We start from the raw sequence: 133,839 nt of genomic DNA, 5'->3' as shown, positions 1-133,839 counted from the left end.
GGCTCATAAATGCCATCCAAAATAAAGTCATAGAGGTTTACAGCATGGAAACAGGCCCTTCGACCCAACTTGTCCATGCTACCCTTTTTTTAACCACTAAGCTAGTCCTAATTGCCAGTGTTTGGCCCATATCCCTCTATACCCACCTTGCCCATGTAACTGTCTAAATGCTTTTTAAAAGACAAAATTGTTCCTGCTTTTACTACTGCCTCTGGCCTAGCAAGCCAATCAATTCAAGGACAATTAGGAATGGGCATCAAATGCTGGCCCAGCCATGGACACCCACATCCCATGAACAAATAAAAAAACAATTTGCCTTTCCAATTGCTTGCTGCATCTACTTGCTAACTTTGTGTTCCTTATACGAGTCTTTCCAAACATTTGAAAGCTTCACATCTTTTTTTTAAAATTCTGCCTTTCTAATTTTACTACCAAAGATAACAGCATCACACTTCCCCACGTTACACTCCATCTGCCCCTTTATTGCCTACTCACTTAACCTGCTGATATCTCTTTGCACCCTCTTTGGGTCCTCCTCACAGCTCACATTCCCACCTCGCTTTGTATGGACAACAAATCTCTTTAGGACAATTAGGGATGGACAACAAGTGATATCCGAGCCAGCAACACCCACATCCCATGAAAGAATAAAAGGAAACAGAGATACGTTCACAGTAACTTCATTGCAGTGTTAATGTAAGCCTTACGTGTGACTAATATATAAACTTTAACATTACTCTCGGTATCTGAGAGTACGGTGGCACAGTGGTTAGCACTGCTGCCTCACAGCGCCAGGGACATAGGTTCGATTCCTGGCTTGGGTCACTGTCTGTGTGGGGTTTGCACATTCTCCCCGTGTCTGCGTGGGTTTCCTCCGGGTGCTCCGGTTTCCTCTCTCAGTCCAAAGATGTGTGGGTTAGATTGACTGGCCGTGCTAAAATTGCCCCTAAGTGTCAGGGGGACTAGTTAGGGTAAATGCATGAGGATAGGGCCTGGGTGGGATTATGGTTGGTGCAGACTCGATGGGCCAAATGGCCTCCTTCTGCACTGTATGATTCATGATTTATGTGTTCGATAATGTAGATTGTACATAGCTGAATATCCCATCCCCAACTCTATAACCCACTATCTTCCTTATTAACCTTTTATGTGGGACTTCATTCACAACGTTTTGGAAATCTAAGCATACCACATCTCTTTATTCCTCTTTATTTACCCTGCCAGTTACATTCTCAAAAGCTGCTAATTTAGTCAAGCCTGTAAAACAATGTTGACTCTGTCTGATCATACTCTGCTTTTCTGAATGCATTGTTAAGACTACGCTTATAATAGCTTCCAGCACTTTCCTGATGACTGATGTCAGGATAATTGGTCTGTACTTCTCTTGTTTTCTCTCCCTCTTTTCCTGAATAGCAGTGTTACACGTGCTAACTTCCAGTCTGCTGGGAACGTTCCAGAATCTAGGGGATATTGGGAAATTGTTGCCAGCGCATCTCTTCAGCCCCCTCTTTTTTAGAAGCCTGGCGTGTGGGCCATCAGGTTTTTGTATTTGTCAACTTTTAGTCTCTCCAGTTTCTCTGCTTTATTTCTGCTGTTATGAATTGCTTTAAGTTCCTCACTTGCAGCCCCTTGGTTATCTTCTATTTCTGACATGTTATTCGAATCTTCCACTGAGAATGATAAAGAACAAAGAAAATTACAGCACAGGAACAGGCCCTTCGGCCCTCCAAGCCTGCACCGACCATGCTGCCTGTCTGAACTAAAACCTCCGACCCTTCTGGGAACCATATCCCTCTATTTCCATCCTATTCATGTACTTGTCAAGATGCCTCTTAAAAGTCACTATCGTATCTGCTTCCACTACCTCCCCCGGCAGCGAGTTCCAGGCACCCACCACCCTCTGTGTAAAACAACTTGCCTCATTCATCTCCTTTAAACCTTGTCCCTCGCACCTTAAACCTGTGCCCCCTAGTAATTGACTCTTCCACCCTGGGAAAAAGCTTCTGTCCGTGCCCCTCATAATCTTGTAGACTTCTATCAGGTCGCCCCTCAACCTCCGTCATTCCAGTGAGAACAAACCAAGTTTCTCCAACCTCTCCTCATAGCTAATGCCCTCCATACCAGGCAACATCCTGATGTGGAGATGGCAGCGTTGGACTGAGGTGGGCACTGTAAGAAGTCTTACAACATCACTCGGCTGAGGAAGGAACAGCACTCAAAGCTCATGATTGGACTTTAACCTGGTGTTGTGAGACTTCTACCGAGAAGACAGACACAAAATATTGTTCAATATCCACTCATTGCCCATGATAATTTCTCCCCTGTGCCTCTAAGAGACTATGGTTTCCCCAGTTGCTGCTGATTGTCCCTCACACCTGGTGTGCGCTCAATATCTGCCCCGTCCGATTATTTCAAATAATACAAAATGTAATCCTTTGCTGAGAATATTTTGCTTAGCTGGCTCAGTTTATAAATGATGTGGAGATGCCGGCGTTGGACTGGGGTAAGCACAGTAAGAAGTCTCACAACACCAGGTTAAAGTCCAACAGGTTTATTTGGTAGCAAATACCATAAGCTTTCGGAGCACAGCTCTTTCGTCAGATGGAGTGAAAATCTGTTCTCCAACAGTGCACAGAGACACAGAAATCAAGTTACAGAATACTAATTAGAATGCAAATCTCTACAGCCAGCCAGGTCTTGCCAGTTACCTATCCAATCGGCCAAACTTCCCTCTATCCCACACATCCTTACTTTCTTCATAAGCCGACCGTGGGGGACTTTATCAAACGCCTTACTAAAATCCATGTATATGACATCAACTGCCCTACCTTCATCAACACACCTAGTTACCTCCTCAAAAAATTCTATCAAATTTGTGAGGCAAGACTTGCCCTTCACAAATCCGTGCTGACTAACCCGGATTAAGCTGCATCTTTCTAAATGGTCGTAAATCCTATCCCTAAGGACCTTTTCCATCAACTTACCGACCACTGAAGTAAGACTAACCGGTCTATAACTACCAGGGTCATTTCTATTCCCTTTCTTAAACAGAGGAAATGTGGTGTAGGTAGGCCCACAATGCGAAGTGCTCTGTAGCTGTTTCATACATAGAATTCTGACAGTGCAGAAGGAGCCCATTGAGCCTACACCCACTCTCCAGTAGAGCACCTTACCCAGGCCCTATCCCCGTAATGTATTTACCCCAATAATCCCCCTAACCTAACACCAAGGGGCACTTTGCCATGGCTAATCAGCCTAACCCGCACATCTTTGGAGTGTAGGAGGAAACCGGGGCACCTGGAGGAAATCCACGCAGACATGGGGAGAATGTGCAAACTCCATACAGACAGTTACCCGAAGCCAGAATTGAACCCGGTTTTCTGGCACCAGTGCTAAACGCTGCCACCATGCCACCCTGAGTAGTTTGCTAAACCAATCAAGCATGTTACTGTGGGTCCAGACGAGGAGGCAGACTAGGTAAGGATGGCAGATTTCCATCACTGCAGGACGTGAGTAAACTTGATGAGTTTTTACAACAATCTAGTACTTTCATGGAAACCATTAGCAAAACTAGCTCTTTTAGTCCAGATTTATTAATGAATTGAATTCAAATGTCCTCAGCTGCCATGGTGGGGCTTGAACTCAGCTCCCTGGAGTATTAATCCAGGCTTTACCACTGTGCCACTGTCCCTCAGAGTATGTCCCTGAATGATACTACTTCATCGAGGCACCAGAGATAAATTTCAAAAATCCACACCTTGGGAGTGGTAGAGAGTAAGGAATGTAATCCAGCTCATAAAATCTCTTACCTTATCTCTTTAAATGGAAGTTTATTTTTACTTTCTGAGAGATGTGTTGCCACCATCACATATAACCATAGAATTGTACAACACAGAAGGAAGCCATTTGGCCCATCATGTCTGTGCCAGCTCTTTGCTGGGCAACATGAATCCCGCTGCCCTGCATCTTCCTCTGCTTCAAATATTTATTCGATTTTCCTTTAAAAAGTGTAGCACTTTCTACCTCAACCTCTCCCTGCTAAGGCCCGCTCTGTAAAGAAATCTCCCCCTTCGTTCTCGTTAATAGATGAGTTTTTAATCTGGGAGACGAGTTTAATCCCACTAGAGGTGGGAGGAGATGTTCCCTTTGTGGCTTCAGGGACACTTGAGGGAGTGCTGCATTGTTGAAAGTGTCATCTTTTCGTGGTGAAGTTAAACCAAAGCCCTGTTTGCCTTCTCAGGTGGACCTAAAGGATCCCAAGGCACTATTTTGAAGAATAGCCAATGGTGTTCTCCCATGGCCAACACTTTGCCTTCATCCCAGAAACAGATTATCTGGTCATTGCCACATTGTGGGATGTTACTGTTCACAAATTGACATTCTCTATATTACAACAATGACTGCGCTTCAGATATATTGTTGGCCGGAAAGCACTTTTGTGTGTCCTGCGATAGTGAAAGTTGCTATATACATGATGTGGAGTTGCCAGCGTTGGACTGGGGTGGGCACAGTAAGAAGTCTCACAGCAGCAGGTTAAAGTCCAACAGGTTTATTTGGAATCACGAGCTTTCGGAGCGCTGCTGAACAAGGTGATGAAGGAGCAGCGCTCTGAAAGTTCGTGATTCCAAATAAACCTGTTGGACTTTAACCTGCTGTTGCTATATAAATGCGAGTCTTTCTCTGACCATGTTGTCAAGCCCGAATTTTACTCTTTGTCCGTAGGGTGAGTTCTGTCCTTAACCGTGACGTGAAGCAATTTGGAAAGAAGTTCTTGTTTGACCATAATGAGGAGACCTGCTGGAACTCCGATCAGGTAAGTAACAGTGGATGGATTGGGAACAGCTGGGATCCCTGGGAAATGTTTACACTGAGATAAAAGCAAAATACTGCGGATGCTGGAATCTGAAACAGAAAATGCTGGAAAATCTCAGCAGGTCTGACAGCATCGGTGGAGAGAGAATTGAGCCATCATTTTGAGTCTCGTTGACCCTTTGTCAGAGCTCTGATGGGACAAAGGGAATGTAAATGAAGATACAGAAGGCTGAGAAGGTGCTAAAAGTGTCCATTAAGTGATCAGAATGCGTAAATGGCAGAACAGAGGTACAGGTTGTGAAGGGACTGCCTGGGGATCACGGCAGTTGCCCTGAAAGGTCGGGGGGGGGGGGGGGGGGGGGGGGGTGGAAGGAGGAGAGCTGGAATGGAGAAGTGGAAAAATGGAAGTGAGAAAGGAAGATGATATGATAGATGAATGAGATGAAATGAAATAAAATTAGTGGAAATAGGGTGCAGGTGGATCTATCTGACGAAGGGTCATCCAGACTCGAAACGTTGGCTCTATTCTCTCCCCACAGATGCTGTCAGACCTGCTGAGATTATCCAGCATCCGCAAGATTTTGCCTTTAAGTACCATCTACAAATTGCACAAGATTCCTTCAATAGCCCTTCCAAACTTGTAACCTCCAAACTTCTGAAGGATAAGGATAGCAAACGCATGGGAACACTACCAACTGCAAGTTCCCCTCCAAGCAAGCAAGCTAACTTGGAACTATATCGCCATTCTTTCACTGTCACAGGGTCAAAAATCCTGGAACTCCCTCTCTAAAAGCAGTGTGTGTGTCCCTATATTGCATGGACAGCAGCTGTTCAAGAAGGCGGCTCACCACCACCACCTCAAGCGCAATGGGCACTAAATGTTGGACTAGCCAGCGAAACTCGCATCCTCTTGATAGAGTAAAAAATATCCTGATTGTGCAGTACTCCCCTGCTTTGTATGATGAACTCTGTGCTGTCGAGAGAACGAAAGTGAATCTCTTTGATGTTGTTTTTTGTCAGAATATATCGATTGATCTCCCCCTCCTCAGATGCGTGTGTCTGGTTTACCCGAGGAACTCCTTCAAACAGAGCATTAGGGGAGATTAGAAAGAGTAACTAAGGAGGAACTGTTTTCAATGTCGGGGTGGGGGGGGGGGGGGGGGGGAGATAGAACCATAGAAAAATTGCCTCACAGAAGGAGGCCATTTGGCCCATCGTGTCCATGCCAGCTCAAGGACACCCAGGTGCCCTTTCTAATCCAATTCCTACGCCCGACCCATAGTCCTGTAGCTTACAGCACTTAAGGTATAGATCCAGGTACTTTTTAAAAGAGTTTAGGGTCTCTGCCTCTATCACCAACTCAGGCAGTGAATTCCAGACACCCATCACCCACCCTCTGTACAAAAAGGTTCTTCCTCATGTCCTCCCTACACCCTCAGTTTGTATCAGAGACACAAATTAGGATAACTGGAAAAGTAACCTGAGCAGAGATGATGAGAGTTTTTTTAATATACACAGCAAGTTGTTGTGATCTGGAATTCGTTCTCCGATAGAATCGTGGAAGCAGTTTCAAGAGTGACTTTCAGAAGTTAAAGTTTATTTATTAGTCACAATTAATACTCCAATGAAGTTACTGTGAAAATCCCCGAGTCGCCACAGTCCAGCGCCTGTTTGGGTCAATGCACCTAACGAGCACATCTTTCAGAATGTGGGAGGAAACCGGAGCACCCGGAGGAAACCCACGCAGACACGGGGGGTGGGGGGGACTTGCAAAATTCCACATGGACAGTGACCCAAGCCGGGAATCGAACCCAGGTTCCTGGCGCTGTGAGGCAGCAGTGCTAACCACTTTGCGACTGTGCAGCCTCCCGGGGAAATTGGGTAAATGCTTTTGAAAAGGATATAAGGTTGCAGGGCAATGGGGAAAGGGCAGGCCAGTGAGACAGACTGATGATCCTTTCCAAGTGCCAGGACAGCCATGATGGGCCGACCTGCCGCTTTCTGTGCTGTGTGATTCTATTCTGACAAAATTCATCAGTGCAACATCTACGACAGCCACCGAGAGGCACAAGAGAGCAGCCCAAGCTTCAACCCACTCTGGGTCTTAACTGGAAAGTCGCAAATTACGTTGTCAGTCATTGCAGTAACCAAAATAACAGGAAATGCAGAGCAAGTCGGGAGACTGTGAAAGAGAAAAGGCAGCTAAATGTGCCAGTTTTCCTCAGAATTGAAAATGAAAAGATAAAAAGCAAAGTGCGGAAGATAAATTATTTGAAGCCCCGTTGACCAAATTGTTTTTTGTCAAGCTTTCATGCAGCAGTCCAAACTGAGGCTTAGGTTTGGCAGTGCACATTAATCAGTTGCTTCCAGCTTCTCTTTGTGGTTTCTTCTGTTTTGGATTTAATTTGCCTGGAGGTTTAGAAAGGGCAGTCTTAGAACAAAGAAAATTACAGCACAGGAACAGGCCCTTCGGCCCTCCAAGCCTGCACCAACCATGCAGCCCGACTTAACTAAAACCCCCTATTCTTCCGGGGACCATATCCCTCTATTCCCATCCTATTCATGTATTTGTCCAAACGCCCCTTAAAAGTCACTATCGTATCCGCTTCCACTACCTCCCCCGGCAGCGAGTTCCAGGCACCCACCACCCACCTCTGTGTAAAAAAAAACTCACCTCGTACATCTCCTTTAAACCTTGCCCCTCGCACCTTAAACCTGTGCCCCCTAGTAATTGACTCTTCCACCCTGGGAAAAAGCTTCTGACTATCCACTCTGTCCATGCCTCTCATAATCTTGTAGACCTCTATCAGGTCACCCCTCAACCTCTGTCGTTGCAGTGAGGACAAACCAAGTTTCTCCGACTTCTCCTCATAACTAATGCCCTCCATACCAGGCAACATCCTGGTAAATCCTTTCTGTACCCACTCCAAAGCCTCCACATCCTTCTGGTAGTGTGGCTACCAGAATTGAACACTATATTCCAAGTGCAGCCTAATTAAGGTTCCATAAAGCTGCAACATGACTTGCCAATTTTTAAACTCAATGCCCGGCCAATGAAGGCAAGCATGACTTATGCCTTCTTGACTACCTTCTCCACCTGTGTTGCCACTGTTGAAAGTGATACATTTATTAGAAGCAACACTCCCCTAGGATATCTTCCTTTGCTTCAGGGAATTCCTACAGTGCAGAAGGAGGCCATTCGGCCCATCAAGTCTTCACTTTGAAGATTTATTACATCCAGTATTTGCTTCGGCTCAATGGATCGTAAATCCCATTCCAGAAGCACGAGCACAAAAATCAAGACTGTGGTGCTGAGGGAGTGCTGCACTGTTGGAGGTGTTATCATTTGGAAGGGATGTTAAGCTGAGGCTACGGTCCCTTCTTGGGTGGATGTGAAAGATCCCATGGCAATGTTGGAAGAGTAGCACTCTGTCCAGCAACGATCACTCGATACGTATAACAATAAGCAAATTATCTGGTGTTTATTACATTGCTGTTTGTGAGACTATGTTGTACCCAAATTGGCTGTAAACCTTTCTTGCATTACAAAACACTACAATGCTTCAGAACTATTTCACAGTGCAGAAGGAGGCCATGCAGCTCATCAAGGCTGCACTGACTCCGACAGAGCATCCCACCCAGGCCCTATCCCCTTAACCCCACATATTTACCCCACTAATCCCCTAACCTACACATCTTTGGACACTAAGAGGCAATTTAGCATAGCCAATCCACCTAACCAGCACATCTTTGGACTGTGGGAGGAAACTGGAGCACCCGGAGGAAACTCACGCAGACACAGGGAGAATGTGCAAACTGCACACAGACAGTCACCCAAGGCTGGAATTGAACTCGGGTCCCTGGCGCTGTGAGGCAGCAGTACTAACCTCTGTGCCACCCATGTGAAGGGCTTTGGGAAGTCCTAAGGGCATAGAAATGTAAGTCTTTCTCTCATTGATGTGTTCCTGATTTTTTTTCTACCAACCCTGAATTATTAGTTTATTTTCCCTTTGAGTCTCGGCCTGCTGTGCATTATTGGTTTTTATTACCAGGACTTGTGCACATGTGTATTTTTTTTTGTTCCATCACTGTCCATCTCTGGATTTTCAGTGTTCCTTATTGTGTTTTACCCACACCATCCCCCCGCCCTCACCGTGTCTTAGGGTTCCTCCCAATGGGTGATGCTCGAGTTCCCTCAGACAGCCAAGCTGACTGAATTACAGCTCCAGTTCCAAGGTGGATTCACAGGCAGAACGTGCAGACTGGAAGGTAATTTCAGGCTGAATCATTATATTATTAATTTACAGGTTATGGGCGTCACTGGCCATCCTGAGTTGTCCTTGAGAAAGTGATGAGCTGCCTTCTTGAAGAGCTGCCGTCCCTGAGGTGTCGGTCCACCCACAGTCCTGTTAATGTATTAAAGTTTATTTATTATTGTCACAAGTAGGCTTACGTTAACACTGCAATGAAGTTACTGTGAAAATCCCAAAAGTCGCCACACTCCGGCGCCTGTTCGGCTACACTGAGGTAGAATTTAGCATGGCCAGTGCATCTAACCAGCACGTCTTTCGGACTGTGGGAGGAAACCGGAGCACCCGGAGGAGCAGACACGTGGAGAACGTGCAGACTCTGCACAGACAGTGACCCAAGGCGGGAATCGAACCCAGGTCCCTGACATAAGAACTAGGATGTGGAGATGCCGGCGTTGGACTGGGGTGAACACAGTAAGTAGTCTCACAACACCAGGTTAAAGTCCAACAGGTTTATTTGGTAGCAAATACCATAAGCTTTCGGAGCACTGCTCCTTCGTCAGATGGAATGGAAATGTGCTCTCAAACAGTGCACAGAGACACAAAATCAAAAAAACAAGCAGTCACGGGCATTCAGCCTTGGATCTTCAGGTAAGCGTTCTCCAAGGCGGCCTTCACGACACACGACAGCGCAGAGTCGCTGAGCAGAAACTGATAGCCAAGTTCCGCACACATGAGGACGGCCTAAACCGGGATGTTGGATTTATGTCACATTATCGGTAACCCCCACAGCTTGCCCCCTGGACTTGCAGAATCTCACTAGCTGCTCTGTCTGGAGACAATACACATCTCTTTAACCTGTGTTTAATGCTCCCTCCACCCACATTGTCCGTACCTTTAAGACCTGGCTGGCTGTAGGGATTCGCATTCTAATTAGTATTCTGTAACTTGATTTTGTGTCTCTGTGCACTGTTTGAGAGCACATTTCCATTCCATCTGACGAAGGAGCAGCGCTCCGAAAGCTTATGGTATTTGCTACCAAATAAACCTGTTGGACTTTAACCTGGTGTTGTGAGACTTCTTAATAAGAACTAGGAGCAGGAATAGGCCATCTAGCCCCTCGAGCCTGCTCGCCGTTCGATAAGATCATGGCTGATCTTTTCATGGACTCAGCTCCACTTACCCGCCCGCTCACCATAACCCTTGATCCCTTTACTGTTCAAAAATGTAGCTATCCTTGCCTTAAAAACTTTCAACAAGGCAACCTCAACTGCTTCACTGGACAGGGAATTCCACAACCCTTTGGGTGAAGAAGTCCCTCCTCAACTCAGTCCTAAAAGTGCCATCATACCACCCCAATTTGGCAGCGAATCCCAGGATTTTGATCCAAATCATAGTCATATCCAGTCTCTCATGAATTTCAGCATCTCAGTCGAACCTGATTCTGCCATTAGCTGACACCCTCAAATCACAGCATGGGCCCCTGGACAGAGAGTGGGAGATGTATCACCAGATTGCTTTTTCCCTCAATCCACCTGGCTCTCTATCCCAGAATTGCTGAGGCCAAGGAAATCCCGCAATTAATTTGCACACAATAAACTTCGACAAACAATCATGCGATAATGACCAGATGATCTGTTTTTTGTGATGTCGATTGAGAGATAAATATTGGCCAGGACACTGGGGAGAACTCCCCTGCTCTTTGTCGAAATGGGGCCGTGGATTTTTAACATCCAACCAAGCAAGCAGGTGAAGACTCTGTTTAATGTTTTATCTGAAAAACAACATCTCCAACAGTGCAATGCTTCCTTAAGACTGCGCTGAATTGTCAGCTTTGGTTTTTGTTTAGACCAGAAGATATAGGAGCAGAATTAGGCCATTCGGCCCATCGAGTCTGCTCCGCCATTCAATCATGGCTAATAAGTTTCTCAACCTCATTCTCCTGCCTTTTCCCTGTAACCTTTGATCCCCTTACCAATTAAGAACCTATCTATCTCTGTCTTAAAGACACTCAATGACCCGGCCTCCACAGCCTTCTGTGGCAATAAATTCCACAGATTCACCCCTCTCTGGCTGAAGAAATTCCTCCTCATCTCGGTTCTAAAAGGCCATCCCTTTATTCTGAAGCTGTGCCCTCAGATCCGAGTGCTAATGGAAACAACATCTCCACGTCCAGTCTATCCAGGCCTTTCAGTATTCTGTAAGTTTCAATGAAATCCCTCCCCCCCCCCCACCCTCATCCTTCTAAACTCCCATCGAGTACAGATCCACAGTCCTCAAACGCTCCTCATACATCACAAAGTTTTCATTCCCGGGATCATTCTTGTGAACCTCCTCTGGACCCTCTCCAGGGCCAGCACATCCTTCCTTAGATACGGGACCCAAAATTGCTCACAATACTCCAAATGTGGTCTGACCAGAATCTTATACAGCCTCAGCAGTACATTCCTGCTTTTGTATTCTAGTCCTCTTGAAATGAATGCTAACGTTGCATTTGCCACAAACTCAACTGTTTTCCAGTTTGCAATGGTTTTACTCATTTTGCAACTAGCCCCATGACTGAATTTGTTTATCTTGCCTCTTAGGTAGCAGAAAGGGAGCCAGTTTGGTGAAGATAGCTGATTTCTACCCTGAAGACACAAACCGTCTGCAAATATCCTTCACAGACTGAGGCAGCAATAGGTGATTTAGCATTAATTTTCAATGAGTTATGATCTTTTGTGTTAGGGCCAAGTTTTCAACTGGGAAAATGAGTTCCGCCATCCCTCAATTTTGTCACGAGCTGATATGTCTTGCGAATATGCAGAAGTTAAGAAATTGGAGCTGGCATAGTCCATACAGTCCCTTCAGGCTGCTCGAACATTCAGTAAGATCATAGCTGATCGTTGACCTCAGGTTGACCTTTCCAGGTATTCCCTTTGGTATCCAAACATCTATTGATCTCATCCCTGAACACAGACAATGCCTGAGCATCCTCACCTCTCCAGAATAAAGAATTCTAAACATTCAAAAGGCGAGGACGAGAGGCCATGGTCTCAGGATAAGGGGTAGCAAATTCAAAACAGAGTTGAGGAGAAACTACTTCTCCCAAAGGGTTGTGAATCTGTGGAATTCGCTACCCAAAGTGCGGTGGATGCTGGGACAGTGAGTAAATTTAAGGAGGAGTTAGACAGATTTTTAATTGGTAATGGGTTGAAGGGTTATGGGGAGAAGGGAGGAAAATGGGGATGAGGAGCATATCAGCCATGATCGAATGGCGGAGCGGACTCAATGACCGAATGGCCTAATTCTGCTCCTATATCTTATGAACTTTGAGTCAAGAAATTTCTCCTTATTTCAGTCCGAATGTGGGCCGTGTGGGTGAGTTTAAAACACTGGATAGTGCATTAATCCACACACCAATCCGCTGTGCTTCCTGATAGAAGTCTACAAGATTATGAGGGGCATGGACAGAGTGGACAGTCAGAAGCTTTTTCCCAGGGTGGAAGAGTCAATTACTCGGGGGCACAGGTTTAAGGTGCGAGGGGCAAGGTTTAAAGGAGATGTACGAGGCAGGTCTTTTACACAGAGGGCGGTGGGTGCCTGGAACTCACTGCCGGGGGAGGTAGTGAAAGCAGATACGGTAGTGACTTTTAAGGGGCATCTTGACAAATACAGGAATAGGATGGGGATAGAGGGACATGGTCCCCGGAAGGGTAGGGGGTTTTAGTTCAGTCGGGCAGCATGGTCGGTGCAGGCTTGGAGGGCCGAAGGGCCTGTTCCTGTGCTGTAATTTTCTTTGTTCTAATACATGAGTGTTTAAATTGTGGATACTGGCAGGCAGTTCGCTAAATTATTCTTCATCAAGTAAGTTGTATTCTTCCTTAGTCTGCGACTCACAGATTCTCCATCCCCGAGGAATCCATCGCTGATAAATTAAAAATCATATTTGAGAAAAGCACAGACTTCTTTGGAAGGATTATTATCTATCATCTTGACGTTCTTGGTGAAAGAATGTTGTAAGGAATGAGGTTACACTCACCTGGAGAAGTCGAAACCGGCTGGAGTTGGGGATTCCCAGTCACACTTTCAGTGCCGGACTCTGGTGAGGTACAAACCCCAGCGCAATGCATTGGCTGCTTTTGGCGGGTGCAGACTGAATCCTGCCTTGGAGCAGTGAGATGGCGAGGAATTACTTTACATTTGACACAGATACAGGAAAAACGGCTGAATTGATGGTATTTGAAATATAAAATAACACATTTTAATTACAGTTAACCACACCTGACGTGTTCACAAATTGATTTACGTTTGGAATCCAATGATCATTTTAGAATAGAATTACTACAGTACAAAAGGAGGCCGTTCGGTCCATCGAGTCTGTACCGACCACAATCTCACTCAGGCCCTATTCCCACAACCCTCATTTACCCTGCTAATCTCCCTGATACTAGGGTCAATTTAGCATAGCCAATCCACCTAACCCGCACATCTTTGGACTGTGGGAGGAAACCGGAGCACCCGCAGGAAACCCACGCAGACACGGGGAGAAAGTGCAAACTGCACACAGACAGTGACCCTCGGCTGGAATTGAACCTGGGTCACTGACGCTGTGAAGCAGCAGTGCTAATCACTGTGCCACCCCACGGCAGGCACCCTGGGCAGCATCGTCCCACAATAGCAGTGAGATTACGGTAATGTGAATCTCTGTTGTGTCATTGGATGTGGCATGTTGGCTGGAGAACCCCTTGCTGTTACTCCACAGTACAGAACACGGCAGTGGGATTTCTTGTACGTCTTTTGTACCGAAAATTTTTAATTTGTCCTTATGGACTGAAGAGTTAATTTGTTTATAACCTTTTCTTGTAGTTTAGTTCTCTGAATCTAATGCCAATTTTCTCGTTACAGCTACTTAGTTGACAATATATTCTGCTGGTAAAGTAGAGCTTAATACAACTTGTACTTGTGGAGACATTTCCTAGGATCGGTTAAAGACTAATTGACCAGGCACATTCAGAGGTCAACTAGAGCCTTAATTGCTCCGAGGCATGCCAAGTAATAGGAGGCCCTGTGGTGCAGTGGGTTACAATGCCTGCCTCTGAGCCAGAAGCTCTGGGTTCAAGTCCCACCTCAGGACTTGATGGCCAAGGAAGGTGTGTTCGAAACTCTGCCAAACAGCTTGAGTGTGTCAACATGAAGATTCTTCCAAACATACCAATGGCTGGCAGTAAGAGTGGGAGAGACTCCTGGTCAGCTACGTTTGATGTGGAATGGCACCCTAAGAGTTATAAGCCGCTGATGACAGGCTGGCGATCTGTTCCAGGAACTACAACCTCTGGAAACAGATGTAAGTCTGCCTTAGTGGAGTAATAGATGCGGGAGAGAATTGGAATGGAATGGCAGGGGTCATTATTGTCCAGGGGCTCTGAGGCCAGTTACAAGACCCGTAAGATCACCTTCGAGTTCTTGAAAGTAATTTCCAGGCATGGCCATTTATATAATACAATCCCTACTGTGCAGAAGGAGGCCATTCAGCCCAGTGAGTCTACACTGACCACAATCCCACCCAACCCTTATCCCCATAACCCTAGCTAGTCCCCTGACACTAAGGGGCAATTTAGCATAGCCAATCCAGCTAACCCACACATCCTTTGGACTGTGGGAGGAACTGGAGAACCTGGAGGAAACCCACCCAGACACGGGGAGAATGTGCAAACTCCACACGCAGTCACCCAAGCCAGGAATTGAAGCAGGGTCCCTGGCGCTGTGAGGCAGCAGTGCTAACCACTGTGCCACCCGTATGTTTTCATCAATTCAGATTTCTCACCATGGATAGTATTGCCGTACTCTCAGCTGTGTTAGAAGATTCAAGCCCTACTCCAGGACGCAGGCAGCACAATCTAGGCTGCCACTTGGCACAGAACTGAGGGAGAGCTGATTTGTTCGAGGAGCTGCCTTTCAGATGCACGAACTGGGGCCCCATCTTTCTGTTCAGGTGGCCGTCAGTAATCCCATTGCAGGGAACAGGAGGAGTAATGGGCCCTTGATCAACAACATTAAAACCTGATCGGACATTATCTCATTTGTGGGATCTTGCTGTGTGCGCATATTGGCTGCTATGTTTGTCTGTGAGACAACAATGCCTGTGAACAGCTTTGAAACATCCTGGGACTGTGAATGGTGCGAGATGGTTGCAGTAACACATTGGTCATGTTGTTAGGCGAGTTATCCAGAGGCCTGGACTAATGATCTGGGAGACACGAGTTCAAATCCCACAAGAGCAGGGAATTCAATTCAATTAATTAATTAAATAAAATCTGGACTGTAAAGATAGAACCAGTAATGATAATCGCAAAGGTATCGGATCGTTGCAAAATCCACCCTAGTTCATTAATGTCCTTCAGGGAGGGAAATCTGTCACCCTTTTCCTGGCTGGGCTGCATGTGAGTCCAGACCCACAGAATTGTGGCTCATTCTTAACTGCCCTCTGAACGGGCCGAGCAAGACACTCAGTTGTGGTCATGGGTGCACAAACACTGGGCTTGCCAGCGATGGCCGCGTGCAATGAATGAATAAAACAAACATGTCTTCCTTTGACCTTTTGATACTTGACTGAAAACATTTACAAAATCACAAGATGGAGAGGTATCTGGAAAAAAAAAGTCAACTTTTATTAAAAAAATAAACTTTTAAATGTCTTGTTTACATTTTGGAGATCTGCAGACAACTAACTCCCAAAATAAACCGCGGACTGACTGGTGCAGCTCAGTCAGATGCCAGCCCAGTTTAAAGAGCAGTTTTCCGTAACAATTGTGATTACATTAGTGACCGGTCCACCAATTTGGTTTGTCATCCATTAGAAACCATCTCCAGCTATTTCCTATGATTTTGTGGGCCTATAGCCTGTCGATTTTATCTTGCGTATTGGATAGGGTAGAGTAGGCCTCAAAAGCCTCCGCTGCTCTCGATGAGCTTCAGGCTGCAGTCTTCAGGTAGGTTGTAGGGTTAAAAAAAAACAGCCTTGACTAGTGTTTGCTTGCTGGTCCCGCTGAACCAAGGCTGGTTCCATTGCTTGTGCCTTTTGGTCACTCCTTGTTGCTCTGAAGCAGCTTCAGTACATGGTTTTCAATAACTTGTTGGACTAAAGTACAAATAGTTAACAATGTGAAAAGGATGTTTTTTTTAAAAATGTACACAAATACTGATTATCCAGGAATATGCTCAGTTTTCAAGACAATAGATTTTTGATCACTAAGGAAATGGAGGAATAGCTGGGAAAGTGGAGCGGAAGTGGAAGATCTACCATGATTGCATTGGATGGTGGAACAGGCTGAAGGGGCCAAATGGTCTACTCCTGTTCCTATTTCTTATGTTATAGAGTCTTAGAGGTTTACAGCATGGAAACAGGCCCTTCGGCCCAACTTGTCCATGCCGCCCTTTTGTTTTAAAACCCCAAAGCTAATCCCAATTGCCCGCATTTGGCCCATATCCCTCTATACCCATTGTACCCATGTAACTATCTAAATGCTTTTTAAAAGACAAAATTGTACAAAATCTATTACTACCTCTGGGCAGCTTGTTCCAGACACTCGCCACCCTCTGTGTGGAAACAATTGCCCCTCTGGACACTTTTGTATCTCTCCCCTCTCACCTTAAACCTATGCCCTCTAGTTTTAGACTCCCCTACCTTTGGGAAAAGATATTGACTATCTAGCTGATCTGTGCCCCTCATTATTTTATAGACCTCTATAAGATCACCCCTCAGCCTCCTATGCTCCAGAGAAAAAAGTCCCAGTCTATCCAGCCTCTCATTATAACTCAAACCATCAAGTCCTGGTAGCATCCTAGTAAATCTTTTCTGCATTCTTTCTAGTTTAATATTCTTTCTATAATAGGGTGACCAGAATTGCACACAGTATTCCAAGTGTGGCCTACCAATGTCTTGTACAACTTCAACAAACACTGGGCTTGCCAGTGATGGCCGCGCGCAATGAATGAATAAAACAAACATGTCTTCCTTTGACCTTTTGATACTTGACTGAAAACATTTACAAAATCACAAGATGGAGAGGTATCTGGAAAAAAAAAGTCAACTTTTATTAAAAAAATAAACTTTTAAATGTCTTGTTTACATTTTGGAGATCTGCAGACAACTAACTCCCAAAATAAACCACGGACTGACTGGTGCAGCTTAGTCAGATGCCAGCCCAGTTTAAAGAGCAGTTTTCCGGAACAATTGTGATTACATTAGTGACCGGTCCACCAATTTGGTTTGTCATCCATTAGAAACCATCTCCAGCTATTTCCTACAATTTTGTGGGCCTATAGCCTGTCGATTTTATCTTGCCAACTTCTGTATTCAATGTTCTGACCGATGAAGCCAAGCATGCCGAATGCCTTCTTCACCACTCTGTTCTTATACTTTTCTTTCCCCCCCCCCACCCTTCCTTCCTTTCTTATGATCTCAGAGGTAGGCCATTCAGCCCCTCGAGCCACGTTGCGCCATTCAATTAGATCTATCTTTTGACTCCATCCGCCCGCCTTGGTTTCATAACCATTAATAGGCTTGCCAAGCGAAACTTATCAACCTTAGTTTTGACTTTTTCCAGTTGACCGCCAGTGCATCAGCACTTTAGGGTGAAGAGTTCTGGCCAAGCTAGCAGCACATGCTCACATTGGACTCCAGCCTCAGTGTTACCGTCCAGAGGCTTCATATAAATGACCATTCTTTATATGTAAATCTTAGCGGTCAATGTCAGTTATTCAATTATTAGCCTTAGGTTGCTCTCGCTACACACACGCGCGCGCGCGCACACACACACATCCCATTCAAAACTAGATAGCAACCAGTTGTAGAAGCCCTGGTTGATTCTCTCCTCATTTTGATTGGCCCTGATCTATCCATTATCACTCGAGTCAATGTTGGGGCGCATCACAGTTGAGAGAAAAGTTGAGAAACCCTGAACCTATCATTTCAAACCACCACAAATGCAGCCTCTAGCTGCATGACAGTGGGTGACTCCATGTGGGACATGAATTTGGTTCTTCCAGAAGAGAGAGGGAAGAAAATTGAAAGAGGGAGGGAAAAAGGGATATCAAGGAGCTGAAAGGAATGATGAAGACTTGCCTTTTTTAAAGCCCAGAGCTACAGCCAGATCCATAGGACTGTAACCAGAGTCTGCCTCCATGGTTAAATCTGCACCTTTGGCTGTTGAGAGAGAGAAACACGGCTACCATTAAACTCGAGAGCTAAATAAATCTGCTCTTTTGGTATAAAGCCCTCAAGGAGTCACTGTTTTCCTCAGCCTATTTGGGATGAGCTATCAAATTAAGGTTATGATGGGAATCGACATTGAATTCTATGCTGGAGGGTTTAAATCCAAGGGAACAGGCATTAAAAAGGACAACAAAGGGGAAAGTTAGAACTTTTGAACACAGTATTGTAGAGTTATGGAATATATTACCAGGGATCTTCATTGACTCAGGGCAGGAGAAGAAGGGTAAGGAGAAAGTAAGTTGTGTTCCTGGAGAAACAGATTGAGGGACTTGGGGAGTGACTCCCTCCATAAATTGCAACTAGTACAAAACTCTGCAGCATGAATCCTGTCCCACATGAAATCAAAAGACGTAGGAGCAGAATTAGGCCACTCGGCCCATCAATCATAGCTGATATTTTTCTTATCCCAGCTCCTGACTTTTCCCCATAACCCCTGATCCCCTTACTAATCAAGAACCTACACATTCAATTCAAAAGCCTTGTCCTTTAAGTTCCTTTATGGCCGCCCTCACCCTGTATCTACAGCCATTCGCTTCCCAAACTACCTTTGTCTCAGATGTATTTCTGGGAGATGTCACCACGTGCCACACAAGAATAGGGAGCAGGCGTAGGCCATTTGACCCCTTGCGCCTGTCCCTCCATTTGATAAGATCATTGCTGATCTGATTGTGGCCTTGAATCTATGTTCCCATTTGCTCCCCATAACCCTCGATTCCCTTGCTGATCAAAGATCTATTTAACTCAGCCTCTTTTATCTCAGTATTGAACATTTTCATAGAAGCATAGAAAATAGGAGCTGGAATAGGCCATGCGGCCCTTCGAGCCTGCTCCATCATTCATTATGATCATGGCTGACCATCCAACTCAGTAGCCCAATCTGGCTTCCCCCCTCTTCCCCCACCCTTCGCCCCATATTCTTTGCTTCTTGAAAACGTACAATGTTTTGGCCTCAACTGCTTTATGTGGTAGCGAATTCCAGGCCCATCCAGCCTGTTCCACCATTCATTATGATCATGGCTGATCATCAAATTCAATATCCTGATCCCCCCCCCCCCTTCCTCTCATATCCCTTGATCCCTTTAGCCCCAAGAGTAATATCTAATTTCTTCTTGAAATCACAATGTTTTGGCCTCAACTACTTTCTGTGGGAGTGAATTCCACACATGCACCACTCTCTAAGTGAAGAAATTTCTCCTCACCTCAGTCCTAAAAGGTTTATCCCTTATCCTCAAACTATGACTCTAGTTCTGGATTCCCCCATCATCAGGAACATTCTTTCTGAATCTACCCAGTCTAATCCTGTTAGAATTGTACAAGTTTCTATGAGATCCCCTCTCACTCTTCTAAACTCCAGTGAATACAATCCTAATCGACTTAGTCTCTCCTCATATGACCTGGCGCAGAGGAGATTCACCCAGTATGCTGCTTCGGATGGAACATTTATAAGTTATGGAGAGAGGTTGGATAGGCTTGGGTTGTTTTCATTGGAGCAGAGAAGTCTGAGGAGGTGATCCGATCGAGGTGTACAAGATTATGAGGGGCATGGATAGAGGGTCTGGAATGCACTGCCTGGGAGGGTGGTGGAGGCGGGATGCCTCACATCCTTTAAAAAGTATCTGGATGAGAACTTGGCACGTCATAACATTCAAGGTTATGGGCCAAGTGCTGGCAAGTGGGATTAGGTGGGAAGTCAGATGTTTCTCGCGTGTTGGTGCAGACTCAATAGACCAAAGGGCCTCTTCTGCGCTGTATGATTCATGAATCACAAAACGTTGGTAAGCAAGTGTTGTTGCGTTTAGTGCATGAAGAATTGAGTATAAAAGAGAGGAAGTTTTGCTACAGTTGTACAGGGCATTGAGATTACATCTGGAGTACCCTGATACCATTTTGGTCTTCTTGCTTAAGAAAGAAAGAATTGCATTGGAAGCAGTTCAGAGAAGGTTCACTAGATTGATTCCTAGAATGGAGTTATGAGGAAATGTTGAGCAGGTTGGGCCTATATCCATTGGAGTTTAGAAGATTTAGAGGTGACTTATTGAAATGTGTAAGATCCTGAGGGTAGTTGGTGAGGCCACACCTGGAGTATTGGGTGGAGTTTTGGTGTCCTTATCTGAGGATGTCCTTGCTAGAGAGGAAATAGAGCGAAGGTTTACTAAGTTAATTCTTGGGATGGTAGGTCTGTCATACAGTTCTGGTCATCCTATTGCAGAAAGGATATTATTAAACTAGAAAGAGTGCAGAAAAGATTTACGAGGATGCTACTGGGACTTGATGGTTTGAGTCATAAGGAGAGGCTGGACAGACTGGGACTTTTTTCTCTGGAGTGTAGAACGCTGAGGGGTGATCTTATAGAGGTCTATAAAATAATGAGGGGCACAGATAGGTAGATAGTCAACATCTTTTCCCAAAAGTAGGGGAATCTAAAACTAGAGGACATAGGTTTAAGGTGAGAGGGGAGAGATACAAAAGTTTCCAGAAGGGCAATTTTTTCACAGAGGGTGGTGAGTGTCTGGAACAAGCTGCCAGAGGTATTGTAGAGGCTGGTACAATTTTGTCTTTTAAAAAGCATTTAGACAGTTACATGGGTAAGATGGGTATAGAGGGATATGGGCCAAATGGGGGCAACTGGGACTACTTAGGGGTTTAAAAAAAAAGGGCATGGACAAATTGGGCCGAAGGGCCTGTTTACATGCTGTAAACCTCTAGATATGAGAAAAGACTAAGCTGGTTAGGATCATATTCATTGGGGTTTATAAGAGTCATGATGTGGAGATGCCGGCGTTGGACTGGGGTAAACACAGTAAGAAGTTTAACAACACCAGGTTAAAGTCCAACAGGTTTATTTGGTAGCAAAAGCCACACAAGCCTTCGGAGCTCTAAGCCCCTTCTTCAGGTGAGTGGGAATTCTGTTCACAAACAGAGCTTATAAAGACACAGACTCAATTTACATGAATAATGGTTGGAATGCGAATACTTACAACTAATCAAGTCTTTAAGAAACAAAACAATGGGAGTGGAGAGAGCATCAAGACAGGCTAAAAAGATGTGTATTGTCTCCAGTCTTGTCTGGAGACAATACACATCTTTTTAGCCTGTCTTGATGCTCTCTCCACTCCCATTGTTTTGTTTCTTAAAGACTTGATTAGTTGTAAGTATTCGCATTCCAACCATTATTCATGTAAATTGAGTCTGTGTCTTTATAAGCTCTGTTTGTGAACAGAATTCCCACTCACCTGAAGAAGGGGCTTAGAGCTCCGAAAGCTTGTGTGGCTTTTGCTACCAAATAAACCTGTTGGACTTTAACCTGGTGTTGTTAAACTTCTTACTGTGTTTATAAGAGTGACAGGGTCATCTGCTTGCTCGGGTGGATATAAAAGATCCCATAGCTCTATTTCAAAGAAGAACAGGGGAGTTACCCTTGGTGTCTTGGCCAATATATATATACTTCAATCAACATCACTAAAAGCAGATTATCTGATCATTATCACATTATATTTCTGTTTATGGGAACTTGTTGCATGGTGCAAATTGGCTGCCATCTTTCCAAAATTACAACAATGACTACACTTCAAAAGAACAAGTATTTCATTGGCTGCAAAGCGCTTTGAGATGTCCAGGTGAGATTTTCCAATCATGCAAAGTACTATATAAATGGAAGTCTTTTGTTTTAAAGCGCATCCCTTAATTCTTATCATTATTAAACTGCATCTGCTATGTGTCTGCCCTGTTCAGAAGTCTGTCCATGATTTGCTGAAGTCTGCTACTACCCTGTTTGCTATTTGCTACACTGTTTAAGTTTATTTATTAGTGTCACAAGTAGGCTGACATTAACACTGCAATGAAATTACTGTGAAAATCCCCTAGTCACCACACTCTGGCACACTAAGGGAGAATTTATCATGGCCAATGCACCTAACCAGCATGTCTTTCAGACTGTGGGAGGAAATTGGAGCACCCGAAGGAAACCCACGTAGACACGGGGAGAATGTGCAGACTCTGCACAGACAGTGACCCAAGCCGGGAATCGAACCTGGATCCTAGCGCTGTGAGACAGCAGTGCTAACCACTGTGCTGCCCCCAGCTTATATCAACCACAGACTTCAAAATTACACTAACTAAACTGACAACATGTTGCAATTTTTAAGTCCCATCTCTGTTTTTTTGCACTCAGCAAAGATTCCACCCCGCACCAAAATGAGGCATGGTTTCAGCTGCTTTTTTTGGGTGATGTTTCCCGAGGGAGGAACATTGGTCAGGACCCTGGGATAACTCCCTCCGACAGAACTTCCGTCTGTGGCTTTACAAATACGAGTTCAACACACTCCCCCTTTCACCCAAATACGCTGACCCAAACCCCTCCCCTCCCCTCCCCAATTAAAACTTACCCAGTAGAACTTCCACACACTTCACATGATTTCCGTGCACTGCGTACAGCAACGGAGTTCCCCCATTCTGTGAAAAGCACACAGCAGCTTATTGTAGTACAGTGCAGTCTAAGGAGACACACAACTAACCCCTTATTGCAAAAGTGTCCCAGTTATGACCGAATGGGCTATCATAGGTGCATATACAGGGGGAGCTAGATAAGCACATAAAGGAGAAAGGAATAGAAGGAAATGGTATTAGAGAAAGAGGGATGGCAGGAGAATCCTATAAAGAATAAAGACCAGTATAGGCCAGTTGGGCCAAATGGCCTGTTTCTGTGCTGTCATTCTATATCTGACTGTTTCTGGTATCCAAACACTTTGGCACTTTCCCTCAATTTGTCTGTGTAACGCAGTAGTAAATTCATTAGCTAGGATGGGCTGATTCAAACAGTTTTAATTGAACATTGGAAGTAGCTAAAGAACTTTAAACTGACCATTATTCTAATTTTTATATGCACTGCCCAAAGACGGAGGTGTCACATTTAACAGTCTTTGCTGCGAAAATATGAGTCCCGCAGCAATGTAATTTCTTCACACACACCCACACTCACACACACCCTCCCCACACACACACTCACTCTCACACACACACACACCCCCCCACACACACACCCTCCACACACACACACCCAATCCACCCCACAGTCACACACACCCACCTCCCCCCACCCAACACACACACATACACACTCACACACACCCTCCCCACACACACACACACTCACTCTCACACACACACACACCCAATCCACCCCACAGTCACACACACCCACCTCCCCCCACCCAACACACACACATACACACTCACACACACATACACACCCACCCCCAGACACACACACCCCCCCACACACACTCACTCACACACACCCACACTCCCCCCACACACACCCCCCCCACACACTCACCCCTCCCCACACAAACCCACATCCACCCCACACACACATCCACCCCCCCACACACACACACCCACCCCCCCCACACACACACACCCACACCCCCCCACAGACACACCCCCCCCACACCCACACCCCCCCACAGACACACCCCCCCCACACACACACCCCTCCCCACACACACATCCACCCCCCCACACACACATCCACCCCCCCCCCACACACACACACCCACCCCCCCACACCCACCCACACACACATACACACACAAGCCAAACAAATCAGGCAGTCTAGCTCCTGTGTTACCTTACCCAGTCATAAATGTTGACGTCCACTCCATGGTCAAGGAGCAGCAGGACAATGTCGGTATATCCCTGGATGCTCGCCAGCGATAACGTGCTCTCCCGCTCCTTCGCCAGAGTGTGGGGGTCGGCACCCTGTCACAACAGCAAGCAAACTGGTGTCAAAGCTTCAAGTCAACCATTTCATCCAAGACATTCCTTTCATTCGTACGGAGTAGGTACGCGTTCCAATTCTAATCTTTCTCTTCTCGGTTTACAGTTTCATTATGCACTGGCAGTGTCCTGGACTCTCACTCGATTCTTTGTCTGTCTGTCTGTGCGTCAGCCTAAGTGGTTATTCGACTGTGTAGTGCTTCACAGTCAAACATGATCCTGTCCCACAGGCAATCTGTCCAGCAGACCTCACTTAATTATTGATTATTATTAATAGTAATTAATCATAATACTCTCTAACACATTGATGCGAGGGTTAATTACATTGCTCCTCCAGTGGTTCCTGGACTGTCACTGAGTCTGGGGTCTCCCAGATCTAAGTAGTTCAGTAGTACACTGGACAGTGATATTAGGCAATGCACTGTTAGTTGAACCAACAAAAGCAGTTTAATTCTATCTGATTGGTAGCAAATTGGATAGGAGTGCCACACAGATGACCCTGAGATCCTAGTCATAGAATCATAGAATCCCTACAATGCGGAAGGCAGCCATTCGGCCCAGAGTCTGCACCAGCCACAATCCCAACCAGGTCCTATTCACGAAACACCACATTATTTACTCTGCTAATCCCCCTGACACTAGGGTCAATTTAGCCTGGCCAATCAACCTAACCTGCACATCTTTGGACTGTGGGAGGAAACGGGAGCACCTGGAGAAAACCCACGCAGACACGAGGAGAACGTGCAAACTCCACACAGACAGTGACCCGAGGCCGGAATTGAACCCGGGTCCCTGGCACTGTGAGGCAGCAGTGCTAACCACTGTGCCACCATGCCGCCCAAAGTCTTGGCTGTTGGGCTGTGTGGGTAGCACCAAGCATAGAGTGGGCTCGCTTCCACAGGGAGGGGTGCTCTACCCACTGTTGTTCTTGACCTGAGACTATTTAAAACTGCCACTTGCCTGAAATAGGTGTTCTGTTCTTCAATAACAAAATTGTATTTATATACCATGGTAGCACAGTGGTTAGCGCTGCTGCCTCACAGCGCCAGGGACCCAGTATCGATTCCAGCCTCGGTGGCTGCGTGGAGTTTGCACATTCTCCCCGTGTTTGACTGGGTTTCCTCCGGGTGCCCCGGTTTCCTCCCACACTCCAAAAATGTGCAGGTTACATGGATTGGCCATGCTAAATTCCCCCTTAGGGTCCCAAGATGTGTAGCTTAGGGGGATTAGCGGGGTAAATACGTGGGGTTACGGGGATAGGGCCTGGGTAAGATGCTCTGTCAGAGAGTTGGTGCAGACTCGACGGGCCGAATGTCCTCTTTCTGCACCGTAGGGATTCTATGATTCTCTAAGCTAGTGAAAGGCCCCATGTTACTTTGCAGGAGCAAAAGTTTTGACATTGAGTCACAGAAGGAGGTTTCCAGGCAGAGGTTTTAAAGAGTATCTTCAAGGAGGCAAAGAGATTTAGACAGAAAATTCCAGAGTTTTGAGGTCTTGGCAGCTGCCATTAGTGGCAATGCAGGTGGAGAAGGTAGTCAAGAAGGCATATGGCATGCTTGCCTTCATCAGCCAGGGCATTGAGTTTAAAAACTGGCAAGTCATGTTGCAGCTTTATAGAACCTTAGTTAGGCTGCACTTGGAATATAGTGTTCAATTCTGGTCGCCACACTACCAGAAGGATGTGGAGGCTTTGGAGAGGGTACAAACAAGCTTTACCCAGATGTTGCCTGCTATGGAGGGCATCAGCTATGAGGAGAGGTTGGAGAAACTTGGTTTGTTCTCACTGGAACGATGGAAGTTGAGGGGCGACCTGAAAGAAGTCTACAAGATTATGAGAGGCACGGACAGAGTGGATAGTCAGAAGCTTTTTCCCAGGGTAGAAGAGTCAATTATTAGGGGGCATAGGTTTAAGGTGCGAGGGGCAAGGTTAAAGAAGATGTACGAGGCAAGTATCTTGTATAGAGGGTGGTGGGTGCCTGGAACTTGCTGCTGGGGGAGGTAGTGGAAGCAGATACGATAGTGACTTTTAAGGGACGTCTTGACAAATACATGAATAGGATGGAAATAGAGAAATATGGTCCCCGGAAGGGTAGGGGGTTTTAGTTCATCCGGGCAGCATGGTCGGTGCAGGCTTAGAGGGCCTGTTCCTGTGCCGTAATTTTCTTTGTTCTTTAGTAAAATCAGGGATGCTCAAGAGGCCAGAATTAGATGAGCACAGAAATTTCGAAGGGCTGGTGGAGAATGACAGAGATTGGGAGGGGTGTTGGGTGGAGCAGTGTGAAGCCATGGAGGAATTCAAAAAGGATGAGAATTCTGAAATTGAGGCATTTCTTATCCGAGAGTCAATGTCTCAATTATTGAGTGCAACATTTCACAAAACGGTTTTTAAAGTCGCCCTAGCTTTGCAAATGTCTGTATCTCATCAGTGAATGGATAAAGTTGTCTTGAAAGCAGCATAGTGAAAAACCAGATAATGTTCCCATTGCCTCACCATTTGGAGCAAAAACTTCACAACAGATATTTCCCCAAACGCTGCCGCCCACATTAACGGGGTAAAGCCTCGCTCGTCTGGTATATTGAGCAATGAACTCCCTGTAAAATGGAAGAGAGTGCGTGAGTGAACAATAGTATTTTAAGGAAGATCCTGACTTGGAAATGTATCGCCGTTCCTTCGCAGTCGCTGGGTCAAAATCCTGGAATTCCGTCCCTAACAGCATTGTGGATCAACCCACAGAACATGGACTGCAGCGATTCAAGAAGGCAGCTCACCACCACCTTCTCAAGGGCAACTAGGGATCGGCAATAAATGCTAGCCAGCCAGCGACGCCCATGTCCCACGAATGAATAAAAAAAAGAAAGTTGTCTGAGCCATTCGGCCCATCGAACCTATCCACACCATTGTCTTCACCATGTCAGGTGATGTTGCTCGTAAACAGCACTTATGATTGGGCCATTACGTAAGAACCGTTTGCCACTGAGGTTACAAAGACAGAGAAAGTGTAATGTACAGGCATAGATTTACAAATAGGAGAAGGCCATTCAGCCCCTTGAATCTGTTCCACCATTCAATTAGATCATAGCCAATTTGGACAACACCATTAACACACCTTTACTCCTGTTGCTAAGATATTGGAGTAGGTCATGAACCTTGGAGCCTCATGACCATTCAATGAGATCATGGCTGAATTCTTTAGTGTCTGGGCAGCACGGTGCCACAGCGGTTAGCACTGCTGCCTCACAGCGCCAGAGACCCAGATTCAATTCCGACTTTGGGTGACTGTGTGGAGTTTGCACGTTCTCCCCGTGTCTGCGTGGGTTTCCTCCGGGTGCTCCGGTTTCCTCCCACAGTCCAAAGGTCTGCAGGTTAGGTGGATTGGACATGCTAAATTGCCCCTTAGTGTCAGGGGGATTAGCAAGGTGAATGCGTGAGGTTGCGGGGATAGAGCCTGGGTGGGATTGTTGTCGGCGCAGGCTTGATGGGCCAAATGGCCTTTTTCTGCACTGTAGGGATTCTATAATTCTATTCTGTGAAAATCTATGACTCTCAGTCTTTAATATTTTCAACAACTGAGCACTTGGAGTAGAGAATACCAATGACTGAAGAAATTTCTCTTCATCTCAGTTTTAATGTCCCACCCTTTCTCCTGAGACTGTGACCCCCCTCGCTCTCCAGCCAAGTGAAGAGGCCTTTCCGTATCTAGGCCATCAAGCCTTCTTTAAAAAAAGTTATGTTTCAAGTGAAATCACATAAACTCCAGAGAATATAGGAATCAGGCTCAGTGACAGATTCATATAGATTTTTGAATTGGAGGGGACAGAATATCGATTATATTGTTGGACTAGTAAATCTGAGGCCTGGAATAATAATCCAGAGAATGGGAGTTCAGTTCCTAGCAGGGTATTTAAACTTGTTTTTAAAAAAAGCTAAGATTGAGTTGTTATCAGTAAAAGTGGTCGTAAATGTGGCAAATTATTACGTCCCCAGAGCATTAGGCTGGGCCTTTGGATTACTGGTTCAGTGGCATTGCCACTACGCTGCTGTCTCCCCCTCTAGCCCGGCTCCACTTCCCACGCTCACCTTGTTGGAGATGTGACATTAGTTGGACCAGGTCTCCTTGAGCAGCTAACTGATGAATGGATAATGCTGTAAAGGGAGCAAGAAAAAGATTTGTCAACTTGAGTACAAAATGTCTAGTGGATAAAGTGTGTCTGTGTGTGGGGGGGCGCGGGGAGGGGTAGCGAGAGGGGGAGGGGAGGGTGTTTCCAAATTGTGCAAATGGACCTGAATTCTTCCCCACTGGAACTTTCTTCCCTCATACTCAGGTAGGGGTTTAGCCCAGGATGTTAACGCGAGTCTCTGCTCTGGTCTCTCCCTTGGCTGTGGCTCAGTGGGTAGCACTCTCTGAGTCAGAAAATTCCAGCTCCACTGGAACGACAGGGGTTGAGGGGTGACCTGATAGAAGTCTACAAGATCATGAGGGGCATGGACAGAGTGGATAGTCAGAAGCTTTTTTCCAGAGTGGAAGAGTCAATTGCTAAGGGGCGTAGGTTTAAAGTGTGAGGGTGCAAGGTTGAAAGGAGATGTACGAGGCAAGTTTTTTTACACAGAGGGTGGTGGGTGCCTGGAACTCGCTGCCGGGGGAGGTAGTGGAAGCAGATACGATAGTGACTTTTAAGGGACGTCTGGACAAATACATCAATAGGATGGGAATAGAGGGATATGGTGCCTGGAAGGGTAGGGGGTTTTAGTTCAGACGGGCAGCATGGTCGGTGCAGGCTTGGAGGGCCGAAGGGCCTGTTCCTGTGCTGTAATTTTCTTTATTCTTTGTGCACAGTTGACACTGGAGGACAAAAATCCACACCACTGGAGTACTGAGGGAGTGTTGCACTGTCAGAGGTACCATCTCTTGGATAAGGTGTTTAACCAAGACTCCATCTGCTGTCTTGGGTGAATATAAAATACCTCAACGTGTTAGAATGTAACCGGTGATAACTTTGTATTGGATGTAATGAGACCAATAGTAACAAGCTGTGAGGGTCAGCTGACCCAATAAACCATGGAACCAATTACAGAATGATGTGATGGTCAGCTGACCAGCTGACTCACTATAAATAAGAACCTGTTGGGAATTGTGGGGAAGCTTGGAGTGGCCCAGGGTGAGGCCCCAAGTTTGGAGTAATGATGTTTCTTTATTAAATACTTTGATTTATAAATTGGAGTAAGTTTTGTTATATTTTTATTGTCTGCATTTGAAGAGTTACTTCTGATGAAACACAAGACACTATTTCGAAGAAGAGCAGACGAGTTACACCTGATGTTTTGATAATGTTTATCCCTCAACCAACATCAAGACAGAAGCAATATCTGGTCGTTATATTGCTGCGTGGGGGAGCTTTCTGGGTGCAAACGGACTGCCGTGTTTCGTACATTACAACATGACAAAATAAATACTAAAAGCCTGGATACTCACTGTCCAGGTTTGCTGGGAGTGAAGAGATCTCATTTCCGCGTTGTCTGTTTGTGAGCGTTGTGGCATACTTGTACGCGGGGCTGGATTTATCTGGAAGCTGTTCTGGAGAAAGAGAAACCATCCAGAACAGTTATGTTGTAATATTAGATGATCAGAAATAGGAGTAGGTCAGACTGCCCTTCAAGCCTGCTCCACCATTCAATACCATCATGGCTTATCCATAGAATCCCTACAGTGCAGAAGGCGACCATTCAGCCCATTGAGTCTGCACCGACCACAATCCCACCCAGGCTCTATTCCCATAACCCCACATATTTACCCTGCTAAACCCCTGACACTAGGGTCAAGTTATCATGGCCAATAAACCTAACCCACACATCTTTGGACTGTGGGAGGAAACCAGAGCACCCGGAGAAAACCCACGCAGACATGGGGAGAACGTGCAAACTCCACGCAGACAATGACCTGAGCCAGGAATCGAACCCGGGTCCCTGGCGCTGTGAGGCAGCAGTGCTAACCTCTGTGCCACCGTGCCGGCCCTACCTCAACTCCTTTTCCTGCCTTATCCCCATATTTCCTATATTCTTTTAGAATCCAAAAATCTATCAGTCTCAGTCTTAAAATACATTCAACGACTGGGTATCCAGTGCTCTTAGGATAGTAAGTTCCAGAGATTCACAACTGTGTGAGAGGAAACCGGAGCACCCGGAGAAAACCCACGCAGATACGGCGAGAACGTGCAAACTCCGCACAGACAGTGATCCAAGCCAGGAATCGAACCCGGGTCCCTGGCGCTGTGAGGCAGCAGTGCTAACCACTTGTGCCAAAAGTGCACCAGTCTGTTTGATCTTTCCTAATAGTTATAACCTCTCAGTCTGGTATTTAAACTTGAGGTGCCCCAGTTCCTCTCGTCATTTCTGGAACACCAAGGATGGGTTGCATGACTCCACTTACAGTGGACGCCAGCTTTCGCCAAGGTGCTTCCTTGTGACTTACCATTGGACGGTATGGAAACTGCTTCCGGGTCAGCTGCCATTTGATCTTTCTCCTGTTCTTGAGTGCTTTCAACATTGAGTGTTATAACTTGTAACTGATCGTTGACCTGCAGAGTTGCACACTTTATCTGGATTATGTTGCTTGGTGCCACCTCTGGTTCTTTCTTGCAAGTTTTATTTGAAGAAGAATTCTGGATTCCATTTTTGCACAGCAGTGGTTCATCGCATAGTTCTTTCCTGCTAATACCTTCCCCAACTCTTGTGGTTTCACCCTCACCTTGGCGGCCGCTTCTTTCTTCTCCATCCATTTTTCTGTGTGTCCTCTGAAATGGTAGCATGGAACTAAGAATCTATAGACACGTATTGTGATACCCTCTTTGATTCGATTTAATTTATTCATAGAATCCCTACAGTGAGTCTGCACCGACCACAACCCTACTCAGACCCTGTCCCTGTAACTTCATGTATTTACCCTGCTGGTCCCCCTAACACCAAGGGGCAATTTAACATGGCCGATCAACCTAATCTGTACAACTTTGGACTGTGGGAGGAAACACGCGCAGACACAGGAAGAATGCGCAAACTCCACAGACAGTCGTCCAAGGCTGGAATCGAACCCTGGTCCCTGGCGCTCTGAGGCAGCAGTGCTAACATGTATTGGGATACAGTGGAAAGTATTGTTTCTTGCGTGCTATGCAGACAAAGCATATCATTCATGGAGAAGGAAAGGAGAGGGTGCAGAATGTGGTGTTACAGTCATAGCTAGGGTGTAGAGATCAACTTAATGCAAGACTGGTCCATTCAAAAGTCTAATGGCAGCAGGGAAGAAGCTGTCACTGGTAATAAGGGTATTATTCCTAAGTTTTTGTGTTCAGCAAGCACTAGAAGATCCCCCCACACCCCCAATTGTTTTGGGAGTTACTGCCATCATTGCAATTCCAGATCACGCATTTCGAATGGACCTACCTTGCAATAAATTGACCTTTCTCTACCCCCTAGCTATGACTGTAACACTACATTCTCTCCTTGTAATAGGTCTGCAGAGGCAGAAGTCCCTTCACCAAAATCCCTTTATTTACAACTCTAACAGCAGTACACAGAGTGCTAACAGTCAGCAGCCTACCTCCAGGAGTGCCAGAGGAACTGACACTCCCGGTTAAATACAAGGCAAAGACCCCCTGATTGGCCCATCAATTGCATCCTTAATCGGGGAGTTCATACTTCAATAGAACATAAGAACTAGAAGTAGGAGTGGGCCATCTGGCCCCTCGAGCCTGCTCCGCCATTCAATAAGATCATGGCTGATCTTTTCGTGGACTCAGCTCCACTTACCCACCCGCTCACCATAACCCTTAATTCCTTTACTGTTCAAAGATTTATCCATTGTTGCCTTAAAAACATTCAATGAGGTAGCCTCAACTGCTTCACTGGGCAGGGAATTCCACAGATTCACAACCCTTTGTGTGAAGAAGTTCCTCCTCAACTGTCCTAAATCTTCTTCCCCTTATTTTGAGGCTATGCCCCCGAGTTCTAGTTTCACCCGCCAGTGGAAACAACTTCCCTGCTTCTATCTTATCTATTCCCTTCATAATCCTATATGTTTCCATAAGATCTCCCCCCATTCTTCTGAATTGCAATGAGTATAGGCCCAGTCTACTCAGTCTCTCCTCATAAGCCAACCCTCTCAACTCCGGAATCAACCTATGAATCTCCTCTGCACCCCCTCCAGTGCCAGTATATCCTTTCTCAAGGAGACCAAAACTATACACAGTACTCCAGGTGTGGCCTCACCAGCACCTTATATAGCTGCAACATAACCTCGCTGTTTATAAACTCCATCCCTCTAGCAATGAAGGACAAAATTCCATTTGCCTTCTTAATTACTTGCTGCACCTGCAAACCAACTCCTTGAGATTCCTGCACAAGGACACCCAGGTCCCTCTGCACAGCAGCATGCTGCAATTTTTTACCATTTAAATAAAAGTCCATTTTGCTGTTATTCCTACCAAAATGGATGACCTCACATTTACCAACATTGTACTCCATCTGCCAGACCCTCGCCCACTCACTTAGACTATCTATATCCCTTTGCAGACTTTCAGCGTCCTCTGCACACTTTGCTCTCCACCCATCTTAGTGTCATCTGCAAATTTTGACACACTACACTTGGGTCCCCAACTCCAAATCATCTATGTAAATCGTAAACAATTGCGGTCCCAACACTGATCCCTGAGGCACACCACTAGTCACTGATCGCCAACCAGGAAAACACCCATTTACCCCCACTCTTTGCTTTCTGTTAGTTAACCAATCCTCTATCCATGCTAAAACATTACCTGTAACACCGTGCACCTTTATCTTATGCAGCAATCTTTGGTGCGGCACCTTGTCAGATGCCTTCTGGAAATCCAGATACACCACATCCACAGGTTCCCCATTGTCCACTGCACATGTAATGTTCTCAAAGAATTCCACCAAATTAGTCAAACATGACCTTCCCTTCATGAACCCATGCTGCGTCTTACCAATGGGACAATTTATATCCAGATGTCTCGCTATTTCTTCCTTGATGATAGATTCAAGCATTTTCCCTCCGATGAAGTTAAGCTAACCGACCTATAGTTACCTGCCTTTTGTCTACTTCCTTTCTTAAACAGTGGCGTCACATTTGCTGTTTTCCAATCTGCGGGAACCACCCCAGAGTCCAGCGAATTGTGGTAAATTACCACTAGTGCATTTGCTATTTCTCCCGCCATCTCTTTTAGTACCCTGGGATGCATTCCATCAGGACCAGGAGACTTGTCTACCTTTAGCCCCATTAACTTGCCCAACACTACCTCTTTCGTGATAATGATAGTTTCTAGGTTCTCACCTGCCATAGCCTTCCTGTCATCAATTTTTGGCATGTTATTTGTGTCTTCCACTGTGAAGACCGACACAAAACACCTGTTCAATGCCTCAGCCATTTTCTCATTTCCAGTTATTACATCCCCCTTCTCATCCTCTAAAGGACCAATGTTTACTTTAGCCACTCTTTTTTGTTTTATATATTTGTAGAAACTTTTGCTATCTGTTTTTATATCCTGAGCTAGTTTACTCTCAGAATCCATCTTACTTTTCTTTATAGCTTTTTTCGGGGCTTTCTGCTGACCTTTAAAGATTTCCCAATCCTCTACATTCCCACTAATCTTTGCCACTTTGTATGCATTTTCTTTCAATGTGATACCCTCCTTTATTTCCTTAGACATCCATCTAAGGATAGGCCCAGCCTGTCCGAAAAGTGGGCCAAATCGGAGAAAGGGTTGTCCCAGGTATCCTTCAAACTTTATTTATTAGTGTCATAAGTCGGCTTACATTAACATCTGGTGAACTGGTGCGGCAACAATAATCTCTCCCTCAATGTCAACAAAACGAAGGAGATTGTCATCGACTTCAGGAAGCGTAAAGGAGAACATGCCCCTGTCTACACCAATGGGGATGAAGTAGAAAGGGTCAAGAGCTTCAAGTTTTTAGGTGTCCAGATCACCAACAACCTGTCCTGGTTCCCCCCATGCCGACACTATAGTTAAGAAAGCCTCTACTTTCTCAGAAGACTAAGGAAATTTGGCATGTCAGCTATGACTCTCATCAAATTTTACAGATGCACCATAGAAAGCATTCTCTCTGATTGTATCACAGCTTGGTATGGCTCCTGCTCTGCCCAAGACCGCAAAGAACTACAAAAGATCATGAATGCAGCCCAATCCATCACGCAAACCAGCCTCCCATCCATTGACTCTGTCTACACTTGCCGCTGCCTCAGCAAAGCAGCCAGCATAATTAAGGACCCCACGCATCCCAGACATTCTCTCTCCCACCTTCTTCCTTCGGGAAAAAGATACAAAAGTCTGAGCTCACGGACCAACCGACTCAAGAACAGCTTCTTCCCTGCTGCTGTCAGACTTTTGGATGGAATTACTTTGCATTAAGTTGATCTTTCTCTACACCCTCGCTATGATTGTAACACTACATTCTGCACTCTCTCATTTCCTTCTCTATGAACGTATGTTTTGTCTGTATAGCGCGCAAGAAACAATATTTTTCACCGTATGTTAACACATGTGACAATAAATCAAATCAAACCAAATCATAGCAATGAAGTTACGGTGAAAATCCCCTCGTCACCACACTCCGGCGCCTGTTCGGGTACACTGAGGGAGAATTTAGCATGGCCAATGCACCTAACCAGCACGTCTTTTGGACTGTGGGAGGAAACCGGAGCACCCGGAGGAAACCCACGCAGAGATAGAGAGAACGTGCTGACTCTGCACAGGCAGTGACCCAAGCCGGGAATTGAACCCGGGTCCCTGGCGCTGTGAGGCAGCAGTGCTAACCACTGTGCCATTGTGCTGGCTGGTTATTTTGAATAATGAGTGACGATTTTATTGAATCATATAAGATCCTGAGGGGACTGGACAGGGTGGAAAGATGGTCCTTCTTGTGAGAGAGACTAGAACCGTTTAAAAATTAAGGGTCTCCCTTTTAATGAGGAGAATCTTTTCTCTGAAGGTTATGAGTCTGTGGAACTTTCCCAGAGAGCAGTGGGAAGTTGGGTCATTGAATTCAACCAAAGTTAAGTGAGAGATTGTTGATCGACGAGGAGTTAAGGGTTAATGGAGGCAGACAGGAAAATGGAGTTGAGACCAATAACAGTTCAGCCATGATCTTATCGAATCACAGAATCCTTACAGTGCAGGAGAAGGCCATTTGGCCCATTGGATCTTCATCAACTCTCCAATAGAGCATCCCATCCAGGCCCTATTGGGTGGCACGCTGGCACAGTGGTTAGCACTGCTGCCTCACAGCGCTAGGGACCCGGGTTCGATTCCCTGCTTGGGTCACTGTTGTGTGGAGTCTGCACGTTCTCCTCGTGTCTGCATGGGTTTCCTCCGGGTGCTCCAGTTTCTTCCCACAGTCCAAAGATGTGCGGGTTAGGTGGATTGGCCATGCTAAATTGCCCCTTAGTGTCAGGGGGACTAGCAAGGGTAAATGCATGGGGTGATAGGGATAGGGTCTGGATAGGATTGTGGTCAGTGTAGACTCGATGGGCCAAAAGTCCTCCTTCTGTACTGTAGGAATCCTATGATTCTATCCCCATAACCCCACATACTTTTGTCTCTAATCCCCCTAACCTATACATCTAGGGAACACGAAGGGGCAATTGACCATTGCTAATCCACCTAACCTGCACAACTTTGGACTGTGGGAGGAAACCAAAACACCCGGAGGACACCCACGCAGACATGGGGAGAACATGCAAACTCCACATAGACAGTCACCCAAGGCTGGAATTGAACCCAGATCCCTGCCGCAGTAAGGCAGCAGTGCTAACCACTGTGCCAACATGCCATGAAATGATTACAACTTGGTGTAATGTTCAAGAGGCCAGAGTCAGAGCACTGATATTTTGGGGGTTGTGGGGCTGGAGGAGATTAAAGATAGGAAGGGAGTGAGGGGGGATTTTAACATGAGGATCAGACAGTGCTTTTCATAGCTCTCTGTGGTTGCTTTTTAAAGCTGCAAAACGTCAACTAGTATAAAATAGTTTTACATTCTGCTCTCTGATCATTACCCTAACTTGTGACATTTTGGCAATGCTATCAGGCCTAATAGTGCCTTTCCAAACACATTTCCTGTAGTTTTCCAGGGAATAATTGCCGACTGTAAATCTCAAGAACACAGAATGATGCAGAAATAGATCTTTTGACATTGAAAACCATCTTGTAACCATTCTGAACATGCAAATTATTGGGACAACAGCAGAAACTCCAAATGCACCTCTGAATTGTAACAATGCTGCAATCTCAATACAGTAACATTCAACCCTCTGCCCAAGCTTGTTCCACTGAAAGCACTTGGTAAATAGATTTTTCAGATGCATGCACAATACCTCGTAATAGGAAGGAACCTCTGCAGTCAATTGCTGATATAATGCAATGTCGCTGTTCATGTAACAGCAGTGGACACTTCCCTACCAAAAGTGAAAGTAGCTTGCAATATCCCACAATGCAATTGAGAAGGTGAGCATTTTATTGCAGAATTATCAATGTGATTCCATGCAATTTTAACCAGATAACACAACTCCCCACTGGTGCACTGCACAAGCCCATTGCCCCCTCTGCACCCCACCCCCTACCCCCTACCCCCCCAACTCTCCTGACAGCAGCCAGGAATGACAGCACAAGCAGCCACTCAGCAGCACAATTAAAGTCAGGCAGAGCTGGGACTCTGGAGGTGAGTTTTGAGGGTTGGGTGAGGTTTATATATTTTTTTTGTTTGTCCTTTAAATCAAATCTTATCTCCTGTGTGGAGCTGCCAGTGGCTGTTTCTAAAAGGGTTTGCAAATGCCCCAGGGGAAGCAGTTATAAAGGATCTGCGACTTCACAGCATTTCTGGGTCTTGCAACTGGGAACCTGTCAATCAGACGCAACTATTGCCAAGATAGGGGGGGACAGCAATAAATCTCTCGTTTTATTATTATTTCAACAAATGTTGTTAATCTAATTGTCAGTTAGATTCAAGTCAAATTATATTTGACAACTTGTACATCTGTTCAATGTTGATTCGTTTCATTTAGCTTCTGTCACATTGACAATTATTTTCCTCCCCCCCCTCCTGTTTATTTTGGTTCCGCCGGGGTCCCGGGCAGCGAGAGCGGGCGGAGGGACTGGTCGTGCGGGTCAGCCAATAGGGAGGGCATAGCTGGGCAGAGCTGCCTCTGATTGGGTGCCTGGGATGGGAACTGGGCGGAGCTAACTTTCCCGGTCTCTGATTGGGCGTGTTAAAGGGCTGGGCCTAGGTGATTGGCGGTCAGAGCAACCAATAGGAAAGCGCGACTGGGCATGACTGTGTCTCTGATTGGTCGGTGTGGATTGGGCTGTCTGATTGGCAGTCCGAGTAGCCAATAGAAAGGCGCGTCTGGCATGGCTGCGTTCCCATTGGGTAATGGGGTCTGGGTTGGCTGATTGGCAGTCGGAGCAGCCAATAGAAAGGCGCGGCCGGGCCTGCCTGCCTCTGATTGGGCGCTGGGCTGGGCTCGGTGTTAATGTTTGAATGAAGCCGCGCGGCGGCTCCGGGCCCCGGGCTCCGGGGGGAGGATGAGCCGGGAGCAGCTGCTGGCCCGGCGCCTGCACTGGGCCATCGAGGAGGAGGATGCTGAGTAAGAGCGCTTCCGTTTAATATAAACTGCAGCGTTACGCATCCCCGTCCCTGCGGCCCCGGGAGCAGCAAGTCTGGGCTTGTCCCTTCTGGGGAGCGTCCATCAATCACCCTGTGTTTGCAGCTTGTTATTGGGGACAGTCCATCAATTCCTGCATCTTTGCCCTTTTTTAAGGGGGCAGTCCATTTATTGCTGCATCTTTGCCCTTAAAGGGACAGTCCATCAATTCCTGCATCTTTGCCCTTTTTTAAGGGGACAGTCCATTTATTGCTGCATCTTTGCCCTTAAAGGGACAGTCCATCAATTCCTGCATCTTTGCCCTTTTTTAAGGGGACAGTCCATTTATTGCTGCATCTTTGCCCTTAAAGGGACAGTCCATCAATTCCTGCATCTTTGCCCTTTTTTAAGGGGACAGTCCATTTATTGCTGCATCTTTGCCCTTAAAGGGACAGTCCATCAATTCCTGCATCTTTGCCCTTTTTTAAGGGGACAGTCCATTTATTGCTGCATCTTTGCCCTTAAAGGGACAGTCCATCAATTCCTGCATCTTTGCGCTTTCTTAAGCGGATCGTCCAATAATTCCTCAATGCTTGCATTTTCTTAAGGGAACAGTCCATCAATTCCTGCATATTTGCATTCCCTCAGCAGAACTCTACTGCCTATATCCTAACTTGTGCCAACTCTGTTACCTATCGCCCCTATGTCTGCTGCATTGGATCCCAGTCCAGGCATCATCACAACTTTAAAATTCTTCCCCTTGTTTTCAGATTTCTTCCATGTCCCTGTCCCTCCCTAGCTCTGTCACCTTCTCTAGCCTTTCGACCCTCTGAGATCTGTGTTCCTTCAATTCTGGCATTTTGATCGCACCCATTTTAATTGCTCTGCCATTGGTGACTGTGTCTTCAGTGACTTTTTAAAAGTTTATTCATGGGATGTGGGCATCACGGACAAGGGCAGCAATTTTTGCCCTTTGAGAAGGTAATGAAGAGGCACCTTCTTTAACCTCAGCAGTCTGTGTGGCATAGGTACTGAATCCACAGTACTATTGGGACGGGAGTTTCTGGATTTTAGACAGGATGGTGGGGAGCTGCTCATGGTGATGTACCCATGCATCAGCAACCCTTGTCCTTCTGGATCCTAAGCTCTGGAATTCCCTGCCTAAAATTCCCTTGCCACTCTACCTCCTTTATGATTCTTCTTAAAACCTACCTAACATCAGTGGCAGGGGAATTAGTGGAAAACATTTTGAGGAACAGAATTAATCCCCACATGGAGGGGCAAGGATTAATCAAGGGTAGCCAGCGTGGCATTGTCAGGGGAAATAATGTCTAACAAATCTGATTTAATTTTTCTAAGATTTGACTAGGTGTATAGACAAGGGCAGTGCAGTTGATGTAATCTACAGAAAGTTCAGTAAAGCTTTTGACAAGATCCAACATAGGAGACTGATCAAGAAGGTAAGAGCTCATGGGATTCAGGGCAATTTGACAAATTGGATCCAAAATTGGCTCAGTGGCAGGAGGCAGAGGGTGATGGTCGAAGGTTGTTTTTGTGACTGGAAGCCTGTGACCAGTGGTGTAGAGATGCCGGCGTTGGACTGGGGTAAACACAGTAAGAAGTTTAACAACACCAGGTTAAAGTCCAACAGGTTTATTTGGTAGCAAATGCCACTAGCTTTCGGAACAGGCTGTCCCTTCGTCAGGTGGAGTGGAGAAATGCTCACAAACAGGACATACAGAGACACAAACTCAATTTACAGAATAATGATTGGAATGCAGTCTTTACAGATAACCAAGTCTTAAAGGTACAAACAATGTGAATGGAGGGAGCATTAAGCACAGGTTAAAGAGATGTGTATTGTCTCCAGACACATATTTCTCCACTCCACCTGACGAAGGGACAGCCTGTTCCAAAAGCTAGTGGCATTTGCTACCAAATAAACCTGTTGGACTTTAACCTGGTGCTGTTAAACTTCTTACCAGTGGTGTACCCAGGGATCGGTGCTGGGTCCCTTGCTGTTTGTAGTGTACATTAATGATCTAGACGTGAATGTGGGCGGTATGATCAGTAAGATCACAGATGACCCAAACATTGATGGTGTGGTAAATATCGAGGAGGAAATTGTTAGATTACAGGATGATACAGGCGGGCTGGTCAGATAGGCAGAACAGTGGCAAATGGAATTTAACCGTGAAAAGTGTACGGTGATGCACTTTGGGAGCACTAACAAGGCGAGGGAATATATAATGAACGATAGGATGCTAAGAAGTACAGAGGACCAGAGAGACCTTGGGGTGCATTTCCATAGATTCCTGAAGGCAGCAAGACAGGTAGATCAGGTGGTTATGAAGGCATATGCGATACTTGACTTTATTAGCTGAGGCACAGATTATAAGAATAGGGAGGTTATGATGGAACTGTATAAAAGGCTTGTTAGGCCACGGCTAGAGGACTGTGTGCAGTTCTAGTCGCCACACTATAGGAAGGATATGATTGCACTAGAGAGGGTGCAGAGGAGATTCACCAGGATATTGTCTGGGCTGGAGCAATGCAGCTCTGAAGAGAGACTGGACAGGCTGGGGTTGTTTTCCTTGGAGCAGAGAGGTTGAGGAGGGACAAAATTATGAGAGATATGTATAGGGTAGATAGGAAGAAACTTCCTCTTAGTAGAAGGGTCAATATCCAGGGGCATTGATTTAAGGCCAAGGGCAGGAGATTTAGAGTGTTTTGAAGAGAAACCTTTTCACCCAGAGGGTGGTGGGAATCTGGAACTCACTGCCTGAAAGGCTGGTAGAGGCAGGAGCTCTCACAACATTTAAGAAGTGTTTAGATGAATGCTTGAAACACCTGAGCACACAAGGCTATGGATCAGATGCTGGAAAATGGGATTAGAGTAATGTTTGATGGCTGGCACAGACATGATAGGCTGAAGGGCCTCTTCCCGTGCTATAAAAGTCAATGACTTTCTGACTCAGTTTTTGGTCACATTTCCAAGTATCTCCCTATGTGGCCCAATATCACATTTTGCTAACACTCTGTGAAGTACATTGAGATGTTTTACTACATTAAAGGAGCTATATAACTGCAAATTATTCATGTGTACCGACTAAGGACAGTCTGAGACTGCGCTACCTTACCCACGCTCGTTTTAAAGAGTTTGCCAGCTCTTAGCGTGAGGCCCTTCAGGACAGGCACAAAAAGATCTCCCAATCTGTGTTGCCCTGACGATGACTGAGAGCTGATTTTTATCCCATTTCTTCTTTTCTTTCCTTCCCAGTTCCTTGGAGAAGTGGTTAAGGGGAAGCGCCGATCCCAATCTGGTTCTACCGGAGGGAATTGCAGCTCTACACTTGGCATCTGGGAAGGACACAGAAGGTGGAATCCGGTGTTTGAAACTACTCCTTCAGCATGGGGCAAATCCTGATATCAGGTGAGCGACACTTTGTTCCAGTCACCCGTCCCACTGGGCCGGTTTATAGAGTGCTGGTTTTCAAAATGAGATCCTCAAACTCCAATCTGAACATTCGTGTTGTTTTCATAGAATCCCTACAGTTCTGAAAGAGGCCATTCGGCCCATCAGGTCTGCACTGACCCACCTTCACCTTTTTTTCCCCCAGTTATTCTTTGCAAACAAACATTTTTATTATGTTTTTCATTGACTCACTGGTTCCTGAGTATGACATGGAGTGTGATAGCGCTTGCAGGGGGGTCCCCGGGACTGTGTGCAATAATTGTTATGGTGAAGGGAGTTATCATAGAATCCCTACAGTGCAGAAGGAGGCCATTCGGCCCATCGAGTCTGTACCGACCACAATCCCACCCAGGCCCTATCCCCATAACCCCACACATTTACCCTAGCTAGTCCTCCTCACATCAAGGGGCAATTTACCATGGCCAATCCACCTAACCTGCACATCTTTGGACTGTGGGAGGAAACTGGAGCACCCGGAGGAAACCCACGCAGACACGGGGAGAAGGTGCAAACTCCGCACAGACAAGTGACCCGAGGCTGGAACTGAACCTGGGACCCTGGCGCTGTGAGGCAGCAGTGCTAACCACTGTGCCACCGTGCTGCCCATCTGGAGTTCTGGAGTTTCCAGAACTGTTTTGGTATTTACAGGGGCTTCACAGGAGTGTGTCAGTGTTTGCAAGGGGCTGGGGGAGGTACCACTAAACTTTAATATTATATGATCTCGTTCTATATAATTTTAGTAATCTTGAATTGCACTGTCACCGGTGACTGGGCCTGTATCCTCCAGAGTTGTAACCCAGTGTTCTGCATTGACTTTGGTCACTTGTCTGTGTGGAGTTTGCACCTTCTCCCCGTGTCTGCGTGAGTTTCCTCCGGGTGCTCCAGTTTCCTCCCACAGTCCAAAGATGTGCAGGTTAGGTGGATTGGCCATGGTGAATTGCCAATCATCTTTTTAGCCTGTCTTGATGCTCTCTCCACTCCCATTGTTTTGTTTCTTAAAGACTTGATTAGTTGTAAGTATTCGCATTCCAACCATTATTCATGTAAATTGAGTCTGTGTCTTTATAAGCTCTGTTTGTGAACAGAATTCCCACTCACCTGAAGAAGGGGCTTAGAGCTCCGAAAGCTTGTGTGGCTTTTGCTACCAAATAAACCTGTTGGACTTTAACCTGGTGTTGTTAAACTTCTTACTGTGTTAACCTGTAGTCACCAGTGTTTTAGAGCAAAATCCTGGTAACACTGGGTTATTGTAGTAGAGACTGTTTTTAAATAAATATTTCATGGCATGTGAGCATCGTTGACAAGGCCAGCATTTGTTGCCCATTCCTAATTCAGGGATTTCATTAACTGAATGTCAACAAAACGAAGGAGATTGTCATCAACTTCAGGAAGCGTAAAGGAGAACATGCCCCTGTCTATACCAACGGGTTCAAAGTAGAAAGGGTCAAGAGCTTCAAGTTTTTAGATGTCCAGATCACCAACAACCTGTCCTGGTCCCCCGCATGCCAACACTATAGTTAAGAAAGCCCACCAACGCCTCTACTTTCTCAGAAGACTAAGGAAATTTGGCATGTCCGCTACGACTCTCACCAACGTTTACAGATACATCATAGAAAGCATTCTTTCTGGTTGTATCACAGCTTGGTATGGCTCCTGCTCTGCCCATGAGCCATACCAAGCTGTGATAGAACCAGAAATTACAAAGGGTCGCGAATGAAGCTCAATCCATCACTCAAACCAGCCTCCCATCCATTGACACTGTCTACACTTCCCGCTGCTTTGGAAAAGCAGCCAGCATCATCAAGAACCCCACACACCCCGGACATTCTCTCTCCCACCTTCTTCCGTCGGGGAAAAAAATACAAAAGGTCACGTCTCAACTGACTCGAGAACAGTTACTTCCCTGCTGCCATCAGAGTTTTGAATGGACCTAACTCATATTAAGCTGATCTTTCTCTACACCCTAGCTATGACTGTAACACAACATTCTGCACTCTCTCCTTTCCTTCCCAATGAATGGCATGTGTTGTATGTATAGTGTGCAAGAAACAATACTTTTTTACTGTATACCAATGCATATGACAATGAGAAATCAGATCAAAGATTGCCCATGAACTCAGTGACTTGTAGAGCCATTGCCGAGAACAGTTACGAGTCACATGTAACCAGACTGGGTCAGGGTGGCAGATTTCCAGATGATTGTTTTTTAAAATGATGATTATGGTGGTTTTTATTCGCTTTACATTTTTAAAAAATTGAATTTAAATTCCACAGGCTACCGGGGTGGGATTTGAACCCATGCCCCCACACAGCATTACCTGGGCCTTTAGATTGCTGGTTCAGTGATATTACCACCACAATCCAATGAGGTTGCAAACTATTGAAATCTTTTTCATTCTGTAGGTCGAGTGAAAATCTCACTCCCCTGCACGTAGCTGCCTCTTGGGGCTGCGTCAAGAGTCTGAAACTGTTGCTCAGAAATGGAGCAGACCCAACCCTCCTGGATCAGGTAAAAAAAAAGTTTATTAGTGTCACAAGTAGGCTTACATTAACACTGCAATGAAGTTACAGTGAAAATCCCCTAGTCGCCACACTCTGGCGCCTGTTCGGGTACACTGAGGGAGATTTTAGCATGGCCAATGCACCTAACCAGCACATCTTCCGGAAGGTGGGAAGAAACCGGAGCACCCGGAGGAAACCCACGCAGATACGGGGAGAACGTGCAGACTCCACACTGACAGTGACCCAAGCTGGGAATCGAACCTAGGTCGCTGGCACTGTGAAGCAGCAGTGCTGACCACTGTGCTACCGTGCTGAGTAACGGCAGTGTCGGCCTGTGCCGAGCATTAACGAAGGAAAGACTTTGTGTTTATGCTCATTCCCTGTGGCAGGAGGATCATTCAGGAGACGGAGATTTAAGAGCATTGACAGAGCAACCGGCTTATAGGGGGGAATTCCTTTAATACAGCGAGCTATTGTGATCCGGAATGTGCTGCTCAAAACAATGGTGGAAGTCGTTTCGGTAATAGCTTTCAAAGGGGAATTAGATAAATACTTGATGGGGAAAGGTTTCCAGGGCAGTGGGAAATTGGACTAATTATATAGCGCTCTTCAAAGAGCAGACCCAAGCCGTCTGATTATATAATTATTAAGCACTTTACGTGCCCACAAGGTAGCAACATGCTGGTCGGTTATTTTTTTGAAGTACCTTGGTTTTAATGGAATTGCAGAGTGGTTACAGCACAGAAGGAGGCCATTTGGCCCATTGTGTTTGGGCTAGCACTTTGCGAGAGCTATTCGGCTTGTTCCACTGCACTAATTCCTCTCCCCTCCCTTTTCCTGCAACATTTTCTGTGCGGATAATTATCCAATTCTCGATTGAAAGTCATGATCGAAGCATGCGTCCACCACGCACTCAGGCAGTGCATTCCAGATCCTAACCACTCACTGCATAAAAACATTTTTCCTCATGTCGCTTCTAGTTCTTTTTCCAGTCACCTGAAATCCGTGTCCTCTGGTTCTTAACGTGCCACCAGTGGGAGCAGTTTCTCCCCATCTATTCTGTAGGTCCCTTGTGATGTCGAACACGCCTATCAAATCTCCCCTCCATCGTCTCTTCTCTAAGTGGAGTTTGTTTGCCTGTGCGGAGTCTGCACATTCTCCCCATGTCTGCGAGGGTTTTCTCCAGTTTCCTCCCACACTCCAAAGATGTGCAGGTTGGTGGGTTGGCCGAGCTAAATTGCCCCTTAGTGTCCCAAGATGCATAGGTTAGGGGGATTAGCCATGGGAAATGTGTGGGGTTACAGGGAAAGGGCATGGGTAGGATACTCTGTCAGAGAGTCGGTGCAGACATGAAGGGCCAAACGGTACTGTAGGAATGCTATGATTCTAAGGAGAACAACCCCAGCTTCATAGAAATCATAGAAACCCTACAGTACAGAAAGAGCCCATTCGGCCCATCGAGTCTGCACCGACCACAATCCCACCCAGGCCCTACCTCCATATCCCTACATATTTACCCGCTAATACCTCTAACCTACGCATCTCAGGACTCCAAGGGGCAATTTTCTTTTTAGCATGGCCAATCAACCTAACCCGCACATCTTTGGACTGTGGGAGGAAACCGGAGCACCTGGAGGAAACCCACGCAGACACGAGGAGAATGTGCAAACTCCACACAGACAGTGTCCCAAGCCGGGAATCGAACCAGGTCCTTGGAGCTGTGAAGCATCAGTGCTAACCACTGTGCTACAGTGCGGCCCGATCTCCACAGCTTCTCCAATCTGTCTTCGTAACTTTTTATTCATTTGTGGGGCATGGGCGTCGCTGGCTGGGCCAGCATTTATTGCCCTTCCCTAGTTGTCTGAGGACAGTTGAGAATCAACCACATTGCTGTGGCTCTGGAGTCACATGTAGGCCAGACCAGGTAAGGATGGCAGATTTCCTTCCCTAAAGGGCATTAGTGAACCAGATGGGTTTTTCCGACAATCGGCAATGGTTTCATGGTCATCAGTAGATTCTTAATTCCAGATTTTTTTTTTCATTGAATTCAAATTCCACCACCTGCCGTGGTGGGATTCGAACCCGGGTCCCCAGAACATTAGCTGATTTTCTGGATTAATAGTCGAGCGATAATACCACTAGGCCATCGCCTCACTGAAGTTCCTTATTCCTGAACTATTCTTGAAAATCTTTTCTGCACCCTCGAAAACTTTCACATCTTCCTGAAGTGAGGTGGCCAGAATTGGGATACAATGTTCTAGTTGAGGCCTCACTGGTTCACTGTGATTTCCTTGTCTTTGTGCTCTATCCGTCTATTTATAAATCCCTGGAGCCTGTATTGTAGGAAATTCCAGCGTGCTCTCAGCAATGGCCCCACAAACAACACAGGGATAAGTGATTAGATATTAGAAGATTAATGAGATAATCTAATTGAAAATGATAAATTAAGGTGGATGCAAAGAAGCAGTTTCCCCTGATAGATTCCCAGCAAGTGCGCATCATCTTAAAATCCGAGCCAGGTTGGTTAAGAGTCAGATTAAGAAGCACATTTTTCACATGAAGGCGAATGGAAATCTGGAATACTCCCATCCCGATAAAAGGACTCTCGGAAACAATAGGCTGCAGGAAGTTTGGCAAACCGTGTTTAGCCCAATCGCAGTGTTTGTTTGAACTCTTTTTGCTGCGTCCTGTTGTGAGCAACACTCAAGGTCAATGTCTTGTTTGTTTGATCTTTTTCAAATCTAGGACGGACTGAGGGCGGTGGATTTAGCCGAAGAGCAAGGGAATGTGAAATGTCGTCAGATTCTGCAAGCCTATCAGCGCTCCAGCCTGCTGGAGGACGCAGGGGAAGATCCTCCCACCTACCAATATGGTCTCGATATTGTTTTCAATCCTTTACCGGATGGTTAACCAGTTACTTGTATGATTCGGTGTGAATGAGCCAGTCAGGTTCGAGATGGTCCATTTCCCAGTCTGTCCTGTAGTGAACAAACTGCTCACCACTCTGGGTTTAAAAGAAAGTTTCTCCCAAAGGGCGGCGCTGCTGCCCCACAGCGCCAGGGACCCGGGTTCGATTCCGGCCTCAGATGACTGGCTGTGTGGAGTCTGCACGTTCTCCCCATATGTGCGTGGGTTTCCTCCTCCAGTCCAAAGATGTGTGGATTGGTCATGCTAAATTTCCCCTTCATGTCCCAAGGTGTGTAGATTAGGGAGGGATTAGTTGTATAAATGTGTGGAGTTTGTGGTAGGACAGAGTGGTGGACCTGGATAAGATGTTCTGTCGGAGCGTTGGTGCAGTCTCGATGGGCTGAATGGCCTCCTCTGCACTGTAGGGATTCTATGATCCTAAGTTCCCAATTGGATTTATTAGTGACTATTTTATATTTATTGCCCCTAGTTTTAGGCTCCTATCTTCTCGATGCCTACCCCACCAAACCCTTGCATAATGTTAAAGACCCCCATGGCTTTCTTTAATCTAAAGAAAAGGCCCCCCAGCCTTTTCAATCTTTCCTATTGACATTCTTCTGTTTAGTAAATTTAGAGTCACAGAGATATACAGCATGGAAACAGGCCCTTCGGCCCAACTCGTCCATGCCGACCAGGTTTCCTAAACTGAACTATTCTCATTTGCCTGCGTTTGCCCCATATCCCTCTAAATCTTTCCCATTCATGTACCTGTCTGAATGTCTTTTAAATGTTGTAATTTTATCTGCCTCTGCCACCTCCTCTGGCAGCTCATTCCATATACGCACCTCTGTGTGAAAAAGTTGCCCCTTTTAAATCTTTCCCCCCTCACCTTAAACCTGTGCCCTCTAGTTTTGGACTCCCCTACCCTGGGGAGCAGACCATAGAACCATAGAAAATTACAGCTCAGAAACAGGCCTTTTGGCCCTTCTTGTCTGTGCCGAACCATTTTATGTCTAGTCCCACTGACCTGCACTTGGACCATATCCCTCCACACCCCTCTCATCCATGAACCCGTCCAAGTTTTTCTTAAATGTTAAAAGTGACCCCGCATTTACCACTTTATCCGGCAGCTCATTCCACCCTCCCACCACTCTCTGCGTGAAGAAGCCCCCCCTAATATTCCCTTTAAACTTTTCTCCTTTCACCCTTAACCCATGCCCTCTGGTTTTTTTCTCCCCTAGCCTCAGCGGAAAAAGCCTGCTTGCATTCACTCTATCTATACCCATCAAAATCTTATACACCTCTATCAAATCTCCCCTCAATCTTCTACGCTCCAGGGAATAAAGTCCCAACCTATTCAATCTCTCTCTGTAACTCAGCTTCTCAAGTCCCGGCAACATCCTTGTGAACCTTCTCTGCACTCTTTCAATCTTATTTACATCCTTCCTGTAACTAGGTGACCAAAACTGTACACAATACTCCAAATTCGGCCTCACCAATGCCTTATATAACCTTACCATAACACTCCAACTTTTATACTCGATACTCCGATTTATAAAGGCCAATGTACCAAAGGCACTCTTTACGACCCTATCCACCTGTGACGTCACTTTTAGGGAACTCTGTACCTGTATTCCCAGATCCCTCTGTTCAACTGCACTCTTCAGAGTCCTACCATTTACCCTGTACGTTCTTCTTTGGTTTGTCCTTCCAAAGTGCAATATCCCACACTTGTCTGCGTTAAATTCCATTTGCCATTTTTCAGCCCATTTTTCTAGTTGGTCCAAATCCCTCTGCAAGCTTTGAAAACCTTCCTCACTGTCCACTGCACCTCCAATCTTTGTATCATCAGCAAACTTGCTGATCCAATTTACCACATTATCATCCAGATCATTGATATAGATGACAAACAACAATGGACCCAACACCGATCCCTGCGGCACACCACTAGTCACAGACCGTGGCTATTCACCTTATCTATGCCCCTCATGAACCTCTCTTCATCCTCCTACGCTGCAAAGAAATACATCCCAGCCTCTCCTTACAGTTCAAATCTTCCAGTCCCAATAACATCCTTGTAAATCTTTTTTCCACCCTTTCCAGTTTAATAACATCCTTCCTGTAGCAGAGAAGCCCGTTCAGCTCATCGTGTCTGTGCTGACTCTTTGGTGGAGTTATCCAATCAATCCCACTCCCCTGTTCTTTTCCAGTGGCCCTGTACATTTTTATCCAATTCAGACCCTTTGTCGTGAGGCTCTGACGAAGGGTCATCCAGACTCGAATCGTTGGCTCTGTTCTCTCTCCACTGATGCTGTCAGACCTGCTGAGATTTTCCAGCATTTTGTGTTAAAAGTAGGGGTATCCCACTCAATACTGAGCACAGGAGGAATTAACCCGTGCAGTGGGCCATTTGTCTTGGGAATTCTCTCCCACAGAGAGCAGTGGTTGGCTGAATATATTCAGGTTTGAGTTGGACAGATCTCTGATCTGTGAGGGAGTCGAGGTTATTGGGGGGACAGACAAGAAAGTCAAAGTCACAATCAGGGGAGAGATTGACTAGGTTAGGATTGTTTTCACTGGAGTTCAGACAAATGAGGGGAGATCGCAAAGAGACTTCAAAATTCTAACAGGATTAGACAGGGTGGATGCAAGAAGGATGTTCCCGATGATGGGGGTGTCCAGAACCAGGGGGTCACAGTCTGAGGATTTGGGGTAGACCATTTAGGATGGAGATGAGGAGACATTTCTTCACCAAAGAGTGGTGAGGCTGTGGAATTCATTACCACAGGAAGTAGTTGATGCCAAAACATTGAATGTATTCAAGAGGCGGCTGGATATAGCACTCGGGGCGAATGGGATCAAAGGTTATGGGGGGAAAGCAGGATTAGGCTATTGAGTTGGACGATCAGCTATGATTATGATGAATGGCAGAGCAGGCTCGAAGGGCCAAATGGCCTCCCGCTCCTGTCTTCTATGTTTCTATCACTCATGATCTTATTGGATAACAGAGCAGGCACAAGGAGCTGAGTAACCAATCCCTGCTCCAATTTCTAATGATCTCATTAGTGCCTAACCAGAACAAATAAAATAGCTTGGCTTAGGTGGATCACGTAGCCCCGGGAATGGCCTAGCCCCGAGAGGCGAAACCCCGGAAGGTTACAGATGATTTGCAAACGACTCTATTCTCGTTGGGAATGAGAGTTGTTTTCTCCTATATAAATGATGTAGAGATGCCGGTGTTGGACTGGGGTGGGGGCACAGTGAGAAGTCTCACAACACCAGGTTAAAGTCCAACTGATTTATTTCGTATCACGAGCTTTCGGAGTGCTGCTCCTTCATCAGATGAGTCACTCAGCAGCGCTCCGAAAGCTCGTAATACCAAATAAACCTGATGGACTTTAACCTGATGTTGTGAGACTTCTAACTGTATAAAGGAAGGCATTATTGTTATTGTGTTATGGTAGATTGTGCTGTTGTATTAAGGATGACACATTCACTGTTGACATTGTGTTATATTGGATTGTCAATCATGTTTGTACAGTAATTCATTGTGAAATTATGATGTACTTTGGTTTTTTGGATGAATTGTTTTAACGAAAAAGATGGGCTTAGGAGGATCATATAAAGACCGTTTATTTTGAATGTTACTAACCACTTGATTGGTCTTTTGTATTCTTGCAGTCTGCTATCGAAGAGTCAGAAGGGGTTTTCATTTCTTCGCTGATCCAGTTGAGCTCGGCGCCCCAGAGAACCACCAGACTGCCAAGCATCCTGGGAAGTGCAAAGAATTTCATCCGTTTGGTGGAACCCAGGAACCCGTGACCCTCAGACAGCCAGAGCTCGGTGTCACTGACCCCTGTGAAGTCAGCCAGCAACCGGGCAGCTGCTCAATGAGAGTGAACCTGAGAAGTAGCCCTTTGGGGGAAGACACGTCAGTCTGGTCTGAATCACTGAGGCCCCAGTCCCAGTCAGGGACAGTGAAAGCACAGGGACCAGGACATCGTACGGGTGTTGCCAAGGGCAGGAGTGACCCCCACGTTGTTGGCCAAACGACAGAATTAATCTTTGACAGCGGTGTGTTGTCAAGTACCCATGTACCAACCTTTGGGCAGTGTGAAGAGGAGACTTTAGATGAATTGAATTCCTCAGCTGACTCCTTTGAGGACCGTACACCAGCGGAGCAGGAGTTCACCCTTCCGGACGATGAGAGCTTTCTTCCCGTATCTGCTGCCATGCTCCCTCCGGCCCTGAGCCACAGACTGAACGCTTCAATTGATGACGAGAGCTTCTTGTCTCCATGTATCTACCAACCGTGTCCAGCTGGGAACTGTGAACTGAATGATTCAACTAACCTCCCTGTGAAACCTCTCCCTCTCCCTGTCCAGCGAGCAACAGTTGGTTTGTATGAAGAAAAGGAAGTCTTTAAAAGCGGAGATACTCTGGGGGACACAGAGTGGCTCTCTGAATTGGATTGTACCTGCACTTCAAAGGAACAATTTTGGTCCAGCGAATCCCTTTCCAACACTATGCTTGGCCTTGCCCAGGACAAAGCGTTTTGTGATTCAGCACTTTTAATAAGAGCACCTAGAGGCAAAGGCATTGACATAACTTCACCAAATCATATCTATGTATTTGAACGTAAAAATCCCACTGCTGTACATAACATGAGTAAAGCTCATGCAACTCTCCTTGAGGACACTTTAGATTATACCATGGGGACAATCAATGATGGATACCCTCCACATGCAGACATAGCCCAACATAATGGAGGTGATTCCAAAGCTCCCATCTCCCTGTCTAGTTCAAGCAGCAGTCTCTATTGTAGCTGTGCAAATGGATCTAGGGTTTTCTCCAGTGTAGTTGGAAACTTTGGGCGTACAAGTCTGACAGAGCAGACTCGGGAAGATCCAACGAACCAGGTCAAAACAGACCACTGTTTAGTACAGCAAACTCCTTCAGGCAGGAGCCAGGGTGCATCTGTTTCTGGTTGTGCAGGTGAGGTTGCAGCGGTTAACACCCCGCTGTTAAAGACTAGAGATTTGCAGACTCTTCCTTTCAAAGACTCCCAGTTCTCTGAAGCGAGGCTGAGAGATTCTCCATTGCGAGGGAGCAGAGAGTGGCCTGAGTGTGACTCCCCAAGTCCCCGAAGGCAGTGTGCTGACCACGATGCAAGCCTTTCCCATGGCATCCGAATCAATCCAAGTGCCAATGACATTGTCCAGAGTTCGGGCACAGTATCTACCTGTACAAACAACTCGATCATCAATCGACAGTTAAATGCAGTCCCGAGCGGCATGAGGCAGCAGGAGATGCTTAATGGTGACGGTGAATTGAACCTAGAGACGTTCCCAGCCATTAATACAAGCAGCCAAAATCACAAGTGTAAGCAAGGGGATCGGTCTGTGTCAGACCCTGTTTCTGTCACTGGTCGTATAGAAGATGGGACTTTTCCAGCTTTATTGATATCTTCCACCACTAAACCCTCCATTGTTCCTGCTAATGAACCAAGCCATGGGACATCACAAAGTGATTCTGTTTTCATTAACCGTAGCACAGGAAACAACGCCCAGCAGAGTTCAGATGAAGAGTATTCATCAATTGAGGACGAGAAGGCAGGTGAAGGTAGTTCAGGATTGGAAAAGTTGCTGGAGAACACCAGGATATCGACAGAGACAGGACTGTCACAACTCCGCAATGATAGATTGTCACCCTTTGTTACCCCACGGACTAAGAACCGACTAGCCAACTCCTCCTCAAGAAGTTACGATTCTTCACTTTTCGAGCAAACGCTTGCTGTGCCAGCCAGAATGAGGCGAGTTCGCAAACAGCAGATGGAAGATGCTAGAAGCCCATCTGGTGGTTTTGATTCACTCAGCAATGACTCCACTGTTTCCAAGGGAGCAGAGGATGATGGTGAAAATCTCTCCTTTGCTCGCACTCCAGATGGTGATGATGCAGACTTTGACACCGTCCCCTTTGTCAGGTGTAGCAATCACGAAAAATGGACCATCCAACCCTTGGCTGCTTTGTACCCAGACAAGGAGGATGCCGACTTTGACACTGTGCCATTCCTTAACACTAATCAAGAAAAAAGAACTATCCATTCTCCATTGCCAAGGCATGATGCAGACAGGTTGAAAAGTGTAACTGATGCCTGTAAAGGAAGCCACACAGAGCCATTTCCACATCCGGTGAGCCCTGAACAATATGGAGATGCCAACCAAGGTGGTTGCTTTTGTTTGCCCATCAGTCAGTCACCCCCAGAGGTGGTTCAAGCTGATGTAAAAGCCAGTGATGTCAGTCAGATGAGATCTGATAGCTCTTCAGAGGAGGGTGATGCCATGTGGCCTTCTGAAGATAATGACTTGCAAAGTGAGCCGAGAATATCAATGATCGGGCAGCGAGTGTATGGTGGTGAGGAGTTACCCAGTGCTGGCTCACCGCTTTCCTCTCGCTGTGCGAGTCCAGGGTCATTGGCGGGAGAACCTGAGGCTCAGAGTGAGGCCTTTCCCCCAAACAGCAGCAACGTGTGTGAAAGCACCAGGCTGGAGGATGTGAATTTGCAGCTGGGACATGGGGACCAAAGGTGCAGCTTTTCCAAACGGTCCATCGAGGGGCGTCTGTCCAAAATATCAAACCACAGTGCCGAATGGCAGAGCCTCTTGGGCAGCCTTGACCTCCAGCTTTCTCCTGGTGGCCGTCCAATTAACAGCAGCGTAAGCGAGACGGTGGAGTACCTGTACACTGACCCTGAGGAGGGCCATACTCTGATAGAACGCCGTTACCCTTGCAAAGACGTAAGCTTTGAGAACCTCAGCACTTCAGGCTCTGAGGAGACAGTCATCTACGACTGGAGGGCGTACAAGAACAGGAGCGTCTGTGCCAAGGGGGAGGAAAACCTGTTGCCTAGCGATGGACTGCCAAAGTTGTCTCCTCGCCTTCTGCTCCTGTCAAACAGTCAGATACGAAGGCAGCTTAAAGATTACGGTGAAGATCCCGGACCAATAACCGCTCTTACCAGGAAGGTTTATCTGCTTTTTCTGGACAGGATTAGAAAGGAGCCCCTTCCCAGGAAGCCACAACAGTTTACAAGTAAGTTGGGGAATCGAACCTTGCTTGTGCAATGGAAGTGCTGGTCTTAGTTATTATCACAGCCCAGAAACATGCCCAAAGTATGCCCCCCTTTGCCTTTACCAAATATTTACTCTAAATTGCCCGACAGAAACATAACAAGCGTGTTATACATGGACTGCAGACATCCCCTGTGACATGTCCTGGCTTGATGGAAAGCGCAGTGACCTCCAGGGGAGCTCAAGTCTCACTCCTGAGATCTGAGCACGGTCCTGAGAGAGTGCTGCACTTGTAGATGAAGCATTATCCGGAGGCCCCGTCAGCTGTCCCACGTGTTCATAACAGATCCCATGGCACGATTTGAAGGGCAGGAAATTCTCCCCTGGCCATCATTCCGCCATCGTCGCTTTTTTATGACAAGGGACATTATCTGATTGTGATCTCCTTGTTTGTGGGAGCTTCAGGGGATGTGGGTGTCGCTGGCTGGGGCAGCATTTATTGTCCATCCCTAATTGCCGTTGAACTGAGTTGCTGAGCCATTTCAAAGGACATTTTAAGAGTCAATCACATTGCTGTGGGACATAGAAACTAGAAGCAGGAGGAGGCCCTTCGAGCCTGTTCGCCATCCATCTTGATCACGGCTGATCATCAAATTCAATATCCTGATTTCCCCCCCTTCCGTATCCCTTGATCCCTTTAGCCCCAAGAGCTATATCTAATTTTTTCTTGAAAGCTCGTGCTACCAAATAAACCTGTTGGACTTTAACCTGGTTATGTGAGACTTCTTACTGTTCTTGAAATCAGGCAGCGTTTTGGCCTCAACGACTTTCTGTGGTAGAGAATTCCACACATTCACCACTCTCTGGGTGAAGAAATTTCTCCTCACCTCAGTTCTAAAAGGTTTACCCCTTATCCTCAAAATGTGACCCCTAGTTCTGGACTCCCCCATCACTGGGAACATTCTTTCTGAATCTACCCTGTCTAACCCTGTTAGAATTTTATAAGTTTCAATGAGATCCCCTCTCACGCTACTAAACTCCAATGAGGCTGGTTTGACTGAACTGGGCTTTGTGCACGACCCGTTTGTAGTTTCTTGCAGTCTTGTGTAGAGCAGGAGCCATACCAAGCTGTGATACAACCAGAAAGAATGCCTTCCATGGCGCATCTGTAAAAATTGGTGAGAGTTGTAGCGGGCAAGCCAAGTTTCCTTCGTCTTCTGAGAAAGTAGAGGTGTTGGTGGGCTTTCTTAACTATAGTGTCAGCATGGGGGGACCAGGACAGGTTGTTGGTGATCTGGACACCTAAAAACTTGAAGCTTTTGACCATTTCTACTTTGTCCCCGTTGATCTAGACAGAGGCGTGTTCTCCACTACAATGACCACACTTTAGCAGTGTTGTTCGTTGACTGTTAAATTTCTTTATGTAATTAATTCAGCTGCGCAAGTACAAGATATCTTGGTTTATGTAAAGTTTTTCCACTGTTGCTTACTTTCTTAGATTTGTAGCACAGAAGGAGGCCATTCGGCCCGTTGTGTCTGTGCCTGCTGAAAAAGAAACATCTAAACAGATCCCAACTTCCAGCTCTTAGCCCAGAGCTAGGATACCAGCACTTATTGCAAGTGCAAATGTTTATGAAACGTGACAAGGGCTCGTGTCTCTATCACCCTCTCAGGCCAAGAGTCCCAAACCCCCACCAGACTTGGGTGAAACAAAATATCCTCAACACCTCCAATCCATCGAGCAATTACGTTAAATCTATTTCTGCAATGATGTGGAGATGCTTGGACTGGGTTGGGCACAGTAAGAAGTCTCACAATACCAGGTTAAAGTCCAACACCTGATCAAAGAGCAGCGCTCCGAAAGCTCGTGATTCCAAATAAACCTGTTGGACTTTAACCTGGTGCTGTGAGACTTCTTACTATTTCTGTAACTGCAATGGAAATCTCACTTGATGCGAGCATCAGTGCCGCCTCCGCCTGCTCACCTGTTTTGTGTTCCACAGAATTCGGTCCGGAGCTGTGTCGGAGTTTGGAAACGTTTGTCTTCCCGGACTGCAGTCAGGATGAGCAGGCGCTAGTCCAGCAATTTGATCAGCCAGACCAGAACCGCAAGTGGAGGGAGGGGCTCCTCAAAATCAGCTTCAATTACTTGCTCCTCGATCCCAGGTAAATTCTCCTCTTGTTTTCAGATTTAAATCGAGTGGATTGTTCCAGCAGCTTGACCCCGATCTCCGAGTTAACTAGTATCTCGATTGAGAGTGTAAACTCGTCCGGCGTGGAACCCTTGCGCTGAGCGATTCAATTGCTCGGGGGGGGGTTGTGAGGTGTAAACTCGCCGCACCATCCAGTCCCAGGTTTTAGTTTGATTCATCTGAACTACAATGTACCTTTTTTGGTTTAGGGGCTTGACCTTGGCGAAGATCTGAGGACGCACACAGTCCGACATCCTGAGTCGGGTCTGTAGCAGGCATGCAGACCCTGAACAGGGTTGTGGTCAGTTCGCTATGTTGACTGGTAGATTGCTTGCACGAGAGAGGGAGGCCATTCAGCCCACTGCATCCGTGCCAGCTGTCTGCAAGAACCCCATTTCCCAACCCTTTCCCTGCAGACCTGCCAGGTTTTCCTAGCCAGATAATTATCCGATGCCTGTTTGAAAGCCTCGTATTGAACCTGTCTCCACCACACTCTCGGGCAGTGCAGTCCAGGTCCTGACCGCTCGCTGTGTAAAAGTCTTTCCTTTATGTTCTGATTGGTTCTTCCACCAATCACTGAATGAGTGTTCTCTGGTTCTCATCTCTTCCCACACAGTGGCACAGTGGTTAGCACTGCTGCCTCACAGCGCCAGGGATCCGAGTTCGATTCCCGGCTTGGGTCACTGTCTGTGTGGAGTTTGCACGTTCTCCCCGTGTCTGCGTGGGTTTCCTCCAGGTGCTCCAGTTTCCACCCACAGTCCGAAAGACGTGCTGGTTAGGGTCCATTGGCCGTACTAAATTCTCCCTCAGTGTACCCGAACAGGCGCCGGAGTGTGGCGACTAGGGGATTTTCACAGTAACTTCATTGCAGTGTTAATGTAAGCTTACTTGTGACAAATAAATAAAGTTTAACCTCTGTCTTGACACTTTACGATTTTGAACACCTCTTTTCAAATCTGCTCTCCAATTTTCTCTTTTCTAAGAACTCCAGTCTGTCCACGGAACTGAAGTTCCTCAGCCCTGGAATTGAAACGCTCTCTCAGACACATGCCTCGCTCCATGCCTCTGCTGCCAGTGCCCCAAGCTCCGGAATTCCCTCCCTTGCATCTCTCCGCCTCTCCATCCGCTTTCACCTCCTTTAAGATGCTCCTTTATCATTCCCGCTTTGCTCACCGGTCTCAATATCTCCATATGTGGCTCGGGGTCCAATCATGTTTGGGAAGCCTCCCCATGAAGTGCCTTATGATGTTTAAGGCGCTATATCAACACAAGTCGATGGTGATTGGTCCAGCATTGTATTATCAAAGGTGACGTGAACTGTCAGCACTGTTTTTTCTGCCTCGTAATTTCAGTGTATTTATTGTGAGTTTTTGCAGATAGAATGTAGAACAGTGCAGCCCAGGAACAGCCCCTTCAGCCCATAACATTGTTCCGAAATGACACCAAATTGAACTAATCCCTTCTGCCTGCCTTTGGTCCATATCCCTCTCTTCTTTGCATAGTCTTGTGCTTATCTAAAATGCCCCCTTCGTATCTGCCTCCATCACTACCCCGAGCAGTGAGTCCCAGACACCTTCCACTGTGTAGAAAAAAAACTTACCCCTCACATCTCCTTTGAACTTTCATAGAATCTGCAGTGCAGAAGGAGGCCATTTCGCCCATCGAGCGGGCGGCACCGACGACAATCCCACCCAGGTCCTATCCCCATAATCCCACATGTTTGCTCTCCTAATTTCCCTGACACTCGGGGGCAATTTAGCATGGCCAATCCACCTAACCCGCACATCTTTGGACTGTGGGAGGAAACCGGAGCACCCGGAGGAAACCCACGCAGACACTGGGAGAACGTGCAAACTCCACACAGACAGTGACCCAAGCCGGGAATCGAACCCGGGACCCTGGTGTTGTGAGGCAGCAGTGCTAACCACTGTGTCACAGTGCTGCCCAATTTGGCAACAGGAAAGCATTAGTTTTTCTGCAGTTTAGGTTAAATTTGTAACGCGTAAACTCGTGAATTTTCCTCTGGAGTTGCCACTTGCTGTTTTACCTTTCTCCATTCTCTCTCTCTCTCTCTCTCTTCCCCCCCCCCACCCACCCCTGCTTCCTCCTCTTCCCAGGGTCACCAAGAACCTGCCGGCTCGTTGTCACACACTGAGCGCCGCCGAGTGCTTCCGCACGTTTGTCAGCTCTGTCTTCTACGTGGGGAAAGGGAAGCGCTCCAGACCTTACCGTCACCTCTATGACGCACTGACACATTTTAAAACTAGCAGTAACCAGGTAAGCAAGGCGCAGTGGGTTGTCAGCTGTTTGACTTTAGTAACCACCTGATTTTAAAAAGAAGTGCGCACGTCTGAATCTTTTAATTGTTGGGGAGGGTGTGTGGGCTTTACTATTCACTGCACCTCCCAGGGGTGTGCAGTGCCCACTGGGTTTTGGTTGAAGGAGGAGTCTTGCAGCTGATCACAGAATCCCTACAATGCAGAAGGAGGCCATTCGGCCCATCGGGTCTGCACCGACCACAATCCCACCCAGCCCTATCCCCATAACCCATGCATTTACCCTAGCTGGTCCTCCTCGCATCAAGGGGCAATTTACCATGGCCAATCCACCTAACCTGCACATCTTTGGACTGTGGGAGGGAACCGGAGAAAACTTGCGCAGACACGGGGAGAATGTGCAAACTCCACGCAGACAGTGACCCAAGCCGGGAATCGAACCTGGTCTCTGGCGCTGTGAGGCAGCAGTGCTAACCACTGTGTGCCACCATGCTGCCCTTTGTAGAATGATTGTTGACTTTCTTGAGATAGAGGGGTGGCGTTATATGAAGAAAACTTGTCTGTGTGGAGTTTGCATGTTCTCCCTGTGTCTTCATGGCTTTCCTCCGGGTGCTCCGGTTTCTTCCCACAGTCCAAAGATGTGTGGGTTAGGTGGATTGGCCATGGTATTGGGAATTTAGAAGAATTGAGGTTATCTTATTGGGGAGTCGTGAGTGGGTGGATGCAGAGAGGATGTTTCCCCTTGTGGGAGAGACTAAAATGAGGGGACACAGTTTAAAAGTAAGGGGTCTCCCATTTAAGATGGAGATGAGGAGAAATATTTTCTTTGAGGGTTGTGAACCTGTGGAATTATCTTCCCCAGAGAGCTGTGGAGGCAGAGACGGTGAATAATTTTAAGGCAGAGTTAGATTCTTGACTAGCAAGGGAGTTGAAGGGTACAGAGAATAGGTACAGAGCGGAATTGAGGCCATAATCGGATCAGCCATGTTCTTATCAAATGACAGAGCAGGCTTGAGGGACCGAATGGCCTCCCCATCAAAATTTGTATGTTCGCATGTATGTCCCTGGACACCAGAGTAAGGCTGACATATATTGCCCACGCTAATCTGAGTGTTGAGTTCCAAGAACCTTTAGGAGTTGCCAGTGCTGGCTTGGGACTGGAGTCACGTGGAGGCCCAGACCAGGTTAAGACGGCAGGTTTCCATCCTAAAGAGCATTGGTGAAACCAGTTGGCATTTGAACTGCAGATCAATTGACAGCCCAGCCACGATCTCACTGAATGACAGAATAGGCTTGAAGGGCAGAATGGCCTTCTCCTGTCACTTGCAGCTGCATTATCACTTTTATTGATAAAAAACATGAAATGAATCAGTTGGTTTAATAGAATCTATATGAAATTCTCAATTTGTCAGGGATTTGGATTCCTGTTCGATGGATGATTAGAGCAGGCCTTTGGCTCACTGTCTGGTAATTTTCAGGTTCACTTGTCTTTAATCCTATTATCTTTCTGTGCTTAACTTTCCTCCTCCTCCCCCACATTCAGGTGAGCACTAAACTGAAACAGATTCTGGATATCTGGGAGAGTGGCCAGGGGGTGATTTCTCTGCATTGTTTCCAGAATGTTATTCCTGTCGAGGCCTACACCCGGGAGGCATGCATGGTGGATGCACTGGGTGAGTCAAACTGTATGGACAATGTAACGCTGAATGATTTTACAGCCTGCATTTACACCTCACCCCCTGGACTTTACCAATCCAATACTCTGCTAAGCAGTCATCAATCCTTTGTAAATATGACCTCATTCAAAACTCAGCTGCTCCATATCGTAGGTCCTTTCACCCATCACCTGTCTGCTCACTGACCTACACTACTCACAGTTCATAGAGTCCCCACAGTGCAGAAGGAGGTCATTTGGCCCATCAAACCTGCGCCAACAACAATCCCAACTAGACCCTATCCCTGTAACCCCACATATCTACCCTGCTAATCCTCCTGACACTCGGGGGCAATTTAGCACGGCCAATCCACCTAACTGGACATCTTTGGAGTGTGGGAGGAAACCGGAGCACCCGGAGGAAACCCACGCAGACGCGGGGAGAACGTGCAAACTCCACACAGTCACCCGAGGCCGAAATTGGCACTGTGAGGCAGCAGTGCCAACCACTGTGCCACCATCTCTTTGTTTTCAATCCAGGAATTGCCCCCTTCTCTTTTTTGTAATCTCCTCCAGCTCTAGAGCCTTGTGAGATCTCTGCACTCATCCAATTCTGGCCTCTTGCACATGCTCGATTATTTCCATCATTGGCAGCTGTGTCTTCACTCAGTAGCCCTGAGCTCTTCACACCTCCTCCCTCACTTCCCTCCTGTAACAAGGCGGCACAGTGGTTAGCACTGCTGCCTCACAGCGCCAGAGACCCGGGTTTGATTCCTGGCTTGGGTCACTGTCTGTGGAGTCTGCACATTCTGCCCGTGTCTGCGTGGGTTTCCTCCCACAGTCCAAAGATGTACGGGTTAGGTTGATTGGCCATGCTAAATTGCACCTAGAGTCAGGGGATTAGAAGGGTAAATATGTGGGATTATGGGAATAGGGTCTGGGTGGGATTGTGATCGATGCAGATTCGATGGGCCGAATGACCTCCTTCTGCACTGTAGGGATTCTAAGACACTCCTTAAAAATTATCCCTCGGATCAAGTGGTTGTTGAATTCCCTATTGGATTTATTAATAAGATATAGGAGCAGAATTAGGCCATTCGGCCCATCGAGTCTGCTCCGCCATTCGATCATGGCTGATATGCTCCTCATCCCCATTTTCCTGCCTTCTCCCCATAACCTTTCAACCCCATTACCAATTAAAAATCTGTCTAACTCCTCCTTAAATTTACTCACTGTCCCAGCATCCACCGCACTTTGGGGGAGCGAATTCCACAGATTCACAACCCTTTGGGAGAAGTAGTTTCTCCTCATAAGTTATAAGATGGCTAATTAATGATTATCTCACATATATGGTTCCTATTTCTGATCTCACCGGCGTGTGTAAACATCTCCCCCACCTTTACCCCATCAAACCTTTTTATTATTATCCTAAAGGCCCCTCGGCCTTCTCCTTTCTGAAGAACCTGAGCCATGACATTCCACAAAGTGGCTGTAAAGAGCTTTGGGCTATTCCGCGATGCTGAACCGCTGGATAAATGGGAGTCTTTTGTCTTTGTGTTTGACTGCAGGCCTGCAGATGTTGACCAACAAGAAGCGTGGGGATTATTACGGCGTCGCCGCGACCTGGCCCATGAAGCGCCGGCGGCGGCTGGGGGTTCACATGCTCCGACGGGCACTGCAGATCTTCCTGGCGGAAGGGGAGAGGCAACTGCGACCGGCGGACATCAGGATAGGGCAGTGAAAGGCAGCAGAGGGGGTGGGGAGGAGAAACGCTTCAGACCCCCACCCAAATCCGCCCCTCCCCCACCCAACGAGTGGGAAATCCCGTCACGCTTTCGAATGAACCTCCTGAGGCAGGCTGGTTCTGTCCCATTCACCCGAGTGGGTAACGGGGCTGAGTTTCCGCCCCTGGGTTTCAAAAGGTTTGCTTCCCAATCTTCAGTTGGTGTCCCAACAGAGTGGGAACAGGAGTGTTCTCGCTTGTGGCCTGTTGATACTCACTTGGTGTCCATGGGGAGAAAGGAAAGACGGTATTCCCCTCCCCTCCTTTCCTCTCCTCACACAAATATAGTGGAGGGCAAAGTGGGTTCCTACCATACACGTCCTCACCCATCTGTTCACCAGCACCTCCCGCATTCCAGCATTGCATTGCAAGGAGACATTGAACTCGGTCGACTAGTGCAGCTCCAAGACTTGAGGCGAAGGGGTATAAACTGAAGACCCATTTGGCATCTTTGGAAAAGTTTCCAAACCGTTATCCTTCCTTCAACAATGCAGTTATTTCTGTGCTGATCTCTCTCATTCCTGCAGTCTCTTGTAGCAGTCACACTTCCGGCTCTGGTTAACGTGAAATGCCCATCTCTGTACGGGGAGCTCCTGTGGTTTCCCCTCTCGGGATTGGACATGTACCCGCCTTTCCCTCAACGGATGATCCACGATGGAGGGATATTTTTCCCGGGAAGTAGCGGACGCAAACCTCTCCGTCGTGCTCTGTCATTGGGGATTAGGCTGAAGATGCAACTTTCCCTCCCCGCCCCCCCATCAACTTTTTAACACTGTTTTTAAAACACTTTCTTCTACTGACCTCTGTGGGCCCGGGTTGAGCAGTTTCTGAACCCGCGAATGTGTTGCTATCTGACGCTTGGATCCTCCCAGATGCTGCAGGTATCAGCGTCTGCGATGTCTTAGAATCTCATTGCTCTGCTGGAGTCTGTAACTCCTCTGAATGTTTTCTCCCAACTACCTGACCAAAGTCTAAATTGGCTAATCAGGAAGTACATTTAGGTTTTTAAGATAAATAAATATAAAATAAGATGGCCTAGTGATTATGGTAGTAGACCAGCAATCCGGATTTGAGTTGGGATGTGGAATTGAGTGAAATTTGGTGATTTGTGAGCTGGCAACATACAAAATGACCATGAGAGCTTTTTTATTTTAAAAAAAAAACCTTATTTTTATAGAGTGTAAAATAACCTGGAGTGCATTGCCAGAAGCAGAATCCATAGTCATTTTCAAAAGGGAATTGGATAAATGCTTTGGGGCAAGATTTGCAGGGTTGTTCAGAAAGAGCAATGAAGTAGAATTAAAGAGATCACTCTTTTAAAGAGCTGACACAGGCACAATGGGCCGAGTGGCCACCCTCTGTGTGTTGTATCGTTCTGTGATTCTGACATTCTCCAGGGAAGAGAACCTGCCAACCTTCCCCATGTCTGATCTTCATGTAACTCCAGTCCCGAATCAATGGAATTGATTCTGTTGATGAGGCAACTACAGAGGACATGGGTCTAAGCTAATTGACAAAACAGGCATTGGAGATTTGAGGAGCAACTTTTCCACACACACACACAGCTTAAGGCCTGGATGCGCTGCCTTTGAGTGTGGTGGAGGCAGATTCAATCGAGGCTTTCAAGAGGAAATCTGATTATTTTCTGCAAACGAAGGTGGTGCAGGGTTGTAGGGGAATGGCACTAGGTGCATCCCTCATTTGGAGAGCTGGTCCAGAGCCAAAGGGCCGAATGGCCTCCTGTGCTATAACAATTGCGATTTTTTTTTTTAATGATAAGTGTGGCCTAGCCAGTGAAAACCCACATCCCAAGAGCAGATATGTTTTATTAAAATGTGATTCTTTTAGTAAGTTACGGATGAGAGAAAGTCCGTGTGGATTTTGCACGTTCTTCCCGTGTCTGCGTGGGTTTCCTCCGGGTGCTCCGGTTTCTTCCCACAGTCTGAAAGACGTGCTGGTTAGGTGAATTGACCCGAACAGGTGCCGGAGTGTGGCGACTAGGGGAATTTCACAGTAACTTCATTGCAGTGTTAATGTAAACCTTACTTGTGACTAATAAGCTTTAAACTTGAAATACCAAATGGAGATTTTTCTAAACTTGCCCATCGATCTATTGTGCTGACCGTAACTTGAGAAGTATGTTAGCTGGTGTCCAGTTCTATGGACATTTTCACATCTTCACCGTGAGTGTGAGCAGGCTGTTGAGCAGTGAAGGAAGATAGCTGAATCTCTGAATGCAAGCTGATCGGAAGGATGTCTTTGGATCGCAGTTGAAAGCCGGGACATTGGCTCTCTGGCATGACCACCACTAACACTAGTAACAGAGTTCTGAGGCCAATTGCAGTGCCTCAAGTGGTGTCTCTGATTGGCCCAATGCAGTAATCAGCCATTGGATATTTTATTAATTGACTCATTAATTGGCTGAGGTTAGTCATGAAAAGGATAAAAGCAAATTACTGCGGATGCTGGAATCTGAAACCAAAAGAGAAAACGCTGGAAAATCTCAGCAGGTCTGGCAGCATCTGTGAGGAGAGAAAAGAGCTGATGTTTTGAGTCCAGATGATCCTTTGTCAAAGGGTCTCGAAACATCTGATCTTTTCTCTCCTTGCTGCCAGATCTGCTGAGATTTTCCAGTGTTTTGTCTTTTTGTACTCGTGGAAAGGTCTTTCCTTCTCAACCTTGCCCCTTGCCTGAGGTGTGGTGATGCTTGGGTCAAATCACCACCAGTCAGCTCTGCCCCTCAAAAGGGAGAGCGACCTACGGACATCTGGGATTTTGGTGACTTTTTAACCTTTTATTAATTGACTTGAGGGAAGGCTCAAAACCGAGTGTATATTTTATTTTTCTGGTCCCCTTTCGGCCAGACCAGTAATCCATCAGCGAGCTGTGGCATCTATTTGAAAGGAATCGAATCGTTGATGGGCAGATAGAAACCGCGTATTGCATGTTGTCCTGTCAGATCCGCTGCTCTTGTTGATTTGTAAACAGTTCTTTCAACAAATGTGAAATGTTTCTTTTTTTTTTAGAAAACATTTTGAGAAGATATTAAAAATTGTGTGCTGTTCCTGCTTGTCATCTGACATCTGCTTGTCCTCTTTCGTTCTTTGTGTTAAAGAAGATAGGGATGTTTTGCTGCGATTGTACAGGGCGTTGGTAAGGCCACACCTGGAGAATTGTGTGCAGTTTTGGTCTCCTTATCTGAGGAAGGATGTCCTTGCTATAGAGTGAATACAGCGAAGGTTTACCAGGCTTATTCCAGGGATGGCAGGCCTGTCATGTGAGGAGAGATTAAGTCGGTGAGGATTATATTCACTGGAGTTTAGAAGAGTGAGAGGGGATCTCATAGAAACTTATAAAATTCTAACAGGGTTAGACGGTAGATTCAGAAAGAATGTTCCCAATGGTGGGGGAGTCCAGAACTAGGGTCATAGTTTGAGGATAAGGGGTAAACCTTTTAGGACTGAGGTGAGGAGAAATTTCTTCACCCAGAGGGTGGTGAATGTGGAATTCACTACCACAGAAAGTAGTTGAGGCCAAAAAGTCTGATTTCAAGAAGAAATTGGATATGGCTCTTGGGGCTCAAGGGATAAGGGAGGAAGGGTATTTAACTTGATGATCAGCCGTGATCAAGGTGAATGGCGGAGCAGCTCGAAGGGCCGAATGGCCTCCTGCTTCTAGTCTCTGTTTCTCATAGGTGTTAAATTTTGGCAGATCCATTCCAGCCAGGGCAGTGGAATTGTGAAGTGAGTTAGGAGGCAGGATGCCCAGGATTGAAAGGGTAGCTGGAAGTGTGGTAGACACTGCCCCTCGGTAAGGGGGATAATCTTTCACGTGTATACTGACACCGAGCACTCTCACCACCACCTCTTCTAACTCCCCCCACCATCTCTTAATTTTGTTTTATTCGTTCATGGGATGTGGGTGTCACTGGCAAGACCAGCATTTGTTGACTAATTACCGTTGAGAAGGTGGTGGTGAGCTGCCTTCTTGAACCGCTGCAGTCCACATGGTGTAGGTACACCCACAGTGCTGTTAGGGAGTTCCAAGATTTAGTAAGGGGGTGATAGATTGTTGGGTGTCGGCGAGAGGCAGATTTGAGGTAACTATCAGATCTGAAATGATCTTAAATGGCAGGCACGGGTTGACACAGTGGTTAGCACTGCTACCTCACAGCACCAGGGACCTGGGTTCAATTCTCGGCTCGGGTCACTGACTGCGTGGGTTTCCTGCGGGTGCTCCGGTTTCCTGCCACAGTCCAAAGATGTGCTGGTTAGGTGGATTGGCCATGCTAAATTGACCCTTAGTGTCAGGGGAGCTAGCTAGGGTAACTGCATGGGGTTATGGAGATAGGGCCTGGGTGGGATTGTGGTCAGTGCAGACCCAATGGGCCAAATGGCCTCCTGCATTCTAAGATTGAGGCAGAGCAGGCATAAGGGGCTGAATGACCCACCCCTGGCTTGTTATTCTTTTTGACTCCATAACAGTGAAGGAACGGATCCAAGTCAGGATGGTGAGTGGTTTGGAGGGGAACGTGCAGGTGGTGGTGTTCCCATGTGTCTGCTGCCTTTATCCTTCTGGACGATAGAGGTCATGGCTTTGGAAGGTGCTGTGGATGGAGCCTTGTTGCAGTGCATCATGTAGGTGACACACAGCTGCTACTGTGCCGGTAGTGGAGAGAGTCAATGTTGGCAGTGGTGGGTTTGTCATGATGCTTGTCTGAAGTCCATTACAACTTGGACAGAAAGTTCCCCCAGCTGAAGCAAAAGCTGGAATTTTCCAGCCCTTCGCGCTGGCGTGATCTTCCAACCCTGCCCCTGTGAACGGCAATTTCAAAGGCCTGCTCGCCCTGCGGCGGTGGGGAGGATGGGCTGGAAGATTCTGGCAAATGTCTTTAGTCTCTGATGCAAAGTCCATTCATTTGCCAGTCTGTTCTTTAGCAATCTCCGATGCTAAATCCAAAAGTTTCAACCTTGATGTCCTATGAGCTTGTGACCATACCGTCACCAAGACCAACTCCAGCTTAGCTCAGTTCATCTGCTGAAACCCTTGTGCATAACTCTGTTACCTCCAGATATGAATATTCCATTGCACTCTCTGGATCTGGAGTCACATGGAGGCCAGATCAGGGCAGGATGGCAAGTTTCCTTCCCTAACCAGATGGGCTTTTTTTTTCAATAATAGTCATGGTCACCTTTATTGCAACTAGCTTTATATTGCAGATTTATTGATGGAATTTAAATTCCACCAGCTGCTGTGGTGGGATTTGAACCCATGTCCCCAAGACATAATCTTGGACCTCTGGATTACTAGTGCAGTGACATTACGACTATGCCGCCATCTCCCCAATTCTAATTCACTATCGGTGGCTAAAGTTTATTTATTAGTCACAAGTAAAGCTTACATTAACACTGCAATGAAGTTACTGTGAAATTCCTAGTCGCCATAGTTTGGTACTTGTTTGGGTCAATGCACCTAACCAGCATGTCTTTCAGAATGTGGGAGGAAACCCACACAGACACGGGGTGAACGTGCAAACTCCACACAGACAGTGACCCAAGCTGGGAATTGAACCTGGGTCCCTGGTGCTGTGAAGCAGCAGTGCTAACCACTGTGTTACCGTGTCACTTAGGCTGTACCTAAATCCTTAGCTTAGAAATTCCGTGTCTATCCCTTTCTCCTCTAAGTTACTCCTGAATTGTGTCTGTATCACTAAGCTTTTGGTAACCTGCCCTACTGTTTCCATACTTGGCTGACGCTCCTGTGATATGTTTAAGGCACTATATAAATGCAAGTTGTTGGAGAGAGGATAGTAACTGGCAATCTCACAGTTGGGGAGTTTCACCCAAAGGGAATGAAAACCAATACAGAATATTATAGCCTGGTTTCCATCTCGTGCTCTTTTCAAGCCGTTTTTAAAACTGGGAGCACAGGATTAATAAATTCACCTGATAGATTGAAGAATGAGATCTATGAAAAAGGATCACGTTCTGAGTTCCAATGTGTTACATATTTTAAAAAGGATGCAAACTGCTTTAAGAGCTGATCACATGTTTTGATGGTGATATCATTAGGGTGTGTGCTTCAGCTGTTGTTTTACTTTCAGTTTTGTATTCTGATGCAGTGCAGAGAGAGCAGCTCTTCAATAAAACCTGTTGTGTGTTTGTCTGAATCTATGTGTGCAATTTCTTTTCCTGTTAAAAACCACAACCCCTAACATAGTTAGGACATTACACAATGCCCTTTTCCTCTTGTTCCTTATCAACTCCTTGTGCAATTTCACTTGCAACCTAAGCTCATCTTCTGTGCGTGTGCCCATAAGGAAGCAATCCGTTCAGCACTAACAGAATTAGGAAGCAGCATTTGTATGTTGAGGGACATGAGAGTTTATGGACCATTCAGTCCAATATTGTCTTCCATTGTTTATGCCCCACTTGAGTTTCCTCTTAAATAAAAAGAGAAAATCCTGGAAAGAGCCAGCAGGCCTGGCAGCGTACGTGGAGAGAGTTGACATTTCAAGTCCGTATGACTCCTCATCAGAGCTTCCTCTCACCTTATATCCTATTTCTTTCCTTTTGCATGTGTTTATCCAGCTTCCTCATAAATGTGCCAATGTTATTTGTTGTCATCTGTTGGCCATAATTTGTTAAGTCTTATTAAGGTATTCGTAGTCTAAGGCAGTTCAACAGTAAATAGAATCATAGAATCCCCACAGTGCAGAAGGAGGCCATTCAGCCCATCGAGCCTGCACCGATGACAATCCCACCCAGGCCCTATCCCCATAACCCCTTACATTTACACTGCTAGTCCCCCTGACACTAAGGGGAAATTTAGCATGGCCAATCCACCTAACTCTCACATTGTTGGACTGTGGGAGGAAACCGGAGGAAATTCATGCAGACACAGGGAGAACGTACAGACTCCACACAGACACTGACCCAAGCCAGGAATTGAACCCGGGTCCCTGGCGCTGTGAGACAGCAGTGCTAACCACTATGCCACCGTGCCGGCCAAAATTCCCTGCATCCATCCCTATCTATTTACTAACCACTAGAAATTATATACATGAGTAAAGGTCCAAGTCAGGAGCTGTCTCCGTGCTCGCTTCTACACACAGTCCAATGCTACACTGACTCCGAGGGTCAAGTGTTCTCTCATCAGTGTGTGGGTGGTACTATACTCAGTCCTTTGTCTGCCAGATCCTTATGGGCTCCACATTTTCAGCACTCTGGGAGTATGCATTTCTCTCAAATTCCCTATTGGATTTGTTAAATTATGTTGATGGCCTTCTGTTCCAATCTCCTGTGCAAGTTTAACATTTCCTCAACATCTATCTTAATAAACCCTTGCATAATTTTAAAGACTTCCATCAGGTAACCACCATCACCCCCCCCCCCCCCCCACCTCTCTACTTCCCTTCCCAAGGGAAAGCCTGTTTCATATGTGCCAATCGTTACTACTTCTCAATCTTCATTTCAACAAAGAACAGTACAGCACAGGAACTGGCTCTTCAGCCCTCCAAGCCTGCACCAATCATGATGCCTGCCTAAACTAAAACCGTATACACTTGCGGAGTCCATATCCTTCCATTCCCATCCTATTCATGTATTTGTCTAGTTGCCCCTTTAATGCCGCTATCGTACCCGCTCCACCACCGCCCCCCCCCCCCCCCCCCGCAGCGCGTTCCAGACATTCACCACCCTCTGTGTAAAAAAAATCTTTCCTCGCACATCTCCTCTAAACTTTTCCCCCACGCACCTTAAACCTATGTCCCCTAGCACTTGACTTTTCTACCCTAGGAAAGAGCATCTGACTATCCACTCTGTCCATACCCCTCATAACCTTGTAAACCTCTATCAGGTCACCCCTCAACCTCCGTCATTCCATTGAGAACAAACCGAGTTTATCCAACATCCTTCTGAATCTCTCGCAGCTTCTCCTGTTCCTCGGTAACATGTGTAGGAGTGCATTTACACAATATAAGAACAGTAGACTGTGATTCAAACACATGTTGGAAGCAGCTGTTATTTTTTATTAAACTGTTTCCAGTTTTATACCACAGTGAGTCACCACGATACAGAATCATTAATAAACTTCCATTGATTATTTTTATTTCCTCACTGTGTGACATACAGGATATGTTAGTAGTGAGCATTATACAGGTAGTACATAGCTCCTTCACTGGATCACAAAAATATATGCTTATATATGTATGTACATATATATAAATATATAGAACAGTGGGACAGCAAACTTGATTCAAGACCATGGAAGGTTGAATAATTTTCCTGGAGGTTTATTCCCTTTCATTACAACAGCAAAGTTAAATACTGGAAATAATTAAACCCCACTAAAGCGACTGCAGAAGCTTCGAAGCAGAGATAAAACTATGAAAGACTTTCATTTCTATAGCCCCTTTCTCACCTCTGAATGTCCCAAAGGGTCGGAGGAGACTTAATGAAGACCTGTTTTCAAAACTGTGCAGGGTTCTGGTAAATTCGATAGAGAACCCCGTTTCCACGGGCAGGATGGTCAGTAACAAAAGATGGATTTAAAATAGTTGGCAAAAGAATCAGAGTTGGGGAGTGTTTTGATGCAGCAAGTTATGATCTGGGAATGCACTGCCTGATAGGGTTCGGGAAGGGAATTGGATAAATAACTCACAAAGGAAGGTGCGTGGGGTGCTATGAGGAAAGAGTGGGGTAGCGGAACTCATTAAAAAGCTCTTTCAAAAGCCTAGCACAGGCACAATGGGCCAAATGGCCTCCTTTGCTGTATGGTTATTATTGCCAATAAACCAAACAAAACCCTCCGTATTTCAAGGTTTTGCTGTGGAAAAAGAAACAGACAGTCACTTTGTCACGGCAGGTACATTGCATGAATCAATAGTCTGACACTAACTGGTTTATCATGGTCTGTGCACTGACGCAAATTATTCCACTCACAAACAATACTGCATAGATAATGTTCAATTGTGGCACCTATTCCAGCACATCTGAGCATCAGGAACATGTTCCAGGGAGCAGAGATGCATCTAAGGCAGTAAAATTGCGGGAAGGTAAATACAAAACGCCACTTCAAACAAAATCACGGAGGAAAGCGGCGTCAAATAGGACTGCACAGTGGGTTAGCGCTGCTGCCTCACAGCACCAAGGACCCGGGTTCGATTCCCAGCTTGGGTCACTCTCTGTGGAGTCTGTACGTCCTCCCCGTGTCTGCGGGGGTTTCCTCCGGATGCTCCAGTTTCCTCCCACAGTCCGAAAGACGTGCTGGTTAGGGTGCATTGGCCATGCTAAATTCTCCCTCAGCGTACCCGAACAGGCGCTGGAATGTGGCCACGCGGTGATTTTCACAGTAACTTCATTGCAGTGTTAATGTAAGCCTACTTGTGACACTAATAAATAAATAACAAACTGAAGAAAATTCTTGAAATAAAGCAACCGACATACAATAGATTTGTGGTTGTGATATCGACTAAAATCCTGCAATGGGTTGTGAAATCATTGCGTACTGCAATCTGAACTTTCTGGTTGGATGAGGTAAGATGGGCTGAATGGCCTTCTTCCTCTCTGTGAGCCCACTGTGTGTGGATATATGAATGTAAATCTCATAGGAGTGAGACTGAGGATGCAGAGTGGCTGGAATTGCTTTTGGCGCCCATTTATAAGATGCACCTGGTACTTCCAGTGAAGTTAATGTAAGTGACTGTGGGGTAAGTGGATAATGGGCAACTGATGAGGTGCCACCTGCTTTTGTGACCTTGCCTGTGTTCCATTTTGACGATCCTGAGTCATGGGAAGACTGTTCCTCAGACGCATTCATTGTAAATGCATGAAGAGTTTATTTTATTCATTTGTGGGACATGGGCGCCACTGGCTGGCATTATTTCCCATCATGCTCACCAGTTAACATTCAATAAAGACATGACTGGCCACCCTAAATTTGAGGGGTTTCTCTTTTCAATATTGTGTTCATCAAGATGAGGGATGTTTGCATTGAGGGGTGGGTGGATGTGGAGGTTGGTTGGGGAAAAGGAAATCCTGACATCTGGACTGTAACCTGGTGTCTAGGTTGAAGAACCTGCCCAAATCTTCCAATGGATTGAATGTCCAAAGGGTTTTACAAATGGACCAGGATCCCTCCAACAGATTGCAACCCAAATGGTGCTGACAAATTCATCCTACCCTGTGTCACCCTAATGTATTCCCAGCGCTGAGAAACCAGGATAAATGTTCCCCTCTACTCTGAGCGACCTTCTCAGCCCCAACCTCTGGGCAGGTCAATCGCTACGCTTGTCTAGATGTTTTTCAATCCCTCTGCATCAACTAATTCCGTGCTGTGTTAGGACAGTTCCGTGCTGATGGTTTCGTACCCAGGGTAATCCAGCCAAACTGGGCAGTCTCAAGCCATCAGCTGGCAGTGGGTTGAATATAGGTCCCACCAGGGGTGAGTTTGAGGCCGCAACCAGATCACCAAGGGCAACAAGACCCGAAAGGGGCAGAGAGTAAGACTGGGAGCGTTCACAGCAGATCCATCACATCCTGTGTGAGCTTTGCCTATCTGTATCACCAACTCATGGGAACGATGCATGGGGTGGATTGGAGGACGTGTTAACTCTAAAGGAATGTATAAAAGTAACAAACTATAATCAATGTTTATGTTGCGCAGTACCAAGCAGAGCCATCAGAGGGCACATGCAAGAACTAGGTCACAATCAAGGTTGCAAAGTGTAGAGGAGATGGAGGCAAATTGGAGAGTAGTGATTTAGAGGCGGGGAGGGGCGGGGAGGTGAGTGATACTCAGTTTGCATTTCTCTACCCATGGATGAGGAAGGGGAGATTGAGAGAAGTAACACAGCTCCAGTGGATACTGGGGAACATGATGTGGAGATGTTGGCGTTGGACTGGGGTGGGCACAGTAAGTCTCACAACACCAGGTTAAAGTCCAACAGGTTTATTTGGTAGCACGAGCTTTCGGAGCACTGGCACTCACCTGAAGAAGGAGCAGCGCTCCGAAAGCTTGTGCTACCAAATAAACCTGTTGGACTTTAACTTGGTGTTGTGAGACTACTTACCGATACTGGGGAAGGAAGAGTTGGAGACGAGATGTTGATGCAAGATGGCTTGGTTTCAAGGAGGGATTGAGGACGTATAGAATGGGAGGTCTAAGAAAATTGTTACACATGGGGGAGGTAGAACCAACAGGTAGTTTAAAGGTTGTATATTTGCTAAGCTCCAACACTGTCTGAGTGTAACATATTTATGAAACGTAATCCATCATTTGCAAGAAATCTTGGACAGTTTCTCAATAACATTGCAGCCTTCGATTTATGATCATATCAATCAAAAATCAGTCCATTTCCCCCACTCCCAATTGTTTTTCCTTGAAGGCTGTGCCCCATGGGACAGCCTTCACATGTCTGCTGGCAGGCAATTCCACTATGGGTAGCATCATACCAAATCCTAACTCTGTTCCCAGCTCATTTCTACTTTTCCCAGTCATTGGAAAATAATCAGGATGAGGAGCCCTGGCTGACTGATCCCCTGCCCTCTCCCAGGCCGCAGATGTTGGCCGCAGCGCTTTCTCAGAAATCAGCAAACTCAGCACAGAGCAGAGGAGTGAATCGAGAATTTTCTTCTGGCTCGCTATTCTGCCCACAGCCACTTCAGGAGGAGGCTGGCGAGTGCCACCTCTCTGTGCTCAGTGTGAGGCAAGTACTCCCCGAGAGAAAAGGACAGCGAACCACAGCGACCACTGAACTCAGTGGCTGCACAGAAAGGCAATCTCATTCAGGACTGCGGCCCTGTACGGAATCAATTCAAACACCTTCCAAATCCAACCCACATTTCCCATGGTTACCTGGCTCATTGAAGGACCAATCTCTGATTTAAACAAGTTCAACAAGATAAAGATAAAACACTTATTCTGTCCGTATGTACGTACAGCATATTACTTAGAAAAAGTCAATGTAATCGGTGTGACGATTTTAATCAGGCGATTGAGGTTAGCCTGCTTGAATATGAGGCCTGTCAAACAGTTCAGAGCTGCCAACAGAAAAGACTTTGTGAAATGAAGCAACAGCTTCAGTGAAAGGTACCGCAGCAGAAGTTCAAAACTCAGGAACGGTCCTGACACAAACGCTTAATACAATGCTGTCACTTTAGTGAGGGGGTGCAGCTCAGTGGTGGAGCATTTCATTGTATTTCACCAGGTCTCTGGTTCAAATCCAAGCTCCCAAAAAAAGAGTTCCCCAAATAATTAAAGAATAAAAAAATTCACAAAAAGAGTTTCCCTGATTAAGGGTCCAATCAGGGAGTCCCATGCTCTGTATTTAAACAGGACAGTCAGTTCCTCTGGCACTCCGGATGGAGACGGCACGCCGAAATCACTCGGTATTGTGTTGTGGGATCTTGGAAATAAAAGAATTTAGGTGAAGGGACTTCCGCCTCCGAGGACTTATTACAATCAGGAAGAGTCAACGTGGTTTAGTGAAAGGGAAATCACATTTACCCTATTTATTGAAGTTCTTTGAAGGGGTAACATGCTGTGGATAGAGGGGAGCCTGTAGATGTGCTGCACTTGGGTTTTCAGAAGGCATTTGATAAACTGCCACAGATTATTGTGGAATATAAAAGCTCCTGGTGTCAGGGGTAACCTATTGGAATGGACAGAAGATTAACTGGCTGGCAAAATACAGAGAGTATGTATAAATGGGTCTTTTTCTGATTCACAAGATGTGATGAGGGGAGTCCCGCAGGGGTCTGTGCTGCGGCCTCAACTTCTTACAATTTACATCAATGAATTAGATGAGAGCACTGAAGGCTAAATTTGCAGACGACACAAAGATAGGTAGGAAAGTATGTTGTGAAGTGGACATAAGGAGGTTGCAAACGGATGGAGATAGGGTTGAGTGGGCAAAGATCTGGCAGATGGAGTATAATGTGAGAAAATGTGAAGCTGTTCACTTTGGCAGGAAGAATAAAAAAACAGAATATTATTTAAAAAGCAAATGACTGCAGAATTCTGAGGTGCAGAGGGATCTGGGCGTTCTAGTGCATGAGTCACAAAATGTTAGTACATTTTGAAGGCTAATGGAACGCTATCCTTTATTACAAGAGTAATTAAATATAAAAGTGAGGATGTTATGTTTCAGTTATTCAGGGCATTGATAAGATCACATCTCGAATACTGTATGCAGATTTTATCTCAATATTTAAGGAAAGATGTAAGTGTGTGAGTGGCAGTTCAGAAGAGGTTTACTAGATTGATAGCTAGAATGAGTCTTATGAGGAAAAGTTAGACAGACTGGGCTTGTTCCTGCTAGAGTTTAGAAGAGTGAGGTGACTTGATCGAAGTCTGCAATATCCTGAATGGTCTTGACAAGGTGGATGTGGAAAGGATGTTTCCTCTTGTGGGTGAGTTCAGAAGTAGGGGGCACTGTTTTAAAATTAGGGGTCACCCTTTTAGGACAGAGATGAGAGGACATAACCTACACATCTTTGAACACTAACCAGAAATTTTGCATAGCCAATCCACCTAACCTGCACATCTTGTGACACTAAGCAACAATTCAGCATGGCCAATCCACCTAACCAGCACATCTTCGGCCTGTGGGAGGAAACCAGAGCACCCAGAGGAAACCCACGCAGACACAGAGAGAACATGCAGACTCTGCACGGTCACCCAAGGCTGGAATTGAACTCGGGTCCCTGGCGCTGTGAGGCAGCAATGCTAACCACTGTGCCACCCATCATATTTCCATTTTATTCCCATTTTATTTCTTAAGCAGTGAATGTTTGATGCACAGCAATTGTTATTACCAACTGAGATTGATGTTAAAAATAATTAATTTTTTTTTTCTAAATTGAAATGTTTTTGTGCGCCCCTCACGTTTTACCTTCAACTCTGGTGATGAGTCCAACAGTTTTAAAAAATAAAGCAAATATATGGAAAACAGATACTCAGGAGTGAGCTATCGGCTAGAATCTAATTCAGAAATCCAAGTGATTTACGTATAGAATTACAGATACTACGAGTCAGTTACGCTAGAGTTTAATCAAGGGGTTTGAGTGGTTTATCTTTAGAATAATGAATACCCCAGTGTGAGATACTGACTGGCATCTAATTGGAGGGTTCAGGTGGCTTATATAGACAATAACATATCAGGGATAAAAACAGGAAGTGATGGAAAATCTCAGCAGGTCTGGCAGTTTCGGTGGAGAGAGAAACTGAGTTAACATTTCGAGTTCAATATGACTCTACTTTGTAACTGAAGAGAGGTAGAAATGTGATGGGTTTTATGCTGTTGTAGAAGGGTGGGGGTGGGGGGGTGGGGGGAGAGAGGCAGGTGGAACAAAGGATGGGAGATAAAATATCAAAGATGTCGTGGAATGAAGGGCAAAGGGGGTGGTCCTGAATGAAATAAAGAAACAAAGCATTGGTCCAGAATATGTGTCAATGGCAAAATCAGAAACAGAAACTGCTGGAAAATCTCAATAGGTCTGACAGCATCTGTGGAAGTCACGATGTGGAGATGCCGGCGTTGGACTGGGGTGGGCACGGTAAGAAATCTCACAACACCAGGTTAAAGTCCAACAGGTTTATTTGGAATCACGAGCTTTGACAGCGTTGCTCCTTTATCAGGTAAGAAGACACCTCCACTCATCTGATGAAGGATCAGCGCTCCAAAGGCTTGTGATTCCAAATAAACCTGTTGGACTTTAACCTGGTGTTGTGAGACTTCTTACAGCATCTGTGGAGAGAGAATAGAGCCAACGTTTCGAGTCTGGATGCTCGACTCTCTCTCTCTCTCTCCACAGATGCTGTCAGACCTGCCGAGATTTTCCAGCATTTTCTGTTTTTCAGATTCCAGCATCCGCAGTGATTTGCTTTTATCCTCATGGCAGAATATCTGGGAGTTAGTTATAGGCTTGAATCTAATCAAAGTATTCAGGTTGGCTTATATTTCGAATAACGGATACCCTGGAGTGAGTTACAGGACCAAATCTATTGGAGGGAATTGGGTGATTTATGTACAGGAAAAATATATCCATGAGTGAGTTACAGGCTAGAAACTAATCGGAGTATTGAGATGACATGAACCATAAGGACAAAATCAAGACAGTTTAAAATTATTACTAAAATCCCAGCATCAGTGACACTCAGAGTTTCCTCCCATGGATGTAAAGTGTGGCTTTAGTGGGGACCAATATATTCCATACTATCATATTTATAACATTGTGTATAATAACAGTCCATATTACATAATAGTACTCACTGAATGTATACTTTAAATAACTAACATTCTGTATATTATATAACAGCACATTTCACCTGTCAGTGTAAAATGCAAAATTACAAGGTGCAAGGATAGTCATGTTGCATTAGTCTTCTAGTGCTCAGGATGATCTCAGTCTTTAAGAGGGATGGGGGGTCCTTGGACAGTCTAATCGGCGATCAGAGATTGAGGTGTCATAAGATTCTGCGACAGGTCGGGTGGCCAAATCAGCAGAAAACCAGAGCAAAGCTCGCCAAAGTCTTCGAAAAGCTTTGAACAACCAAAGGTAATTGCAATCTCATTGAAGTGTGTGTGCGTTAGAAATGTGATCCCCGGGTGCGAGGGGTTTGCAATCTCCCGGAACACAACATCCTAGTTCTTCATGCTTCAATTCCCCCTTCTCCAACCCACATTCAACATGCACATAGCAGAACAACCAATTAGAAACGTGCCCGGACGTCCGTGGGACTTTGTGGCCCCAAATGTGATTTTGGGACCACAAATCTTATGCTTTGCTAATGTGGCTGTTGAGTTCTCCCAAGGAATAGCAGAATCAGTGCGTTTGGCCCCTTGATGTGACTTCCAGGATTGTGGTGCTGGCTGGTTGGCGATGAGATTTCATCACATGATCTCCAACCACCCTACACCTCCCCCCCCTCCTCCATTGGCCACCCAACCTGCCCATCTTCACCCAGCCCCACCTCCCCCATGATGTGGAGGTGGACTGGATGTTGGACTGGATTGGGCACAGTAAGAAATCTCACAACGCCAGGTTAAAGCCCAACGGATCTCCCCCACGGCCAACTGCAAAACAAACAGAATCTCCATCACGCCATTGGAGGATTCCTTGCCGCCAATCAAACAGCCTTGCCCACATCCACCCCTCACCTCGGCTAAACTTTAAATAAATAAAAATGATATTTTTTCAAGGAAAAAGAGGAATAAATGTATTTGATGGCCACTGTGATTTTCTTCCAGGATTTCTCTTTCCTGGAATTAATCTTCAATCCCTGGAGACACCAGTTCGAAACGCCAGACTTTGGCCACCTCGGGTTCGCTCAAACACTTTGTTCTCTCAGTTAATGTTGCATTAGATGATGTGGTGGTTTGTTTCTTTAAAAAAAAACTACACAACCGATGAAAAAGACACCACATTTAGCTGCCATTTATCGAAATATACATTGTACAGTTTTTCACTCTCTGGCAAAGCCTGGGTTAAGGCCCAGACAGACGGTAAATCCTCTCGACCACTTCAGGTGGCCTCAGCAACGCAACTGCGTATCACAAACCGCCTCAAACTGTTAGATCTCTAACGGCTTCCCTCAATCGGCACGTGAACAAAGCCACATTTCCCGAAGTTTGCGGATAAATCTGCGTGCTGTCGGCACCTTTTATTTGTTGCTTTCCGTCGCCTGTTTGGCCTCCACTCTCTCGGCCACGGTGACCTCCGGTTCCCAAAGCAGGAACTCATGTAGTAGCGTGTTCACCGTCTCGGGACACTCCATCATTACCATGTGACTCCCCTCGTCAATGACTTTCAGGAAGGCAATCAGCAAGATCTGATTGGTAAAAATATTGGGAATTAATCAAGCATCATTTTTAAAGCTAGCACCCTATCCCTTCAAACTTATAAACCACACCCTGCCCCAAGCTTCATAAGACAAAATATTCTTTCATGGGAGCCAGTGCAGACACGATGGGCCAAGTGGCCTCCTTCTGCAGTGTAAAGGTTCTGTGAGAGAAGAGCTGACGTTCCGAGCCCAGATGACCTGTCGTCAAAGCTTTGCGCTCGAAACACGGTGGCCCAGTGGGCCAGCCCTGCTGCCTCACAGTGCCAGGGACCCAGGTTCGATTCCCGGCTTGGGTCACTGTCTGTGTGGAGTTTGCACATTCTCCCCGTGTCTGTGTGGGTTTCCTCCGGGTGCTCTGGTTTCTTCTCACAGTCCAAAGATGTGCAGGTTAGGTGAATTAGCCATGCTGAATTCTCCTTCAGTGTACCCGAACAGGCGCCGGAGTGCGGCAACTAGGGGATTTTCACAGTAACTTCATAGGAGTGTGAATAATAAATAAATGTCGGCTCTTTTCTCTCCTTACAGATGCTGCCAGACCTGCTGAGATTTTCTCTTTTAGTTTCAGATTCCAGCATCCGCAGTAATTTAGTTTTATAAAGATTCTGTGATGTGGGCATCGCTGGCAAGGCCAGCATTTGTTGCCCATCCCTAGTTGCCCCTTGAGCTGAGTGGCTTGCCAGGCCATTTCTGAGGGAAGTTAGGAGTCAACTATGTTACTTTTGTTCTGGGGCCACATGTAGGCCAGACCAGATAAGGATGGCAGATTTCCTTCCCTATTAGATCCTATTATGGAAGAGGAATTTTTGTCATCGTTGAAACAGTTTAAAAAGGATATCGCCCCTGGCCCTGATGAGGTCAGAATAGTTCACATAATTAAAAGTACAAGTAAAAGATTGAGGCTTTTTGTCAAAATTTTTAATGCCTGGGGAGCCTCCAGCATTATTCCCAATAAAGTCAAACTGGCGAGGACGGTATTAATTCCAAAATCTGATGAGGTAGAAATGCAAAAGAATATTGATAACTGGAGGCCCATTACAATTGTAAAGTAAAGTAAAAGTAAAGTTTATCTATTAGTCACAAGTAGGCTTACATTAACACTGCAATGAAGTTACTGTAAAAATCCCCTAGTCGCCACACTCCGGCGCCTGTTCGGGTACACTGAAGTGGAATTTAGCATGGCCAATGCACCTAACCAGCACGTCTTTCGGACTGTGGGAGGAAACCGGAGCACCCAGAGGAAACCCACGGAGACACGGGGAGAATGTGCAGACTCCACACAGACAGTCACCCAAGACGGGGATCGAACACAGGTTCCTGGCACCGTGAGGCAGCAGTGCTAACCACTGTGCCACCGTGCCACCCAATTGATTCGATTATTTTGAGAATTTTTACTAGAATTATCAGTAGTAGATTCAAAAAATCGGTAAAATTAAACATTAGCCAAAGGGGCTTCATGCGAGGAAAATCGGTTTGCTCTGAAAATACTGCCATTTTGAACAATTTGTATAAAGGAGTTAAATTAAACAAATTAAATTTAAGTGTCGTATTTGTGGATTTAGTGGACGAGATAGCTTTTTATGATAATTGATAATAGTTTAATGGTTACCATTACAGAGACTAGTTTCCTACTCCAAAATTATTTTAATTGAATTTTGCACCAGTGAGCCTGGACCTCTAGATTGTCCATTGATATTACCACCATCCCCCCCACTCAGGCAGATGACCTCTGATGACCTCAGATGAACTTTGGTGAGGCCACAGCTAGAGTAGTGTGTGCAGTTCTGGTCACCACGTTATAGGAAGGATGTGATTGCACTGCAGGGGATGCAGAGGAGATTCACCAGGATGCTGCCTGGGATGGAACATTTATGTTATGAAGAGAGGTTGCAGAGGCTTGGCTTAACAAAGAACAGTACAGCACAGGAATAGGCCCTTCGGCCCACCAAATCTACGTCGGCACAAATGTCTCTCTAATCTAATATTTTCTTGCCTCTACATGGTCCATATCCCTCTATTCGCTGCCTATTCATGTATCCATCCAGAAGCCTCTTGAACGTTGTTATAGAATCTGCTTCCACCACCTCCTCCGACAACGCGTTCCAGGCATTCACCACCCTCTGTGTGGAAAACGTGTCCCTTACATTTCTTTTAAATTTTCCCCCACTCACTCTCAACCTATGCCCCCGAGTAATTGACCCTTCAACCCTGGGAAAAAGACTCTGACTATCCACTCTATCCAAGCCTGCCATAAACTCTATCCAGTCCCCCCTCATCCTCTGATGCTCCAAGGAAAACAATCCAAGTTTGTTCAACCTTTCTTCATAATCCATATCCTCCAAACCAGGCACCATCCTGGTAAATCTCTTCTGCACTCTTTCCAATGCATTGACATCTTTGCAGTAGTGTGGTGACCAGAATTGTACACAATTCTTGTTGTTTTCATTGGAGCAGAGAAGACCGAGGGGCGACCTGATTGAGGTGTTCAAGATTATGAGGGGCATGGGCAGAGCAGATGGAGAGCAGCTATTCCTCTTAATTGAAGGACCAGTCACGAAGGGACATAGGTTCAAGGTGAGGGTCAGGAGGTACAGGAAGAATGTGAGGAAAAGCATTTTTCCCCAGAGGGTGGTGACGATCTGGAATGCACTGCCTGGGAGGGTGGTGGAGATGGGTTGCCTCACATCTTTTAAAAAGTACCTGGATGAGCACTTGGCACGGCATAATATTCAAGGGCTATGGGCCAAGTGCTGGTTAATGGGATTAGGTGGGACCTCAGGTGTTTCTCGCGTGCCGGTGCAGACTCGATGGGCCGAAGCTCCTCCTCTGCACTGTACGATTCTATGGTTTTTCAGGTCTTGCCCAAGTGGATGTGTTTCATGGCTGAGTTTACTTAGTGAGTGATGGGAAGATTTTTAATTGTGTTATGGAACAATCCTCCCTTTACGCATCCCTTCCAGCTGCACACACATTCCAGCAGGAGTTTCTGGGGGGTCCTCTAGAGTGGAAATCAGACCCTGGGGCACTGAAGTGAACCGTAGCATCTCAGCTGAACCAGCCAACCCGACTGGGAACTAGGATACAGCCTGGGATTTTCTAGTAAAGCCCACACTGAACGATGCGCACATAGATTTAGCCACTGGGGAAACCAGACCACAGCAGCAGCAGTAGGCAGTTCAGCCCTTCATGTGTATTCTTTCAATCAATTAGATCACACAACAACAATCTGCATTGATATAGTGCCTTTAACGTGGTCAAAAATTTGACAGGGATCCAAAGGAGGAGTCGTTTGGAAAGGAGACCAAAGGTTTGGTCTATGAGGTGGGTTTTAGAATGATTTTAAGGAAAAGAGGCAGAGAAGTTTAGGGAGGCAATTCCAGAGGTTATGCTCTGGCTGAGCAGTGTTGTGAAGGCTTTGGGTGTTGGGCAAATGGCGAGAATTAAAGGCATCGAGGGATCCCAGAGGATTGTAGGACTGATGGAGGTTACAGGGCGAGGAAGAGGGTGAAGTCAGGAAGGGTTTTAACACGTTTCAAAATTGAAGTGTTTCCACACCTGGAGCCAGTGTAGGTCGGTGAGCTACACTGACGGCTGAACAGGTCTTGGTGTGAGTTAGGCCACAGGACAGCAGAGTATTGGATGAGTTTAAATTCACAAAGTTGTGAAGGATGGTAGCCAGGCCGACATTAGAATATTCAAGCTTGGAGGTAAAATGAAGGCTTCAGCAGCAGCTAGGCCGAGATAGGGGACAGGTGAAAGGTCACGGAGGTGAAAGCAGACCATGGCTGATTCTGAGTACGAAGGCTCACAGACAATAACTTGACTGAAATGAAGGAGTTTGTTACCTCAGCCATGCGTTGGTCTTCATCCACAGGGACAAACTTGTCATGCATCCCATGCACCAACAGGACAGGAACCGTCAGCTCGGCATGGTACACCTCATCACCTTCAGGCCAGTACTGCCCACTCATCATTGCTCGCAACACAAAGGAAGTCACCTTGAATGCATTCCCTTCCTTTAACATTTGCTTCTCCTTCGCTCCCTGTCGTGCAAATGCCGCCCTAATGAGACACCGGGAAAAAGCAAAGAAATCACACACCGATTAATAAACAGTAGGAGCAAATTTCTCACAGCCCCGCCCATCAGTTCTCCAGAAGAGACACACCAGAACTGAGAGTTTCTGACTATCAAGAAAGGCAGAATCAGTTGGCGCCCTTTTCTCCAGAAAACAGAACACTGAGATGTGACCTAATTGACCTCAGTATTATGGAAGGATCAAGAAGATAAATGTAGAGGAGACATTTTGAACGATAGGAGACATTAGACAGGGGCTGTAAATACAGATAGTCATCCCTAATAATTCTAATTGTAATTGGGTAGCACCATGGTTAGCACTGCTGCCTCACGGTGCCAAGGACCTGGGTTCGATTCCCGGCTAGGGTCACTGTCTGTGTGGAGCTTACACATGCTCCTCGTGTCTGCGTGGGTTTCCTCCGGGTGCTCCAGTTTCTTCCCACAGTCCAAAGATATCTAGGTTAGGTGAATTGGCCATGTTAAATTGCCCCTTAGTGTCCAAAGATGTGTAGGTTAGGTGGATTAGTAAATGTGCGGGGTTACGGGGAGAGGACCTGGGTGAAACACTCTGTCAGAGAGTCGGTGCAGACCCAATGGGCCAAATGGCCTCCTCCTGCAGTGTAGGGATTCTATGGAGTCTTTGTATATCTTTATCCAGAGACTTGTGAGAATGTGGAACTCGGTCCCACAAGGAATGGTTGAGGTGAATATATCAGATATGTTTATAGAGAAACAAGATAAACTCATGAGAAACAAATTAATAAATGGATATGGTTAGATGAAGAGTGATTCAAATAAAGCGTGAAGGTAGATTCAGTAAGAATGTTCCCGATGGTGGGGGAGTCCGGAACTAGGGTTCATAGTTTGAGGGTAAGGGTTTTTAGGAATGAGGTGAGGAGAAATCTCTTCACCCGGAGAGTGGTGAATGTGAGGAATTCACTACCACAGAAAGTGGTTGAGGCCAAAACATTACAGTGATTCCAAGAAGGAATTAAATTTAGCTCAAGGGATAAGGGGGTTATTGAATTTGATGATCAGCCATGATCATAATGAATGGCCTATTCCTGATTTTATTTTCCATGTATGTTTCTATGCATGAGTGATGGAGAAGGCTCATGTGAAGCATGAAGAACAGCATGGACCAGTTGGGTCCTTAATGAGTTGATGTTGGTCACACTCTCCAAGATTTGAGCACAAAATCCAGGCTGTCAATCCAAGCCCAGCACTGTGGGAGTGCCGCACCGTCTGAAGTGCCAGCTTTTGGATGATGTGTTGAACAGAGGGCTCTTAGGCAGTTACAGAAACTACCCATGGCACTAATTCAATAAAGAACAGGGGAGTTATCCCTAACGTCCTGGCCAATATTTCTCCCTCAACCCACACCTCTAAAAGAACAGGTGATCTGATCATTCTGACATTGATGTATGTGGGAGCTTGCTGTGCGCTAGTAGGCTGCCACATTTCCTACATTGCAACACCGGTACCTTAGTGGCTGTAAAATGCTTTGAGTGTCCTGCAATTGTGACAGGCGCCAACTAAATGCAAGCTCTTTCTTTGTAAAGTTAGGAGAGAAATTTGCTTTACAGTGCCATCTAGTGGTGAGAGATGGCAAATACACTGTGACCGTTGACATAGCAAATTTAAATAGGAAATGTTAAAGTGGCAATTCACCATGAAAAATGTGATAAAGGTTGTGATGACAGAGGGTAAGATATCCCAACTAAACCTCATCATATCCACATCTACTTTACAGAGTGGAGGCTACTGGAATAATAAGCAGTTATGCTAGCTAATCAAAGAACAATTGCAGCCGGTGTTAATTACGGAGCGCAGCAAACGGGGAGGATAGAATCTAGACCTTTCCTCAACCTGCAAACCACTGTATTAATTTTTTGCGATCTATCTTTGTGCTGGGAAACTCATCCCAGCTCCACCTCCGGGTAAACCTTTCTTATTGTGACGTGTTAGGAGTTTACTTCCATGTTCTGTCGGAGCAATCCCGTGGCCTTTCCCGGTCAATCAGTGCCAAAAGGGCCAGTCATTCACAAACGCCTTCTCGAAACTGGACTGAGTTCTTCCCAAAACAATTTCACACAGTCCCCTCTACCGCCACCAATCACACTTGGGGAGGCGATGGCCTAGTGGTATTATCACTGGACTATTAATCCAGAAACTCAGCAAATATTCTGGGGACCGGGGTTCGAATCCCACCACAGCAGATGGTGGAATTTGAATTCAATAAAAATTATTTGGAATTAAGAATCTACTGATGACCATGAAACCATTGCCGATTATCGGAAAAACCCATCTGATTCACTAATGTCCTTTAGGGAAGGAAATCTGCTGTCCTTACCCAGTCTGGCCTACATGTGACTCCAGAGCCACAGCAATGTGGTTGGCTCTCAACTGCCCTCTGAAATGGCCCAGCAAGCCACTAAGTTGTAACAGCGATTCAAGAAGGCAGCTCACTACCACCATCTCAAGGGCAACTAGGGATGGGCAATAAATGCTGGCCAGCCAGCGGCGCCCATGTCCCACAAATGAATAAAAGGAACACTGGATTGAAAACCTTCTTTGGAGCACCACTGGAAAACCACGAGAAAAATCAGAATTTCTTTTTCAAAATTTGCTTTCAACACTTTATGCTCATTTCTTTTTAAACTTTATTTATTAGTGTCACAAGTAGGCTTACATTAACACTGCAGTGAAGTTACTGTGAAAATCCCGTAGGCGCCACACTCTGGCGCCTGTTCAGGTACACTGAGGGAGAATTTAGCATGGCCAATGCATCTAACGAGCATGTCTTTAGGACTGTGGGAGGAAACCGGAGCACCCGGAGGAAACCCACGCAGACATGAGAAGAATGTGCAAACTCCACACAGTGACCCAAGCCAAGAATCGAACCCGGGTCCCTGGCACTGTGAGGCAGCAGTGCTAACCACTGTGCCACCGTGCCGCCCAATGACTATTGGTGATTGGAAACAACCCAACTGACAGAGGGCATTTCCATTCTGTTAGGCCGAACCTGGGTCCCAGAGATAAAAGATCAAAGTCAAACCATCCAGTTCCTACAGTGTTGCCTTTACGCCATCACAACATCTAAACAGCTTGCCCTTACTTGAGGAAGCTCCACACAAGACATGGTGAGAGGCAGTGCAGGACACAGGTGGGCAGGTTGAAGATGGAGCACAGACTGGGTTCCAATGCCGTCGGACCTCCCCCGTTTATCATCACCACCTTGTGTACTTGATCCGGGTACTCGTGAGCCAGAAACGTGCAGAATGAAACCCTGCGGAAGAAATATCTCCAGTAAGATGCCAGACACACAATGCCGGAATGCATAAGAAACTACATCGGATATAGGCCCCTTCCAACTTTCAACATCTGTCTCCCCAGCGCAACTTTCCTCATGTATTCCAGCAACATTTCAGGGGAGTTGGTGGCATCATGGTATTGTCACCAAACTGGTAATCCAGAGACCCAGGGTCATGCTCTGGGGACCCTAGTTTGAATCCCACCACGGCAGATAGTGAAATTGGAATTCAATAAAATCTAGAATTAAAAGTCTACTGATGACCATGAAACCATTATCAATGAACCATCTGGTTCACTAATGTCCTTACATCTGCCATCCTTACCTGGTCTGCCTACATGTGACTCCAGACCCACAGCAAAGTGGTTGATGCATAACTGCCCTTGGAAATGGCCAAGCGAGACACTCAGTTCAAGGGGCAATTAGGGATGCCAGGGCCCAGCCAGCGACACCTACATCCCATGAGCTAATTTTTAAAATAATATTGATCCAGTTATAAATTCCTCTCATCCTTTGTATCTTGATGCAATGAATAGCAACCTTGCTTCCACATATGAGTAAGACTCCCAGTTCAGAGATCTGAAGCCAGATCAGTACCGGAGGTGCTGAGTTTCAAATGAAACTCAGGTGGATAGAAAAGATCCCAGGGCAGTAATCTGAAGAACAAGATGGTTATCCCCAGTCTCCTGGGAACATATTTATCCCTCAACTGACATCACTAAAACAGCTCATTTGATCATCATCACATTGTTGTCTGTGGGATCTTGCTGTGCGAAGGTTGCCTACATTACAACACGTGACTACACTTCAAGAGTACTTCATTGGCTGCAAGGGATGTCCTGAGGTCATAAGACCATTAGCTGTAGGAACAGAAGTAGGCCATTCGGCCCATCGAGTGCGCTCCGCCATTCAATGAGATCATGGTTGATCTGATGTAATCCTCAACTCCACTTTTGCGCCTTATCCCCATCAGCCTCGATTCCCTGATTAAAAATCTAAAGGCACTGTGTAAATGCAAGTCTGAGGGGTGTTAGCGTTACCTTCTGCACTCTCTCCTAGCCTAACTCTATCGATTCCAGGACATCAGGCTGGTCGAATGGTTTGCCTCACTCAGCCTTTTCTCCGTTGTTTCTCTAAGCTTCGACTCTCAACTGACTTTTCCTTCTCTCTTGTCTGGGTCTGGTCGTGTGCGGAATTATTGGCTTTCGCCCTTCTGGGTTTTTCAATGAATAATCCAACAGGTTTATTTGGTATCACGAGCTTTCGGAATGCTGCTCCTTCATCAGGTGAGTGCCAGTGCTCCGAAAGCTCGTGATACCAAATAAACCTGTTGGACTGTAACCTGGTGTTGTGAGACTACTTACTGTGCCCACCCCAGTCCAACGCCGGCATCTCCACGTCATTTCAATGAAAAATGGATTTGTGAAGTAGATTTCAGCATCAAATCAACATTTAAATAAACAAGAATTTAAAAAGTTAATAGAAATCGAGGGTCCGTGTAACAGGTTTCAAAATCTTTTTACAGAGTGTCCTACCCTCTTCGTTCACTTTTCCTTCTCTCCTGCAGACACTGATATGCGGATTTCTCCTTACATTTGGCTGTTCACCATCTTCTTAAAACCTGTGTGAGCCTGGACACGGTTGCTCGACAATGGGAGGCATCACATAGACATAGTGATGAAGAAGAGTGCAGGAGAGGCCATTTGGCCCGTCAAGACTGCACCAACCACAATCCCACTCAGACCCTATTCCCATATCCCCACGTATTTACCCTGCTAATCCTTCTGACACTAAAGGGCAATTTAGCATGGCCAATCAACCTAACCCGCACATCTTTGGACTGTGGGAGGAAACTGGAGCACCTGGAGAAAACCCATGCAGACATGGGGAGAATGTGCAAAGTCCACACAGACAGTGACCCAAGCTGGGAATCAAACCCGGGTCCCTGGTGCTGTGAGGCAGCAGTGCTAACCGCTGTGCCACTGTGCCACCCCGAACCATAGTTGAGAGTGATCCTGTGCTGACATGTGACGTGGGTGATGGGGTGGAGTTTGTGTTTGGTGCCAAGGGGAATGATAAAGAACAGATCATCAGCTGACTACATTATGCCTATGCCTCCGGGCACTGAGGCAAAAACAGCCCTCTTATGGGCAACTCCCCCTCTCACTACCTCTGTAAAGACTCAGTGTGACATAGCACTAACATGGTGGCACAGTGGTTAGCACTGCTGCCTCACAGCACCAGGGACCCGGGTTCGATTCCAGCCTCGGGTGACTGTCTAGGTGGATGTTGCACATTCTCCCCATGTCTGTGTGGGTTTCCTCCGGGTGTTCCGGTTTCCTCCCACAGTCCAAAGACGTGCAGGAAGGTGATGGCGTAGTGGTATTATATCGCTGGACTATTAATCCAGAAACTCAGCTAATGTTCTGGGGACCTGGGTTCAAATCCCGCCACGGCAAATGGTGCAATTTGAATGCAATAAAAAATATCTGGAATTAAATATCCACTGATGACCACGAAACCATTGTCGATTGTTGGAAAAACCTATTTGGTTCACTAATGTCCTTGAGGGAAGGAAATCTGCCGTCCTTACCTGGTCTGGCCTACCTGTGACTCCAGAGCCACAGCAATGTGGTTGACTCTCAACTGCCTGCCAAAGGCAACTAGGGATGGGCAATAAATGCTGGCCAGCCAGCAACGCCCATGTCCCATGAATGGATAAAAAAAGGTTAGGTGGAAAAGCCCATGCTAAATGCGCAGGGTTACGGGGTTAGGGCTGGGAGAGAGCCTGGGTAAGATGCACTGTCAGAGAGTGGGTGCAGACTCGATGGACTTCTTCTGCACTGTAGGGATTCTATTCTAACATCAATTGGCGAATTAACCCACTGAAGGTAAACGGGTTTTTCTAAACATACCCATAAGAGTGTCCAATCAGGATATTGCGTTTCTTCCCGTAGCGCTTGAAGATGGCTCTCATATCCTCCGCTAGGGCGTAGAAAGTGTAAGCAGCGCCAATCTTTGGCGCAGTGCTGGAGCCGTGTCCAGCAAGATCCGGGGCCACCACCTCGTATCCCAGCTTGCTGAAAAAATCCAGCTGCTCTTTCCAAATGTCCAGCGAGCCACCCACACCATGGATGAAGAAGAGCGCCACGTCTGCGTGGGTGCCCTTGCAGCTCGTGATTCGCTTCTTGCAGTCGATCACCACCGTCTTTTTTGGTTTCCGCTTGCGCCGCTTAGCCGTGCCCTGCTCCGGGACGGCCCCGCCGTTGGCGCAGGTGCCGGTGCTGTTGGCCTGGGGTGATGTGGCGTTTGCGTCGGAGAGTTCAATCTCCACCGTGCTGCTGGGGTCAGTGTTACCGTTCTGGCAGTGCAGGATCTCGGAACGAATGACATCGCCGAGGTTCTCGATCACCACCTGTCCGTTGCGATAGACCGAAATCTTGCGCTTGCAGTGCACCACGCCTTTACCGGATGCCTCCTCTTCCTCCCCCTCCTCCTCCACCACTGCTTTCTCCTTCTTCTCCTCCTCTGTTGGTGGTCGGCTGGGCACAATGTGTTTGACTCGCAGGACCCGGCCAGGCTTCACCTCAATGTAATCGTAACCGTCGCTGGACTCCACGCTGTCAATGGCTCCCACCACATTCAGAGTTCGGCCAGTGATGCAGCACATGATCCCATCGGTTATACTGGTCAACATGGTGGACCTTAAAGGGACAGAAGATGGGAGATTAGGACAATGTTAGCCAAGCTTTACAGAGTTTCTATTGTGACTGTCCAGTCAAACAAATCCTAGATCCAAAGATGAGCAGGTTAGGTGGCGTGACAGTGCTAAATTGCCCTCTAATGTCCCAAGAGGTCTAAGCTAGATGGATTAGCCATTTTTAAAAAAACATCTGCTCCTGGGACTTGATGGCTTGAGTTATGAGGAGAGGTTGGACAGACTGGGACTTTTTTCTCTGGAGCATACAAGACTTAGGGGTGATCTGAAAGAGGTCTATAAAATAGGGCGGCACGGTAGCACAGTGGTTAATACTGCTGCTTCACAGCTCCAGGGACCTGGGTTCGATTCCCGGCTCGGGTCACTGTCTGTGTGGGACACATTCCCCTCGTGTCTGTGTGGGTTTCCTCCGGGTGCTCCGGTTGCCTCCCACAGTCCAAAGATGTGCGGGTTAGGTTGATTGGCCATGCTAAAAATTGCCCTTTGTGTCCTGAGATGCGTAGGTTAGAGGGATGAGTGGGTAAATATGTAGGGATATGGAGGTAGGGCCTGGGTGGGATTGTGGTCGGTGCAGACTCGATGGGCCGAATGGCCTCTTTCTGTACTGTAGGCTTTCTATGATTCTTTCTATGATTCTATGAATGAAGGGCATAGATCAGCTAGATAGTCAATATCTTTTCCCAAAGGTAGGGAGAACTAAAACTAGAGGGCATAGGTTTAAGGTGAGAGGGGAGAGATACAAAAGTGTCCAGAGAGGCAATGTTTTCACACAGAGGGTGGTGAGTGGCTGGAACGAGCTGCCAGAGGCAATAGTAGAGGCGGGTACAATTTTTGTCTTTTAAAAAGCATTTAGACAGTTACGTGGGTAAGATGGGTACAGAGGGATATGGGCCAAATGTGAGCAATTGGGACTCGCTTAGTGGTTAAAAGAAAAATGGGTGGCATGGACAAGTAGGGCCACAGGGCCTGATTCCATGCTGTAAACCTCTATGACTCATGTGCAGTTACAGTTTGATTGTGGTGAAATACAGTGGCCAATTTGCACAGAGCAAGTTTCCGCAAAGAGTAATGAAAGAAAGGGTCACAACATCTGTTTTAGATGTTGAGGGATAAATGTTGGACAGGAGACCAGGAAGAAAACCCCAACTCTTCATCACAGATGATCCGCAAGGGCCTCAGTCTCACAACCTATCTGTAAGATGATACCTCTGACAGTGCAGCAACCCCTCAATCTAGACGAGTCTCTGAGGGACTTAAATCTACAACCTCTGTACTCCAGATGAAAGGTTACTAACAGACCATGGCTGAGTTAGGATGGTTTGATGGAACTTGGGCTAAACTTTGCTCCCTTAAGTCCACAAAATGCAGACTATAATGTCAATGGTTTAGCCATCCATTGCCAGATTTGGCACATAGAGAATTACAGAGTCCTCCTGTCCTTTACCAAAACTGGATCATCCTGGAAAGCAAAGATAACCACCCCACTCTTAGCCCAACCCCTTTTCAAACAACATCTCAAACCACTGCCTCCTGCCCGCTACTCCAACATGGACGCAGTTGTTACTAAGATGGAGGCCACCCTAGAGGCGGCATAGTGGCACAGTGGTTAGCACTGCTGCCTCACAGCGCCAGGGACCCGAGTTCAATTCCCGGCCTCGGGTCACTGTCTGTGTGGAGTCTGCACGTTCTCCCCGTGTCTGCGTGGGTTTCCTCCGGGTGCTCCGGTTTCTTCCCACAGTCTGAAAGACATGCTGGTTAGGTTGATTGGCCATGCTAAATTGCCCCTTAGTGTCAGGGGGACTAGCTAGGATAAATGCATGGGATTATGGATAAGGGCCTGGATGGGATTGTGGTCGGTGCAGACTCAATGGGCCAAATGGCCTCCTTCTGCACTGTAGGGATTCTATGAAATGTGAAATACACTCCACCAGCTGCCTCAGTCGGTCACTTTTTTCTCTCCCCGAGCCTAACAAAACAATTTACCCTCAGAGTCTCCTGCTTCCTTACCCCCGGATTCATATCTTTCCTGAGCTTCTCTCCTATATTCTCTCATGCTTCCGCCAGGCTCATCTTGTCCATGAGACCCAACTCCTGGTCTTTGACCCATGTTCCCATCAAAAGTCTGGCCACCCATCCCCCTTCCTGTTAACAGGTTCCTATCTCCAGCTGCTGTATTCCCCTCCTCCCATTCAAATCTGTCCTCACCCACTCCTCAAACAACTCTTCTCCCCTCTCTCCTACCAACCTATCTACAAAGTCCTAACCTTCTCTTCAAGTTCTTAAACATGTTATCACAACACAGATTTGGACACATCTTTCCCAGGATTCCATGTTTGAACCTCATATTCTTTCTATCTCACGGACCTACTGCCACCTCCATAACATTGTCCAGCCCGACTCAACCCATCTGCTGCTGAAACCCTCATCCATGTCAACCTCACACAATGCACCCTCCGTAACCTTGAAATCATCTAAACCTCTGAAGCTTTGGATCAAAACTCGCACCAAATTTTGTTGATCCTGTGACACAACCTACATCAGCTCACCATAAGGCCATAGGAAATAAGAAGAGTAGGCCGTTCGGCCCCTCAAGCCTGCTCCGCCATTCAGTAGAATCATGGCTAATCCGACATTCCTCACGTCAACTTTCCTGTCCTTTCCCTGGATTCCCTTCCTGATCAAAAATCTATCTACCACAGCTTTATATATACACAAGGACTCTGCCCCCACAGCTCTCCATGACAAGGAGTTCCAAAGACTCACAACCCTCTGACAGAAAAAACCTCCTCATCTCAGTCTTAAAATGGCGCACCTTTATCCCGAGACTCTGCCCTCTGGTCCTAGACTCTCCCATGAGGTGAAACATCCTCTCAGCATTTACCCCGTCAAGCCCTTTAAGAATCCCATATGCTTCAATGAGGTCACCTCTCATTCTTAGAAATCATAGAAATCATAGAAACCCTACAGTGCAGAAGGAGGCCATTCGGCCCATCGAGTCTGCACCGACCACAATCCCACCGAGGCCCTACCCCCACATATTTTACCTGCTAATCCCTCTAACCTACGCATCTCTGGACTCTAAGGGGCAATTTTTAACCTGGCCAATCAACCTAACCCGCACATCTTTGGACTGTGGGAGGAAACCGGAGCACCCGGAGGAAACCCACGCAGACACGAGGAGAATGTGCAAACTCCACACAGACAGTGACCCGAGCCGGGAATCGAACCTGGGACCCTGGAGCTGTGAAGCAGCAGTGCTAACCACTGTGCTACCGTGCCGCCCTACCGTGCCGCCCTCCCGTGCCACTTCTAAATTCCAATGAGTTGAGTCCCAGCCTGTTTAATCTTTCCTCATAAGACAATCTCTCCATACCGGGGATCATCCTAGTGAACCTTCTCTGAATTGCCTCCAATGAAATAATGGGCTGGATTCTCCAGCCGGGATTCTCCTGTCCCGCTGCAGTGAATGGTGGTGATTTGGCTCAGCGCCAAATTCTCCGTCCTCACTGGCACCGGCGGCAGGGCGTGAACAGCCAGAGAATTCCGGCCAATGTCTTCCCTTAAATAAGGGCATTAGGTCGGGTTCAATATTGTCATCCATTTTTCAAATCTGCAATTGCCCCCCACAATCCTCCCTGTTTCTGTAGTCTTTTGATTTATTATTGCCACATTTATTAGTATGCAGTGAAAAGTATTGTTTCTTGCATCCTATAGAGAGAAAGCATACTGTTCATAGAGGAGGAAAGGAGAGAGTGCAGAATGTTGTGTTACAGTCATAGCTAGGGTGTAGAGAAAGATCAACTCAATCTCCTGCAACTCTCCAAAATCTCTGCACCTCTTCAAATCTGGCCTCTTATGCATCCCATGATTCTACTCACTCCACCATTGGCAGCCGTGCTTTCAGCTGCCCGGGGCCCTAAGCACTGGAATTCCCTCCCCAAACCACTCCGCCTCTCCAATCTCCCTCCTCCTTTAAGACGCTCCTTAAAACCTATCTCTTTGTCCAGGGCTCTTGGCGGCCTATCCTACTGTCACTTTAAATGGCTCAATGCAAAATTCAGTCTGATAACACTCCTGTGAAGCACCTTGGGATGTTTTCTTACATTAAAGGTGCTATATGAATGCATGTTCTTCTTGTTCATAGAATCATACAGTGCAGAAGGAGGCCATTCGGCCCATCGAGTCTGCACCGACCACAATCCCACCCAGGCCCTATCCCCATAACCCCATGCATTTACGCTAGCTAGTCCCCCTTAATATTAAGGGGCAATTTAGCATGGCCAATCCACCTAATCGGTGCATCCTTGGACTGAGGGAGGAAACTGGAGCACCCGGGGGAAACCCACGCAGACTTGGGGAGAATGTGCAGACTCAACACAGACAGTGACCCAAGCCGGGAATTGAACCCGGGTCCCTGGCGCTGTGAGGCAGCAGTGCTAACCACTGTGCCACCGTGTCGCTGTTGTAAAAGCTTTATAAACTGACAGTTGTCCAGACATCTGAACCCACGAAACAGCTTCCAATTACACCTTAATATGGGAAATACAGCAAAGAAAACTGGACTTTGGTGTTTAAAGGTCCACACACTCGGGCTTTCCAATGCTCCCTCCTGTTTCACACAAAACCGCAACCCAGATGCTGATCCCAGTGAACCCTGTCCAATCATTCATAATTTATTGGTCACTTCACCCACGCCACTGAAAGCTGCTTATTAATTATTTATGCCAGCTCTCTCACAAACTCCGCAATTCAGCAATAAAAGGAGAAGCTAGCTATTTTTTCCCTTCATTTATTTGCAATCAGGGAAGTGTGAACGCAGTGGCCTCGTTACACTAATGTTGCAGATGAGTATTCCACATCTGGGGATATCACAGGTGTGAGAACACCAGGATTGCAATGGGCCAACCGTCCAAAAATATACTTCATGTAAAAAATTTGTAAAAGTTCATTCCAAAAGATTTCATATTGGAAACTGCAATAAATGCAACAGAATTCAACTTTTCTCAATGCAGCACGTTCCACTCGGAGCTGCCTCAATACAACTTCAACACTCGATTCACCATGTACATTCCATTTCATTCAGCCCAAGCGGCTCAACGCAGTTTCCAAACCCTCGGTGTGCTGTAACTGAAAGATCTTAGACAGCGACCTTTGCCCATTGCGGCTCTGTAGAGGCCTGCCCCCAGCTTTAGTGCTTCCCTTAGCATGTAGCCCTGGAGTGTGCCAGTCTCAGCCCAGGACAGCACTCCGCACTGGGAGATCAGCAGGTTTCAGGCAGACCAAAGAGCATCTTTCAGCGCGTTGGGCATATGAGGAGAGACTAAGTCAGTTAGGATTATATTCACTGGAGTTTAGAAGAGTGAGAGGGGGTCTCAGTAGAAACTAATAAATTCTAACAGGGCCAAATAGGGTAGATTCAGAAAGAATGTTCCCAATGGTGGGGGAGTCCAGAGCTAGGGGTCATAGTTTGAGGATAAGGGATAAACCTTTTAGAACTGAGGTGAGGGGAAATTTCTTCACCCAGAGGGTGGTGAATGTGTGGAATTCACTCTCACATAATGTAGTTGAGGCCAATATCAACACACACAATGATACAGAGAGCTGGGATTCACTGGAAAATTGGATACCTATCAATACAGTTCTAACTGATCCCCTATCATCTATTCAATCTAGGGTTTTTAAATGTCTTACAATACACTCTCATACTGGCAATGACCCAGGCCCAGCATTCCCCACCTGTGATATATCAATCTATGTAAGAAGTCTCACAACACCAGGTTAAAGTCCAACAGGTTTATTTGGTAGCAAATACCATAAGCTTTCGGAGCACATGGTATTTGGTATATGGAGCATATGGTATTTGCTACCAAATAAACCTGTGGGACTTTAACCTGGTGTTGTGAGACTTCTTACTGTGCTTACCCCAGTCCAACGCCGGCATCTCCACATCATATCAATCTATCCCACCTTCCATCTTACTGACTGTCTATAGTTGAGAAGTACACCACCTCTGTGTTCCTGCTTCTGGTCATGTCAAATAGCCTCTCCAACCTGAGATCAGCTCTGGCCAAAGATATCATAGGCTCAAGGCCAGATGTTCTCTACCTGGGGTAAATTATCTTCAGGTATCCAGCTAATTTTTAAGGGGAGCTTTAAGGGGCATCTGGACAAATACATGAATAGGATGGGAATAGAGGGATATGGTACCCAGAAGGGTAGGGGATTTTAGTTCAGTCGGGCAGCATGGTCGGTGCAGGCTTGGAGGGCCAAAGGGCCTGTTCCTGTGCTGTAATTTTCTTTGTTCTTTGTTCTTTGTAATTACTTCCAAGTAAGTACATTTGCCAATATCCACACAGTCCCCTTTCTCCCTCTCCTATCCAGCTGTGAACTCTCTTCCTTCTTCATTTCCTACAGGTTCATGCAGCTTCCCGAATCTCTCCCAAACAACCAGTCTTTCCTCAGTGCACCTGGCAGTGACTGGCTGATAGGCTATTCAACTGTGATGCCATCACACCCAAGCCAATCCTGGCTTCACCCAACATGGACAAATATGCACCTTTGAGTGGGGAGTGGGTGTGGTAGGGACTGTCACAAGCTAACCATGTGAGGCAGAAACCTTGATCGAGGCTTCCCCTTGTAGCCCCAAGCGTGCTGAGACAAGCAGTAAATGCCTTACCTGCCCTGTGAATAGGTCACGATCTTCAAGTTTCAAGATCACTAACAATCTGTCCTGGTCCCTCCACGCTGCGCTATAGTTAAGAAAGCCCACCAGTGCCTCAGGAGGCTAAGGAAATTTGGCATGTCCGCTACGACTCTCACCAACATTTACAGATGCACCACAGAAAGCATCCTTTCCGGGTGTATCACAGCTTGGTATGGCTCCTGCTCTGACCAAGACCGAAAGAAACTACAAAGGGTTGTGAATGTAGCCCAGTCCATCACACAAACCAGCCTCCCATCCACTGACTCCATCTACACTTCCCGCTGCCTTGGAAAAGCAGCCAGAATAATCAAGGGCCCCATGCAGCCCGGATATACTATCTTCCACCTTCTTCTGTCGGGAAAAAGATACTAAAGTCTGAGGTCATGTACCAACCGACTCAAGAACAGCTTCTTCCCTGCTGCCGTCAGACTTTTGAATGAAGCTACCTTATATTAAGTTGATCTTTCACCCTAGCTATGACTGTAACACTACATTCTGCACCCTCTCCTTTCCTTCTCCCCTATGTACTCTATGAACTGTCTGTATAATGTGCAAGAAACAATACTTTTCACTGTATCCCAATACATGTGACAATAATAAATCAAATCAATCTGCATCACCTGATGGGATCTTTGCAACCACACAGCTCCTTGTCACCTGCCTTCTGTGTCAATGAGCTAGGCCACACTCAAAACTGTTAATCAGGTCAAAGATTCGGTAGAATATAGACAGAACCTAGTTTCCCTCTGACGGGCAATTGAAATTTATAAAGTATACATTCTGGTCTTTATAGAACCAAATGTAGTTAGATGCAGCGCAGAAGGAGACCAACCGGCCCATCCAGTCAGCACCAACTCTCCGAGAGAGCATCTTACCCAGGCCCATTCCCCCAACCCCGCACATTTACCATGGATGATCCACCGAACTTGCACATCTTTGGACTGTGGGGGGAAACTGGAGCATCCAGAGGAAGTCCACGCAGACACAGGGAGAAAGTGTCAAACTCCACACAGACAGTCACCCGAGGCTGGAATTGAACCCACATCCCTGGCGCTGTGAGGCAGCAGTGCTAACCACTGTGTCACCGTGCCATTCTTTCCTTATTATCATAGAGTATTCAAAACAAAACAACCAATCATCAACCAGACATATGAAAATTTCATGAAAAATCTGTAGAAATGATATAAACAGGCAACTGCATGAAACACAGCTGCAATATTTTATGTGTGGAGGCGCAAGATATAAAATTATAACATTGTACTTCACAGATAAACGCAAGTTCCATCTTCCTTTTGTTCTAAAACTGCATCCACACTGTCCCCATCAAATACTCCCAGGACAGGTACAGCATGGGGTTAGATACAGAGTAAAGCTCCCTCTACACTGTCCCCATCAAACACTCCCAGGACAGGTACAGCATGGGGTTAGATACAGAGTAAAGCTCCCTCTACACTGCCCCCATCAAACACTCCCAGGACAGGTACAGCACGGGGTTAGATACAGAGTAAAGCTCCCTCTACACTGTCCCCATCAAACACTCCCAGGACAGGTACAGCATGGGGTTAGATACAGAGTAAAGCTCCCTCTACACTGTCCCCCATCAAACACTCCCAGGACAGGTACAGCATGGGGTTAGATAGAGAGTAAAGCTCCCTCTACACTGTCCCCATCAAACATTCCCAGGACAGATACAGCACGGGTTTAGATACAGAGTAAAGCTTCATCCAAATTGTCCCCATCAAACATTCCCAGGACAGGTACAGCACGGGGTTAGATACAGAGTAAAGCTTCCTCTACACTGTCCCCCATCAAACACTCCCAGGACAGGTACAGCACGGGGTTAGATACAGAATAAAGCTCCCTCTACAGTGTCCCAATCAAACACTGCCAGGACAGGTACAGCACGGGGTTAGATACAGAGTAAAGCTCCCTCTACAGTGTCCCAATCAAACATTCCCAGATACTATATCTATATACTATATCTATATATATTCAATTGGTCTAGTTGGACCAAGGAGCGGCACAGGCTTGGAGGGCCGAAGGGCCTGTTTCCTGTGCTGTACTGTTCTTTATATATGGATTCTACAAATATAATCAGTCCTTGGCTTCCCTTAATCACTAATTATGCTATTCTACACACACTTCTCCTCCTGTATCCTCCCTCTGTTCTTGCCAAGTTTCCCAAGTCCAAAAGAGTATGGAACCCTAACTCTCACTTCTTCTCTGTTTATCCACTGGGCTGATAAACCAAGGCACTATCTGCCTTCACAGGGAGACATAAAAGATCCCACGGCAGAATATTGAAGAAGAACAAAGACATTCTCCCACAGTGTCCTGGACAATATTGATCCCTCAATCAACATTACCTTATAAGATTATTGTTTTTGGGACTTTGCTGTCTGCAAACTCACAATTCCTGCAACAGTAACTACACCTCAAATGGTACTTCATTAACCATTAAGAGGCTTTGGGATGTTCTGAGGTTGTGAAAGAACGCTAAAGAAATATACTGCTTTTAAAACACAACATTGGCACCGTCTAATCATTATGATTTAATTAATCTTCTCATCTTTCCTAATCTTTCCATTACTTGCTGATATCAACCACACCATGAAACACTGCTCCTAATCAATAATAACAGATATACTGACAAAAGAAAAATTTCTCACTCTGTCCCACAGGGAAGTCAATGGTGAGTTTGAAATTGGCTCACCATTTAGTCAAAGAAATGTGATACAATATTATACACGCTCTTAAACAGTAAACAAGGGAAACCCGACTGAGAGTATTGTTTACAACAGTGATTTAAACCGTTTCATTGGTCGTAAAGTAATTTATGATATCCGAAATTCATAAAAGACGTTAATAAATGCAAGATCTTTCTGTTTTGTTCCAAACCTCCCTCGACACTGTCCCACCAAACATTGTAAGAAGTCTCACAACACCAGGTTAAAGTCCAACAGGTTTATTTGGTAGCAAATACCATAAGCTTTCGGAGCGCTGCCCCTTCATCAGATGGAGTGGAAATCTGTTCTCCAACAGTGCACAGACACAGAAATCAAGTTACAGAATACTAATTAGAATGCAAATCTCTACAGCCAGCCAGGTCTTAAAGGTACAGATAATGTGGGTGGAGGGAACATTAAACACAGGTTAAAGAGATGTGTATTGTCTCCAGACAGAACAGCTAGTAAGATTCTGCAAGATCAGGTGGAAAGCTGTGGGGGTTACTGATAATGTGACATAAATCCAACATCCCGGTTTAGGCCGTCCTCATGTGTGCGGAACTTGGCTATCAGTTTCTGCTCAGCGACTCTGCGCTGTCGTGTGTCGTGAAGGCCGCCTTGGAGAACGCTTACCTGAAGATCCAAGGCTGAATGCCCGTGACTGCTGAAGTGCTCCCCCACAGGAAGAGAACAGTCTTGCCTGGTGATTGTCGAGCGGTGTTCATTAATCCGTTGTCGTAGCGTCTGCATGGTTTCCCCAATGTACCATGCCTCGGGACATCTGCAGGAAAGGATGTCCAGAGGCATGGTACATTGGGGAAACCATGCAGGCGCTACGACAACGGATGAACGAACACCGCTCGACAATCACCAGGCAAGAGTGTTCTCTTCCTGTGGGGGAGCACTTCAGCGGTCACGGGCATTCAGCCTCTGATCTTCGGGTAAGCGTTCTCTAAGGCGGCCTTCGTGACACACGACAGCGCAGAGTCGCTGAGCAGAAACTGATAGCCAAGTTCCGCACACATGAGGACGGCCTAAACCGGGATCTTGGCTTTATGTCACACTATCTGTAACCCCCACAGCTTGCCTCCTGGACTTGCAGAATCTCACTGGCTGTCCTGTCTGGAGACAATACACATCTCTTTAACCTGTGCTTAATGCTCCCTCCACTCACATTGTCTGTATCTTTAAGACCTGGTTGGCTGTAGAGTTTCACATTCTAATCAGTATCCTGTAACTTAATTTTGTGTCTCTGTATGCCCTGTTTGAGAGCAGATATCCACTCCATCTGACGAAGGAGCAGCGCTCCGAAAGCTAATGGCATTTGCTACCAAATAAACCTGTTGGACTTTAACCTGGTGTTGCTAAAACTCTTACTGTGTTTACCCCAGTCCAACGCCGGCATCTCCACATCATGCCCATCAAACACTCCCAGGACAGGTACAGCAACAGGTTAGATACAGAGTATATCTCCCTCTACACTGTCCCCATCGAACACTCCCAGGACAGGTACAGCACAGGATTAGCAAAAGAGTAAAGCTCTCTCTACACTGTCCCCATCAAACACTCCCAGGACAGGTAAGCAAGGGGTTAGATACAGAGAAAAACTCCCTCTACACTGTCCCCATCACACACTCCCAGGACAGGTACAGCACGGGGTTAGATACAGAGTAAAGCTCCCTCTACACTGTCCCCATCAATCACTCCCAAGACAGATATAGCACGGTGTTAGATACAGAGTAAAGCTCCCTCTACATTGTCCCCATCTAACACTCCCAGGACAGGTACAGCATGGTGTTAGATACAGAGTAAAACTCCCTCTACACTGTCCCCATCAAACACTCCCAGGACAGGTACAGTACGGTGTTAGATACAGAGTAAAGCTCCCTCTACACTGTCCCCATCAAACACAGTAAGAAGTCTCACAACACCAGGTTAAAGTCCAACAGGTTTATTTGGTAGCAAATACCATAAGCTTTCGGAGCACAGCTCCTTCGTCAGAGATATCCACTCCATCTGACGAAGGAGCTGTGCTCCGAAAGCTTATGGTATTTGCTACCAAATAAACCTGTTGGACTTTAACCTGGTGTTGTGAGACTTCTTACTGTGCTTACCCCAGTCCAACGCCAGCATCTCCACATCATGACCATCAAACACTCCCAGGACAGGTACAGCACGGTGTTAGATACAGAGTAAAGCTCCCTCTACACTATCCCCATCAAACACTCCCAGGACAGGTACAGCACGGGGTTAGATACAGAGTAAAGCTCCCTCTACACTGTCCCCATCAAACATTCCCAGGACAGGTACAGCACGGGGTTAGATACAGAGTAAAGCTCCCTCTACACTGTCCCCATCAAACATTCCCAGGACAGGTACAGCACGGGGTTAGATACAGAGTAAAGCTCCCTCTATTCTGTTTTATGTGTGGCTCAGCCCCAATCTCAGAAGAGCGTCCCCTGTTGCACCAGTGTGACATTTCTACTCGCCACATGGTCCCATCTGGTAGCCTGACCGATGCCAATTTACTGTCAAAATAGGGTCTCTTCTGTGCTGCGGTTCCATGTCATTCAGAATCGGCTTGAAACTGGCTGTGGCCGATTCACCCCTAAATGGGCGTTGTATAAGGCGGTCACGTTAATTCCTAAATTTTGGATTTTGTTTTCAATTGATTTCCGAGGTGGAAGGCGGGACGGCACTGATTTATAGATCAGGATATGAACAGAATCAGCAGTAATGCTTAAATATGGCTGAATGTGGCGACTATTCGCCCCTAGCGATTTCTCAATGCACAGAGAGGTTATATACCTGGGAAAAGCAAATGGTTTGAGTTTGATATGTCCATTCTGCCCATTCAAACGGCCCTATTTTAAAAAAATATGGAAACTTGCTCAAATCAATGGCAAGCGTTTATTTTCCTGCTGTTTTAAAAAATATTTCAGGTGTCTTAATCCCGGGAGATTTACTGAATGGCGTTTTAATCCATTTAGTCGCCAGAGAAATCGACGGTGCTTTACAGGAAATACACAGCAAAAAATAAAGATCTAAAACTGCAATGAATGTACAAAGCGTGTGTGTTACATGAATGAAAAATGCGACAGCATCTCACGGTGCGTGAAAACGCAGACTGTCCATGCATGACACAGATTTAATATTTTAAGATGCATTCACTAAGGTATCAAATTCCAAGGTGCAACTTATTTTTAGATATCAAATTTTAAAATTGCATGGAGATGCTACATACCGTGTCAATTATACAGATGGGATGCTGCAAAAAGCGATTCAGAAATGTCCCACGGACATGGATTGCATGTCTGTCTGAGGAATATATACAATAGCCAAATCTGCGTTTGAAAGAATATCAAAATATGACATTTCTTCCCTACCTCATTCATAAACGCGAACTCCGGCTGCTCTTGCGGGTTGCAACTGCGGCGTACGTTCATTAAACAGATTAATGCATTGAAATGTTGCAACACGACATTACAAAGTCGCTGCAGTTTTTGAGAATCCCCCCCTTCCAGTTTTGCTGATTTACATTGTGTAACTGGGGATTTCAATACTTGCTACGTGGGGGATACTGCATCTCTTTCCTCCCTCCTCTGTGTCTATCTGTGTCGTTTTGCTGGATATATTGGATCTGTAGCTTATTTTGCAGGATGTCTCCCGATGTCCTTGGTCGCTGTAGAGAGTCAGCCCTTTTTCCCCTGCTCTCCCTCACCACCTATCTTGATTGGCACCTCCGGCAACCAATAAATCCCCCCCAAATCCTCAGCGATCTACCTGTCAGTCACAATAAGTCAGCCAACCAACGCTGCCCCCACAAGCGAGGGGGGGGGGGGGGGGGGAGGTTGGATGGTTGGTGAAAATGCGTCAATTGTACTGTTACAGGCTGGCTTGCATTATACCTGCCTGTCCAAGCTCACTTCTTTCTGGGAGCTGTGATTTGACACATTGTCTCCCCTACCTGACCTTCTCCTCTGAGCTCTTGGGGCATCGATGCTGGAAGGGCAGCAAAATCATGGAAGGGTTTTTTTTTGCTGGGATAGAAATCAGGAAAAATGAATCTTATTTCCGATGGCAGGTGGGGCCACTGACCAGAGGGACACAGATTTAAGATGATTGGCAACAGGACGAGAGGGGGGCAAGAGAGAAAATAAAATGATGCAGCGGTTTGTGTGTGATTCGAAATGCACTGGCTGGTGGAAGCTGATTCAATAATAACTTGAAAAAAAGGGATTCGAAAGGGACTCGATTATACCTGTGAAAATAATTATTTGCTGGTTTAGGGGGATGGAACAGAGAAGTGGGATTGATTGGATCGGGACAGACACAGTGGGCTGAGTCGCTTCCATCTGCCCTGTGTCTCTCTGTGGTTCCACAATCATGATGTGGAGATGTCGGCGTTGGACTGGGGTGGGCACAGTAACCTGGTGTTGTGAGACTTCTTACTGATTCCACAATCAGTAAAGGAATCAAGGGTTGTGGGGATAAGGGGGTGGCATGGTGGCCCAGTGGTTAGCACTGCTGCCTCACAGCGCCAGGGACCCGGGGTTTGATTCCAGGCTTGGGGTGACTGTCTGTGTGCAGTTTGCACATTCTTCCTGTGTCTGCTTGGGCTTCCTCCGGGTGTTCTGGTTCAAAAATGCCAATTTAAATTAAGTCCAATCATGGTCTCCATATGAGGGACAAACCAGATCCAGGCTGACAAGACAAAACATTGCATCCCATCTTGGGCTCGATCAAACAAGATCCAAGCTGACAGCATGAGGCATTGCACCCCCTCCCGGACTTGACCTGACACTTCATCTTAACCAAAAGGCCGCGATGGCTTTGAAAAATTGGAGTTGAGCATTAACATCACTGTTACACCAGACTTGATGGGCCGAATGGCCTGCTTCTGCTCCAAAGTCTTATGGTTCCATTCACACTGATCAGAACCTTGCCTAATTTGACTGTTCTTCACCTTTAAGGGGAGGCGGTGGTGTAGTGGTATTGTTGCTGGACTAGTAATCCAGAGACCTGGCAACCCAGGTTCAAATCCCGACGCAGCAGATGGTGAAATTTGAATACAATTAACAGTTTGATGATCATGAAATGATTGTCGTAAAAACCCATCTGGTTCATGAATGCCTTTTAGGGAAGGAAATCTGCTGCCCTTACCCAGCCTACGTGTGACTCCAGCCCCACAGTGATAGAACTGGCTCGGAACTGGCTGAGTCAGACACTCAGTTCAAGGGGCAATAAGGGATGGGCAACAAATAATAGTCCAGCTGGTGATGCCAATATCCCATGAAAGCACAAAAAAACCTGAGATTGAACATCAGCAGGGCATTGGAGGTTACATCTGGAGGACTTTGGGCTGTCTTGGGCTCCTCATGTTATAGAATCATAAAATACCTACAGTGCAGAAGGAGGCCATTTGACCCATTGAGCCTGCACTGACAACAATCCCACCCAGGTCCTATCCTCATAACCCCACATATTTACCCTACTAATCCCCCTGACACTAGGAGCAATTTAGCCTGGCCAATCAACCTACCCTACACATTTCTGGACTGTGGGAGGAAACCGGAGCACCCGGAGGAAACCCACGCAGACACGAGGAGAATCTGCAAACTCCACACAGACAGTGACCCGAGCCGGGAATCGAACCCGGGACCCTGGAGCTGTGAAGCAGCAGTGCTAACCACTGTGCTACCGTGCCGCCCAATCATTGGGTGGATTCAAGCAAGAGGTTGGTTGATTTTTGGATACTAAGGGAATTATGGGGGTGGAGAAGAATTTGAGGTTGAAGAATTGCCATGATCTTGTTGAATGTGGAGCAGATTTGAAAGGTCAAATGGCCAATTCCTATTTTTATTTGCTATGTTTGCTTTAACCATGCATGACAGTCACTCAATGTCCACACGTTCCACATTAAAGATCACCAGTTCACCATCAGCAGGTGGAACCTGGTTGATTTCCCCTCGCCCATCTAAAGGGTTGCTGGAAATAATTGTCCTCTTCTCCTTCCCATTGGCCAGCTCTGGGTGACATAGCTACTGCCTGGATGAATATAACTCTGCAGAGCGCTGTGGCTTGCTAGGTTTGAGGAGAAAATTGAGAAGAAGAAAGACTCACATAGAATTGAGTGGAATGTACAACACAGAAACAGGCCATTCGGCCCAACTGATCCATGCCAGTGTTTGTGCTTCACATGAGCATCCTCCCACCTCCTCTTCCACTGATGTGGAGTAACTTGGATCTTGCTGTTCCTTTCTCCCGCACGCATTTATGTAACTCCACCTTTAATACCTCGAGGCTATTTGCTACGACTTCTAGCAGATTCCACATTCTCACCACTCTTTGAGTAACGATGTTTCTCCTGAATTCACGATTGGATTTATTACTATCTTATATTTATGGCCCCTAATTCTTCTCTACGTCTACCCTGTCAAACCTTTTCATAATCTCAAAGACCTCGATCAGGCCACCTGTTCAGTCACCTCTTTTCAAAAGAAAACTCTCCTGCTTCTCTGAGAGGTATTGCTCCTTGCATTTATATAGCACCTTTCATGATTTTAGGATGTCTCAAAGGGCATCATAGTCAATGAAGCATTTTATGGTGCTGACAAAAGAAACATGCTGTCAAAGCTTTTCATCTGGCACTCATCAGGTCAGATTTGCAAGAATACCAAATCTCAGAGGGTAGGACAATTTATACTGCATAAGAAGAGAGCGCTGATTAGTTGGCAAGTGGATTCTGATTGGTAGAGGTGTTGCCATGGCGAATTCACCAGGAAACAGTTAACTGCCAAGCTTTTGTTTACATTCAAACCAGGCACATCAACTCCGATTGGTCAAGGCATTGCAATGAGGAAAGAACCAGGGAATGGCTGACCCCAGAATTTTGTTTAGTTAAAAAAGCTGCAATGTGTGGACATACTATTTTTGTTTGCAAAGTACAGAGTACTGTGTGTGGATGTATTTACCTTCTAACGCATAAGTGAGCCTCACTGATCAATGATCTTAAATTAGTTTTCAGTGAAATTTTAGCACAATCAGTATTGTTTAGCAAGTGTTGTCCAATCATGGAATCATATCTGATGTTGGACGCTATAACACTATAGTGCAGACTCGATGGGCCGAAGAGCTTCTTCTGTACTGTATGATTCTATGACTACGTTCTGAGCTTTGCAAGCACAGGCTGGTTGGGTATGGTCTGTATTTAGTCTGTTGTAGACAGCCGAAGGCACATGCTGTTTGATATCATTTCCCCATTCGTTGAGATGTACGGCCCATATATATGGCATCAAACTGGTATTGAAATTCATATCCACATTACTCATTTGGATGATGGGCAGTACGTCTTTTTGGCTTGACACCAGCATCCTATTAGTGGTGACTATCACTCCTGGTGCTACTGGATAGGAACAGCGTGCAATGGCTAACTTCACCTGTGACTCAAACCTTTAGGACAACTTAATCTGTGAGAGATTGGACACTTTTCAGGATCGAATGTTGTGGTCTTAGGCCCTTTCATGAGTTTGCACGATATTCAGTGAGCAATCATAGAGCCATAGAGCAGAGAAACAGGCCCTTCAGCCCACCATGTCTATGCTGACCATCAAATACCAATCTATACTGATCCCATTTACCAGCAATAGGGACATCATCTGATCTGATCTGATCAGGATGTGGAGATGCTGGTGTTGGACTGGGGTGGGCACCGTAAGAAGTCTCACAACACCAGGTTAAAGTCCAATGCCGGCATCTCCACATCATGGCTACCATCAACACAGTAAGAAGTTTAACAACACCAGGTTAAAGTCCAACAGGTTTATTTGGTAGCAAAAGCCACACAAGCTTTCGGAGTTCCAAGCCCCTTCTTCAGGTGAGTGGGAATTCTGTTCACAAACAGAGCATATAAAGACACAAACTCAATTTACATGAATAATGGTTGGAATGCGAATACTTACAACTAATCAAGTCTTTAAGAAACAAAACAACGTGAGTGGAGAGAGCATCAAGACAGGCTAAAAAGATGTGTATTGTCTCCAGACAAGACAGCCAGTGAAACTCTGTGGGGGTTACAAATAGTGTGACATGAACCCAATATCCCGGTTGAGGCCGTCCTCGTGTGTGCGGAACTTGGCTATCAGTTTCTGCTCAGCGACTCTGCGCCGTCGTGTGTCGCGAAGGCCGCCTTGGAGAACGCTTACCCGAATATCAGAGGCCGAATGCCCGTGACCGCTGAAGTGCTCCCCAACAGGAAGAGAACAGTCTTGCCTGGTGATTGTCGAGCGGTGTTCATTCATCCGTTGTCGCAGCGTCTGCATAGTTTCCCCAATGTACCATGCCTCGTGACATCCTTTCTTAAAGACTTGATTAGTTGTAAGTATTCACATTCCAACCATTATTCATGTAAATTGAGTTTGTGTCTTTATATTCTCTGTTTGTGAACAGAATTCCCACTCACCTGAAGAAGGGGCTTGGAGCTCCGAAAGCTTGTGTGGCTTTTGCTACCAAATAAACCTGTTGGACTTTAACCTGGTGTTGTTAAACTTCTTACTGTGTTTACCCCAGTCCAATGCCGGCATCTCCACATCAAAATCTATCCTGGCATGAGACATTTCACACCTCTGTAACCTGTGTTATCCCTCTCTCCACTTGCACTGTCTGTATCTGTAAAGACTTGATTACCTATAAAGACTTGCATTCCAATCATTCTTCACATTCCAACCTGTAATTAGCTTGCAATTGTATCTTTGCCTATACAGGTCGTGTTTGTGGAGCAACGCTCCAAAGTTCATGATTCCAAATAAACCTGTTGGACTTTAACCTGGTGTTGTGAGACTTCTTACTGTGATCTGATCAGAGTAGCCATTATCCTGCAGGGTGGCCTTGATGAACCCTGTTTCAGCATCAAGCTTGCACAGTGGTCAAATGGCTCGGGCGCTATTTACAAGGTTGCCAATAAGACCAATCTTATAGTTCTGGGAACTGCAGGAATCCCAACCCGTATGTTGACCAGTAAAAGTGGGAGCATGGTGGACAGTAGCAGAGAACCCATTGGCAGATTTCTCAATGAGTACATCTAGGAAAGGGAGCTCGTTAGATTGCTACTTTTCAAAGGAATGTTTGAGAGCAGGTGTAGCCCATTCAGCTGTGCAAGGAAATTCCAATATGTGGATTCAAACATATCATCTACATATCGGAAATATGCATGGGGTAGGAGGTTAGGGATAATTCCACCAAAGACGTGTTTCTCCTGGAAACCAACAAGGATGTGTGTGAGAGCTGGGCCTAGAGGGGATCCCACAGCAATGCCATCTAGTTTGGCAGATATGGCATCATTAAAACTGAACTCAACTGTGTGGGTTGCTGAGTTCATAAGTTCAATGAAAATAGATTCAGACAATGGCAGCACATCCAGATTGTTATCATATAGGGACACGGTGCAATTGTCCATGGCTTTGTTTGTTAGAATGTAACCTGTGATAACATTGGATTTGTTGTAATGTGACCAGTGGTAACAAGCTGTAAGGGTCAGCTGACCCAGTAAACCATGTAACCAATAATAGAATGATGTGATGATCAGCTGACTCAGTAAGAACCTTTAGGAATTGTGAAATTGCTTGGAATGGCCCAGGGTGAGGCCTCAAATTTGGAGTAATGAAGCTTCTTTATTAAACCCTTTCTTTGATTTATAAGTTAGAGTAAGTTTTGTTGTACTTTTATTGTCTACACTGGAAGCGTTCCTTCTGGATCAACATCCTTGAGCGGTATTTTAGTGAATAGACTAGCAATATCGATTGAACACATGGACTCAGCATTGCTATTGATATGCAAGTCCTGTATGATCATGTATAAAGTATTTTAAAATTACAATATAGGTATTGTTGTAATAATGGCATATAGAGTTCAATGTTTTTCCATATACAGTACACTCATCTCTCTGAGTGTGTCAATTTCTCTTTTGGGTGTCGGTGGGGGTCACTGTTTAAAAATAAGGGGTCATCCATTTAAGACAGAGATGAGAATTATTTTCTCTCAGAGTGTGGTGAGTCTCTGGAACTCTCTTCCTCAAAAGGCAGTGGAAGCAGAGTCTTGGAATATTTTTAAGGCAGAACTAGATAGATTCTTGATCAGAAAGGGGAGGGTGAAAGGGTATCGGGGGCAATGGGATTGTGGAGTTGAGGTTTTAATCAGATCAGCCATGATCTTATTGAGTGGTGGAATAGGCTCGAGGGGTCGAATGGCCTACTCCTGCGTCTAATTTATATGCTTTATCTTTACCCAGCTACCTAGCAATGTCCTGGCAAAGATGCAAAAAATACAAAAGTCTAAGGTCATGTCCCAACCGACTCAAAAACAGCTTCTTCCCTGCTGCCATCAGACTTTGGTATGAACCAACCTCATATTAAGTTGATCTTTCTCTACACCCCAACTATGACTGTAACACTACATTCTGCACTCTCTCCTTTTCTTCTCTATGAACGGTATGCTTTGTCTGTATAGCGCGCAAGAAACAATACTTTTCACTGTATACTAATACATGTGACAATAATAAATCAAACCAACTTTCCACAAAATAAAAGCAGATAAAAATGGAAATATATTGCAAAGCAGGCATCTGAAAAATTGTGACTAGTATTTTGTAGCATTTTTCACAAACTCCTGATGGTTTCCTCTAGTTAGGGGAAAACTAGCTTTCCTCTTTTCACCTACAGGTTGTCCTGCCGAGAATAGGCAGCACACATTTCAGACATTTTTACCTTTTATATGTTTTTATTTCTTTCATCTCTCTATGGATCGCTCCTTCTTTCTTTTACCTATTTAAAATTCTCTGTGGAAATAAAGCAATACATATATCCATCTGTAAAAATGCCTTTCTATCTACAAATCTGCCGATGAATTTACCCAATAAACACTTCATTTGTATAGCACCTTTGATGTAATGAAACAGCCCACGGTGCCTCACAGGAGTGATTATCAAACACAATTTGACAACAAACCACGTCAGAACGTAGGTTCTTGATTGGTAAGGGGATCAAAGAATACGGGAAAAAGGCCTGAGAATTGGATTGAGAAACTTATCAGCCATGATTGAATGGGCTGAATGGCCTAATTTGCTCCTATATTTTCTGGTCTTATCTTTGGACCACAAGCTTGGTCAAAGAGATAACTTTTAAGGAGATTCTTAAAGAAAGAGAGAGAGGGAGAGAGAGAGAGAGAGAGATGCCGGTATTTTAAGACCTCGCTCAGGCGAGGCTCGTTAAATCCCGTCTGAGGCCAAAGGAGAATTCTGTTTTGCGAGCCTCACCCGCCCCGAAAGATGGTAAAATTCCAGCCAGAGAGATGGTGAAGTTTAGGGAGAGAATTCCAGAGTGTAATGTACTGAGATGGATTTATTTCTAATAAGAAAAGGATAAGGGGATATGGGAAACAAGTGAGGAGGTGGATTTGCGACCAGGGAGAGATCAGCCATGATCTGATTGAATGGCAGAGCAGGCTCGAGGGGCTGAATTTGCCTATTTCTGTTCTTAATTCCTATGTTGCAATGTTCCATCTGAAAGCAATGGTGGAACTACTTAAAGGAGGGATGTGCAAGAGGTAAGAATTGAAAAAGCACAGATATTTCAGAGGGTTAAAGGGTTACAGAAGGTTTCAGTCAGGATGGCGATGGAGGATTTTGAAAGCAAGGATAAGAATTTTAAAATGTTTGCGTTGCAAGACTGTGAGTCAATATAGGCCATTGAGCGCACGGGCGATGGGTGAACTAGTTAATTATCTTTTTATGTATCTTAGATTTAGCTAGCTTCCTGACTCCCTACCTGTGTATCTATTTATTCATCTCTCTTCTCTCAGCATGTGGGGGAATATTCATTCAATGGAAAGTTCCAGTCCCTGAGGGTGCATTAGTTTCAGCTTTACTGAGCTGAAAAAACAAACTCAGCAGCTTGCTAATAACCCCAGCGTGATTCTCCAACCTCCTCGAACCCTTCAAACGCTTTAATCTCTCCCTTTCTTTGCAGCCTGTTGCATTCGGCCCAGTCCAATTTTTAAATGGCAACCGTAGAATCTTACAACATAAAAAGAGGATATTTGGCCCGCTACCTGTTGCGGCCTCTTTGAAAGAGATATCCAGTTAATACCACTCCCCAATCTATCTATGTTTCTATAGATGTATCTCTTGGAGCTAAAGGGATCAAGGGATATGGGGGGAAGGGGGGATGAGGCTGACACTCCAGTGCAATACCGAGGGAGTGCTGCACTGTCAGAGGTGCCATCTTTTGAATTAGATTGTAACCCAAGATCTGTCTGCTATCTCAGCTGGAAGTACAAAACCTTTCAGCACTATTTAGGTGAAAAGTAGGGGAGCCATCCCTGGTGTCCTGACCAAGATTTACCCTTCAATCAACATCATAAAAACAGATGATGCGGTCATTAACACCTTGTTGTTTGTGGGATCTTGCTGTGTGCAAACACTGTGTCTCCTGTCCATGCAAGATGGCTACCCTTACCCATCTGTGCGTGCGCATTTGTCCGTACATGCGCAGAAGACCAATGAGGTCGTTTGCAGGAGACACAATGCCAGTTGGATCTTATTTGGATCTTGAAGCTGTTTACCCAGTTACTGAGTGGGTAACTGGGGCGTGGCCTCCGGCTGTTTCTGAATCTCCCGCTCCGGAGTCTCTTCCCCTTAACCCTGGTCTGTCACCGGGAAGAAGCCCTGGAGTTGCAAAGCTGGGCTATGGAGCTTGTGATCCAGAACTGCGGTCATCACTGGGTGGATCAGAAGTCTCCCTTCACTCCCTGTCCCCATTCCCTTCTCCATAAAATCCATCCATAGAATCAATAGAATTCCGACAGTGCAGAAAGAGGCCATTTGGCCCATCAAATCTGCACTGACTCTCCAAAAGAGCATCCCACCTAGGTCCTGTCCCTGTAACCCCCACATTTACATGGCTAATCCCCCTAACCTACACATCCTGGGACACTAAAAGGCAATTTATCACGGCCAATCCACCTAACCTGCACATCTTTGGACTGTGGGAGGAAACCAGAGCACCCGGTGGAAACCCAGGCAGACACGGGGAGAGCGTGCAGACTCCACACAGACAGTCGCTCAAGGCCGGAATTGAACCAGGCTCTCTGGCGCTGTGAGGCGGCAGTGCTAACCACTGTGCCACCCTGCTGCCCATTTCTCCATTCCTCCCCTCCGCCCCACCGACTCAGAGAAGGTGAGATAAGTATCTCTGCTCCTGTCTGCTGCTTACTCCATCACTCGCAATGGCATGATGGAGTGAAATAGTACAACTGCACATGCGTAGTGTTGGCAGCAACTATACCAACCATGTTTCCACCATTACAACAGTGGCTACACTTCAAAAGTAGTTCACACACTGCAAAGTGCTTTAAGATGTTGTCAAAGGCTCTATAGAAATGCAAGTCTTTCTTTCATCACCCTGTGATTTCTTCCCCACTGAATATTTATCCAATTTGCATTTGGAAGTTAATATTAAATTTTCTTCCAGCTTCCTTTCAGGCAGTGCATTCCAGATCATAATATAATATATTATTGCAGTGCACTTTCTATTTGATGAACTGCCTTTAGCAAATAAAAAGTTAATTTAGGAGAGTAAAACAAACGCTACTTTTCAATCTCTAGCTCTGTAACATAGAGACAGTCCCGCTGTGAACACATTTCTGGAGTGGTTTGTGTCCACTTGCATTAATGCAATAATTTATTCTGGAATGTAATTGTGTAAACTAATAAGAATGGGCATTCAATTTTCTTCAGATTTAAGATTTCAATTAGAAATTCACATTAAAATCAAACAAATGGAATTGGAGTTCATTCCATCGGTGGCTCAGGCGGGAAATGAATCTTCCGCTTGAGGTGTGGAAGTTTCTGGAGTTCCAGTACAACTAAGTCAGAGCTTGTTGTCTGATTTGAATTGGGGACTAAACTGGTCTCAGTTTACCCTGTGTAATGAGGGGCTAAAGTTATTATTGCTACCTCCACTTTCACCTCCTCCTAGCAGGCTTTTGGCACCTCCTCCGGTGGTGTAAGGTTTATGCTGAGATAGAACACACAGCATTTATATATTTGCTTTATCTAACCCCGTCAACACACCCTATTCCCTCCTCCTCCCTGTGTTTATCGCGCATCCCCCTTAAGGGGCAGCACGGTGGCACAGTGGTTAGCACTGCTGGCTCACAGCGCCAAGGACCTGGGTTCGATTCCTGGCTTGGGTCACTGTCTGTGTGGAGTTTGAACGTTCTCCCTGTGTCTGCGTGGGTTTCCCCCGGTTGCTCCGGTTTCCTCCCACAGTCCAAAGATGTTGGGTGGATTGGCCATGATAGATTATCCATTAGTGCCAGGTGGATTAGCAGGGTAAATATATGGGGTTACAGGGGTAGGGCCTCGATGGGATCATTATCGGTGCAGGCTTGATGGCCCGAATGGCCCCCTTCTGCACTGCTCCTTCTATAATTACGCCAGTCAGCAGTGTATCCACATTCTCGCCACTCTTTGGGCAAAGACGTAATCCACAGGATTAGGCTATATTGATGGCGTTAGATAAAGCAAATATAGTGAGAGGAGGCTTGTATGAAGCATAAACAGCTGGGCTGAATGGCCTGTTGCTGTGCTATAAAACCTGTGTGTTCTATCTCAGCATGAACCTCACATGAATCTTACACCACAGAAGGAGGCCATCTGGCCCATTTTGCATGTGCCAGTTCCTGAGTAGAAAACACAAAAACAAATCCCACTGCCTGCTGTCTCCTCATGGCCTTGTATCTTCCTCCTTTTCAAGTACTTATCCGTTTTTTTGTTTGAAAGATATAGAGGGCTCTGCTTCGATCTTTCTCCATGGCAAAACATTCCATATTCTCATCACCCTCTGTAGAGAAATCTATCGCAATCTTCCCCTACGACACAGTAAGAAGTCTCATGACACCAGGTTAAAGACCAACGGGTTTATTTGGAATCACGAGCTTTCGGAGCGCTGCTCCTTCATCAGGTGACAATTTAAAATTGATTATCCATTGACATTGACTCATGTCTCCTTATTTGCACTTTATAACTAAAATACATCTCAATTAAAACCTCTCTTAGACTTTCTCTGCTACAGAGGAAGTAGTCGCAGTAACTCAATGTTCAGTTCCATTCGCAAAATCTTAAGACAATGAAGGCAGTTGTGCCCATGTTAAGCAAGACCTGTGCAACACGCAGGCTTGGGCTGATAAGTGGCACCTGACATTCACAAGTGCCAGGCAATGGCCATCTCCAACTAGAAAACATCGTGACCAACCCTCGACATTCAATGACATTACCGTTGTCAAGTTCCCCACCATCAACATCCTGGGTGTCATCATTGACCAGAACCTCAACTGGACCGACAACATAAATACTGTGATTACAGTTGAGAGGCCTGGAATTCTGCAGCGAGTAACTCACTTCCTGACTCCACAAAGCTTTTCCACCACCTTTAAGGCAGAAGTCAGGAGTGTGATGGAATCCTCTCCCTTTGCCAGGGTGAGTGCAGCTCCAACAACACTCAACAAGCTTAACACCATCCAGGACAAGGAATCATTCCACTGGCACCCAATTCACTGCCCTTTCATTCCACTGGCACCCAATTCACTGCCCTATACAGTCACTCACTCTACCACAGGGGCACAGTAGCCGCAATGTGGACCATTTACAAGATGCTCTGCAGCATTTCATCAAGTCTCCTAGAAAGCACATTCCAATTTCACGATCTCTATGGGACAAGGACCAGCAGATGCATGGGAACACACACCACCTCTCCAAACTACACACCATCCTAAATTGAAAATATATCACCCCTTTCGTCACTGTCATTGGGTTAAAATCCTGGAACACCCTCCCTAACAGCACTGTGAGTGTACCTACACGGACATAGACATTAGCAGTTCAAGAAGTCAACTCACCACCACCCTCTCAAGGGGAAAACGGGATGGACAATCAACTTATAAGGTTAGTTATTAGTGTCACAAGTAGGCTTACATTAACACTGCAATGAAGTTACTGTGAAAATCCCCTAGTCGCCACACTCCGGCGCCTGTTCGGGCACAGTGAGGGAGAATTTAGCATGGCTAATGCACCTAATCAGCACGTCATTCAGACTGTGGGAGGAAACCGGAGAAAACCCATGCAGACACAAGGAGAACGTGCAGACTCTGCACAGACAGTGACCCAAGCCGGGAATCGAACCCGGGTCCCTGGCGCTGTGAGGCAGCAGTTCTAACCACTCTGCCACCAGAGGCTGGCCCTACCTGGAATTCCCACCTGAAAATGAATAAATAAAAATAAACTCAAGTCTTTTTTCAAACTATAGTTTCCCATCCTTAGCTCCATCTTGGTGAATCTACACTGTAGACTCAATGGTCTTAATGTCCTGTATAGAATGGGTGCCTGAAATTGTACATAATACTCTAGCTGTGGTCTAACTGTGCAGTTTTATCATGATCCCTTTACTCTTTCTGTAAGACTGTGTCTTCAGGATAAGAGGAGAAAATGAAGAAACATATTATGAAGGGATTAATGAAATAAGTTGTTGAAATGTGCAGGAGTAACTTTCAGCCAATTCCGGGTGGACAGCTGGTGGTATTCGGCTGAACGCCCATTATATATCATTGAAATGAACAGAAAACTACTTCTGGCAAAACTACTTCAATAACGACAGATTACTCCGCTGTCAAATTTTAACATTAGCATGGGTGGCACAGTGGTTAGCACTGCTGTCTCACAGCGCCTGGGTCCCATGTTCGATTCCTGGTTTGGGTCATTGTCTGTGCGGAGTCTGCATGTTTTCCCCATGTCTGCGTGGGCTTCCTCCGGTTTCCTCCCACAGTCCAAAGATGTGTGGATTGGGGATGCTATATTGCCTTTTAGTGTCCAAAGATGTGTAGGTTAGATGGATTGGCCATGGTAAAGGCGGATTGGGTGAATGGGTGGGCCTGGGTAAGATGTCCTTTGGGAAAGATGGTGCAGACTCAATGGGCCAGATGGCTTTGTTCCGCAATGTAGGCATTCTATGGTTAAGTACTTTAACAAAATTGTACAACCAACTCTTGTAAACTCACCATCATTGTCACGTGTCATTTATTGAGAAATAATTAAAATGCCGCGTCTGTCCAATGTAACCACATAGAACAATCTAACTGGTGGCAAGATACTAATCTAATAAGATGTAGATGGCATCGTCATTCATGAGAAGTAAAGTGCACGTGGTTTGTTTTTGTTTTGAGGCAGTTTTTTTTCCTCTCCTCTCCTGAATATGTGCTGTAACTGATGAGCACCAGAGGGAATGGAACTCATTGCTTAACACCGAAAATAATCTGATTTAATTTGATCAGCTTCCTTTCGTTTCATTTATAATTTGGTGTTTATTGTTGGTGCAACTTTCAAAGGGAGATTAATTTGACGCATGACACTTGGGGCAACCTGCTGACACTCTGATTAGTCAATAAGAAGTTCTCTCTGTGCCCCTCTGACTCTAGCCTCTCCAAGAAGATCGCGCATATCGACACAGATCTCCAAGATGGGCGCGCATATCGACATCTCCACATTCTGGCCTCTTGCACATCCTTGATTTTAATTTTTCCAACCCTGGCAGCCCTGTCTTCAGTTGCGCAGATCCCAAGTTCTGGAATTTTGTCATTAAACCCCCTTGCATGCCTCTCTCAAGTAAAAGATTTGAGGAAGAACAGCAGGATTCTCTTCAGCGTCCTGGGCTACTGCCATTTTCTCAAGAGCAATGAGGGATGGGTAATAAATGTTGGCCTAGTCTGTACTCATTGCAGTTTAGAAAGATGAGGGAGGATCTTATTGAAACTTACAGGATACTGCGAGGCCTGGATAGAGTGGACATGGAGAGGATGTTTCCACTGGTAGGAAACCAGAGGGCACAACTTCAGGCCAAAGGACGATCCTTTAAAACAGAGATGAGGAGGAATTTCTTCAGCCAGAGAGTGGTGGATCTGTGGAACTCTTTGCCACAGAAGGCTGTGGAGGCCAGGTCATTAAGTGCCTTTAAGACAGAGATAGCTAGGTTCTTGATTAATAAGGGGATCGGGGTTATGAGGAAAAGGCAGAGAATGGGGATCAGAAAAATATCAGCCATGATTGAATGGCGGAGCAGACTCGATGGGTCGAGTGGCCTAATTCTGCTCCAATGTCTTATGGTCTCATGGCCTAGCCAGCTACATCCACACCCCATGAAAGAACAAAAGAAGTCTCTTTTCAGCAATATTTTATTATGGTAAAGGTGCTGTATAAATGCTAAAGGCAAAATCCTGCGGATGCTGGAATCTGAAACAAAAACAGAAAATGCTGGAAAATCTCAACAGGTCTGACAGCATCTGTGGAGAGAGAATAGAGCCAATGTTTTGAATCAGGATGACCCTTCGTCAGAGCTGAAGACAGGGAAACTAGGACAACATTTATACTGTGAGGCTCAATATGATAGGAACGGCACAGACAATAAGACAAAGGGAATGTAAATGATTTCTTAATGGACAATCCCTTCATGGATGCTTTTAGCACCATTCCTAGCCCTTATCATCACCATTTATATTCCCTTCGTATTTTGTCTATGCCATTCCCATCAATTGCAACCCCCAAGCTGCCTCCCCACCCTCACAGTATAAATCCTTGTCTTCAGCTCTGACAAAGGTTTTAAAATTTAAAGTTTATTTATTATTGTCACAAGTAGGCTTACATTAACACTGCAATGGAGTTACTGTGAAAATCCCCTAGTCGCCACACTCCGGCGCCTGTTCGGGTTCACTGAGGGGCAATTTAGCATGGCCAATGCACCTAACCTGCACGTCTTTCAGACTGTGGGAGGAAACCGAAGCACCCAGAGGAAACCCACGCAGACACGGGGAGAATGTGCAGACTCCACACAGACAGTGACCCAAGGCGGGAATCGAACCTGGGTCCCTGGCGCTGTGAGGCCAGTAAGAAGTTTAACAACACCAGGTTAAAGTCCAACAGGTTTATTTGGTAGCAAAAGCCACACAAGCTTTCGGAGCTCTAAGCCCCTCCTCACTGCTGTGAGGCAGCAGTGCTAACCACTGTGCCGCCCTTGGGTCATCCAAGCTCGAAACGTTGGGTCTATTCTCTCTCCGCAGATGCTGTCAGACCTGCTGAGAGTTTCCAGCAGTTTCTGATTTTGCTATATAAATGCTGTAAGTTGTTGAGCTATGGGGGTCATTGAACTACAATCCCCAGAATGCTCAGCGTGATGCGCATGCGCTGCAGCTAAAATGGCAAGGTGATTTGCTATTGGATAAGGTGCTTGGGCGGAATGGCCAATGAGACGGCGGGATGCTGGTGAGTGGGTGGCAGCGCGGGCCTACACCGTTCAGTTGGAGCCTGAGAGTTCGAGTGAGGGGGGGGATGAGCTTTCTGAGGGCGGCGCCGCGGGGCTGCAGGTACTGGGCGCGCGAGTCTAATCGGAGGGAAATTCACCCCCTCGCAGCGGGGGCCCCGAATCCCCGGGGCCACAAACCCGCCCCTCACCCAGCCGGGAGGCTGGGTGTGGGACAGCCCACTCTTGGACCGTGAGGAGCATCACAGCCGGACCCTGCCGCAATCTCCTCCGGTCCGACAGGGGGCGCTGCAGCAGGCGCCTCCTACCGCCCCCTGCAGGTCAGGAGGTGCAAGGGGGAGGGGTTGCTGGTGGGAGTGATGCTGCCCATAGTTGAAGAGCCAACCTGCACTCACCGCCTGAACACCAACAAAGGGGGGGTGGGGTTGGGTGGTGAAAATGGCAATTGATCTGATTTATTTTTGTCACATTGTTTTTTATTCTCTCATGAGATGTGGGTGTCACTGGCCGGCCAGCATTCACTGTCCATCCATAATTACCCTTGAACTGAGTGGTTTGTTCGGCTATTTCAGAGGGACAGCGAAGAGTCAGCCACTTTGCTGTGGTTCTCAAGTCACATGTAGGCCAGATTGGGTAAGGATGGCAGATTTCCTTCCCTGAAGGACATTTTGATTTGATTTATTGTCACGTGCATTGGGATACAGTGAAAAGTATTGTTTCTTGCGCGTTATACAGACAAAACATACCGTTCATAGAGAAGGAAAGGAGAGAGTGCAGAATGTAGTGTTACAGTCATAGCTAGGGTGTGGACAAAGATCAACTTAATGCGAGGTAGGTCCATTCAAAAGTCTGACGGCAGCAGGGAAGAAGCTGTTCTTGAGTCGGTTGGTACGTGACCTCAGACTTCTGTATCTTATTCCCGATGGAAGAAGGTGGAAGAGAGAATGTCCGGGGTGCCTGGGGTCATTAATTATGCTGGCTGCTTTGCCGAGGCAGTCGATGGGTTTTTATGATAATGGTTATCGTTAGGCTTTTAATTCCAGATTTTCTATTGAATTTGACTCAAGAACAGCTTCTTCCCTGCTGCCATCAGACTTTCGAATGGACCTATCTTGCATTAAGTTGATCTATCTCCAAACCCAGCTATGACTGTAACACTCCATTCTGCACTCTCTCCTTTCCTTCTCTATGAACGGTATGTTTTGTCTGTACAGCGCGCAAGAAACAATACTTTTCACTGTATACTAATACATGTGACAAAAATATATCAAATCAAATGAATTCAAATTCTGCCATCTGTTGTGGTGTAAGTCAAACCCGTGTCCTCAGAGCATTATCTTGCGTCTCTGGATTACAAATCCAGCAACAATGCCACTACACCGCTGCCTACCCTTCCTTTCCCACATGTATTGGGATACAGTGAAAGGTATTGTTTTTTGTGTGCTGTACAGATAAAATATAGAGCACATGGGGACAAGGAGAGGGTGCAGAATGTTATGTTGCAGTTACAGATAGAGTGTAGAGAAAGATCCGCTTGATATACGATAGGACCGTTCAAAGGTCTGATGGCAGCAGGGAAGAAGCTGTTAAAAGATAGAGTTAGAGGCTATGCTTCTGGAGGTAGCTTGCAAGAAGTTGCCTTGTTCGGGCGGCACAATTGTGGGACAGGTGATGCTAGAGGGCAGACAGCCACTTGTTTAGGCAATAATCAGGAACATTCTTCATGGTTTGGAAGGGCAATTGATTATCCCAGAATGGTTACGACACAGGGAGGAGGCCATTCGGCCTGTAATGTTTGTGCAGGTTCACCGGCCAAAAAAAGTTAACTCTTGTTTTATACTTGACAGACATTGCCAGAAATGAAATGGATCGGCTGGGAGTCAGCGATAGACAGATTGTACCTGTTTTGCTGCCCTCTTGGTCTCTTGCTGAATTAGATTGCTATATGGGCTTACAATCAAAAAAAATAAATTAGACTGGAGACAGTATCCAAACAGAGTTGAGATAGAGTCCTTCCAGCTGGCAGGAGAGAGAGTGAGAGACAGTCTTGTTCCATTAGTTCGAAGTTGAACTTGGCAAGCAGCCAAGCTAGTTGATATTGCCACTACATTAATACTGCTCATGTATTAATGGCCTGAGCACTGCGGCTTTCAGTTAAAAAGCCCAGTGGCAGTGAAAGTGCTGTCAGCTAAGAGGAGAAATGTAGGCAGAAGAGGGAAGGCTGCTGAGGAGTGAGTTTGCCATTTTGTAAAGATAAATTATTATATAGAATGATATAGCATTTACAACACGAAAATAGGCCATTCAGCCCAACTGTTCAATACAGTGTTTATGCTCCATGCAACATTCTCCCTTCCTTCCATCTATAACCCCATCAGCATAATTTTCTATTGCTTTCTCCATCAGCTACCTGTTTCACTTTCTCTTAAATGTATCGCCTCAGCCATTCTCCAGATTCTAACCTCTCTCTTGTGTAAAGAAAGTTCTTTTTTTTTATATCAAGGGATGTGAGCTTTGCTGGCAAGGCCAGCATTTATTTTCCATCCCTGATTGCCCTTGAGAAGGTGGTGGTGATCAGCCTTCTCGAACCGCTGCTGTCCATGTGCTGTAGGTACACTCATAGTGCTGTTAGGGAGAGAATTTCAGGATCTTGACCCAGCGACAGTGGAGGAACGGCGATATATTTCCAAGTCAGGATGGTGAGTGACTCGGAGGGGAACTTGTATCAGCTGCCCTTGTCCTTCCGGATGGTAGTGGTTGTGGGTACAGAATGTGCTGTCGAAGGAGCCTTGGTGAGTTGTTGCGATGCATCTTGTAGATGGTACACACTGCTGCCACTGTGTGTCTGTGGAGTGAATGTTTATGGATGGGGTGCCAATCAAGCGGGCTGCTTTGTCAACAGGGACTGCCTATATACTTTACACAGCAGTCTTGTTGGTGGGAGGGTGTAATTACAGTGACAAATTTACATAGGAAGCTTCCGTTATAAACATAGAATTCATTTTAGCATTTATAATAGCAGGGTATATAGATAAGTCTTGGAACTCTCTTCCCAGAGAGTGGTAGAGGCAGGGTCATTGAATATTTTTAAGGCAGAGGTAGGTAGATTTTTGACCAAGAAAGGAATCAAGGAGTTTTGTGAGTAGGCGGAATGAGGAGTTGAGGCCACATTCAGACCAACCATAATCTTATTGAATGGCAGAGCAGGTTCAAGGGGCTGAATGGCCTACTCCTGCTCCAAATTGGTATGTCCGTCTAAGGAGAGGAATGTACGACTCCCAGATGGGGACTGAAGTAGATTCCGTGTTATATATCTCTCTCTATCTCTTGATCCTAGTTATGCTTAATTTAATTCCTGATCAGTTGTTTATCAACATCCTGTACCAAATGTGTTCATTAGCATAACATTAAAAAAAGGGGAGAAAAGCTTGGCATATTTTTGTTCAAATAAATCCTAAATGTTGACATTAACACTCAAGCTCGCTAACGCATCCTCTGTTGCCTTTTGCAGGTGGCAGTTAGCGCAGTTCTTGGCTCCTGTTGTGCCATCGGGACCCGGCTTGTGCAAGTTTTTCAGCTCCCTCCTGTCACGGCCCAGTGGCCTCCTGGTCCCGAGCTCCTTGGTGGGGCGGGCAGAAGCTGGTGGCCTGAGCTCCCGACTTTTCCCTTGGAGCCAGGGGCAAGTGCGGACCAAGACGCGCGGCACCGAGTACCAGCCAAAAACCATCAAGAGGATACGAACTCATGGCTGGCGGAAGCGGATCAGCACTCGGGGCGGCATCGAGTTGATACTGCGCAGAATGCTCAAGGGCCGGAAATCATTGACTCACTGAGCGTCATGTGATTCTTCTAGACGTGAGCCGACTGGGAACAGCCAAGCTGAGAGATTATACTTAACACTGAAAAGCTTTGTACATATTGTATTAAACTGTTTGGGTTTATAGGATGTCTGTTGTTTTTATTTGGGAGGGTGGGGGGGATGTTGTCGTTCGGGAAAAGGAGAACAGTGCCCCAGTCCTGACGAAGGGTCATCCAGACTCGCAGATCTCTCTCCACAGATGCTCTCAGACCTGCTGAGATTCTCCAGCATTTTCTGTTTTGGACCCAGATATTGCATTAGTCACACTTTTTCCTGCACACACTTCAGTAGGACGGCACAGTGGTTAGCATTGCTGCCTCACTGCCTCAGGGACCCGGGTTCGATTCCTGGCTTGGGTCACTGTCTGTGTGGAGTTTGCACGTTCTCCCCGTGCCTGCGTGGGTTTCCTCCGGGTGCTCCGGTTCCCTCCCACAGTCTGAAAGACATGCTGGTTAGGCGCATTGGTCATGCTAAACTCTCCTTCAGTGTGACCCGAACAGGTGCCAGAGTGTGGCAACTGGGGAATTTTCACAGTAACTTCATTGCAGTGTTATTTTAAGCCTACTTGTGACACTAATAAGTAAACTTTAAAAAAGAAGGAGCCAGGTTTACACTGGATGCTGCTGGGGCACTGGAACCTCAGTGAATGGCTGACGCAACAGCCCAGCTATCATAACCTGTGTGACTTAAAGCCATCTGTGGCCTGAATGGGAATTTGCATCGACCTGCGTTCAGAGAGTGGAGTCTGTAATCCAGACTGACTCTTCCAACTGAGGGAGTGCTGCGCTGTCATTGGTACGGTCTTTCAGATAGGACAGATAGAGAAAGGGAAGACTGGATTAGCGGTAAGAGGAAAAATGAGAAAAAACAAAAAGGAATGGATTTGCGGGAATGAGACTCAACAGTTCAAACTTCACTCTCTGGACCGGAGAGGTGGATTAGCGTGGCATTAACATACATATGAAATTAGGAGTTAACCATTCAGCTTTCCGAGCCTGCTCCGCCATTTGATAAACTCATGGCTGATCTATTTGTGGCCTTAACTTTCCTGCCTCTGCCCCTATACCTCGCTATCGGGGAGGCAGTGATGTAATGGTATTGTCATTGGACTAGTGATCCAGAGACCCAGGGTAATGTTATATGGACTAGAGTTCAAATCCCACCACAGCACATGTTGAAATTTGAACTCTGTAAAAATCTGGGATTAAAGTCCAATGATGACCATGAAAGCATTGCTGATTGTTGTAAAGAACCCATCAAATCTTACCTGGTCTGACCTACATGTGACTCCAGATCCACAGCAATGTGATGGACTTTTAAATGCCCTCTTGAAATGGCCTAACAAGGCACTCAGTTCAGGACAATTAGTGGTGGGCAATAAATGCAAGCCCAGCCAGCGATGCCCACATTCTCTCTGAATAAGAAAAATACCCTTTGATTCCCTTGGTCAATAATCAATCTCACTTAGCCTTAAAAATATTCAATAACCACATTAGTCTGAAAACATCTGATCTTGTCTGATTTTGGAAGCTAAGCAGACTCATGCCTGGTCAGTACTTGGTTGGGAGACTGCCTTTGGTCTCTGGGGAAGTGAGTTCCATTGACTTTCAACCTCAGAGGAAAAGAAAACCTCATCTCCACCATCCCTTATTTTTAAACTGTGGCCCCCTCGTTCTAGTCTCCCTCATGAAGGAACACATCCTTTCAGCATCCACCATGTCCAGTCCCCTCAGCATTTTATATGCTTCAACGTATAAAATCCATGATTACGTTTTTAGAAGTGTATTTACATTTCAGTTCCAACCTTGACTTTCTGTGGCAAATTTAATGGGCACTAACTTGCAATTGCAGCAAGCTCATGAAAATAGTCGTGGGGCTGAGGGCGAAGTGTTATTAGTGCAAAGCAAATCAAGGACCCCACACACCCCGGGCATACTTCTTACTTTAGGGGGCGGCACAGTGATTAGCACTGCTACCTCACAGCGCCAGGGACCAGGATTCAATTCCTGGCTAGGGTCACTGTGTGTCTGGAGTTTGCACATTCTACCTGTGTCTGTGTGGGTTTCCCCCAGGTGCTCTGGTTTCCTCCCACACTCCATAAGATGTGCGGGTTAGGTCGATTAGCCATGCTAAATTGTCCCTTAGTGTCGGGGGGGGGGGGGAGGGGAGGCTAGCAGGGTGGATGCATGGGGTTACGGGGATAGGCCCTGGGTGGGATTGTGGTCAGTGCAGGCTCGATGAGCCGAATGGCCTACTTCTGTACTGTAGGGATTCTATATTCTCTTGCACCTTCCGTTGGGAAAGCAGCCAGCATAATTAAGGACCCTGTGCACACCCTGGACATTCTCTCTTCTACCTTCTTCCGTCAGGAAAAGATACAAAAGTGAGATCACGTACCAACCGACTCAAAAACAGCTTCTTCCCTGCTGGCAGCAGACCTTTGAAGGGACCTAGCTTGCAGTAAGTTGATCTTTCTCTACACACGAGTTATGACTTTAACACTACATTCTGCACTCTCTCCTTCCCCATGTACGGTATGCTTTGTATAGCACGCAAGAAACAATACTTTTCACTATATACATGTGACAATAATAAATCAAATCATATCAGTGGAGGAACAGCCTGGGTCATCATAGAAACCCTACAGTGCAGAAAGAGGCCACTGGGCCCATCGAGTCTGCACCGACCACAATCCCACCCAGGCCCTACCCCCATATCCCCACATATTTACCCACTAATCCCTCTAACCTACGCATCTCAGGACACTAAGGGGCAATTTTTTAGCATAGCCAATCAACCTAACCCGCACATCTTTGGACTATGGGAGGAAACCGGAGCAAACCCACGCAGACATGAGGAGAATGTGCAAACTCCACACAGACAGTGACCCAAGCTGGGAATCGAACCCAGGTCCCTGGAGCTGTGAAGCAACAGTGCTAGCCACTGTGCTACTGTGCTGCCCCTCTGGAACATTCTTCAGATTTGCAAGCCCCCTCAGCATCTCTTATTAGGTATTCATTCAGCAAGATTTTGACTGGTACAATTTGCTTTGCCTCAACTGGAATGAAGGGAAGGGAGAGAGAAAAGTCATCTGCGGCTCTTGCTTCTAATTTATCCTGTGGCTCTGACTGAAAACACTTGTGAATGTCGTGTCGTTGTGATCTTGGCTGTGATGCCCCAACAGCCCCATTGTCCAGGTTCAGACATGCAGAATGGTCGCCTACCAAGAGCTGTCTATACCCAAGAGATTATTGTCAAGCATTAGTTATGTTGAGTGATTTTTTATATCTCTGCCTTTAAGCAAAATTTTGAAAGAATCAGGATGAATAATTTCAACATTTCAGGATGGAACCTTTTGCATTTTTTCAGACTGAATCTCAGCAGCGAACGCTCCCAGGTATAAATGCATGTCAAGATAAATTATCCAACGCCTTGCTGCATTACAGGGAGCTCACATGTTGACTGATTTCTTTTCCAACCATTATTCAACAGGCAGCCGCTCTGTGGGTAGGTTAGCTGTGTCCCCAATAATGAGCTCTGCTCCCAACATCAGGAAAAAAAAACGCTCAGCTGTATTAATGTGATAGTTTTGCTTCTTGTATCAGCCATCATTGTGAAGTTTTTAGGCACTAACTATTTGGTCCCAAAGTCATGCCATAGGGCTTGAGGTGGGCAAGGTGAAACTCATCTAGGACAACAGTATTATCAAACAAGTTGGCCAGGTGGAATGCCAGATGTAGCTAATTGCATTCTCGATTAGGAAATAAAAGAATGAGCAGTAGCCGCCATTGTTGAGTCAGCATTTTTTGCCCACTCAGTTGCCCGAGGGCCGTTTGAAAGTCAACCACATTGCTGTGGCTCTGGAGTCACATGTCGGCCAGACCAGGTAAGGATGGCAGATTTAAGGATAGGTAAGGGTGGCACGGTGGTTAGCACTGCTGCCTCACAGCGCCAGGGACCCGGGTTCGATTCCTGGCTTGGGTCACTGTCTGTGTGGAGTTTGCACGTTCTTCCCGTATCTGCATGGGTTTCCTCCGGGTGTTCCAGTTTCCTCCCACAGTCTAAAAGATGTGCTCGTTTGGTGCATTGACCCGAACAGGCGCCGGACTGTGGTGACTCGGGGAATTTCACAGTAACTTCATTGCAATGTTAATGTAAGCCTTACTTGTGACTATTAAATAAACTTTTTTTACTTCCCTAAAGGACATTAGTGAACCAAATGGATTTTTCCAACAATCGACATTGGTTTCATGGTCATCGTAGATTCTTAATTCCAGATATTTTCTATTGAATTCAAATTCCACCATCTCTCATGGCAGGATTTGAACCCAGGTCCCCAGAACATTAGCTGAGATTTCTGGATTAAGAGTCTAGTGAATAATACCACTAGGCCATTGCCTCCTCTGCTTGTGAATTTGTGTTTTTTTTATATAGAGATGAAGCAGCGTGTATGGGGTCTTTTCCTTGGTTGTTGAAATGGGGTGCTTCATGGTGAAAATGTAAGACTTCAGCAACATGGAAGGACCAACAATCCAAAGATGTGTGGGTTAGGTTGATTGGCCATGCTAAAATTGCCCCTTAGTGTCCTGAGATGTGCAGGTTAGAGGGATTAGCGGGTAAAATATGTAGGGATATGGGGGTAGGGCCTGGGTGGGATTGTGGTCGGTGCAGACTCGATGAGCCGAATAGCCTCTTCCTGCACTGGAGGGTTTCTATGTTTTATGTTTCTATGTTTCAACAATGACACAGAGGAAGGGTTTACCATTTTGTTTGGCTCGACCTATTGGAATAAAATCTTTGGGACCGCAGAATACAGGAAACCTATCCAATAATGAGCATCTTCAGTGGTGCAAATTGGCAATTGGTGTCCTATTGGGGGAGAGAGAAGGAAGGTGTCTGGATGAAGAGAAAGAGGAAAGAATTTGGACAGAGCAGGGGGTTGGCATCCAGAAGAGTTTCTGGATGGAGGGAGCAAGAAAGGGGAGGTGATCTGAGTTGTAGGGGAATGAATCTGGTTTAAAGCCCGTGGAATTGTTATCCTGAGGCTTAGATGGGAGTTGGATGAAGGCCAACCCAACAGTGATTCTCTATCAGACAGTAAGTTGAACCTGGCGACAGTGGTTTGGCATTGAAGTTCGTTTCTTTCTGGATAGAATGAATCTGTCCTTCACTCACTCTTTTAAAAAGGTCACCGTGAATGAAATATACTTTGCTGTTTTCTTTCACAAGGGTCGGTCTGGATGCTGAAGGCCCTTCAAACCATTTCCTCTCGTAAAAATCATATGATCTCCCTATTACAGGACTAGCTGTTTCTTTAATGCATCCAGTGTCAATAAATCTTACAGTGCAAGAGGAGGCCTTTCTACCCATAGGGCCCGTGCCAGCTCTTCAGAAGAGCTATTCAATCAGTCGCACACCACTGTTCTTTCCTCATGGCCCTACAACTGTTTCCTGGCCATAATCACTCAGGACCCTGGACCAGCTGTCAATCACCCATTTACTGATGTTTGTCTTCATGGCCTGAACTCCATGCCTCCTGTTGTGCACCCTTGGGAGTTTTACCTCTTCTAAGTGAGGCCACACCTGGAATATTGTGTGCAATTTTGGTCTCCTTTTCTGAGGAAGGATGTTCTTGTTCTCGAGGGAGTGCAGCGAAGGTTTACCAGGCTGATTCCGGGGATGGTGGGACTGATGTATGAGGAGAGGTTGACTTGGTTGGGATTGTTTTCGCTGGAGTTCAGACGAATGAGGGGGGATTTCATGGAGACTTATAAAATTCTAACAGGACTAGACAGGGTAGATGCAGGGAGGATGTTCCCGATGGTGGGGGAGTCCAGAACCAGGGGTCACAGTCTGAGGATTCGGGGTAGACCATTTAGGACGGAGATGAGGAGGCATTTCTTCACCCAAAGAGTGGTGTGCTTGTGGAATTCATTACCACAGGAAGTAGTTGATGCCAAAACATTGAATGTATTCAAGAGGTGACTGGATATAGCACTTGGGGCGAATGGGATCAAAGGGAGAAAGCAGGATTAGGCTATTGAGTTGGACGATCAGACATGATCGTGATGAGTGGCGGAGCAGGCTCAGAAGGCCAAATGGCCTCCTCCTGCTCCTATCTTCTATGTTTCTATGTTTACCATCAGGTATGGTGCTAGTTATGTTTTGCAGGCAGCATACCATTTAGCAATGTGGCTTTCCTCTGCCCTGCCTCTGTCTCTAACTGCCGCCTTATTTGATTACATTCCTGTTTTTAGCATTGGCGTTATACCCTTGTCAGCTACGGCTCAGTGAGTAGCTCTTGTGCCTCAGTTAGAAGGTTGTGGGTTCAAGGTCCACTCCAAAGACTTCAGCACAAGATCTAGACTGACACTCACAGTGTCGTACACAGGAATGCTGCACAGAAAAATATATCATCTGCCATGTTAGGTGGATGCAAGACAAAAAGATATAATTTCGAAGAAGAGCAGAGGAGTTACCTCTGATGCCCCAGCCAATATTTATATCTCAATCAACATCACAAAAACAAACTATCCAATCACTATCACAGTCAGATTTAGGAGCTTGCTGTATGCTATTTGGCTGCTGTGTTTCCTCCAGTACAAAAGTGACTACATTTCGAAGCAATGCTTCATGTGAAAGGTGCCACAAAGGTGCCACAGAGATGGAAGTCTTTCATTTTCCCCCAACACTTTCAATCTAGTGAACCTCCTCTGAACTGCTTCCGATGCTACTACATCCCTCCTCAAGATCCTTAGACAGCACCATCCAAACCCATGACCACGTCCATCTAGAAGGACAAGGACAACAGATACATGGGAACACCACCACCTGCAAGTTCCCCTCCAAGCCATTCACCATCCTGACATGGAAAGCCGCAGTCGCTGAGTCAGAATCCTGGAACTCCCTTCCTAAGGCACTGTGGGTCAATCCACAGCACATGGAAGGCAGTGTTTCGAGAAGATGGCTCACTACCACCTTCTCAAGGGCAACTAGGAATGGGCAATAAATGCTGGCCAGCCAGCGACGCCCGTGTCCCACGAATGAATAAAAAAAGGGACCAAAACTGAATACAATATTCTGAGTGCGGTCTCACTAATGTTTTGTACAGGAGCAGCAACACTTCACTACTTTTATATTCTATTCCTTTAGCTATAAATGCCAAGATTCCATTTTCCTTCCTTATTATCTGCTGTACCTGCATACTAGCTTTCTGTGATTCATGCACAAGAACACCCAGATCCCTCTGCACTACTAAGTTTCTCTCCATTTAGATAACTTGACTTTGCATTTTTCTGACCAAAATGGATAACCTTGCACTTATCCACGTTAAACTCCATCTGCCACATTTTGCTCCATTCACTTAATCTATCCATATCCATTTATAAATTTCTTATTTCATTATCGCAATTTCTTATCCCACATATTTTCCGCAAATTTGGCTATGGTACCGACTACCCTTGCATCCAAGTCATTAATACAGACTGTAAATGGTTGAGGCCCGAGGACTGAACCCTATGGCACCGCACTAGTTCCATCTAATCCAAGAAAGACCTATTTATCTCCACTCTGCTTTCTGCTGGTTGGCCAATCCTCTATTCAAACTAATAAATTACCCCTAATCCCATGTGAACTAACCTTGTGCTTAACTAGATCAAGGCTGACCTACCTCAATGTAATTTTCCCATAGAATCCATGCAGTGTAGAAGAGGCCATTCAGCCCATCGATTCTGCACTGACTCTCTGATAAGGGTATCTTACTCAGGCCCCCTCTCCCGCACTATCCCTGTAACTCCATATATTTCCCATGGCTAATCCATCTAACCTACACATGGGACACAATTTAGCATAGCCAATCCACCTAACCTGCACGTCGTTGGACTGTGGGAGGAAACCGGAGCACCCGGAGGAAACCCATGCAGACACGGGGAGAACGTGCAAACTCCACACAGAAAATCATCCAAGTTCCACCACTGGTGACCTTCATCTGCTGGACCCTCAACTCTTTAATTCTCTCTAAAACCCTCTGAACATCTCTCTCTTTTGATGCTCCTTAAAATCTACTTCCAAGATTTTGGACATCTCCCTGTGTGGCTCGCTGTCAAATTTTGTTCCTGTGAAGCACATTGGGATAGTTTCTTACATTACAGGTGCAGTGCAAAGACAAGTTACTGTTATCCGTTTCAAATTTCATAAACTTCTGGATATTCACGCAAAATCTAACAGTCCAGACCAAGACTTGGCAGATAGTGACACTGGTTGCACTGGGGCAGAGGAAATGAAAAGTTGAGGGACAGCTGCAGCTTCCAGAATGGAAGGGAAACAGGCTAACTTGGCCAAGCATTGTTTGATAGAGAGGCCTTGGACCTTGTCTCTGCGGGTTTCATTTCTTCCTTCAATGAACAATCTGGAGATGTGATAGGAAGGAGAAGGGATGTAAAGTTAGCTCTTGGGGTTTGTGTGTCCAGGTCTACTGGGTGTGGTCAATCCCGTCCTTTGGGTTGGGTTGCCTTCCAAGCGAAAACAAGCCTGGTCTCACTTTCCTTCAAAGACTCCAATTCTGTAACAGAAGGGGAAGAAATGGAACTGAACAGGGAGAAGGCAGAGCAATCCTGAATGATCCCGAGACTTGGGTCCTGAATCTTAATAAAGAAAACTACGATAGTATGAGGTGTGAACTGGCTATGATGGATTGGGAAACATTACTTAAAGGGATGACAGTAGAGAGGCAACGGCAAACATTAAAAGAGCGCATGAGTGAAGTGCAACAATTGTTTATTCCTGTCTGGCTCAAAAGTAAAACTGGAAAGGTGGCCAAACCATGGGTTACAAGGGAAATTAGAGAAAGTATTAGATTGAAGGAAAGTATTATATTGATCAGAAAAAGCAACAGAAGGGAGGAGAACTCATCAAAGGAAGACCAAGGGATTGATTAAGAAGAGGTAACTAGAGTACGAGAGTAAGTTTGTGGGGAACATAAAAACTGATTGTGAAAGCTTCTATAGGTATGTGAAGAGAAATGTAGTTCCCCTAGAGTCAAAACAGGGGAATTTATAATGGGGAACAAAGACATGGCTGACCAACTAAATACATACTTTAGAAACATAGAAACATAGAAAACTACAGCACAAAACAGGCCCTTCGGCCCCACAAGTTGTGCCGAACATATCCCTACCTTTTAGGCCTACCTATAATCCTCCATCCTATTAAGTCCCATGTACTCATCCAGGAGTCTCTTAAAAGACCCTATTGAGTTTGCCTCCACCACCACTGACTTCTAGTCTTCACAAAGGAGGATACAAGTAAGATGTTGGGGAAGACAAGGTTTAGTGAGAGGAGGGAACTGAAGGAAATTAGTATTAGTAAAGAAATGTGTTGGGGAAATTGATAGGATTGAAGGCCTTATAATCGACATCCCAAAGTACTTAAGGAAGTGGCCCGAGAAATAGTGGAATGCACTGGTAATTATCATTACCAGACTGATTCCTGGGATGGCAAGACTGATGTATGAGGAGAGATTGAGTCGGTTAGGTTTATATTTGCTGGGGTTCAGAAGGATGATGGGGGACCTCATGGAAACCGATGAAATTCTAACAGGACTAGACAGGGAAGATGCAGGAAGGATGTTCAGAACAAGGGGTCACAGTCTGAGGATAAGGGCAAACACGTTAGAACAGAGACGAGCAGAAATTTCTTTAGCCAGAGAGTGGTGAGCCTGTGGAATTCACAACCACAGGCAGCAGTTGAGACCTAAACATTGTTGCTGTTGTTCATTCCAGCAGCTGACAGCTCCCCCGTCGCGGATTTCCCAGCAGCAAGGGGTGCATTTAATGGGAAACCCTGTTGACAATGGCGGGGCCATAAAGTCCCACCGCCAGCAAGCAGCTCGGCATCTTGTGACGCCGCAAAATACATCATGGAGACAGAGAAAAATCCCGTCTTGCATCTTTTCATGAAGGAGTTAGATATAGCTCTCAGGGTGAAAGGGATCAAAGGATATGGGTGAGAAAGTGGGATCTGGCCATTGGGTGGGATGATCAGCCATGATCTTACTGAACAGATTGGCCTTGCTAAATTGCCCCTTAATATCCCAAGGTGCCTAGGATAGGTAGGTTAGTCACGATGAGTGTATGGGGTTACAGGGATAGGGCAGGGGAGAGGGTCTGAGTCAGATACTCTATCAGAGAGTGGGTGTAAACTCAATGGGCCAAATGGCCTCAGTGTAGGGATTCTATAATTCTATGAATGGTGGAGCAGGCTCAAAGGGCTGAATGGCCTTCTCCTTATTTTCTATGTTTAGTTTTTTTGTTAATCTCTAGCTGACACATTTTGACCTTGCTGTGTCCAGCATTGATAGAGGTACAGGGTATCCCTCACGTAAATTAACATCAGCGACCTGCAATTAGTGGGAGGCAATGTAAAAACCAGCTCCCGAACATCGTATTGATCTTCTGCTGTACATGAGCCAACAAGAGTCCATTAAATCTCTCATAGGAGGGGAGACTGGATATCACCTCCATTAATAATGCAAGACGGTAAACTCAAAGGAAATTACACAAACTGGCAATGGTACCTTGGGCTATGAAACTGATGCATCGAGAGTGGAGGAAGGTCTTGGTTCAATTCCTTACTCTGTGCTGAGTTAACAGGTCTCAGCAGGTACTGTAGTGCAGCAGTTAATGTTACAGATGAGCAATGTAGAGATCTGGATGAATACAGTAATTCAAGGATTGTGTGTTCCAATGTCATTGCGGCACTTTGAGCATTAGAGCTCATTTTAAAGAAAATCTGTTGACCATATCGTCGTAAAATACCAACTGGTTAATTAACACAACAATAAGCACACCAACAAGGGCGGCACGGTGGCACAGTGGTTAGCACTGCTGCCTCAGAGCTCCAGGGACCCAGGTTCAATTCCGGCCTTGGGTGACTGTCTGTGTGGAGTTTGCACCTTCTCCCCGTGTCTGCATGGATTTCCTCCGGGTGCTCTGGTTTCCTCCCACAATCCAAAGATGTGCAGGCTAGGTGGACTGGCCATGTTAAATTGCCCCTTAGTGTCCCAAGATGATTAGGTTAGATGGATTAGCCGTGGGAAATGTGTGGGGTTATAAGGATAGGGCTGGGTAGAGGGTCTGGGTAAGATTCTCTGCCAGAGAGTCGATGCAGACTTGATGGGGTGAATGGCCTCTTCTGCACTGTAGGGATTCTATGATTGTATGAACAACTTAAATGTCAGCAAAGATATTCGGGTTAGGTGCATTGGCCATGCTCAATTGCTTCTTAGTGTTCTAGGATGCATAGGTTATAGGGATTAGCAGGGTAAATATGTGGGGTTACGGGGAATGGGCCGAGATGGGATTGTTGTCGGTACAGACTCAATGGGCTGAACAGCCTCCTTCTGCACTGTAGGGATTCTATAATTTAATGTAATGAAACATCCCAAGGCGCTTTACATAAAACAAAGTTTGATCCTGAGCCATCTAAGGATATATTAAGTAAGATGACCAAAAGCTTGGTCAAAGAGGTTGGTTTTAAGGAGTGTCTTAAAGGAGGAAAGTGAGGTGGAGAGGCACAGGCAGGAAATCCCAGAGCTTAGGGCCCAGGCAACTGAAGACACGGCCACCACTGG

The 133,839-nt window shown here is 46.1% G+C and overlaps 5 protein-coding genes across 7 annotated transcripts in view; 3 read left to right on the top strand and 2 right to left on the bottom strand.

Annotated features, from left to right (window-relative positions):
* nr2c2ap (nuclear receptor 2C2-associated protein) overlaps positions 1-14,414 on the top strand; it is a 129,787-nt gene extending 115,373 nt beyond the window's left edge. The window contains exons 2-5 of the mRNA XM_078198740.1: positions 4,723-4,813; positions 8,976-9,081; positions 11,648-11,716; positions 12,943-14,414. Of these exons, the coding sequence (XP_078054866.1) occupies positions 4,723-4,813; positions 8,976-9,081; positions 11,648-11,716; positions 12,943-13,064 (388 nt within the window). The 3' untranslated portion in view covers positions 13,065-14,414. The remainder of the gene's footprint in view (positions 1-4,722; positions 4,814-8,975; positions 9,082-11,647; positions 11,717-12,942) is intronic.
* Positions 14,415-15,692: 1,278 nt separating this feature from the next.
* rfxank (regulatory factor X-associated ankyrin-containing protein) lies at positions 15,693-36,728 on the bottom strand. The gene is made up of 9 exons (XM_078198621.1): positions 36,492-36,728; positions 30,564-30,885; positions 29,568-29,669; positions 28,175-28,240; positions 26,588-26,688; positions 23,953-24,078; positions 22,704-22,770; positions 18,169-18,249; positions 15,693-16,182 (listed from the first exon to the last, which is right to left on the bottom strand). The coding sequence occupies exons 1-9, from the start codon at positions 36,549-36,551 to the stop codon at positions 16,127-16,129; spliced, it is 981 nt and encodes a 326-aa protein (XP_078054747.1). The 5' UTR covers positions 36,552-36,728; the 3' UTR covers positions 15,693-16,126.
* A 930-nt stretch (positions 36,729-37,658) lies between these two features.
* On the top strand, positions 37,659-62,134 carry LOC144479709 (uncharacterized). Its single transcript, XM_078198739.1, has 9 exons — positions 37,659-37,760; positions 41,038-41,190; positions 43,636-43,741; positions 46,480-46,606; positions 50,323-53,733; positions 55,715-55,877; positions 58,021-58,180; positions 59,723-59,852; positions 61,402-62,134. Exons 1-9 carry the CDS (start codon positions 37,699-37,701, stop codon positions 61,572-61,574), a joined length of 4,485 nt encoding a protein of 1,494 aa, XP_078054865.1. The 5' UTR covers positions 37,659-37,698; the 3' UTR covers positions 61,575-62,134.
* A 15,895-nt stretch (positions 62,135-78,029) lies between these two features.
* Positions 78,030-102,744, bottom strand: abhd8a (abhydrolase domain containing 8a). The gene is made up of 5 exons (XM_078198624.1): positions 102,380-102,744; positions 88,762-89,550; positions 85,652-85,822; positions 82,304-82,520; positions 78,030-78,449 (listed from the first exon to the last, which is right to left on the bottom strand). Exons 1-5 carry the CDS (start codon positions 102,382-102,384, stop codon positions 78,282-78,284), a joined length of 1,350 nt encoding a protein of 449 aa, XP_078054750.1. The 5' UTR covers positions 102,385-102,744; the 3' UTR covers positions 78,030-78,281.
* Positions 102,745-110,541: 7,797 nt separating this feature from the next.
* mrpl34 (mitochondrial ribosomal protein L34) lies at positions 110,542-122,292 on the top strand. 3 transcript variants are annotated; one of them, XM_078198803.1, is made up of 2 exons: positions 110,542-110,591; positions 121,863-122,292. In XM_078198803.1, the coding sequence occupies exons 1-2, from the start codon at positions 110,557-110,559 to the stop codon at positions 122,182-122,184; spliced, it is 357 nt and encodes a 118-aa protein (XP_078054929.1). In that variant the 5' UTR covers positions 110,542-110,556; the 3' UTR covers positions 122,185-122,292. The 3 variants fall into 3 exon arrangements, with proteins under 3 accessions (XP_078054929.1, XP_078054930.1, XP_078054928.1); XM_078198804.1 differs by lacking the exon at positions 110,542-110,591 and adding an exon at positions 118,314-118,353; XM_078198802.1 differs by lacking the exon at positions 110,542-110,591 and adding an exon at positions 118,344-118,454.
* Positions 122,293-133,839: the final 11,547 nt, after the last annotated feature.

Source organism: Mustelus asterias, chromosome 26 (assembly GCF_964213995.1).
Source record: "Mustelus asterias chromosome 26, sMusAst1.hap1.1, whole genome shotgun sequence".
Lineage (NCBI taxonomy): Eukaryota > Metazoa > Chordata > Chondrichthyes > Carcharhiniformes > Triakidae > Mustelus > Mustelus asterias.
This window is presented reverse-complemented; position numbering and strand designations above follow the sequence as displayed.

Excerpts from the sequence above, each read along its gene's own strand:
- LOC144479709 (XM_078198739.1), top strand. The coding sequence starts at position 37,699 with ATGAGCCGGGAGCAGCTGCTGGCCCGGCGCCTGCACTGGGCCATCGAG. Across the intron at positions 53,734-55,714 it reads GAAGCCACAACAGTTTACAA|AATTCGGTCCGGAGCTGTGT; the intron begins GTAAGTTGGGGA and ends TGTGTTCCACAG. Across the intron at positions 58,181-59,722 it reads TTAAAACTAGCAGTAACCAG|GTGAGCACTAAACTGAAACA; the intron begins GTAAGCAAGGCG and ends CCCCACATTCAG.
- mrpl34 (XM_078198802.1), top strand. The coding sequence starts at position 118,348 with ATGCTGGTGAGTGGGTGGCAGCGCGGGCCTACACCGTTCAGTTGGAGC. Across the intron at positions 118,455-121,862 it reads GCGGCGCCGCGGGGCTGCAG|GTGGCAGTTAGCGCAGTTCT; the intron begins GTACTGGGCGCG and ends TGCCTTTTGCAG.
- abhd8a (XM_078198624.1), bottom strand. Across the intron at positions 82,521-85,651 it reads CTTGTGTGGAGCTTCCTCAA|GGCGGCATTTGCACGACAGG; the intron begins GTAAGGGCAAGC and ends GTGTCTCATTAG. Across the intron at positions 78,450-82,303 it reads AAGACCAACGCATGGCTGAG|ATCTTGCTGATTGCCTTCCT; the intron begins GTAACAAACTCC and ends TTTACCAATCAG.
- rfxank (XM_078198621.1), bottom strand. The coding sequence starts at position 36,551 with ATGAACAGCGACATTGCATTATATCAGCAATTGACTGCAGAGGTTCCT. Across the intron at positions 30,886-36,491 it reads AGGTTCCTTCCTATTACGAG|AGGACACACAGAAAAATGGA; the intron begins GTATTGTGCATG and ends CTACCATTTCAG. Across the intron at positions 22,771-23,952 it reads ACGTCAACATTTATGACTGG|AATGGGGGAACTCCGTTGCT; the intron begins GTAAGGTAACAC and ends TGCTTTTCACAG.